The sequence below is a fragment of the Scomber japonicus genome, chromosome 11 (assembly GCF_027409825.1).
Source record: "Scomber japonicus isolate fScoJap1 chromosome 11, fScoJap1.pri, whole genome shotgun sequence".
NCBI lineage: Eukaryota > Metazoa > Chordata > Actinopteri > Scombriformes > Scombridae > Scomber > Scomber japonicus.
The window spans coordinates 17,703,587-17,813,922 of record NC_070588.1 but is presented as its reverse complement, the minus strand read 5'-3'; the positions used below and the strand labels follow the sequence as shown (position 1 = coordinate 17,813,922).

The window sequence follows — 110,336 nt, the reverse complement described above, 5'->3', positions numbered from 1 at the left end:
AACGTTTACACCTGCCCTTGGACAGTCCTGTGATAAGGAATGTTAGATGCACTTGTTTTTTGTGGGATTTTTTAGTTTTTTTTGTCTGTCTGTTGTCTGTGACAAGTTTGACAGGCTGATTTTGGGTTTGGTTTGTCTTTGTTTGTTTGGTGGGATTGATTTTTGTAAAACAGAAAGTATGATTGTTTTATATGATAACTGGACAATTACAAAAGAAGAAATAATTAACATGTAAGATACATTTCAGTTATGTAAAACAATTGCAAGTAGAAGTTTGGAGGTGTACGATCAAGGTTTAAAAAAAGTCTAATGTATTGACTTTGTAGAGCTCTTTTAATCAACCCTAAGCTGCCTCCAGGGGTCTTCTGCTCAGGGGACTTTAAGGGGGGGGGGGGGTCTCAATGGCCCCAAGTTTGTTCCCTAATTCACAATGGACTCAAAGTACCACAATGCAACACAGAAAATATCATCTCCTTGGCTACGGCTTTTGGGAGCTACGCCCCAAGAAGAAGGCTGAAAGGGCTCATTGTGGGGAGGGATGAGAGTGTGTACAGCCGCGGGTCGTGTGTGTGTGTATGTGAGAGGGAGAGAAACCCCCTCCTCTCCTCCTTAACTATCCGATCAGCAACGGAGGGATTAGTCAAGCCAGGTCCGATCACTCACTACTAACACACGGGGAGGGGGGGATTGTAAAGCGTGAATCATGCTCGTCGTCATTACTACCGACTGGGAGTGGAGCCGAAATTGTGCAAGATACGGATAACAGCGAAGGAAGGTCCGTGTGTGGATCGAGTCAAGTTTCCCAGGTCTCCTCATTCTACCGTGAAAATGCCTCACTGGGAGCTCTGCTGCCACCGCTGCTGCTCCGACCCTCACACGCACTTCATGCTGAAGAAGTGACCTGGAGAAACCTGCAAGGAGCAAAACACCAACAGCGTGCGGGATATTTGAGATTTTTCTTTTTTTCGCCGTGCGGAGATTTTGTGAAGTGGACGAGTCAGGAAAGGATCTGGAGGTGGAGGGGGGAGAGTTATACTTCTTGGTGTGAAAGCGCAGCGGAGGAAACATGGGGAACGCAGGGAGCATGGACCAGCACACTGATTTCAGAGGACATAACATGCCTCTAAAACTCCCCATGCCGGAGCCAGGTGAACTGGAGGAAAGATTTGCCATCGTGTTGGTAAGAAGTCACACAAAAAAGTCGTTTGCATCTGCTTGCTCTTTGTTCCCTCCATGCTTCAGGGTCCCGGGACGGGGACAGCTGTGTGTAGGTTGGACCCCCTGTTTGTCTAAAACGCCTGCTCCATTGTTGAGGGGGGAAAAAGGGACATTCCAACAAAAAAAAAGAGGCTTGTTTACTTGTGTCAGAGGTAGAGATCAGCATCTGTTGCTTTACACATTTCAGAGTTAGGAGACATTTTCCCAATCTTTAATCCTGATCAAAGTTAAGCTGTAGCAGGCATGGGAGCATATTGAACTCAACTCAAGTCAGTCTAGTTACAACTCAACAAGTTTGCCTTTTGAAGTATCTGAAAATATCAGCCAGCATTTGAACTTTTTTTTAATTTATTTTTGACTATCATGTTAAACCACATCAAACATCCCATTTTGGCTCCCCTGCTCTAAATTCAGGATACTGAATTTAGTTTGTAATGTAGTCTTTTGATTTAGCAACATCAATGCTTCTACGTTTCCAAATGTTATCACATGAGACACCTGCAATCATAACAGCAAATTATGGGTTTTATGGCTGTCCTTTTCGCCCCAGCTTTTATGAGTTCAGGCTCTCTAGCTTACTACTTGGAAGCTGTATAAATGCCCAGCATGCCAAATCCTTTTGAAACATCCGTCACATCATAAAGTGTCAAAGTGCAGCGTCTGTTGACAGTTATGCTACCTGTAAAATGAATACCAGACATGCCAGGTGTTTTACAGAGGTTCCTAAGAAATAGTGCAAAAAAAAACTTACATTCTTACTTTTATGAATGATAACAGACATAAAAAATGGCACAAAAAGATGCACAAGTAGTCTATAAATTATGAGTTAAGTGTTAAAACTGCCATCACCAGTATGTTGATTGGTTTACAGCCTTATTCACTATATTATCTTGTGCCATAAACATGACTTTGTAGACCATGATGGTAAAAAAGAATCACCCTTTGAGAGTTTCCATTTCTCCCCCAGTGAGCATAGAGGCCTAAATAGAAGAACAGTGAAGTTCGGCAGTTTAGGGTGAAATTTGAGAGCTTGAAAAATGTGGGTCAAACGTGATTGTCGCCTGGCTTGCTGCTCTCATAAACATTAGCTCCCCAGCAAAAGGAATGTGGTTTCAGCAAGCGGCTTCTTTATGATTGTAAACTTGGAGATGAGGACAGGTTGTTTTTCCCTGACGCACAGATCTATCCTTTTTTGTGTGTTTTCAGGTTAGCGGCACAGATATTTTAGCCTGTAAGCCCATTACAAAAAGCGGATCAAGTGTAGGTGGAAGTCAAATCACTGTGTGTCACGGTTGTGTCGGGGTGTGATAGCTGCTTGTCAGACACAGATGAATCCGATTCAGTGCTGGAGGCAGAAGAATTTGGGGTAGATGAAGTTTGACGTCACACTCGTTGAGGGATTTGGGTCTTCTTAATCATGCCTGATTTTAGTATTACCTATCACTGAGCATCAATGGGGTTTCATAAGCAGTGGTAAATGTCAAGGATCACAATGATGAGGGTTCAAAAGGTTTTTGGTTTACAGAACTTATTCTCATTATGTGTTCCAGAAATGAAATCTACCTGTTTCACTCGAGGAATAGGGGAGAATTTCGTGGGCTGGCTGTCAGAAAACCCTATTCACATAGCATGTTAGGAACTCCCCCACTCCCCTCCTTCCTCCTGCCTGCTGCCAGCATGATGCCTTAGTACTTGGATAGAAGCCCTCCAGCATTAGAAGAATTTAGTGCCATAATCACAGCATTTAGCGCTATTTACTGCCAGTTAAATCCTAACGTGCCTCAGCCATGCCTGGTGGCAGTTTATTCTATTGATTGGTTGAGTGAGTGGCACTGTTCACACCTGGTGTTAACATGCATCTCAGGTGATCCGATCACAAGTATGTCACTTCACACCTGGCATTAGAATGCGTCTTGTTTGACCACTTGTGATCGGATCTCACTTTGCTCAGCAGACACTCACTTACATCATTTCTCTTTGTGATGACCAAATGCGTTGTTCTTTTAACAGCTGCAGTGCACTTTTTGTGTTTAGTATGCTGGAAATTAAAGAACCAGTGTGTAAGATTTAGTGACATCTAGAGGTGAAGTTGTAGGTTGTCACCAAATGAATACTTCTTCCCCAGCCCTAGAACCTATGGTGGGGCGCAAAATCACAAAAAAAGTTGAAAAGCCCTCTCTGGAGCCAGTGTTAGGTTTGTCCATTGTGGGCTACTGTATAAACATGCCTTTACAACATGGAAGCCTCAGGGGAAGAGGAACCACTCTCAATGCAGATACAAAGGGCTCATACTAATGTAACAGAAATCCAACAACTCTCATTTTAATGGGATTACCCACAAATGAAGACATACAGTCGTGTCAGTTCTGCTCGATGTCACTAAACGTTACACACTACTACACCTTTTTAAAAGCAGCAGCAAAGGTTTGGAAAGACCTTGGTGTGCAGGCAAAATCAAAACTCTTCAGCTGAAATGGAAATCAGACAGCATGCTTCATATGTACGGCATCCACAAGAAACTATTTTGCCTGTTGTCAGGGCTTCTTCTTCTTGTTTTTCACTTTAATGTGACACCGTCAGCAAGCTAATGAGTATGTAATCCTGCTGCCCTTTAATGTGGCCCATACTATCTCTGAGTGTGATCTGAGCGATTGGATTTCAATGTGTCCTAAATGAGTCTTGGGTGTATTCACACTTGTACTTAAAGCTGTCCTCTTGTGATCACTTTTAATGCCAGCTGAGAACATGGCCTGTGGGACACTGATGATCTCACTTTAGTTTGAATAGCAGATGATTAGAACGATACCTCGCCATGCTTCTTAGCATCTTAACGTGATTATGATGAATCACAATCTAAGTGCACTTGGCTACTGATTAACTGTCCTTTCACCTACTCATTAATCATTTTTGATCACACATTAATAGTTGCAGGTGAAAAGCTTTACACCCACAATGCTTTGATTAATGTGTTTGGCTGGTGAATCATTAATGAAAAATACAACCGACTTTAATTTCACAATTCCTCATGTTCTAGTTTTGATGCACCACTGTCATCTTTCCTTAACATTTTTGGTAAAAGAGTAGCAGCATGACTGTTGCCTGCCACTCCTAATAGGTTTGATCTACAGACAAGCCCTGGATCACATTAGGGAACCGTTACTGGATTAAAGGCTTGTGCTGTGTGGGGCCACATTCAAGCACTCGCCTTGGAACCTCTTCCAGTTTGAATTTGGGTCCATGCTGTGTGCTGTGAAAGAAGACCATGTGTATGTAACTGCATATATAAAATTAAGCTAATTCCTACAGTAAGAACTTTAGTTACAAATAAGCTATAAAGCTACAAATAATATTTGCTTGTGTTGTTTTACTTCGAATTCTCCAAAGTTTGATGGACTGATTCTCTCACTTTAACCAGTAGCAGAAATATATGATTGATATATAAATAAACAAGAAGAGTGAGAACCTGAACAACCATTTCATCCCATCTCTAGATACTTTACAGTTTGCTAATTGGTAGATTCTGGTCCACACTTTAAAGTATTGATGGTGGATATCAATACTTAAAGGTGACATCTTCAAATATCTTGTTTTGTCTCCATAGTCCAAAAACCAAAGATATTCAGGTTAGTATCATTTATGATAAAGAAAAGCATCAGATCATCAGATTTTTGGAGCTGGAACCAGCAAATTGAATAATAATAATAATTGAATCACTTTGACATTTTTATTGTTTTTTTGGTTGTCTTTAAGTGGGGAGATTATTTCATGTCAAGTTATGTTTAATTGTCTAAAGTTAGTACTTGAAATACAAAAAACAATAATTAGTTGATATGTGTTTTGAAATAAGTCAGATTTTTAAGTTCAGTTTCAGTTTTTACTGATCACATATGTTGATCTGTGCTGTGTAGGATCCCATGAAAAAATCAGTGTTTGCTGCTGTCTGACTCGGCAGTTTCTTCTAAATGAAAACCTCCCATTGAAGTCTCTGTCTCATGAATCCCCGGAGCCACAGGCTGATCTTGGAAATAGGCTAATTGTAATGCAAGGCCTCTGCCATGATAAGAGAGGCTTATTCACATGTGACCTTGGCCGTGAAGTGGGGTGTAATTTAAACCCAAATATCTGTTGTTTAAAGTACTGAAGGAAGACTGAAGGGTCTGCTCTTTACTTTGTATGTCTTGTGAATGTTAGGATTAGGTTTCCCACACTGCATCAAGGGTAAAATGTCTCTATAGTTACTCCTGGAAACATGTTACAAGCCTTGCATATCTCTTGTGGTTGCCATAGTATCTGTGACATAAGTCCTCAAGAAGAAGAAGATGGTTGGCACATGATAATAAGCCAGCATTAGGACAGCTCTCTTGATGTTTACTCTGCACAGCACAACACAGTGAGGATACTTTACGGCTCATCATATCAACATCCTGGTAGATCAATTTACCCCGCAGTAATTGTCCAATCAATCCAAGATTGTCATTTAGCCAACCATTAGAGAGTATGAGCAAAGCTTCACAGTGGCATTTTGGTCTCTTGGTTTATAAGTGCATACTGGCTGAAAGCATGTGAAATGACTGCAATCAATCTTTGTGAGTCACATGTGCAGTATGAGCCGGTCTATATGCTTCATGCTGAACCACAGGAAAATGACTCTGTGTAACAGGAATGTAGTTCAGGACTCATGTCTGCTCCTCTGCCTCAACTAACCACAGAGTTGACATCAAATTATATCGCACCCACATCCAGTTTACTGTACACTTGGCTCTCAGGGCCGCGGTGCCGGCTAGATATACAGCCATTATTTGTTTAAATGCCATATGGGGACTTAGCTGTTGTTGTAGCTGCACTTCACAGTAGTCTGCCCAGATTACATGTAAGCTGCTTTGTTTAAAGGCTGCTGAAGCGCCATGAACTGCTGTTATTTGTGCTGTGAGGCGCTGCATCTGAAATCTACTCCCCAGATTAATCATTTGAGTAGCCTTCATGTTCAGCCGAAATCTAATTTTTCACACTGACGGGTCCGAGCCGGCCATGCTTTCCTACAATCTGAATTATGTCCCAGAAGTTTTCAACTCTATTGAAGTGAACAGAATTTTAAAATAATGCTGAAAGTGTATTTAAAGCCACACTAATCAATATCATGATCTGAGCAATGGGTCAAATTGGCTCAGCTTGATGATGGAGCTTTACAGTTCATTGTTTTGGTTTTACTGATGACAATTTTCAGTTTTTGTACAGAAGGCAGCTTTTCGCATCAATGACTCTCTTAGAAATCCACTATACATCAGTTTAGCACCAAACAGCAGACAAACCAAGTTGAAAAGTGTACATATGGTGAAGCATTTTTGTCAGGAGACCAAAACAGAGCTAAAATGACAGTAAATATTGAAAATACATTCACCAGGTAGACAGAAACACAACTCTAAATGGTTGCTAATGTTGCTCTGTGTCTGCTGGGTGTGTAAAGAGAAATGAGCGATACTTTGCTAACATGTTATCAACTTTATATGTTGATAAAAAGCCAAAACAGCTCTGAAAAAAGCTTGAATCAATTGCTTTGTCATTGTTTGAAACATGGTGTTGTTGTAGAAAAGATGTACCTTTTTAAAAAGTGATTACATTGTAATTCAGTATCTGTATCTGTACAATAGTAGATTTATGAGTCAGTTTGTTGTCATTTGTTTCTCTGTGTTAGCTACTTTTTAACCCATGTGCGATGACAACGGCCCATCCATCTCTTGCACAAGGCACCTAGGAAATGACTAAGCTAGCCCTCCTAGCCTTTCCATGTCGACTCTTCTTCATTAAAGAGCAGAACAATGGGTATTGTCTGAAGAGCAGAGGGTGACCAGTGGCTGAATCCCGTGCAGCAGGACAGGCGAACAGAGCTGCTCTTTATTCTGTGGAGAGTCCAAGACTGAGCCTGGCATTAGACCCAGACCCAGCAGGCTGCGAGAGGCCACCCCACATACCCATGTGTGTGCGTACATGCTTGTATGTGGGCATGTGTGTTTGAGCCCTGGGATGCTCATCCACCAATTAGCAGTAACAGAGCTGAGCATGAATTGCTTTGGGGAGCCATGAGATCCAGCAGCAAGTGCGCTGGCCTATGCAGCCTCTTGGAGGGGATGTGAGGTGCTGCTGCGTTAAGCGATAAATGTGCTGCTCAAAACCCTGAAGCAGAGCCTGGAGGCATCTTGCCTGACTGGCAGCGGGTCAGCTGATTATGTGGGAACAAGCATTGTGGAGTTGAAACCACCGGGCCCACTTTCAGTATTGTTGTTCTCAGTGCAGTTTTGACATCGGCACATTTGGGGGTGGTTTGTTTTCTGCTCTGCTGTGTGGGCAGCAGGCACTGCTTATGGTACTGGCCAAGCAAAACAACATTACACAATGTAAACTTAACATTTCAGTGGGTGTTTTAGAGCATGAGCATGTTTAATCATACCTAGTCTTTGGAGTTGCACCGCTTCTCTTTCTTAGCAAGATCAGTGTAGATTTTTTCTTCTGAATGCAAGCTATAAGGAAGAAATAAAATGTTTTGAAAGAAAGCGAAATGTTATAAATGTGATGTTAGTCAGAGGAGTCAGCCTTTAGTTTTTGATGCAGCCCTGTATTTGGCCACACATGTATCTGCTGTAGGTCTTCCGGCATAAGGAGCAGGTGTAAGATGACGTTGCTTGGAAAAAGCCTGGTCTGGTTCTTTTATGTTGGTCACAGCTAGTTGCCAGACTTGTCCAGCAGGACTGACCCGGTTCACACAAGAGAAAAGGAGAGTCACAGCTCTGTGGTGAAGTGCACTATGGTCAGGATCTGTCCAGGCTCCAAGGCGGCAGCTGCATTATAAAGCGAAACAATTTGGCCACAGTACTGTGCAAGAGTGGGTGGGTGTTTTTGTTTTGAACTGTTTATGCTCGTGGTATTGAACCTGATCAGATACAAAATCTGGAAAAGCCTTCACATGTCGGTGCCATTCTGATAAATGGGTGTGTTGTTGTGGCTTCAGGGTCAGCTTTATCATTTGACATTGATGTTGTTGTCATTCTCTTTTTGGAGCCTTGAGTTGTTTGGGGTACGTGTACAGTTTGATGTCAGGCTCGGTTTCATCTGTTACTTTAGCCTTTTGGAACTGAATAATGTGGATTTGTGAAGCCTGTGTTAGGGTGCTCGTGGTCTATCGGCTGACATTTTGAAGTTCTTAGTACATGTTGTCCATATTTGGCCTGTTTGCAGCCTTGTACAATATCAAGATTATGTTTTTTCCCTCCAAATGAAGATAATGTGCAGACAGAACATGTCTAATATTTTGATTGTTGAAACAGCTCAGCAGTTTATTTTAAGATAGCATCACTTCTTTGAAAGCTTCTCTTCCTGAATATTTTTTTTCTTGTGACATATGCTAGCTTTTGTAGCTGACTGAGTCAGAAAGGCAGGTTTTGTCGGGCAACAACTTGCCAGAATTAACATCTGCAGAGCAGAATGGGAGGTCCTGTTGCATTTGAATGTAGTTTAGTGCTTTTTGCCAGGGTTTGATATAGGCCCCATCACAGCTTCAGACAATACAGCAGTCTGTTGTTTCAGGCTTTACTGAACAGAAGAGATGTCTCTCACCCCAGACCCCCCACATGTAATCAGTCAGACCCATGGAAAACTGCAACTAATACTTGTTTTCATTATTGGGTTAGGGTTAGGTTATTGATTGTTTTCCTATGATCTTTTTTCTGTTAAATGGAGTAAATGCCAGTTATAATTTCCCAGGATTAAAGGTTACATCTTTTAATGTCTTGTTTTGTCCGTCAAGCAGCCCAAAACTCATAGATTATTATGTTTATCAAAAAAGTCAATTTTCTGCCAATTGATGAATCGATTCATCAACAAAGAGTGTCTATCTATTGAACTGCAATTACAAGTTTGATAAAAAACCCATTCTATTGTTTACCTACAAAATGTATCCAAAAACAGGATTTATTATCATAGGAGCACACATTCAAAGCTATAGGTGAGCAGATTATTTTCCATCAAAATCCCAGAGTAGACTGGCTCATCACTCACAATACAGGAAGTTAGGATAATCTTATAAAAGGATAAGGAAGAGAATAACCTCAGTCAGTACAACCCTTCAGCTTTAAGTGTAAACATGTTTAATATCATGATAAAACATGCTCAGTGGGTACACGTTGTACCCAGAAGCCATTTGCAGTTTTTGTGTTTGTTGATTGAGAATTTTACCAGCTTGTCTTTAAAATCCGGAGTGTGATATTGTTTTCAAAGTTAGCAGACCAAATTCATGTTGATAGGTGTTTGCAGATGATTAAACTACCATGCATGCATTAGAGGCGACTGACTTTACTGATATATTATAACAACAATATATAATTGTTGGAAGTTGGAATATTTGGTGTTAAAGGTTCGGTCTGCTTAACGTGGTGTTAAAGCTGATACTATTACTACAGGAAATGCTGGAGTGTAATAATTTGATATCTAGAAACACCAGCAGGGGATTGCTGGATCATTTTCCATATCAACGAAACCAAACAGAAAGCACAAAGCTTTCAGTTTGTGTGCTGACATTTATGTGTGACAAGAAGCCAGACCACATTAAAGAAAAATATTTTCCTCTAAAATCGTTCCGAATCTGTAATTATCTCATGTTGCCACAGATAATATTTCTTTTATTGTGATGCCTGTTATGTGAGGTTAGGAAATAACCAGAAAATTCTTTAAAAGCAGACTTTAAACAATCTTTTAAAGTTTTATTTTGCACTGTTGTGCTGATTCTTTTGTATTTTCCGTATTTTTCTCTACACTTATTCTACTGTTGTATTGTTCTAAGACAAAAACTTGTCTTGTTTTATTCTGTTTTAATGGGACATTAGTTTAATTATGGCTTATACGCAGGCAGAGGAGGAGGAGGAGACGTATTGCTCCACAGACAATTCCAATGTGACAAAGCTGATGAAATAATGTGCCACATGAAAACTTTCCCATAACAAAAAAAATGTCACAACAACGTAAAACTTGATGAGATTCCTCCGATGCAAACAAGGATCAATATTGTAAATATCTGAAATGAATGAATGTTTTGGTCATAGAACCATTGTCACAACTTAGAAATATAAGTAGGTACTTTACATACAAACTTTGCCTGTAAGTGTGTGGTTGTGAGTGTGTGGTTGCATATGTTGGGAAGTTAATAGAAGACGAGGATTAAAAGCTCTGAAGGATTATACTTAACAGCAGCATTAAATTAGTCAGCCTCCTTTTTGGTGAGCTCAAAGATCCAAGCTTCCAGTTTGTGACTGGGTTCATCCCACTGCCACATGCTAAAGCAATGAAACTTTTTTTCTGTAGGTGTTTTCTTCAAACATTATATAACACATTTCAAGTAAAGTGATGATTTAATTCTATAACCCGTTGCACTTAGACTCCATCGAGCAATTGTTTATGTTTAAGACAAACAGCTTTTCTGATTCATGTTATTTGTATGCTGGAACAAGAACATGGACTCCACCTCAGTCCCCACACTTTCGCAACCCAACATCTGGCCTGGCCAGAGCTCCTCTGTGTTCATGTATCACTTGTTTTATTTGGACAACTTCCTGCTGCTCCAGACCGTCTCCATAATGTTTCCGGCATTTGGATAACGTCCAGCTTGAAAGCCTTTCTGCATCCAGCCAAAGTGATTCTAGCCACAATGTAAACACTGCACTGGCCTTTTTTGCAGCATATTTATGTATATATATCTATATGTATGTCCACAACACTTCCAAATAAGTGTTACAAACTTTTTATTGTTTTCCTGACACCTTGGCTTTAACCTTTTAATATTTTGCCCAGAGGATTGGATTCCTCCCACTTTCAGCTGCTGTACTACAATAGTGGATTTCATATTGCACTCACTGTTTCAGAAAGTAGTTTGATGACAGATTTGGGACAGTGAGGACAAATTTACACCAATGAGGTGAGATCTCACCCTGAATAGCTGGTAGTCTATACACTCCAGAGCTTGCCTTGGTAGATGTTAAGTTTTGATAACGCTTTCTTTTACAGTTCTCTTAATTTCACACTAATTTCTTATTGAGTCATTTGCAAGCAGATGATTTTTAGGACATTTTACAGAAAAGGTGGTGCAGTTTGGTACAAATTATGAGATTTGTCAGAAAAAAGTGTTAGTTGGTTTAGTTGGAAAGTGCCCACTCATTATATTTGTAAAATATAAAATGAACCCATAAGTAGCTGCTGTTAACTGCTACTTCTAGGACATTTCTTTGACAGGGTCATCTAGTTCGATAGTTTTAAGGAAACATGCTCGTTATAGTTTTTAAGAAACAATGTAATTTTTATTTTGACACACACTGAAAAGTATTTCACGTCAGTTAAAGAATTGTTAATTTGCTAATTAACAAGTGTAAATATAATGAATTGGCACATACCAAGTAAACTTTTTTTTCTTCAGTTTTTTCTCATAATGTTTACCATTTGCACCAACCCACTGAAGATGTGTAAAATAAAGTGTTACCAGTGTTTCACACAGTAGCAGACTACTAGGTACGGTATGTAACATCATACATTACTGGAGTAAATGAAAGGAATTTCATTGGAATGTGCTTTTATTTGGGTGGAAAAATGAGAAGCCATGCTCTAAAGTTTGAACTCCCCATTTGGTCAACTGGCATTCCAGCAAACAGCTTTAAAAATATAAACACTACTGTCCTGATGAAGGAGGCTGCTGAGCCATGGCAGGGGGTCCCGGGGATTACAAAGCTAATCTGAGGACAGACAGGGGACACCTGTGCCCCCACAGAACACTGAGGATTACAGTTGCACGCTGTGCTAATGAGAGGAGGACAGCTCAGTTTGGATAGCACATGCCTCAGGGCTCTCCTGCTCCTTTCACCCTGATGCTGTTCCTCACAGCCTCCATGTTTATGACAGATTTGATCCATATAGTTTGGAGCTGAAGGGCTCCTCTGCTTCCATTTACCTGCAGTGCATCACATACTGTTGTGACACACCTCTGAGACTACCCTGCAGCGCTAACCTCATTACAACTGTGTGAATGCTTTAAAAAGACACCTCTGTGACTGATAAAGCAAGAATTGCAAGGGAACAACCGCAACACAGCATCCGCTCACTTTCATAGTATTGAGCAATTTTCAAATATCTGCTATGACTAGTCGTCAATACTTGATGGAGTCAGAGGTTTTCTTGTTGTGGCATGCAGCATGAATTAGAGGTTGGAACATTGCTTTGAATGATGCAAACTGGGTATTCACAACAGCAAGTGATGTGATCTGTTAAGGTCGTTAGTTTGATTTAATGGTATGATATAACAGTCCTGGTGATTTGGATCACGTAATGTCCGATCCGTTGGCTCAGTCAGACGGATTGGACTTGTTTGGGGTCGTGGTGCATTAGCAGGGAACAAGGTAGAGAGGAGAGCGTGGGCATGTCTCAAACTAATTTCAGCTCAAGTCTCTGAGGACAAATCAATCCCTGCTCTGAAACATATCTGAGAAGAGGCAGTTTCTGTATTTTATGTATAATGAGCACATCAGTTCATTTCAACACAGTTAGGCAATAACACTGAGGTTTTAAATCACTAAACTGCAATTGAGAAAGTTTGGTTTTCTTAGCATGGTAACATAGTTTTAAGTGGGCTGTAACGGTGAACAAATTGATTTAAAAAAAAAAAAAACCTCATCACTTTCATCAATCAAGTTTTGACTTTGATTCATATGATTTTGTCCATAAATCATATCTTCAACTTTATTCCCAAATAGAAACAGCTGTGTTTCTATTAACCCCTTTGTTGAGTGCAGTCAAGTCGAAATTGCGAAAGCACACACTGTAAACACGACTTCCCCATCACTTCACTCTTTTGGAACGCTAAGTGATGGTTTGTAATACTGTATACTGAGCATGTGTAGTAGGGTGTTTTGATCATGTATAAGAGCGGAAACAACAATGCACAAAGGCAATAACGTAATGAACACATTAGTTGTAATTGTGTATCAATCACAGTGACCTCCAGAGACAGCTGATGTTATTAAGAAATGTTCAAAATCTTTCACAACACTTAGCATGCGCAGACTTCCTGCAAGAAGATGAGAGAAATAATTGTCTGATCATCCAAAAAAGTAAAGATGGGACAGGATGGAAAGCAGAAGTATTTCTTTCAAATTTAATTTCAAGTTTTTTTGTGAACTGGTTTGAGGTCTTTATATGTTTTGATTTAGAGGTGACACAGACTGCATGTATGTTATAATGTAGAATCCATTTTATTTTGTCAACATCTTTTCACAGCAATACCAAAGTAAAGCAGGCCTGTCATGTGGGCTGTGTTTACTTTTCTAGCCAGCTGTGCTGTGAGGGCTGTGCCTCCGCAGACCTCCTGGAAGGTAGCGGGTGGTTGGTGGGCTTTGAGCCAGCTGTCTATTTTTACTCCTTTTTCATGACTCAAGCTACTTAATGAAAGGCTACATGGTCATTAGTTCTGTCCATATTTGTGAGCCTTGAGTCCCGATGTGAGGTAAACATTAACATAAAGTGATATTGTTACATAACAGTACATAAAACCCTTTTACACTGGCCTGGTACTTTAGCCGAGGTCACAGGCGTTATAACTGCTATGATCTGCTTAACCCTCTACCCAGCTGTGTCATTTAAAAAAAACACTTTCCTTAACATCAGGGGTAATGATACCCTGCTCTGATGGACAGCAGGAGTCGGCGATCGAACCACCAACCCAGCGATTAGGGAACAATCCTGAGCAACAGCTGCCCCACATTTTTTTTTTTTTAGCATTTTTGGGCTGAATACTGCTTTTAAATATTGCAAGAACAGAGACCCCAAAGTAGAAGTAGCAGCTGTAAACAGAAGAGATGAAGACATGCAAGAGACAGGTATTCACTGCAAACGCCTTTCAATTAGCTTTCCTGTCATCAAAACCCATTTGCACGCATTTGTGTGTATATCGGTGGCTGTGATTATGGGTACTCACGGCATTGCTGGCCATTGAAATCCCACCTGTATAGAAAAATGTCATACAGTTTGCATAGAAGTGTTTTTTGGGATTCTGTGTTGTATTAGTATGTCAGCCTGCTCACTTATACCCGGTCTCTGAACATGAAATAAGTCTCAACAATTATCTTGTGTCAGTAATATCCAGTTGATTGTTCAGAGTGAAGACAATGTATCACTGGGCTGAGTGGCAGTTTATGTTTAAACATTTACTTCTTAAACATTTAAGATATAAGCTTGACCGCCCTTGAGTGCTCTGTAACCTACTATACAAATATTTTATGTCGCCCAGGAGTGGTGCTTTTTGTCTGACTTTACAACACACCAGTTGTAGCATAGTTCATGAAATGCTGAGTAATAGTTTTTTATTTATTTAGCAAGTGCAGCTTTTTGAAATGTGCAGCAATAACTAATCTGGTTTTTAATCCAAAAAGCTTTAGGTTTATTGTCCATGCATACAGCTAGGTCTTTGATCTTTACTCTAACCTGGTCCTCCAGGTGGTTTGTTTCACAGAACCATCTGAGAAGTCTGCCTTGGAACTGTTTGGAACTGTTTGGAAAAGGGCAGGTACTTTAAAAAGTACTTGACAGTTGATTGGATGAACCATGGGCTAACTCCTTGCTGTCCTCACACCTAGACCACCCCCAAAACTGCCAGTTGTTCCTCATAGGATGCTGATTGGTCCACACCACTCTTGGTTTGGCCACAAATGTATAACTTGAAACTTGACAAGATGGATCCTGGATCTCATGAATCCAGCTCCCTTTAACCTTTACAAAACAAAGCCAAAAAGAGTAGCTTAGAGTGTTTTTTGTTATGAAACTTTGTAGTCTAGCCAGTGGTGAAGCTGGGTAATAAACTAAATTAAGTAAATTACAGATTTTAGAATATAATATATTACAAAAATCTTTTTTTGGTCATTCCATTATTAATAAATTGTCTGAATCGAAACCCAAAGTCAAGACTCAAAGTACACATTTTTTAATGATCCTTACTGTAAATGATCAAGACAAACATATCAGTGTTTAAAATATAATATGTTAATGTTAAAAACAGTTGACGTTAAATTCCTAAACAAGATAAATGTGTGACATGTTATGGTAGTAACATATTTTAAATTCTGTAATACAGCGTTGTCACTTATTAATGGCATACATGTTGGAGCTAAAACTCACAGCTTCAGCTTTTTCACAATGCATTGAAAGGAATTCATTGACTTGCAGTACAGATGTGTGACAGCTGCTGTGCAGATGAAATGTCAGTTTGGCAGTGTTAAGTTGGCGAGAGACACTGAGGCGTTGAAACTCCACATTTTCACAGAAAGGAGTTGGTCATCTAGGGCAAAAAAAATCATCTTTTTTTTTGGCTACATGTAGGGCGTTTCCTCATGCTTGTTCATTGTTTCTTCCAATATATGTTGCACCCTGACATAGTTATGTTGTTAATGTTTGCTGCTTGTGTGTTTGCATGATACTTCTGTAGACTCTTCCCCTCGAAACACTGAAGTTTCTTTTGATATTAAGGGTATAACACCTCCACACAGCTGACGTGAGGATGGAAAGCAGCTGCTGTGGGTGGTGCAGTTATCATGTGATGTGTTGCTTCTCTTCATAGCGTGTTGCACAAAATTGGGCTGTATGTTATTACATCTGTCACTAGATCATGTCAGATTGTAACAGATTATGTTTTCCCATAATAAATGTATATAACGTGTATATATTATATAGTGTTTTTGGTTTCAGACTGATACTGTGACTGAGACATATACCATCACAGTTACTTTTGTAGAAATGTGATATTTTTGCTCGTGTCTGTCGAATTGCAGCAATACTTTAGTTACTGTAGGATTTACTACTTGGTAAATGTGTATTTGTCAGGGTGGTCTGGCGTCAGGTGATGGTGGAAAGCTGCCCCACCCTTCTCACCAGCACCCCATTAATAACACAAATACACACAAACACACACATGCACAAACAGTGTGGCTGTAGACGTAGGGTAACCTGACCTCGGCGGGCTGAGTGCCTGTCACAGCTCATTAGCATCGGGGTGAAGTGAAGGCTGGTTAAAGTGGTTCTTTGCTTTACTTGGAGCTTCACCAGACAGGAAGCCCACAGCTCAGTGCACCCACAGCCACTCGGCAAGCCATCCAGACAGTCTGCAGCAGCACAACACCTAGATCGAGCACTAACACAGTCCCCACAAACTCATTTGTTTCCAGGCCAATACTTCTCCAATATCTAAACATAACTACTTCATGATTTACCCTCTTTTTAATTTGAGCTTGCAATCCACAAAGTGTAGAGAGCTTTGCCTATTGGCACCTCTGTGGATAATATAGTGAGACTGCTAGTGTTTTCTTGTTATTTAATGTAAGTGTCTACTCAGGCATCAAATTGTGTTTTAATGTGTTTAGGGAAGGAAAGCTGGTACTAACTCTTGTTGGCTGGTGATCCCTTCTGACTCTCAGTTCCCTGCAGTCAGCCGACTGGCAGCATCTGCTGAATACTAATGCAATTTCCTGGTGGCTTTTGTAGGGGAGGCTGGGAGTGCATGGCAGGCTACAACCTGTGTTTTTACCAAATAAAACTGTTGTGCTTCAAATTGATCTTGATGCATCCAAATACATGAGTGACAGCAAACCTCTTGAGTTTCCTCTTATATATATTCCCAGGTATGATACAGCTTTCAAAATGACCTTCTTTTTCCACCAGCCATATGACTAGTGAGTGTTCAAATTTGACCAGCTTTTCAATAGATTCCCATTGTTTTTTTGGCTAGTGAGTGAAGCAAATCTACCAGCTACTTGCATATTTTACCAGCTGTAGCCTGTTGGCTGGTGCTTATTTTGAGCCCTGGTATAATACATTGGCACTCCTGTGGAGGAAATCATTTGACTTTGGGGTAATTGTATTTAGCAAAGCAAATAGACCAAACCAAGGCAAAGGCATTTCCTGATCATTTCATTGAATAACCAGCTTGCACCAAAGTCTTCAAACTAATAACTGTTCTGTCCTCAGCCTTTGTTAATTCTGTTGTTATCAGGTTCAACCTCATCAATCTTCCTCTCAGTAGCTTTTAGTTCTTTTATACCATCTCTATCCCTCCACCTTCACAGCAGGTCTTTCTTCTTTCACAAACGCTCTTTTAAAAATGAAAATAGATGCTTGTGTAGATCAATAGCTCAACCCAAGATACACTGTTGAAAAAATAAAATATTTTTAAAAATCTAAAGCAAGTTGGGGGTTGGACTACTCGGTCAGTGTCTGACTCTACCCTTGTATTACTCACTCATGGAAACGGGCCTGATCCCAGGATATTCCTCATCCATCCTTCCCTCTTCCCCCCTGTGAGTGCTGCTGGAAAATCCAGCGGAGGAAAAGTGGAGGCTGAGCGCTGAGCACGCACTGATAGATGATCCAGCCCATCAAATCAGAGAGGGGAAAAAGAACCCAAGCTGAGCAGTAGCAGCATAATGGACATATTTTTTCCCCTTTTGTAGTAGTGGAAAACATTCTCCCAAAACCATTTGTAATTTCTTTAGTAGCAAAAGATGTGTATAGTCTAGACAGCCACCGTTTAGGATTACGGCAACAAGTATAGAAAAACTGGCAAGAGGCTAATGTCACAGCACATACCTGCACTGTTTTCATATGTTCAGCATAATGTCTCCTGTCTGTTGTTCTGTTTGTCCTGGCTGGCTGACATCTCCAGCTGGGCCACAGGTTTTATTTAATTTTTTTTGTGGACATATTTGCATGTTATGTGCTCCACATACTGTAGGTGGTACAATTAAATGCTGGTTAATTGTTTCAAGCTTTTCTAATTTACAGGAGGGCAGGGTGAGTCAGTGCTTGTGTTATGAATTGCCAAACTTTAGAGGACTGCAGAGGTGTTGGTACATGAAGCAGATGTTGATGTAGAGATGTGGAGAAAGGAGGCTAAAGAGAGGAGTTGTGTAATATTGTTTTGAACAATTGGAGCTTTTTCAGACATGGAGTGATAACCAAAACATGTTTCAGATTAAATTCAACTAGATGATGCAAATTCCAGACAAATATTTTATTTATTCTGCATTTAGGGGACCAATGGAAGGAAGAACAATTACAATGTTTGGAAGTATAACGTAGACACATTTTCACAACCTTCTCTTGTGCTTCACTTTCACTCACACTCTCATTTGTCTGTATGGTGTTCACTCAACAGATCAGTGTTTAGTGACTGCTGAATTCATTTGATGTTGGTTAGTATTACAGGGTCACGCTTGGTCGTCAGGCTCTCAGGTTCAAAGCATTGACTCACACAACAGAGCTGACATGTTTTCAGCTTCATCCGAGGACCCTTACCTCTGTCTCTGTCTCTCCTTTCTGTTTCTGCTCTCAACCATCAAAAAATAAGGAATAAAAACAGTACTCAGTCTTGTTCCAATTATGTTTTTCTGTTTATTGGTTATCAACATAACATGAAAACCCATGAGTATTTGGGAAAGAAATAATATGTGTACACTCCCAAGAGCTCCCAAGAGCTTCCAAGAGGAAGAAACCATTGTGACCCAATTACAGTAGCTGATATATTAGTCAAAGCACCATACTAATATAAATAATCTATCTATCTACGTATGAAGGTTATGTCCAAGTGGACAGATTATTGAGACTGGGTGAAGGTCTGCTATTTATTTCTTAGGGTATTACATTAAGTTTCAGGTGGTATTACAGGTATTTAAGGTATTTAATAATTAAGGTATTTAATAATTTTAACTATGGCTTTTGGAATTCTGCCAAATCAGGATGTTGCTGAAAAAGACAAAGAAACGTATCTTTTCAATGATGGACAATCCCTTTACTATCTCTATCCTCCTGGGTATGAACTTTGTTGTTGTTATCTGGGTTGTCAGTTTTTACTGGACTCATGTGACTGATGATATTTCATTACCCACATGTAATTAACTCTGATGTTTTTTCTCTCTTTCAGAACTCGATGAATCTTCCTCCAGACAAAGCTCGACTGTTGCGGCAGTACGACAACGAGAAGAAGTGGGAACTCATCTGCGATCAGGTGGGAATCAGTCACTCATTGGTGGGATGTGATCTGCTTCAGCTGCTGTACAAGTCACACAAGTCACTGCATAATTGCCAATTATTTAAAAAAAATGTAATCAAGCTTAGGTACATGGTAATCAATCAGCCTCCCGTACAATTTAATAAAGTAGAAAAAGTTGACATAATTTATGCTTTTTCTGACCGTGGAGAAGGTCTGTCTTACTGCGTGTGATGACACAGCACCCAGGCTCTGATGCCCTGCCTTTATCCTGCAGGATTTCTCTGTCTTAACACACTGCCCTGACTTTCCTGGTCAAGTGGGTTAAGTGGAGCAGCAGGGAGCACCTCAGTTAGCCAGTTAAAGACTCAGCCTGTTATTGGCGTCAGCAGTGCATATAGGAAATAACAGAGGGTGCATGTTGTGCAGTGAGCTGTGGTCTGACTTCTCCACTCAGACCACAACCTCCCTGCCAGAGAGTTTTTCTGCATCCCTGAACAGAGGAGAAAATGGAGAAAAGATCAAGATCACCCACTCAAACTGTATTGATAGCCGCTGAACTTAAAGGGAACGGTGCCAGAAAGTCCACAGGGCTGCTGACCAGCAGTCAGAGATCCTCTTTCAGTCTGAAGTGGACTCCATGTTCCTCTGTCAGAGCTGAAGTGAAAATAGTTGGTTTCCTTTTTTCAATGTCAGTGAAGCAGTTTCCAGAAACATTACCCCATGATTCGGATGAGGAACATCTTGGCTTTTTCATACTTGAACCAACTAACTTAAGTATACTTACATAAATCAGTGTTATCCACCTCTAAAGTGACTGTTTTCTACTGTGAGTGTGAAATACAGTATCATAACTTTTGATGGTTGATAAAGTGCAAAAAGGTCATGTTAAAGGGATAAGACTATCGATATTTCATAGAACTTTGGTAAATTAGCCCCAACTCCTTCATGTCTTTATTGCTTTCTTGTTTTCCCAACAAGCTTATACCCATGAGAGCACAGACGGCTCTGAGAGTAGTATTTAGAAGTATTTTCTGTGTCATAGCTACAGTGAATCACTTAATGTAGCCATGGCAACAGTAATGGAGGGAGGCAGAGAAATGAAGATGACAGGTACATTGCTTTGAAAAACAGGCCCTGCAAACCCAGCTGGAGGCTGAAATATTAAAGGTTTTTAAGGCAATTATGAGGATTCATTAAATATGGACAATGTTCATGATGTGGACACAGGGTTAAAATATCAAAGAAAGTCAAAACTAAGACCTCTCAGAGTTCTGTCCTATCCTAACTTTTTCTAGCCAATAAAACATTTTATACAAATATTGCTCTAACACAGATAATTGAGGTTGTCTTTAAAAGCATCCAAACAACAACAAACTGCTGTCACTAAGTGGGCCATGTTTTCCTTATCTCTTAGATTAAATCCAAACTAGTCCCCCAGACAAACTCTGTAACTGCCACAGAGCATGTTGGGACACGTGTTTTATGTGTTCCTAAAACAAGATGTGTCTTCTGTATAAAACTTGCTTCATGTATTTACATGTATCACTCTCATTTCCTCACTTGCAGCAGCATATATGCAGCCCTTGTGAAATGATTTACTTTAGATTTAGATTATCTTAATTGTTTAGCATCAACACACTCACGTGGGGTGTAGCAGCCTGTCTGCTTGTCACTGTCAACTGTATCCATGAGAGTTAGCTCTGTTTCCTGATGCCGCTGTCGTCTTTCCTGTTTTTGTGAGACAGTCACACTCTGGCAGTGATAAATGTGATGTTTCTGAAAACACATTACAGCACTGAGCATTTGATCTGAACTGTTTAATATGATGTCCTGACCTACCATGGTAGAAATCAAAAGTGTTTGCAGTTGTTCCAAAAATGTATACTCGAAGGTGGAGGGAATCATAGAGAGTAGAGGAGAGATCATATTGTTTAAATGTGGAAATAAAAGTGACTGAAACAGTCATGTCAGGAATGTTGAAAGAGAATTAGAGAGACAACTTTCTCACCTCTGCACAGCTGGCAGATCCAGAGCTCAGTTCCCACTAATGAAACTTCCAATTTGTGTGCTCCTGTTTGTATTCATACTGTAGGTAGGAGGCTGGTGAAGGATCATGTCCTCTTCACTGTACTAGCACTTAGCAAGTGCACGTACAATGGTTTGGATCTGGGCAGAACTTCTTTTTGGTGAAGTTAGGGTTAGGGTCAGCACCACTCAGGAAACCATGGAGCTACTTCAGGATTCACAATTCTCACTGAGCTCATTTGTACATGTGTGACTTCCCACCACACTTACTGGCTTTAGAGAGATGTACACATGAAGTTCTTTCATAGTCCAAAGTTGGACCAGTCGGTCAATCATCCAAGCTAAATTGCCTAAGTAAGGATATTTATTGACTGTCTTTGCCCACATTGTGTGAGGAGTACATTTCCCTCTGTGCCATACTCTGGAGTGTAGCAAATCGTAAAACAGAAGCAGTCATTCTGCTATGGTGTGTGGTGCTCAGCCTGATCCAAATACTGTTTCCCGCTCTACATGCTGATCCAAATCCAGCACTAATCTCTTATATTTATATTTAGAGCACAATGGTGGGGGGATTGCTGGGGCTCAGGTGGTAGATCAGGTTGTACGTCTTACTGCAACAGTTGTTTTTTTGATCCCAGCTCATCCTCTCCACCTGTCGAAGTGTCCTTCAGCAAGACAGTGACGAGTATGAGGATTTGTGTGGTAGCTCGCTGCCATCAGTATGTGAGAATGGGTGAATAAGAGGCAGATTGTAAAATGCTTTGGATAAAAAGCGCTATATAAATGCAGTACATTTGAGTGTTGGCTTGTTAGGACAGAGCATTCAGGTGCTTCCTGGTTGAACTCAGGACATGTACACATACAAATACACGTTTCGTCACAATCCTTAAGGCAATTTATCATATTAAAATGAATAACGATGATTACAAGCAGCAAGATCATTTATGTATCCACTAACAGATTGCTGTTACAGTACAGTTGTCCGCACAAAAGCAATTTGAATAGCAAAGCTGTAATTTATCCTGGCATGGGCTGAGAAGTAAATCTCAGGCTGAGAAGCAAAGTTATGCCCATCTCCACATCTCCAGGAAAATGTCCAAGAAAAACTGGTTCAACTCATAATTTCAACTGTAGTATAATTTAATTTTCCATGTGTGTGCAGCGGGCTGGTTCATTACACCCAAGGTCCATACATGCAAGTACAAGTACAAGTACATGTGATCTGGTACAAAGACTTGTTGTGTCCATTAAAGCAGGCTGAAAATGTGCTCAGACTTTTAGGGATGTGATTCTCCTTTTACTGTTTGCATAACTGCTGTCCTTGGTACTATCTTGTCTCAAACCTTTTGCTTTTTTTTTTGACAGGAGCGATTCCAAGTGAAAAACCCCCCTCACACGTACCTCCAAAAGTTGAGGAGTTATCTCGATCCGGCAGTCACAAGAAAGGTGAGAGCCCTCGTGAACATTGCTATCCTGTTGCTCCTGCCTGGCCAGGCTGTTCCACTACTGCAGTTTTTCCTTCCCCTCTGACCCTCTATCTCTTGTCCAGGATATCCCTACAGCTGAAGCAAGATTGCACATAGGGCTTCTGAAAGACACAGCTTGGGAACTTTAGTTACAAAACAGGCAATGGTGGGGATTACTGAGAAAAGAGACCATTGTTTATCAGGAACGCCCAGGTTTGAGAAACCTCTGTCCAACTGTAGTGTCATTAGTCAAGACTCTGAATCCTTACCAACTCTTATTAGTGGTGCTGTTTTGCGGCTCTGACCTCTCTGTCACAGAAAAAAAACACAATAAGAGTTGTTGAAGGCAGACGAGAGAGTAATGGCGCTGCAGACAGTCAGAGAGAGAGAGAGGGAGAGAGGGAGAGAGAGAGAGAGATCCAGCTCACTAATTGCTGCAGTGACATTGCCTTGCAGCATGGTAAGAGCTTACAGAAGATATCAACGGTTTCTAAGCTACACGATAAAAATTGTCTTGTGTCATTTAAGCAGCCAGTCTGGCTGTGTCCCTGGCTGCTTGGAAGGGAGGAGAAGGGAGTAAAGCGGAGATCCATGAAGTAAAGTATCATCCAGCTCACTGCGCTTTGCCAAAATTAAGTCTTTTTTTGTTTTTTTGCTTTGGTGAGAGAGCAGGAGAGTGGAGTGCAGGGAGAATGGGCTCTGTGATAAACAAATTAACCAACAGACTCTGCCAGAATAACAACAAAACCTTGAATAATTCAATTTGCACTGACGGGAGTTAAAATTTTGCGTCACAACAAGCCAGCTAGTACACCGCAGGAACAGATAACTGCAGCAGAGATTGCACAACATAGGCACACTTAGAGGTATATATAGACACACAAACTCCTACAGATCACTACACACACACACACACACACACACACACACACACACACACATATATAAAGTTGCAAAATCACATTTCTTTTCTTATCTAATCTCATTAAGTTAAAAAATCATTGTAGTCTTGTGTGTGATATGATTCAAACCTGCATTATTAATGTCTAGGACTGACATTACACTCATGCAGGAGATCTGATAAAAGCAGGAAGAGGCCTGTGACGCAGGGGAAAGTAGACATAACAACGTAAAGGTTTATGTTTGATGTTTGTGCTGGAGCAGCGATTGTCTCAAGGTTAGAGATGCAGGCTTGTTGACAGCTAGTTTGAATCTCTAGACTGGCTGATGTGATGGATGAAGTGTTCCTCCTTCCTCGATTCACGCCTGGTGCCTAAATGTCTCTGAGCAGGGCATTTAACGTCAAACCCTCCTATACTGTGGCTATGTGGTAGCTGGCTGCCATTTGGTTTTAGAATAGATTTTAACATCCTTCCCATTACATATAAGGCACTTCAGGATCCCAGATTATATCTCTAAATTACTCTCCCCTTATCAACCTCATGGCTGTGTCTAATGCAGACAGAGCTTTCCCTGTTAGAGCCATGCTAGTATGAATGCATGCATGAGAATCTCAGACCTGCATATTCAATGTATTTTTCAAGTTGCTTCTGAAAACTAAATTTTCTTGTAAGGCTTTCTTATGGTCATTATTTATTTATTTATTTTTGTTTTTAATGATATACGTATATTAGCTTTATTCTATCCTATATGTCTGTAGCTGGTTAGCTTAGCATAAAACTGGAAGCAGGGAAAAGAAACAAGCTAAGTGTGTTCAATCAGGCTACCAGCCCCTCTAAAGTGTATTAAGTAACACAGAACATCAGCACAAAAATGTTAAAATGACAAGTTGTGGGGGCTTTAAAAGTGCTTATAGGTAGTGAATTTTGAGAGCTACACTTCCCTCTGTTTCCAGTTTTCATGCTAAGCTAAGCTAATGTCTCCTGGCTGTAAGTAACTAGCCATATTTAACAGATAGACATGAGAGTGGTTTCAGTCTTCTCATCTAACTCTTATCAATAGAGTAAATGTGAAACTTTTAGAAGATGTTGACCAAGTTTAAAGCTTGGGAGTAAACTCTCAACACACTCCTGAGTCCTGACTGAGCAACTACAGCTAGACGTCACTTTGTTAGTTTGTCTTCCAGACCTAGATCTAAGACTCATTTTCTCTCTTTTTAGAGTAAAGTCGTCTGTGGTGACATCACTAATTGGTTGTTGGATCTATATTAAACCGCTCTAGATGAAGCAACTTTTGAGAGACTCAGACAAGCCTCTCATTGTTTATTTATCATCTTGTTTTTAATGTTTAGTCTCATGGGCTGAAACATGCAGGATTTTGGAAAACCAGCCTTCCTCTAGTCGCCGCCTCTGGGTAGCCTACTCCTGCCCTTGATCAAAAACTGGGCACACGCAGAGACACAGGAACTGAATGAAGGAACAAAGTGAGAAGAGAAGGACAGGGGACAGACTGAATGATATAGAGAGAGGTAGAGCAAGAGGTTGAAGAGAAAGAGACAAAAAAACAAGCACAAGAGGAACATGGAGGAAAAGAAAGAGTTATGGGCTTCTTTCTACATTCCTGCTCCATCCCCCTTTTCTTCAAACTCAAACAATTGCCACTTTGTGCCGCTGCGAGAGAGCTGGAGGTCATTGCCTCTGCTTTCCATAGGCAGGCTCCGGTGCATTCCTCTGGGCAGCTCCCAGCCAATAGGCAGCCAAGGAGGAAGAGCTCCAATCCAGCAAGTCCCCAAGAATGTATCAGCCATTGATTTGTTTCCAGGATGACCCCTCCTGAGCTCCCCAAAATCTCTCCCCTCTCCCGCCCCCTGCACACTCTTTAGTGCTGTCTCTCTGCTCTTTACTTTCATTCCTCTTTCACTGCTCCCTCAATGTCTCCTCCTCTTTTACTCCTTTCCCCTCACACCGTCTTCACCCTCTCTCCCTGCTGCTGTCTGTTCCTCTGTCTCTCTCTTTGTGTTGCAGCTGGTAGTACTTAGTGTGGAGTGTAGGGCGTTCGGTGGGAGAAGCAGAGGGTTGTGGGAGGGGGGGGGGGGGGTGCTGTGGGAGCCTGCACAGTACCCCTAAAAATGCTCTGCTTTCCACACAAACACACAAAGGGCTCCTCCCTAATAAAAACACTCTGTTTCTCATCTTCTCATGTGCCAAACACACACCGCCCAAGCCCAAAGACGCAGACTGTAGAAAGAGAGAGAGAGACTTGAGTTATGGGAACAGCCTTCTTCTTCTCTGTGGATGTTAATAATAGGTTAACACAGGGCTGAGCTCTGTTTCCTCCCCGATACAAACACATCATGGAAATTGACCAGGCCCTCCAACCCTGGGTGGATCTTCTCTTCTCTTCTCTTCTCTTCTCTTCTCTTCTCTTCTCTTCTCTTCTCTTCTCTTCTCTTCTCTTCTCTTCTCTTCTCTTCTCTTCTCTTCTCTTCTCTTCTCTTCTCTTCTCTTCTCTTGAAAAAAGTACAGAAAACACCAAAACAACCTCTATCAATATTATTTTTTAATTATAGTCTCATCTGATAACAATTTTCCTGATTCGTAGATTAGTTATTTGGTCTATTAAATGTCAGAAAACAGTTTTTAAAAAAAGAAAGATGTTTGTCCTAGAGTTATTCAAATGTGTTTTTTTTTGTCCACCCAACAAAAAAACAGATTTTTTAGCAACAACTACATGAGATGGTGCTTTCCTTCCTTTTGACATTCAGAAATATTTTTAACTGTACCAAGATATTTGTATTTCTGCATTTCCTCTCCCTTTCTCTTCACTCTCTCACATCTGGGATTTCCCTTCCTGTCAAACTGAGGCTATTTGATCACTACTGAACCTTTACTTTGCTTATTTGTCCCTGTAGTTGTGTAACAGCTTGAAGGGCCGTTTTTTTTGTTTCTGCTATTGAACATCACCTCCTGTCAGATGATGAAAGCAAAGAGGAGCTCGCTCACGTTCTCTTTCATTCACTGGCAGCTCATAACTTCATTCCTGTCACCCTTATAGCTGTCGTCCTGGTGACAGGGCTAAGAGTGTGAGTGTGTGTGTTTGTGTATGACTGTGTGTGTGTCTGTGTGTATGACTGCTGGGTGTCTTGGGTAGGGCCTGAGAGGTAACCAATTAGGTTACTTGATTTTATCTGGCTGCTACCGGGAGGGATTATTGCTATATAAAGAACCAACACAAGCAAACAAGATAACAGGGACTATTTCATATTCAGTTTCCCATGAGTCAGCTCGGCTTTTCTTTTAGTCTGTTGAACGGTTACTGGCAAGTAAAAGGCCCACAAAAAATGTTATATAAGAACAACCCAATTCCAGCTTTTGGGATGGAAGGGGAAGGGGGAGGGGGGGTAATCAGTGCACAGCCTGCCTGCTTTCACATTTAAATGTCACTGTGGTTGTGTGTCTATGTCTGTTTTGTCTGACCTTTCTGTTAGAAAAAGTTCTCTTTCTTCAGCATAATTGAGCCAGCCACAACATCCCTGTGTTGCCACATGATGATTTACAGATCTATTAACTCCCTCCTACTTTCTCCTCCTCAGAAATTTAGACGGAGAGTTCAGGAATCCACCCAAGTCCTAAGAGAACTGGAAATTTCGTTACGGACCAATCATATAGGGTGAGTCACTGTGTGCAGCTTGTGTCGTTGAATGTTCCAGGATTTCTTAAATCAGATTCAGGAGGAAAGTCTGGCGTTCCACACACATCCGTAGATACAGACGTTGACACCACCACCATCCCCCATTCATCTTAGTTGCTCAGGCATAATGTTACACAGAGAGCCATGTGGCGATGGAGCAAAGATGAATCGATTGATTGTGTGGGGCGGCTGACATATGAATAGCCTCTTGAATGGGAACACATTTTTCTCGCAGCGTTTCAGTGTTTAGATGCTATTAGCAGAATCATGATTTCATAGCAGATAAAACAGTGAAGTATTCATCAGTAACTCCAGGTATTCCATGAAGACATGTCCTAACCTGCTGGAGCTGATATTAATTCAGTCTTGTACAGTCAGCCTCAAGAAAAGATTGATATCTAAATGAATGTCACACAACGTCACAACAACTCACTCTGGACCACGGGGCCTGGCTCCGTGATTAGAGACTCTGATAGTTGATGGATTGCTCAGCATCAGTAATGAGGCGTAATGTATTCTGGGAACTGTAGGATCCAGCAACCTCATTTATCAAGGAACTTCTGAATGTATGTGTTAGAGCTGCTTGCACAAACATTTGCACGCTTGTCATCTTCACACACAAGTGGATTGTTGTGAAGTAAATGAATAAGCATAGTGAATATTTCGCTTTATGTTATGTTCAAATTTAGAAGTACAGCACACAAAACATTGGTCACAGTATTACTCCACTGTAATTACCAGTTTGCTTTTTAATTGTGCTTTAGCATGGCAGAAAATATTTATGAATTAAATTAATTAAAATCAGTGAACAGAAGCTGGACAGTTCTTCATTCCTGAAGAAACCAGATGAAGCAGCAGCATTAATGGCTAATCTTCAGGAATGATAGTTGACAGTTAAAACTGCAACGTTTTGTCGATCAATAGAAAATGAATAGTCAACAACTCCGATAATAGATTTTGATTGATCTCTTAAGAAAAAATTATCTGATTCCAGCTTCTCAAATGTGGATATATATATATTTTCTATACACTGTATATTCTGGTTTCCTTAATCCTTTAGGACAATAAACTGAATACTTTTAGGTTGTGGGCTGTTGGTAGGGACAAGACAAGACATTTGAGGACATTGCCTTGGGCTTTAGGAATCAGTAATCAACATAGACCAAACAACTAATCGAGTAATTGATAAAATAATCCACAAATGAATTGCTAATGAAAATAATCATTAGTTGTAGCAATGTTGACAGTCTATTTATGCTTACATAGTTGACAGTAGAGGTGGTTTGTGTGTCTGTAATTTAGGAATTGGTTTACCAACAATTAGTGGGCGTTTCACATGATCAGGTGCAGTTTATAATTTATTTACCATCTCAAGCCCGAGACCAAATTGATTAATTGGCTTCTATGCCTCTAAGCAGAAACCTGTTTGTGAAGCCTGAGGAATTAGTAGTAGGAATGAAGATGGTGGCTATCAGCTGGGAGGGATGCTGAAGGTGGGCCAGTCACAAGAGACGATGTGAAGGATAAGAAGGAGTAACCCCTGGCCACAGACTGTTGTGACAGCAGAGATGCAGAGGAACACTAATTACGCAACCATCACAAGATCTCAGACACACACACTATCTAAACTACATCTCTTAAGCCATCTGTTTTTCTCTTCTCCTTCCTCCCACACACATATTACTTTACTTCATTTCGTCTGTTTCACTTTCACAAAAATGTCTCCAGTCATCTCATGTTCCTGACATCGCCTCTGACACTCCTACGCACTGTTTACACGCTGATCAAATTCTGCTCTTTAAATTAAAACATAGCGCAGCCAGACCAGAGCTGTCGTCCGTCTGGCAGAGCAATCCAGGCATTGTGCATTGACCTTATGTTGGTAAACTAGATTACGTAAATAATCTACTTAATCTAGATTAGACAATAAAGCATTACCATAATGGCTGAGGGGCAGAGATTGAGATAGGAGCAGGTGGGGGCTGGGGACAGCGAGGGAGCAAGATGTCACCCACCCAGACAGTGAATCATTACTGCTTCTTTTCAGAGGTGAAACAGAGAAATTTATCTAACGTGGAGGCTGGGTATAATAGAAAGATTGTCCCTGTACGAGCAGCACTGATGCTAGCCCCAGCTCCTGACATGTTGCTCAGTGGTCAACAACATGTGGTGAATGGGAGGATTGTTAGTTATTGTCCTCTGGTAATGATTACCATGTGGCCTGACAAGACCACACCTCCAAGCCCTTTAAAACATAACGGGGCCCCACCAGGCACTGCTTTACTGGACGCCCTTGTTAGTCTTTCTCGCTTCTGTGTAATTACACCACAGGGGGGAGGAGGAGGGGGGGGGGGGGGGGTAGCGGCTAGTGGATTTTAGGTTGAGTTTAGCCTTACGTCTTCATCATCGCAAAGCCTGCCTGTATGTCATAATGTTTATGCCCTGCAAATTTGTCTGATCACTGAGCAATCCTGTCAAAGCAGTAGGTCCTCAGAGGCAAAGCACCTTTATAGGATGTGATTAAATAAAGATGCTCTGTGATTCGGATCACAGTGGCTTATAAATATGGACGCGGAAAAAGCACATGCCAAAGGTAGTGTGAGCTTTTCTGTGGAAAGTTCGGCTTGACTGTGCAGAATAAAAAATGAAAACATGCAAAGCGCTGAATGGGTGGCCCACTTCAGTGCCTGTAAGCAAGGTGAGAATGGGCTTTTGAATGGGCTTGTCTTTATCCAGAGTTAGGGGTGTGTTTTGTGTGTGTGTTGGGGGAAGCAGAGTCAGTAATGAGATTCAGTGTATGTGTGTGTGGTCGCTTGTGCATGTACAAGCATACACATTATATGATTTCAGCCAGGGTGTCAAACAGATCATTACAATTCTTCTTGGTACAAAGATGTCAAGAGAACAATATGAAAACATCTGTATAACAGCATCATGCATAGTGGAATTTTTTGTTTTTAAAGAATTGCCACATTATATAGATTCTACACAAAAAACTCAAAATCACCCTACAGACATGTTTTAAGATATAAAATAGCATGTTTTGTATAATTGTATAATGTAATTGGCATCTAATATGTTTTTTTCATCAAAATTGCCTCATTAAAAATTCTTAAGATTACATCTACTCCTTCCACCTCATTAAAAACAAACCCAGAATCTGTGGTTATGCATGTATTATTTAAAAAGTTTAACTGCTGGAGACAGGATATGTCCTACTTTTTCAGCTCTCAAAGTTTGTGCACATATCACACTTATACTGGACTACAATTTGCTCCAATCTAGTTGTGATATCACAATTTATGGCTGTATGTCAGGCCTCACTACTCAGATTCATGGAGAGCAGAGAGAAACTCTCCTCTGCCAGCGGATGAATGTGAAAACAGACTTTAAGTGTCTCTGCACATACATCATTCTGCACAGTGAAGCCATCCAACAATGGCAACAATAAGCAAAACACATTTTTGAGTGGAGGGAGACTTTATCATGTATCATAACACCAAGTGGTTAGACTTTCAAAAGATTTTCCCGCTGATAAGCACATTTTAAATACATTTTGTTGAGTTAGACTAAACTTGTTTTCCTTCTCTTCTCAGGTGGGTGAGAGAATTCTTAAATGAAGAGAACAAAGGCTTGGACGTGTTGGTGGAGTATCTGTCTTTTGCACAGTATGCCGTCACGTAAGTCACTACCAGCCCTTTCACTCTATGCCACCATGGTCTATATGCGGAATTGACAAGTAACACAATGCTGCCATTCTGCACAGCCACTGATGCGTCTCCACACAGCACCACCACCACTGTTGCTGCCTGGTTGTCAGAAACACTGAGTCACTCGGGCCCATTGCTGACACATTGTGTATTATACCAACCATAGGCTTCTATTCATAGGTTGACGGCGTGATTATTAGTCAGTCACAAGGTCCCTGTTCAGGGCCAAAGAGCCACGCAGTTAAATTTTTAATTCACCCCCCAACTTCAACATATGTTATTATGGTCATTCCACATTATGAATGGTTAGCCATAAAAGTGTGTTTACCACTGCAGCTGGATAATGAAAGTCATGGAAATGAGCAGTCTGAAAACTTGAAATAGATCATAAAGGTATACTGTAACTAGCAGCTCTTTCCAAGGTTTTTGCCAAGTACAACAAAACGTGAACCTTGTTTTTACTTACTAATCAAGTCTAAACCAAAAATCTGGATTTTATCAGTCACACTGTAGAGTTGAGCACATTTTCACCTCTGCTGCCACACATGAATACTAGTGCCTGACCAATATTTTAGATACAGTAGTAGTAGTTGTAGTACAGTATTACATCTTTGTATAGCTGTATTTTTTATGTAGAGTGTATTTAATATTTGATGCTTGACATTTTTCCAGCACATGTATATCAGAGAATGATGTTAGCCAAACAGTTTCAGATGACATTTGTAAAATTGTAACTATTTACTTTCACGTTTCAAAGAAAGTTTATTTTTAACTGCAAAGTGATTTATGTCCAACATATTTCTCATAACTACATTTTAGGGATCCTTGCAGTGTATATGTGTTTATGTAAAAAAAAACGATGTATCATTTATTCCCACTGTCAGTCAATAGAAATCATGAATCATGCACCTTGATAGTTTCTTATTGTATCTTGTGATTTCCATGGTGTGACAGGTTTGATGGAGACTGTGTGGAGAACAACCCAGACGCTATGATGGATAAGTCAAAGCCCTGGAGCCGCTCTATAGAAGACCTACACGGTGGGAGCACCCTGCCGTCTCCCATCACCGGGAACAGCATTACACGAGCCGGGCGACACTCCACGTTACGGTAAAATATACACACAGGCTTACCTATGGTTAAAAAACTTCATTAACCAAGTGTGTTTGTTTGACTTTTCACGGGTAATTTTGCCTTTCCAGCTTCTTTTTTTGTCTGGCTGGGGATAATGTGATTTGTATTGTGATTATTTTAGAAGTCACACACTTCATATGATGCCTCAGCAGCCTCTTTATGTAGTCACGGGGCCTGTAAGACTTTAAATGGCTTAAAACACATTTCTGCAGGAGACAAACACCATTTGTCTAGATATTTTTGGATTGTCAAAGTCATGATTTTGCACATGATGCTGACACATAAGTGACAGAGGTTTCCCTTTTGACAGATGATGCAGCAGAAGGAAAAATATTTTTATGGAAAACATCTCTTTTTTTTTGTTTTTACACCAAACAGTCACTCCAAATCCTGTACACAGAGGATTTCCCAGCAGTTAATTCATAAGCCCATACTGATATATGCTCTGAAGAACAAATCCCATCCACTTGTGCATTATTTCTCTAATCCTCCCTGTCATTCCATTGATGTTTCGGTACGGCACACATCGACTTCTGTGACCTCTAATCCTTCAGTTTGAAGAGGTTAACTTGAACACATTGTACACAAAGACCACTATTGAAGCGATGAAGCACATGTTTCCTTAATATGAGATCCTTGCACGATAATCAGTGTTATTCATTCTTTTCTTTCTATTGGCTGTTAAAATAAAAATACTTTTTTTTTCCTAAGTAGAAAGAATAATACATTATCAAGTCAAGTAATTGTAGCTCAGAAAAACAGCATTACTTTCAGCATTTTACAGCATTATAATTCAAACATAAAGTTATTGATATCGGTCATAGATAAGATTAGATAACCACAATGTGTCTTTTATATGAAGCTACCACTTCAAGGTGCAGTGAATGAAATGTTTGAACAATTTAATTAAGAATGTGTTGTAGGAACCATTTGTAGCTAGCACGTACTCTTCTGCACATTCAATTTTAAAATGTACAATGACCACCAGACAATAAGTGCTGGATTCATTGTGATTTATTCATATTTTATCTGTTCCAAATTGGCAGAGATTTCACTCATTTTTGTACCCCTGTAAAATATTAATATTGGCCCATATTAGTACTGTAAAATTAAATCTAAAAGCATTTACAGCCTCCAGATGTGACCCTTGTGTCATCACAGCTTGTACAGTATGTGTAACTGTAAGTGTCTTCAGTGAGGCTGACTCTGTCTTCTGTTCTTTCCTGGTGTTCCTTCATAGTCATCTACTCTACTGTCTGCCACTCCTCGACAGCAGGCAGGTCTCAGCTCTGCTCTGCCGGCTCACAGCGAGCTTTCTGCAGAGTTAACCCTGCATCCCTACTCCCTCCCTTGACACACACACACACACACACACACACATATACACAATCCCTCTGCCTCGTTGTACTTTATGCCTCCCTGCTAGCGCTGCCGAGTTTATTTGTCCCGCTGTCTGTGTCGGGGATGTGAATTATTTGTACTGCCAGCCTCCCCTCCTGCGCTTGAGACTGAATTCTCCTTTCCTTGGAGCAAATGGGTTTCTCTGCGCCCATTGTTCTCGCCTGTGTGCCTGTGTGCTGCTTGTGTGGCTCCCTAAACACCATTCTGTGCAGAAGCTAGCCTAGTTTTTACAAAAGCTTAATAGGCTTAGATAGACTCTTAAATCGTCTGTATTTTGGAAGCATCCATTCTGCATTATTTCGAATTTCACTGGTTAACAGAGATGTCACACTAATTGGGAAACTCTATCCATCAGTAGTTCTGTAATTCTTAAATTTCCATTATACAGAATATTTGTTGCTTATTGTGTTTATCTCTCCTTAGATCATATTAGTTTAGATTTGCTCTGTAAATGCCAGTATCTAGGTGTTATATAAAGACTTATATGTGCCTTCTTCAAACTGCCACCCTGAAGGACACCGAGCAGCTGTCCCAAGTGTTCTCAAATGAGACGGTATGTCTGAAGAGCTACATGGAGTTAGATGCAAACAGTAGCTGTGTTAGCCTGTATTAGCCATACAGCCTGTAGTTCTAGTTGTTGTAGTGTTTTGATGTCGCTCTGTGGTGTCTCATGTCCTGCTGTTTTCAAGAAAATGGGCAGGAACTTTTTGAAACTGGGACATCAAATCCCGACAGCTCAGACCTTTATCTTGCTATTTTTTCAAATCCACTCCTTTTTTCTCTACTAGTTCGGATCAACTATGTTTAATTAGCTGGATAAAGTTTGAGTCATTCTAGACAAGTCAAAGCAGGTCAACGTATTACATTTGCTGGCATTATGTAATCTTTTGTCATTGCTTTGATTTGATATTAAGAAATATAGTAGACTCATTTCCTCTAGATTGTGTCACGCCTCAGTTTGCTTGTTCATTAATGAGGAAAGAAAGAGCACAGGACAAATTTTACTGCTCCAGTTCTGTCTTCAAGTGTCTCACGGATCCACTGCATGTATGTCAGGGAGCTTGTTCTTCTCCCGGTCGGCATCACATCCTGCTAAACACAACATGTAGGATATTAAGAAATACAAAGGCGAACAAAAACCCCACACCGTAAATGGCAGACGTGCACCTTTGTGGCCTCAGCAGCAGTTGTTTTTGTGGCTTATTTTAATGACATTACCTAATAAAAGAAACGTTTTCAATCATTTCTTTCCCATAGCTGCTGCCTCTTGTTTTCAGTCACACACACGCACACTATGTTGCGACTCACAGAGGAGTCACGCCTTCAGGCATGGAAGCTGACATGAATCAGCGTGTCTATCAGTAGCCTGAAGACACATTTTTCCCCCAGAACTCAGGCTGGTAATTGAACCTCGTGACTAAAGTCTGAAAATAAACCGTTTTGCTCTGACTGGTTCTAGATATTACTAGTAATACTGAAGCTCCAGCATTTAGTTTTTATTGTGAGAGCTGCACCAGGAGAAAATGGCCTGGTTTTTGTCCCCAATCGCTGCCCTGCATGCAAATGACTGGCTGCTATTGTGCAAGCTGTAACCGATATCTTTGTGAAGGACGTTAAATTAAAACAATTAAAAGAGTGAATCATGTGGCCCCTGGAGAAGCTGTAGATTATATGGCCTTTGTGTAGGTTAATGTAAGGTGGGGTGTCAGTTTAATAGCCTCCTTATGTTAAGGATGTGGTGGGTGATTGAGGCTTTTCACAAAAGGCATCTGTTTTCTTCTTCATCCAGGCATTGTGTTCCTGATCAGCACTTCTTTTCTCTTTTCACTGAATTGTTTTTGTCTTTTCTTTTTGTTTGTTTGTTTGTTGTTGTTGTTCTTTTCAGTTGTAACACACTGCCCAGCCGGAGAACACTGAAAAACTCCAGACTGATCTGTAAGAAAGATGATGTTCACGTCTGCATCATGTGCCTACGCGCTATCATGAACTACCAGGTCAGCCCTTTGCACTCCTCACACAGACTGTGTCACTCTGGACTGAAACACACTGAAGCCAAATTCAATTTGTTGCCCTGCTAGTTCTTCATGTTTCATTTATTATGTAGAGGAATGCACCTCATGGTTATTCAGCGGTTAATTAGCTCATTTGTCTCTGTCTTTCTCCCTCTCTTTTTTTTTTTTATATTTCAGTATGGCTTCAACATGGTCATGTCGCATCCACACGCTGTGAATGAAATTGCACTAAGTCTCAACAATAAAAACCCAAGGTAAGTTAAAACCAGAAGTTAAAAATACCGTAAATTATAAATAAACTCCACTATTTTACCAACTTGAACTCAAAATTGAAAATTCATAATCCAGAACCAAACATTTGCCTCAGTGCACCTGCACAGTCAGATCCAGAGTGAGTGTCTGTGTTGTTCAGGAGCACATTTATCCTGACAGACGGGTCAGCGCACCGCTGGCACACACTCCTCTACACTGGCAGCTATTCACTGAGACAGTCACCAGAAGGACTCACTTCTGTCTGTGTGTGTGTGTGTGTGTGTGTGTGTGTGTCTGTGTGTGTGTGTGTGTGTGTGTGTGTCTGTGTGTCTGTGTGTCTGTGTGTGTCAAGTCAAGCTTTATTTATAAAGCACATTTAAAAACAACCTCAGTTGAACCAAAGTGCTGCACAGTTATTAAAATACAATATAATCATACACAAATATAATAATAAATAAAAACAATAAAGGAATAGTAAGAGCTCCATTTAAAAAACTAAAATTAGAATAAAAACACATTTATAAAAAGTAAAAAGCCAAGGATTCTCGCCTAGCTGGGACTGAATGCCAAAGAAAAAAGATGGGTTTTCAGCAGTGTTTTAAAGTGTGTGTGTGCGTGTGTGTGTGTGTGTGTGTGTGTGTGTGTGCGTGCGCTGGGTGTTGTGTTTTCAGTTCATGGCCCAGGGCTTATTTGAAACCACTTTGCATCACCAGCCACATATTATCTCATCCAGGCGCAGAAATCCTGTATGAATAAACTGGATAGTTGACACATATGATGCACCTGTCACAGACACATTTTAGCCAGACATGCAGATTAATTCAGTTTGCTGAGTAATATTTGTTATGTCATATGAACATAAATAGACATCAATTGTAATAAACACCACACAGATCCACTTTATACAGATGTTTCAGCTGTGATGGGATCTTAAATGACAGTTTAATTACAGGTTTGCTGCATCTCTGGCACTTGTCATTTAGAAAAATTGCCTCACTTGCATTTATGTTCTTTCCTTTGTTTTCTCCCTGTTTTGCAGAACTAAAGCTCTGGTCTTGGAGCTCCTGGCGGCGGTTTGTCTCGTGAGAGGAGGCCACGAAATTATTCTCTCTGCGTTCGACAACTTTAAGGAGGTATGACGAGCACAGAGAGAAGGGAGGAAGGGTCTGAGGAGTACAAATATGTCATTACATTTCAACTGTGTAGTTTCTAAATGTGACTCAGTCTGTAGGAATGCTTCCTCTGCACTTGTGAGACCAGCAGATTACTGCCGCGGATAGCATCTTGGAATGAGCTCGTAGTCAACAGATTACAGACCGGTATAGCTGCATAACACAGGAGGACGCACTTGACCTCCAGATAAAACAGTTACATGTGTGTTAACTGGATTTGGCAGACACATCAAAGCTCAGAATAGCAGAGAGAATGATATAACAGACAGCCTGGCCTGACCCTTGACTGTCTGGATGAGGTATTCAGGCTGCCGGTTAAAAGGAGAGGAGGGTTTATGATGGAGGGGGTGTCATCAACAGCCCCATTTTGTAGCATACGACCCACAAACAGGGGCAGACTGCAGGTAATGCAATATTTACACCCCTGAATGAAATATTAAGTGTTGCTCTCAGCGGCATTGGCATTAGTGGTAGGATAAAACTTAGGGAGAGCGTAACACATCTAACGAGATGAAGGTTGGGAAATGGTCATGATGGTTTCGGCTTCTGGAAGCATGTTGAGGAGTGGCTCACATTTCTTATGTGTGGTGGGTTTTGGTTGTTTTATTCCTTTGATTTAAAATTGACACTTTGAAGTATGGTGTCATTAGATCCAGTTTGCTGAGCGACTTTGATATCCTGTCTCAGAAGTGGGTTGCAGACTGAGACTTGAGGCTTTGCACAGAGGTTTTTGGATACCTCCGTTTCTTCCGCCCCCTCCTTCTCTAAACTCCATCATGCTCCATCTCCCTCATTGCCCTCCAGATGAACTGTCTGAAATAAAGAGCAACTCGCTCTTTCTTTTTATCTCCCTGTCTCTTTCTTTTTCTGCCACCCCAAAATCTAGTTCAAATAGGCTCCATTGGCAGGACAAGAAACTTCAGTGCATGTGGTAAAAATTGTACCACAAGCAGTATTGAACACAGATGCACTGAGATGATACTCTGAGAAATCATTCAGCTGCAGTTCATGATCATTGTAATTATCACTCTAAAAACTGCTTTCTTTCTCTGAGGCTTTGGCAAGCTGCTAATGTCACTGACTTTTCATTTTTAGCTGGAATGGTTAGTGGGGGCTATTAGATAATGGTTTTGAAAAACCCAACACACACCTTGGCATGTTTGATCCCACTGGGAGAGCTTCTGTTGTGCCATTGTGTACAGATGTGTCAAAAATGAAAGTTGAAATCAGGAATCTTTTTGTCTTTGGCTGCACATTTCATGCTTTGTGTAAATAATGAGGAGTTGGTGTCACTTTTGCAAATCACTGATTGATTGATCAGTGATGTGAGTTCTTCTGCACATCTGCCTGAATGAGAGATGTGTTTTTGTTTTGCAGGTATGTGTGGAGGAACAGCGGTTTGAGAGACTAATGGAGTATTTCAAGAATGAGGACAACAACATTGACTTCATGGTACGTTCACACACACACACATACACCCTCCTAATAACTATTGATCGTACTGCAATCTATCAAAAAGCCAGCATCCAAACTGCTGAGAGCTTGTGGAACTTTTTAAGCTGAAGAAGCCTGAAGTGTTTTATGATGTGGCTTTTCCTCTGCTGTTAAGAGTTTAGAGGCAGCAACTTAGATTAACTGGAACATATGGGTTAAAAAGGTTAAGATAATAAATAAAAAAGAATAATCTTTTTCAGGTGGTCGGAAATACAGATATCTTGAGTATTGTGAACACATATTTGTTCTTCTTTTTGTCCAAATTCAAAAATAACTCAATGAAATGAATTATTTTTTTTCCCCATCACAGCAAAAAATACAGATGTGCTGTGCAGTACATGAAACTTGAGCGGCCCTAGGCAAGAAAACTGTGTCAAGTGTGTAATTTCCAGGCTTAGCGGTGTTAATAAGAGACATTGTAAAGAAAGTGGCAACATGGTTTTATCCAGTATGCGTATCTCCCTTAAGTGTCTTTTGGTGTGATTTATTGTGTGTGTGTGTGTGTGTGTGTGTGTGTGTGTGTGTGTGTGTGTGTGTATGTGTGTGAGAAAACCAACAGATGCTGTATTTGAATAGGCCTTCAATAGGACTTTGAATAGCACTTCTGTTACTAGTCAGCTCCTTGGTCAGCAGCACCAAGAGCAAACAGACATTGTCAAAGCTGCCATGTCACACAGAGACAACAGAGCTTCTTACAGAAAGTCCATTAAGTCAGCATCAGGGTGAGAAGAAGTGTGTGTGTGTACATTAGACACTGTGGGGAGATCCCTTCCTTATCAGTTTCTGCACACCTCCCACAAGGCAGCCAGTGGTGTTGAACTGGCTGATTTGTTCATTTGTTTTTTCAGATCCCTTTAATCTGTCAGATTGTCAGCCAAGCAAGCACAATAATGAGGATGCAACACAAAGCATAAAACTAGTTAAAAATAATGATCAGTTGTACAAAAACCTCAAACCTGTGTCAGGAAGTTGACTTTATGTGCTGTTTTTAATTCTCAATTCTCGTGTGTTTTCCTGTCTCTTTTCCCTAGGTGGCATGTATGCAGTTCATCAACATTGTCGTGCACTCAGTGGAGGACATGAACTTCAGAGTTCATTTACAATATGACTTCACCAAACTGTGTCTGGATGACTACTTAGACGTGAGTTGAGACTTCATGCTGCACGAAAAGTGGACAGACAAACAGAACACTCCCGCTCTTTAATATTCAGCTCAGAGCGGAGCATAGGATGTCATTACAGCCCTCCCGAGGCAGCAACCACAGAAAAGCAGTCAATAATGGCTTTTCCATTACTTCAGAAAAAAATCAGCCTCTTTATATCTTCCCCCTTTGCTCTTTTTTTCCAGAAACTAAAACATACAGAGAGCGATAAGCTGCAAGTTCAGATTCAGGCCTACTTAGACAATGTGTTTGACGTGGGAGCCCTCCTGGAGGATGCAGAGACCAAAAACGCAGCGCTGGAGCGCGTGGAGGAGCTGGAGGAGAACATGTCACATGTAAGAGCCTTCAATCATTGATTCTTTTCTCTGAAATGACACAAAACAGACTCCTCAGTCCCTGTTGTCTACTCTTACAATCCAGCTACGCATGAGTGTCCAGGATGTCAAGATGTTGACTGTGTGTTTGAGTCTCTGTCACGCCTGTTTGCTGTCACACAGTGCCCTCTGAGCCTGGGATTTCCTTTGGTCTCATGCTTTCATTTAACCTTATTATATATGGACACGCACACACTTTTTGTAACTTTCAAGTCTTAATGATGCGTTTAAAGTCAAATATATTCAGTATGTTAAATGGCTGGCATACTGTCCTGCTGCATGTCTTGACAGATCCATTTGACATACTGAGTTGGATCTTGTCATTGCAATGAGTTCATATCTCTGTGTGACCTTTTCCTCCTGGCCATTGTTCTCATAGATGACAGAGAAGCTGCAGGACACAGAGAATGAGGCCATGTCCAAGATCGTGGAGCTGGAGAAGCAGCTGATGCAAAGGAACAAGGATCTCGAATCCATCAGGGTCAGACTCTGAATATTCAACCTTTTTTATGTGGTTAAAGACAAATGCTCACAGTACACAATACAATTAAACTAAATAGTTTTCTTTTAGATAATATTTTTATATCCTTGAGTTTTTCTTTTTGGCAGTCACTGATAAAAAGAATGGAATTTAATAAAATATGGTTATTTACACGGTACCTATGCTTCCACATGCAGTATTAGATTTACTGTGCATCCATTTTATAAGCAGTAGTTTAACCATATAGCTGTAGTAAGGGCAATAAGTATTCCACATAATCAAAAGTGTTTGAAGAAAGCAGTCAGCATGTACTTTTTCCAAAAATGCTGACTTTGTAAGATGAGTATTTATTTAGATTTGTTGATTCTACAATCCTAACTTCCTCTGTTTCTGTCTCCCCCCCTCACACACAGGAAGTCTACAAAGATACCAACTCACAAGTGCACACACTGCGGCAGAAATTGAAAGAGAAGGATGAGGCCATTCAGCGGCAGTGTAATTTAGAGAAGAAAATCCATGAGTTGGAGAAACAGGGAACCATCAAGATCCAAAAGAAGGGAGATGGAGACATCTCCATCCTGCCCTCACCACCCTCGGGAGGGGAGGGTTTGCGTGGCGCCATAATAGGAGGAAACGGCGCATCTGTCAGTCCAAACCATGTGGGAAGTGGAGTGGGCACATCCACTCAGCCACCACCACCTCCACCCCCTCCACTGCCAGAGAACAGCACACGTAGGTTTAATATTAGTTACATTTATTCACACATAAACTGTAAATCATGAAATAGAGGAAGAAGAGACAGGACAAAATATATACATTTTTAAAAAATGTGTAATTTGACCCCCCTCCCTTCCAGTGCCAAATGGTCCATCATCAATTAGTCCAGCAGCAGCAGCACCTCCCCCACCTCCACCACCTCCACCTCCACCCCCACCCCCAGGACCAGAGATGTCAGTCCCTCTGCCCCCTCCGCCGCCTCCTGTAGCCCCCCCACTGCCAGGCTGCGGGACCCCCACAGTCATCATGAACTCTGGGTTAGCAGGTAAGGTCATTGAACTGGAAAAAGTAGACACGTACAAGCAGGTTTGTGTAAATGTATGAAAATGAGAGTAATGTGATATGCAGTGAAAAATTATACTTTAATGAACAAAACAGCTTCTTAAGCAGATTTTTAAATAATTGGCAGGATTTTGGTACTTTTACTGGAAACACTGTATTAGGAACATTAATAATACACCTTTGATACTGTTACTGCTTCACAGTAACAGGATTATTAAAGTATTCATTTCCACAATAAAAACATTGTAAAGGGCTGCAGTTTCTGAATGACGTGATTAATAAAACACCTGTAGCTCCTGCTGCAGTTGTGTTTGCTTTGTTGGAGCTGTAAGGACATACAGCTGTATTCCGCCTACTTTCCTCCACTATGAAGTTAATGTTAAATACTCAACACAGTAAAAGCTTTCCAGTCACTTGAAGCAGCAGGAAGACTTTAATGGTGAAGCACCTGCAACACATGTATAGCATTAAGTTGGCCAGTAGCTATATGTATTTGTATGTTTTTTCAGGTAGTGTATAAAATTGATGTCAAACCACTTTCAGGGACTAAACCTAACTATAAATTCTACTAAAAGCTGTCATTTTATGTACATTTAAACAATATCAGAAGTGATTTCACAATTAAAACAGCCATCGCTCAAACTTCTAAATGGTAAATGAGCTGCATTTACATGGTGCCTTTCTAGTCTTCCGATCACTCGAAGCACTGATTCTGGACGATCTGCTCTACTTCTTGAGCTGCAGCCACCCCAACAATTGCTTGGTACGAACAGCAAAAAAAACATGTGCCAGTGTTCATTTAGTTACCTGACTGTTGTTTGAGGACAGGCTTGTAAACCATTTAATTCAGGTTTTTTGAGCTGTTCTTAAACATTACTGAAACTCTCAGGGACAATCAAACCTCTGGTCAGACCTACTTCTGCTCCTCTCTGTTACTGTAACTGTCAGCCTGTACTGTAGCAGCATGTGGCTATACATATTCCTGGGGATGTGAGTACATGTTAAGTATAATGATTAAAGCTGCAGCGAATGGAAAGCAGGAAAACATTAGAAATTATATATATATAAACTATAGACGCCTGTATGAGTGTTATTGGGAAAGTACAGATCCTTTACTCTGTGTGTTTGAGATGTGCATGTTTAAGCTTTCTCACTAACTCTGCCAGTTTCTTAATGATTTATCTTTGAATTGTTTCTTTTTCTGCCAACCAGAGGGACCCATCAAACTTTTCTGTAGGTTCTGCTTGTCATGTTTGGTGTTTTGTCTTCCCCAGTTTTTCCTTTCCTTTCCCACAAGTTTTGAAAATGGTATTTTCAGAAGCAAAAAAAAAAAGAAAAATCAACATTTCTCAAATATATTTCCTCTTTTTATTTATTTCTAATGATCTAACATGGGTTTGACAAGATGTATACAACTCGCAGGTCCGAAACATGTGCTTTTATCACTCTCAAAGTAAGACTTGCTGTGAAAACATGAAATAATTTGAATCAACAAAGAAAATACCACATTTCAAAATCCTGCATGGTTTTACCATCACACCTTGATGTAGCATTGTGGTTCTGTATGTGTGTGTGTTTGTATGAATTAAGTATCACCACATCTCATGGTGTTGGTTGCATGCTAAGACACAATGACCTGCTGTGGCACGCAGATGACAGAAAGTGATAGTCAGTGTGAAGAGCTGGAATGCTGTTTGCCTTATCTTTCTGTCTCTGAGGACACTTATGTATTACTGTGGCAAAGTAGGGGGCCACCTCGACATTAAGGTATCCACAAATAGCTGTAATCTCTCCCGTCTTCAGGCCAGGCAGGAAATCCTCAGCATTATGTATCATTTACTGTATCCTCTGACCTTATTTCCCTGCCCACCAGAGGCTCAGAGGCATCACTCTGCATGAAAAAAGTGTAAAGAAATGTTACATTTAAAAAAAAAACAATATGGGAAAAAGAAGCATTCAGTTAAATCAGAATTTCAATCAAATCAAATGGAAGTTGGATTGTATATTTTTATAGATGAGACAGATGAATAATGTGTGTCACCATTTCGAGATACCCGTCCACCCTTTCACCAGTCTCCCTGCGCATGTGAGAATGTAACTGTGTGTACTCTGACAAAAGACATGAACACTATATTAACTCCTGTTTGTCCTGTCTAGCTGTTAAGATCAAGAAACCCATCAAGACAAAGTTCCGTATGCCCGTCTTTAACTGGGTAGCCCTGAAACCCAATCAGATCAACGGGACTGTCTTCAATGAGATCGATGATGAGCGGATACTAGAGGTAAGAATCTTCTCTCGGTTAGCAATTACAACAATTACTCCTCTCCTTTTTCAGCTGTGATAACAACACATTAACTGCTTGTTTGTCAGGACCTGAATGTGGATGAATTTGAGGAAATGTTTAAGACGAAAGCTCAGGGCCAACCGATTGACCTCACTATGAGCAAGCAGAAGGTCATCCAGAAGGGACCCAACAAGGTGACGCTGCTGGACTCCAACAGAGCGAAGAACCTGGCCATCACACTGAGGAAAGTGGGCAAGACACCGGAGGAGATCTGCAAGGCCATTCAGATGTAAGCAAGTTCAGAATACTGCTGTACTGTTCCTGATTAAGTAATATGATGCTGCACACATGTTTCATTTGTGTGAGTATGTTATCAAATGGTCTCTGTGCTCTGTGCTTTAATGTGCTGCTGTGTCTCTGCTCTCTTTCAGCTTCGACCTGCGGACTCTGCCAGTAGACTTCGTAGAGTGTCTGATGCGCTTCCAGCCCACAGAGAACGAGATTAAAGTCCTCCGTCAGTTTGAAAAGGAGCGGAAACCACTGGAAAGCCTGACAGACGAGGACCGCTTCATGATGCAGTTTAGTAAGATTGAGCGGCTCATGCAGAAAATGACCATCATGGCCTTCATCGGCAACTTCTGCGAGAGCGTGCAGATGCTGACACCGGTGAGAACTAGGACCCCACACAAAATCTCCAGTTAAATGACACAGACATTTCAGTACTGAATTCATCCTATTTGTTTCCCCTCAGCAACTCCATGCAGTCATCGCAGCCTCTGTGTCCATCAAATCATCACAGAAACTAAAGAAAATTCTAGAGGTAAGTGAATTATTTGTGTCTGGACTGGTATGTAATGTTGAATGAATGTGTGGGATTCTTTTCTCACATTGTTGCTTATTCCTGCTCTGCAGATTATTTTGGCTCTTGGAAACTACATGAACAGCAGTAAGAGAGGAGCTGTATACGGATTCAAGCTGCAAAGTTTAGATTTGGTACGTTGTTTCTGTCCACCTTATAAAGTCGCTCTGCTTTTTTCTTCATTGCACATCTGATTTCTCTTTTAAATTCCTTTACAGCTACTTGATACCAAGTCGACGGACCGCAAGATAACGCTGTTACACTACATAGCCAATGTGGTAAAGGAGAAATACACACAAGTGTCTTTCTTCTACAATGAGCTGCACTATGTGGAGAAAGCTGCAGCAGGTGAGACGTCAGTGCGGTTGTGTTTGTTTGCAAGTTAACAGACACGTGAGATCCTGTTTCCATCAGTACCACAGAGACAGATTCTTGCACATTGGTTGTACTTGCAGATGCTTTTTCTTGTAAATCGTCTTTTCACGCGTCTGCTCATGTTCACAGTGTCGCTGGAGAATGTCCTGCTGGACGTCAAGGAGCTGCAGAGAGGCATGGAGCTGACTAAAAGAGAATATAGCATGCACGGCCACAACACCATGCTGAAAGACTTCATCACGCACAACGAGAGCAAGCTGAAAAAGCTGCAGGACGATGCCAAGATTGCACAGGTGACATGAGCATTCCTTGTATTTCTATCAATCTAATGGCCCTGTTCTATACGTAAACCTACTTTCTGTCTTTCATTAGGATGCTTTCGATGAGGCAGTGAAGTTCTTCGGGGAGAATTCCAAAACCACGCCGCCGTCTGTCTTCTTCCCAGTGTTTGTTCGTTTTGTTAAGGCTTACAGGGTGAGCTTGGTTAATCATCTCTCACACACAATCATACATAAACACACTACCTGGCTTATGTCACCACAGCATTTGGGGAGGGTTAGAGCGGGGGAAACAAAAACTATGCCCTCTGGTGTTGTCATTACACTGCAATGTTATAGTCTCCACCAAATTTAGATTTAAAGTGAAACAAAAGTGTAAAACATGCAGCAAATACTACACTGTGATACCTAAAATCACAGAGATGTTTTTACTTTTGCTACTCTATATTTTACTCAGGGCAGTTTTCATTAATAACTGTACATGTTGTGTCTACTCTGTTTAGTTACAATCTTTTTTCTTTAACTACTCAAACTTCATTCATGATGCTTCACTTATCACATTTCATGGTACTGAAAGAGAATCTCAGCTTTCACAGCACACTAAGGAAACTGTTCAATGTATTTAAAGTTCAGTCACTGTGTGCATGACATGTGCGTGTATGTAATCTCTTTAGCAAGCGGAAGAGGACAACGAGCAAAAAAAGAGACAGGAGCAGATTATGATGGAGAAACTTCTAGAGCAGGAGGCCATGATGGAGCAAGACCAGAAGGTGAGTCATCCTTCTTTTCTTAGCTTCCCTCCTCTTCTCCTTACCTTCCCCCTCCCTACCCTGCCTTTGCTTTCTAGGGCAGGAGGTTACAGTTGATCACGAAAACCAGTAGGTAAGCCGGCTCCACCCCTTCCACCCCCCCCCCACGCCCCCACCTCCAGACTCCTGATCACAGGATTAGTGGAGCGCCGACTGCCCGCTGGTAATAGTTATATCTGGTTCTACAGTCTGACACCCTGCTGAGCCACATCGCATCAGCTCAGGATCAGCGAGATTATACTTCTTAAATGGTTTAATTAACACACACGCACAAAAAGTTAGAGTTTGAAACCGCTGTGTGAAAGCATCTAAAAGAACGGGTGGGAGAATGCTGTGTAGATTATACTTATATTATTACTTATTATACTTGTTAATTTATGTCAAGTGATGTATCTGTGTGTGTGTGTGTGTGTGTGTGTGTGTGTGTGTGTGTGTGTGTGTGTGTGTGTGTGTGTGTGTGTGTGTGTGTGTGTGTGTGTGTGTGTGTGTGCGCGCGCTCTCCAGTCTCCATCTCATAAGAACAAGCGGCAGCAGCAAGAGCTGATCCAGGAGCTCAGGAGGAAACAGGTGAAAGACAGCCGCCATGTCTACGAAGGCAAAGATGGAGCGATTGAGGACATCATCACGGGTAACCTCACCTGGGCTACAAGCACACACACACACACACACACACGTACATACAGGGCGCTCTGCATGAAGCTCCTCTCCTGTTGCTACACATTCAGTCTTTAACAAAGGGATTCTAAACCAACTAACACAATGACTCTGGCTTTAAAAAAAAAAAAAAAAGATCAACTGTCAAATGTTTGAGAAAAAAAGGCTTTACCTAACAAATGCAAACATGAACTGACAGTCCAGCTAATCCAGCAACATTCTGAGTCCCCTCAAATGTGTGTGAAAATGATTGCTTATCTTATCTGCTCTGTCATTGCTTTGTAACACATCTGTACATAGACAAGACCAGGTTGAGACTAGCTCCTAGAAGATGAATCATTAAGAAGGGAATAAATACATATTCTGTTTACTGAAACTTGCCATGGCCAGTGGTGGAACATAACTACGTATATTACTCAAGTACTAAAATACAGTTCATACTTGTACTCAACTACATACCAGAGGGAAATACTCCACTTTTCACTCCCCTACATTTATCTGACACTAATAGTTAGCAGTTACTCTACAAGACTTGGCAAGTTTATTTGCACAGCGCCCTTCAACAAGACAATTCAAAGTGCTCCACATAAAACTTACAGTGCAATTAAAGAAGGCAATATAAAGAAGCACACATGAAAGATTTAAGCAGAGGTAAAATAAAAATAGCAGATCAAATATTGTCAATAGAATGAAACTGAAAAAAAGAAAAGAAAAAGGAGAATAAACAGTGCAAGGTGAGATATTGTCCCAAATTCAATTTATAAAATAATGAAAGGCAGTGGCAGTCAGAAGTCTTGAAAGTCTTGATTTAAAAGAACTGGGAGCTGTAGTTTGTTCCAGATATGTGGAGCATAAAAACTGAATGCTCTGTGTTTCGTTTTGACTCTGTCCCAGGAGACATGAAAGGTCTGTCAATGAATTATAAACCAATGTATATTTAAATTGGTTCTTTGACAAACAGGAAGCCAGAAAGATTTGAAAACTGCACTGATGTGATGCGCTGTCCAGGTCTTAATAAGGACTTGAGCAGCAGCTTGCTGAACCAGTTGCAGCTGTCTGATTGACTTTCCAGAGAAACCTGTAGAGACAGCATTACAACATGGTCTCCAAAATAAGGTTTTAATGAGCTGACAAAACGCCTTGTTAAAACAACCCAAACAGTATATAGCAGTTAAAACTACAAAATGGTGCTTGCATATTAATGTATCAGTAGAACAATGTACTATATAATAATATAACATTCACATGGTCATTTGTCTGCTTAATTCATGTTTTTGATACTTCTATACTTTTTCTTAGTAAGATTGTGATACAGAATGTTTCCTTGAAATTTCTGCATTGAGGTTTTGCTAATGTTACTTATGTAAAGGATCCTAGTATAGTCCTCCACTGGCCACAGGAATAAGAAAGTCATTGACCCTGTAACGGTAAAATACTGTTAGATTCTAACATTTAAGTCAGAAAAGGCAAGTTTTAATATGTTAGCTGCCTACCAAGCCTTTCAGTAGAGCATTAACTGCTACAATTAACTCGCAAACACTCTTTATGACCTTTTGGGTCCCTTTGATGCTGTTGTCGGGTATTTGCTTAGTGCTAACCATTGCTAAACCTCTGTAGCAGTCTGCTTTTCTTATATTGTGTTTGTCATGTCTTGGCTGTTGTCCTTGTTGTTCTCAATGCAGTGCTGAAGACCGTGCCCTTTACCGCCCGCACAGCCAAGCGTGGCTCTCGGTTCTTCTGCGAGCCCGCCCTCAATGAGGAGTACCATTACTAAGCTTATAGAACTGTCTCTCTTCTCAAAGGTTGCTGGAACACGACGTTCTTTTACTTCTCTCCTCCTTCTTCTTCTTCCTCACACGACCTTCGCATGCCTCTTCACACTCCTCTTTAACCGTCACATTCACCTCTCACACTTTCGGACCTGTGCATGTACACTATGGTGCCCAATCTTGTGGTTTTTGGAGACACAAATGCCTGAGTGTATATGTGTGTGTGTGTGTGTGTGTGTGTGTGTGTGTGCATTCACATGTCTTTTCCCTCCTGAGCATGACTAGGTGTTTGGGGTTTAACGGTTTTTCTCTACCCACCTGCATGAAAGTGTGACACCCCTCATTTATATTTTTATTTATATAATTTTTCAGCCATGGCAAACCATAATGTCACAGAGGGAACAGTCTCCAAGGTCACTCTTACACTCTTATCTGTACTGACAGGAAATCAGTGTAGACCATACTTTTTCACACCGAGTAATGGAGCTCACATGTAAAGCTACAAGCTGCCACCTAGTGGTCATAGATTGAAACCAAGCACCGAACCCTGCATGGAATATTTCGGATAAGATACTCATTTAATGATCTAGTGTGGTCAGTGCCATCAAAGATGTTGTAATATACAGTAGTGTGTATATATACAAACTTCAATCATCATCATTTTGTTCATTCCAGCTGTTTATATGGCAGGTTTGACTAACTTCATGATTACGTAAGAGTCTGTGGCATTATAACTTTGCTTTTTGTGTGTTTCAATCGATGTGTAATTTTTGTTAATGAATGTTTATGTGTTCATTATGACAAATCATCACTTGTGCTGTTGATACAGCTTCTTGCATGCTGATTGCTTCATCCCTGCCACTTTCCCATAATGCCTCCCTGCTCTTCCAGTTAGCCCTGCCGCCCACTGACAGGTCACCTCTCTGTCGAATGTTTGTCGGTGGTTTGGCAGGCTCACTAACATGCTGCATGACGTATAGAAACATACAGTCTTTGATGTTTCGGTGCCTCCAATATTTGCATTTGCTACTAACATGCAGCCAGGTGGTTTCACTGAGTAGAAATCTGTTTGGCTACAGTTAATTCATTGGTGGTCAGTGCCTCCCTGGCTGCATGCATGCTTTGGTTGGTTTTTGGTCTAGATGCTGTTGAACTTAACCCTGCTGTGTCCTGGAACCATATATTTTTTTCTTATTTATTCTATTTTATTTTGTACTGGGATTTGGATGTTCTTCTTCTGTCCTGCTGGTAGCCACTCTGCAAAGCAGCTTGAGTTTAGAAACAGAAAAAAGCAAAAAAAAAAAAAGAAGCTTTGATCCTTCACTCCATCCCCTCCATCCTCTTCTCCCTGCCAGTCGAACTAGTTAACATCCTCCAGCTCTGTCACCTCTCTCGCCCTTGCCCGGTGAAGGCCTTTCCCCATGCAGCCTGCCGTCACTCTGCTTTGCTCGCGCAGCGCTCTCTGTGCAAAGCCACTGTGAAATGTTGGGCTGACATGCTCTGATCAATCTCCCCTTTCTCCATTTTTTAACCTTCATTTTGTCTTCTCTTCATCTAGCCCTAAAGAAGAATAATATTACTAAATTTCCCAATGTCTACTCGAGGGTAAGGAACTCCTCCAGTAGCACCCCTGTAGTGGTGGATGTGTCCCAAACCTGGCAAGCATCTCTTTATTACCTCCCTCCCTCTTTTTTTTTTTTTTTTTTCACTGTCATCTACAGTTTGACCTACCTGTCCCAGTTTTCTCCTCATTATTCCTCCTAACAGTATGTTTGGATGTCTAGTGATTTAAAAAAAGACTCATTATAGTAGTTTCTTCACTTGTGGCATTAGATCACTTTTAATGGGGTGGATGTATTGTTGTTTTACAAGATACATCTTATGTTTTCTAGATTCTGGCATACACTTCAGACCCCCGTGGCCTGTCTCAGTCGTAATACCCAGAGACAGCTGACCTGGAGGGCTTTTTTTTTCTGTGTAGAATTCATGCTGCTTTGAAAGACAGGCTGCCAGCACTCTGAGCATGTGGACTCATCAAAAATGCCTTGACAAGATGACTGACAGCTCTTTTATTCACCCTCCCCACTCCTCCTCCCTCGTCACCCCACCCAACCCCTTCTTCCCTACCAGATTTGAGGAATCAGCCTTACAGGCGAGCAGACGCTGTGCGGAGGAGTGTCAGGAGACGCTTTGATGATCAAAACCTGCGGCCGGTGAACAACGGCGAAGTGGTCATGTGATGAGGGAACAGTGCATGTGCTCGGGGAGGGGGGGTGGGGTAGTGAGGATGTGTAGCAACAAGAGAGAGAGAGAAACAGAAGGTTGGAAGACGAGTGAAGGATGATAAGTGAAAGATGGATGTAGTGTGTGTATATATACACGTTATTCCATATCTGTGGTATAGTAGCAGCAGCTTTTCATTATGAAGGATCGGGACATGTGTGGGACCGAATTTAAAGAGTCTGAAAGGTTAAATAAGTAACCTTAGACAAGCAAAGTGCCTGAACTTATTTTGTTTTTTTATATCCCCACTTCAAGCAATACAACTTGAGCTGGCTTTAATCTTAAAGATGTGTAAAACTGGACATGCAGTGGCCTTAAGAAGCCACGCGAAGAGATGCTCTTCCTCGGAGACAGGATGTAGAATGTATGGGACATGTTCCCCATAGCTGTTACAAACATTACATCATTGGTGTTGTTAATGATCTGTTGTATCTTTGGTACATTCCAGTACTCATTTCCATTCCACAATACTATACTATATCAGTTTTCACATCTCATGAGGTTCCTCCATTTTGACTAAAAGGGCTGATGATCAGGCATGAAGAAAGCGATCAGAAAGTGATTAAAATTCTATATTTGTACTAAAGCGAGTATAGGGAGGATGAAGAACGAATGAAAAAGATTTTCAACAAAAGACCGTGCTAATGTGAATTGTATATATGAGGCCTCTTCAAACTGGTGCATACTTCCTTCTTTTGCATCATTTGTTGCTACAGTTAAAGGGTCACACCTGATTTTGTAGCTCTTAATCCATAGTCGGGTGCATGCTTACACAAAACAATTATTTCCATTTAAAATGTTGCATTTCTGTTGCAACACAGCAACTGTCCAGTTTCTGGGAACAAGTCAAGCCTGTAAATGACCTAAAGTACATTTTCTGCCACGTGCAGAGCGTGTAAAGAAAGATACTGAACCTTACTGGATGATCTTCATGTTCAAAACTGGAAATATACGTTAGCATTTTTATCTCTGTAAACTATTTACAGGTTAATCATTTTCCCGGCTACTGCGTCTGCGCATTTAACTGTAATTTTAATGTATAGTATTTAACCACTGAAAAAGATTCCATAAAGCTTCATCTAATGGGTCTCCATGGTTTTTACAGCACAGTTATTTTAAAAAAACATGGCAAAAGAAAGTACACAACACACAAAAAAGTTTCCTAACTGTACAGATATTTTGCTACAAACCATGTTTTTTTTTTTTTTTTTTTTACTTAATTCACATTACCAGATGGTTAATATTGTACATATTGTTTAAACAAAGTTTTCATTGCCTTGTGCTATACAACTTGAATGTTATTTTAACTTATAGTTTTTGTTTCCTTTTTTTTTTTGTATATTTAATTAAGCCAAATGCAGCCAGAATCTACAGTAGTGTGTTAGGTCATAATGTCTTGCAGTCAAGCAGAACTCACCGGATCATTGAATTTGCCAGCGGGTGTGTCACAGGTGTATCAAAGCCAGCTGCAAAAGCATGCAACAAGTTCTGAATCTGAAGTGTTGGTACATTTAAACTTTCTCTGGTTATGTCCTGTTTAGACTCTTAATCATACACGCTAGTATCAGTTAGTTTACCTGTGACAAGCTGGTTTTGTTGCTTAGTGATACACCCATCTGTAATTATCTCCACTGAAGCATGTGCTCCCATCCATCTCATTTTCTCTCAGCTTCACTGTCTGTAATAGTGTCATTTCTCTAACTCTGGATAATACTGGCATGTTTTTTTTTTTTTTTTCGATCTTCATCAGAACTGTATTTTAGGCAGTTTGTGCTTACTACAAAATAACAAGCTTTTTAAATTAGGTGATATGAGATTTTCAATGAATATGATCAAAAAATAAACTATTTACATTGGATATAAAATTGTTTACAATGAGTGACAATTTGTTTGGTCTGATTTTCTGGTGTAATGAATAATACATTAAGGTTATAGCTGGGCAAAAGCATCACTGCAGCAAGACATTCTGTATTTGACATAAAAACATATCTCGAGTACTGTATATTAGCTCTTTGGATAGATAAATAAGCTTTCTACATTTAAGTTTTATGAACTGTACTTAAAGTTTATTAGGTACCCTTAGCTAAAACGTATACCAGCTTGCTACAGATGCAGTCTAAAAGTATGAAAGACAAATGACAAATAAATACACATAAATATATAAATACATAAGCACATTTTTTTTGTTGTGAAAAAGGCTAATTTTACATTTATTTATACATTTATGTATCTATTTCTACATTTATTTATATATGTATTATTTATGTCTACATTTATTTATTTATGGATGACATTTTGCACCTCACAACTACGTTTACTACTCAGTGACTTAGTATCAAACATTTTGCATATATAATTTTATCTTTTTAAGATATGGTTGTAGTTTCTAAGTATACCCTGTCACATGTGTAATAAATTATACTAAAATAATTTAAGTAAAATGAGACATTTGATTTTAGCATGCTGGACACCTAAAATATTTTACACACATCATCCACCGAAACAGTATTTTATTACATTTAACTACAGTATGACAATTTTAACAAATGCTCGAATTAAAACCTGGATCATTCCTTGAGGATACAGCTGCAGTTAAGTTACTGTGGATCAAATCAGAAGTATTTTCCATTATCATAAGACACGTCTGTTTCCCTGAAGCACATTCCTTGTTTATGCTACTTTTGAAGGTAACGGACAGTCATTGTGACATTAAGATATGCTTTTAATCGAGTACAAAAAATATTGGTAATGGAAAACATGTATAACTACAGTCAACTAAAAAATATTTGAAGCTAACAAAAGCAAAAAAGGGCAAACTGACATTAAACAACAGATCAGCTGATCAGTTTCCTGATACCGAATTAGTCACAAATAAGTGTGTAAGTTCAGTGTAGCATTTTCCCATAAATACCAGAGGAAGGCATCATCCCATAAAGTCCGTCACAGGAGGCGTGAACAGTAAAATCAGATGAGCTGGAAAGGGAATGCATGTTTGTTGAAGTGTACATCGACAATAAAATGGCAGCAGATGTGCGATCAAGGTGCATCCAGCTGTTCCAGTAAAGTTCTTCTTCTTTTCTCCAGCTCTCCCTCACTCAGCTCACTGCCCGACGTATCCCAGCCACCCTGATAACAACAAAAACAACACAGACTCAGTAACATCATTAAATATGAAAGATGACAATGAGTCACTGAAGATGACCTTTGAAAAGGTAGTGGTGGTTACCTGCCACAAAATGTGTCAAAAATGTTCCGACATGCTAACAGGAAACTCACAAAAAGCTAATTGCGTCAGGTGCAGTTTAGAGATGAAGTATTTAAACCAAATCACACAAATCCAAGCAATCTTAAAAACATCCATTAACACATCAGTTTGCTGGGGTGAAAAAAAGGTAATTAAGAGTAACAACCTCTTCTTTGGCCGCTTTCCTTTTAGGAGACTTCTGTTTAGAGTCGGAGCGAGATTTCCCCCGAGACTTGTCGTTCTCTTTATCTTTCTCTAGGTCCTTTTCACGCTTTCCATCACGCTCTCTTCCTTTCTTCTCGTTGTCAGTGTCTGGTGATGCCTGGTCATCATAATTATGATCAGTACACATACACAAATATTTCACATTATATTTACTTCATGCCCTCATGTTTACTTACAGACTTGTGGCGTCTCTTCTTTCCCTTCTTCTTGTGCTTCTTGGATTTCTTATAGCTTCTCTCTGGTTTCAGGCAGAAAATGTCAGTAAATGTCAACAGAACTGTACTTCTTCCATTTGATGATAAGCAGAGTCACTACCAGCCACTCACCAGATTCTCCACTGGAGGAGCGTTCAGAAGGAGATTTGGACTGCGACCTCTTTTTCTTCTTGTGGTATTCCTCATCCTCAGACTCTGAGCCCTGAGAAAACATTAAAGTGGAGTTATTCAACAAATAGCAGCTGGCATGATGGAGGATGTTTTTGTAGATTTTTGATTGCTGAATTGTTTACACTGAGCTTCACTTTCTTTCCCAAGCACAAAACAGACAGACAGTGCAGCATTTGGCTACTTACTGATCGAGAGCGGGATCGTTTCCTGTGATGCTTCTTAGACTTCTTTGAGTGCTTCTTTGTCTTGGAGTGGTGATGTTGGCATTCATGCTGTAAAAATAATACACACCATGTTACAGATCAAGATGAATACATTAAGACCATTGCCACTGTCATGACAGATCATTACCTCCAAGACATGCATGAAGTCTTTGAATATCCGTTTCCTCTCTGACTCCAGGGTTACGTCTTCGAAGGCAGACTCCTTTAAGAATCTCTCTCTGACCTGAAAAAGTAAACTGTCAGTCAGTACTGCATTCAGTACTGCACTCAGTACATTGAGATGACACTGACTAGAATAACCACTGACAAGACAACCTACCACTCATTACTTTTAGGAATTAATAAATTATTAACTAAATAGCAGAGACAGAGAGAAATAAGTGGAAACCACTATAGTATCTGCATAAAGGACATACTCCCTCCCATGTAGTCTCTGGCTCCAGCGGTGGTGTGGCCTGCTTCAGCATGTTCTTGAAGGCCGCTTCTTTCCTTTTCATCTTCCTCGCCTCCTCCTTCTCTCGCTCTCTCTCTCTGGCTTCAGCCTTCTCCAGTAACTACACAGAAAGAGGTTGCAAAGTGGTATAAATGATTTGTTTTCTTTTTTAGGTTGGCCTTTACTGAGGTAGCTAAATACATGTTGCTGCTGGCCTCATCCACAGCAGTATGTTGCTTTAGCTTCTGTGTGCTTCTCCAAATTGGGAGTGTGCTGACCCCAAATTCAACAATTCGAAATTTTATCAAAATCGCAAAATGACCGACTGCAATTTTCAAATCACAGGAGGTACAATGTCCTGGCCTTCACACCACATTATACAGAATTAAGAAAACAAATTTGTTTGGTACAGATCCCTGCAAAAATCACATCATAATCATTTTAATATGATTTTCAATGAAAATGAGAATAAAAATGTAAAAATCATCAGTGTACTTACACTGTTGAAGGCCAGCTTTATGTTTCCTGCATCCAGTGTAGTGGCTCTCTTATCTGAGCTGATGACTGATCCAAAGTCATCAAAGCTGGTGTTCACTTCAACCAGGAAGCCTTTATCCTGTGGAAGGATATATAAGGAGAGAAAGGAAGGATTAACAGGTTGTATGAAATAAAATGGGAAGCTACAAACAATATATAATCAAAACAAACCTCTATGATCCCATACTCATATACTGTAGATACTTTAGAGGTACAATCATCTTACCTTAAGAATATCTTTAATGATCCTCTTTTCATCATGGTAGCGGGCTTTTAAGTCCTCCACATAGAATTTGAACAGATCAAGGGGGGTGGAACCTGCAGAATACACACCATACACTAAAAAATTAGGACTTGTGTTAGAGATGGCTGACATTTAGGGAAAAAACAACATAACATAACATTTGTATTATATGATGTATTATGTAATATTTGTAAATTGCTTGGTGACCAATTGGCAAGAGCGGCTGTTTTTGTAAGCCTGTTATGTGTCAAACAAAATTCTTCCACAGGAAACTCATTTTATGTTTTAATGATAGTGGTGGAGTGTGGTGTAATACACTGCTCCAAAATTATATTGATATTACATATGTATATACTATATGTATATGATTTTCCCCTTAAACCATATTTTCCTTATAGTATTGTCCAACATGATGATGACCACAACATATATGCAAAAACATTAAGTAATAATAAGTTGGAGGAAAAAAAAATCTGCTCTTTGTGCAGTTGAGAAGAAAAAACACAAAAAACTAAATCTAAAATGAATGGAGAGAAAATCTTCAATAGTGCACAAATGTAGTTCATACAGTATTTACAGGTTGGGCTGTGTATGTTTTATTTCTGTGTTCAAGTCATGTGCTGTTGTCTGCATGTCTCATCCACATGCTTTAATGCATTTGGCTCATATGAGTGTGTGTAGTCACGTGTGCAGTGGCATGCTGTCCTACCCGGCTGTCCCAGCATGTTGGCAAAGCGGATGTCTGAGCTCAGGGTCGGGTACATCTCCATCCAGGCAGACATGGAGTGAAGCTGGCCGTGGTCGTGGAGCTCATCAAGAAATTTCTGAGAGAAAACAACAAAACTTGAATTCATGACTTATTCCATGTTTATATGAGTAGAATGTTTGATTTTTTGCCCTGCCATCCCCTCTCACCTGGAAGGCCTCTCTGTTCTTGCGTTGTCTTCTCCTCTCCCTGAGAAGAGTCTTCTGTTTCTCTTCCTCCTCTTCCTTCTCCAGTGCCCGGATGTGCTCCTCAAAACAAATGAGGGCATCCTCTTTGTCCATATCTGTCAGCAGATAACAACACTATCAACGAGGAAAACAAAGGGAACCTATGCCTATCTCAGACACTTTTTTCCCTCTCTTATTAAACATTAACAGCTCTGTTTCAAACTACAATAGGTAAACAAAAACATCAATTCTGTTCTCGTACTCTGTAGCTCCTCATCTTCTGCAAAGGTGGGGTTATCTAGCAGGTACTGCTGGGCCTCTGACCAGGTGGTGCGGTAGGTGACGTTGGCCATGTTGTCAAGAATGTTCTTCAGAGCTTCCCAGTTCCTCTTCCTCAGCTGCTTGGCTTGTTCCTGGACACAGTGTGTAGAAGAGGACACCCGGCTGTTAATCATGCAAATGTTTGCAAAGCTCCCATCCCCACACTACATCATCCATTTGATATTGGCAGATAAGGACTGAAATATGAATACTGCATCATTTTGATTAACATGCCGTTCAAAAAAGTGTTGACTGAAATGTACAATAATACTTTACCTTCTCTTTCTTAGCTAGGTAGAACAGCACATCTTCATAGATCTCCAGCCTGTCCCTCTCTGGAACGCAGCTCCACACCTCCTGCTCACTAAACATCTGTTCTGCTTTCCTGGTTCATGAGTAAACACACACAGACCAAGGATATTTTTAACAATAACCCACATGAGGGCAGCATTTCACAGGCTAAACTTATGTTTAACACACTGGTTCCTAATGCAGTCTTCTTGTTGTGTAGTTACACAAAACTAAAATTTTTATAGAAATTGCAGCTGAAGTACAGTCGTCTTTCATAATGTGCACTTGTCATGAAAACATCTAATTTCCACGACTGCTGTTTCAAACTTGATGCAGCTCCACTGAGCAGAAGCTGACAAAATGAAATTAAAATTAAGGACACACACACACACGCACACGCACACACACACACACACACACACACCCCTGCTATCACTCTCCAACTGCCTGTTGTGAGCCATCCCAGATTACAGCCTCAATGACAGCTGAACTCTGAAGCTTGGCTGGTTGTCAAGGTCACCAGTCGATCTGACCGTCTCCTCCGCCCGTCACGGTGACTTTCACCCAAATGCCCAACCAAAGAGTGCTGGTGCCCTGCATGTCACGCGGCACCAGGGATCTGGTGTTATCTGCCCAATTTTCCAATCTATAACTAACTCTTTACTACATATTTATAGGTGAACTGGAACACATTTAGTAAAAAAATAAAGACATTTCTAGCATCTATGTCACATTGACTGAGAAATTCAGTCAAAATGGTGAAAGAGAATAAAACAGGAGACTAAGTTTGTCAGTGACTGAATTGTGCCCTCAACAACAGTGTTATGAGCACTTACAGGTCACAGCAGTTTAATAGGAAGTAAACTGTGTTGTAACTTGTCAATGGTGTGCACAAACCATAGATGACCTTTAACTGTTCCTATCTGCATAATTATATTGACAATTCAGGGAACCACGAATCAATGCAGGGAAAAAAAAGAGTTTACTGTGAGATCACTGCAGCACTTACTTGTATCTGGTGGTAGATGTCATCTTCTCATGGTTCTCCAAGAACCGCTGAAAGGTTTCTTTTGACTCCTTGTACTTAATTCTGGCTTCCTCCTTTTCTTCCTTCTCCGTTTGGACTTTGTAGGCATTAAATGCCTGCTTCTTCTCACTCAGCTTGGGGAGTGCGCTTTGTAGACAAAGAAAAAAGTGAAATTTTGCAATTAAGATCTGACATTTTCTCACTTTCGATTGTTAATAGGATAAAGTTATCCCTGGAGAAAATTGTACCTATAGCGAGGATCATTGATGATCATTTTCATGGCCTGTTCCCAAGAGGAGTTTGAGGACACACCCTGAAATACAGAAAAAATGGAAGTTAGGATGGCCTGTACTAGCAAACTGAAGTTACATTTAAAAAATAAAATTTTAAACATACAGTTGTGGTCAAAAGTTTACATACACTTGTAAAGAACATAATATCATGGCCGTCTTGAGTTTCCAATAATTTCCACAACTCTTATTTTTCTGTGATAGAGTGACTGGAAGACATACTTCTTTGTCACAAAAAACACGAAGTTTGGTTCTTTTATGAATTTATTATGGGTCTACTGAAAATGTGACCAAATCTGCTGGGTCAAAAATGTACATACAGCAACATGAATTATTATGTTGTGTCAATTAAATTAGCTTCATGGCATTGGCCTCTTAACTTCTTGTGAGTGATTATGATTGACTACAGCTGGTGACTTCTCTGAGCCCATTTAAATAGGGCTCATTTGATACAATTATTAGACTCTGCCACAAACGCTACAATGGGAAAGTCAAAGGAGCTCAGCACGTATCTGAAAAAGCGAATCATTGACTTGAACAAGTCAGGAAAGTCACTTGGATCCATTTCAAAGCAGCTACATGCCCCAAGAGCAACTGTGCAAACAATTGTTTGTAAGTATAAAGTGCATGGCACCCTTGTGCCACTGCCACGATCAGGAAGAAAACGCAAGCTATCACCTGCTTCTGAGAGAAAATTGGTCAGGATGGTCAACAGTCAACCGAAAACCACCAAAAAGCAGGTCTGCAATGCATTAGAAGCTGCTAGAACACAGGTGTCAGTGTCCACAGTCAAGCGTGTTTTACATCGCCATGGAGAGGCTGCCGTGCAAGAAGGAAGCCCTTGCTCCAGAAGCGGCACCTTAAGGCTCGAATGAAGTTTGCTGCTGATCATATGGACGAAGATAAGACCTTCTGGAGGAAAGTTCTGTGGTCAGATGAAACAAAAATTGAGCTGTTTGGCCACATTGCCCAGCAATACGTTTGGAGGAGAAAAGGTGAGGCCTTTAACCCCAAGAACACCATGCCTACCATCAAGCATGGTGGTGGTAGTGTTATGCTCTGGGCCTGTTTTGCTGCCAATGGAACTGGTGCTTTACAGAGAGCAAATGGGATAATGAAGAAGGAGGATTACCTCCAAATTCTTCAGGATGACCTAAAATCATCAGCCCAAAGGTTGGGTCTTGGGCGCAGTTGGGTGTTCCAACAGGACAATGACCCCAAACACACATAAAAAGTGGTAATGGAATGTGTAAATCAGGCTAGAATTAAGGTTTAGAATGGCCTTCCCAAAGTCCTGACTTAAACCCCATCGAGAACATGTGAAGAAACAACGCTGAAGAAACAAGCCCATGTCAGAAACCCCAAAAATGTAGCTGAACTGCACCGATTCTGTCAAGGAGTGGTCAAAGATTCAACCAGAAGCTTGTAATTGAAGTGAAAATGGCCAAGGGACATGTAACCAAATATTGGCATTGCTGTATGTATATTTTTGACCCAGCAGATTTGGTCACATTTTCAGTAGACCCATAATAAATTCATAAAAGAACCAAACTTCATGAATGTTTTTTGTGACAGAGCAGTATGTGTTCCAATCACTCTATCACAGAAAAATAAGAGTTGTGGAAATTATTGGAAACTCAAGATGGCCATGATATTATGTTCTTTACAAGTGTATGTAAACTTTTGACCACAACGGTATACAAACAACAGATCAAAGAAAAGGGGTTGTTTTAATGTGCTTGTTGAAAAGCATGCGTGTGACAGGAGGAGTAGCAATGAACTGTGCTGCTTTGGCTCCTAGAACTTAACACATTTTCTTAATAAGTAATAGATGCTGGGTTAAGAGGTGTGGAGTGGCAATAATTCAAAGAAGTGCCACTGAGGACTTATGTAAGTGCCCTTTCTGTCACTTGCCTCTCCAAGGGAATGACTCCTTTATTCATTATGAACTGATTCCTCCACGTGCCTCTGTCTTGTCAGTTGTCACAGTTATTCTAACTCACTGAAGCATGCCTCTTTCTCTCACTGTCTTAATCCCAGCCAGCACCGTGCCTTTGATCCAATAAAGCTAATCATAAAGACAGAGCTATTAAGATCTTGCAGGGAATGGCAAGCAATCTCAGAGGAGAGCTTTGTGCACAAAATTAAAGAGCCTAAATATAGCAACATTGTAGGTGGGTGGTGCTGTGGCCGCCTTGAAACCAAATACACAACACATCCTCAGCAACAGGAGGCGAAGCTTTGACAATCATGTTAAGATCTCCCAGGGGCTCATGGGGAGAGACTGGGATGAGATCCAGATCAAAATGTAAAGGATGAGCCGGTAAACACATCAGGTATTAACCTTACAAACAGATCACATGGTGTATATATATCATGGTGTTCAACAAACAGGACTGTCATGAAAAAAATCTGAATCTGAAGAACAGCACTACACTACAACTGTGAGTTTATACGCAAATTATAAAAACAAGCAGACAAACCAATAGTATTCTGTTCTGAAGTCCAGGAAGCAGCAGCTTCATTTAACAACATTATACGATGGAAAACTCACTGTAAAGCACCACTTATTGATCATCTCAACATGGCATTTTCAAACCAACAAGCACACAATCGATGGTCAGCCACCTTCATGCCACTTTCATTGTGATTGTAGTTCAGCTCCAAGAGAAGCCCTCAAGCTCTTTATAGCTGCAATGTGCACCAAAACAGCTTGTTTGGGACTGACAAACACACTACAGTATCTGTCAGAGTTTTTATCCATTCTCATGTCCAGACAAGTACGCTTATACACTGCAGCCTCTCTGTTCTCCTACAGTTTGCGGCCTCTACATCACCCACATTTTAAACCCATCCTGACACCATGACCACAGACTCACCTTCTCCTTCAGCAGCTCTTTGAAAGCTTGCTTGGCCTCCTCTTTCGTGTTCCATTTGTAAGTCTTCTTCTGAAGTTCTGGCCGCTCTTCTTTTGGGACTTCAATACTGAAGGGCAAAGGAAGGTCTTATTGATTCAACTCATCTCAGTTTGCATATTTAGGTATTTAACATGTTTCACACAAACAGAAAAACAGACTTCCTCATTCATGAACAGATTAATTTTAAGGTGCCCACTGTCATTGCGCTGCCTTGTTGTCACTGTGATCTTGTAGTTTAGGGCTTAATCTATATAAAGTATATCTGACGACCGGAGACATTACCCAGCTCTGTATGAGACATAATTATTTACCTGGCTATAGCCTCTGTGGCGACTGTGCTCTCTGCTGAAGCCACAGGTGCTTCTGCGGTCTCAGCTGTGTGATGCACGGCCGCCTGGGACAGGTGTTCCTCTGAGACCGCTGTTGCAGTTTCTGCCTCCATTACGGTCGCCATAGTGGCTGTGGTATCTGCTTGCACAGCAGGAGCTAAGGCGGAGTTGGGAGCCGCTGCTTCTACCGTTCTGAAATCATACCATGACAGTAGAGCTAAATCACATGATCAGAAGAATACCTGGACTATAGTATAATTGATAAGAATATAAAAAGGGTAATTCCATGAAAATTAATTCCTACAGTGGGGTTCAACAGTTTTTCTCATTGAGGTGAATGGGAAACTGGTCTCAGACCCACTGTAAGTCATAATAATAATAGCAATAATAAAACAAAAACATTTTTGACCACCATTGGGGAAAACATCATTTTTTAATAAGCACTGTATTTGTTGTTAATAATGCACAGTGCAGCAGTGGAAAGTAACTGAGGGTAAACAGGGAGCTCTTACCCGTTCTCCTCTGCTTTGATCATGGCTGAAACAGACAAAAGGACACAGCTGTTAGGGTGCTTGTTTTCATTTCAAAGCACAGCACAGATAAGAGCAAAGTATAGGTATAAATGTACTGAAGAAGCCACCATGTGTTCCTGTATTTGGACATCAATCATGTACAAGCACAGGAAGCACAAAGTCCCCTAATGCATGGCGTTAATTGTGAAAGAAGCCAGCGGTCTGCCACTCTCCAGGCTGTTAAAGGCTCATCCATGATGCGCGACACTACTCAGTATGTAACATGACTTCCGATAAAAGGATTGACATCATCAGACAGCAGCTCGTTACCTTCCAGATCCTCCAGCTCTTTGGGTTTCGTCCATCTGGACTCCTTCGTCTGAGAGTTGTAATAATAAGGCTTCCCTGTGTCTGACTTATACTCTTTCCAAGGACATTTAGACAGCATTTGCTAGAGAGGGAAAGCAGAGATGTTTGGATCCATATTAAAAATTGTGCATCTATCATATCAAGTATATAAAGGAATCTAATTTTATTTAGTTTGTCAGGTATTGCATTTTAATATTCTCAAAAAGGACTATAGATGAAAATAGTTCAATCTTGGCTGAAACAGGTACATATACAATTTAATTTAAAATAAATATGTAACAAATATTCTGACAATATGTATAAAAGTTATGTAAATCTGTAACTCAGTAAATAAATCAGTAAGTACATTTCACACAAACATATTATAAATATTATGTAAGAGATAAAGGATTGTACTTCTGCAGGAGATTTGAGTTCTTCTGGTTTCTCCCATGTGGACTGCTTGGTCTCTGTATTGTAATAATAGGTCTTTCCATCCAGTGATTTGTGTTCGGTCCACAGGGACTTCTATGGTGGAAAAACAACAACACGTAAATAACTTATTTGGTATGAAAATTAAACTACGAGTGTACAACAATGGTAGCAACTCTATGCGGCTGTACTTGAGCACAGAGATAATTTGAGCTACATGCAAATGTCAGTATGGTAACAGGTTCACAATGGCAATGCCAGCATATTGATGTTAAGAAGGCATCAATAATGAATAATTCACTAATTAGTACAAAACACAAAGTCATCATTAGTTGTGCAGGTATTTTGTGATAAACCAAAGCAATGGACAGATTTTAAATAGGTGATAGGACTAGATTATAAATCAGGGGATAAAAGTTATTAGAGTTCTTCCTCTGAGGATCATGAGTAATACATTTCACTCAAAAGTTGTTGAGATCTTTCACTCTGAACTACAAATGTCAACCTCAAGGTGATGCTAGAGGAACAGTCAGGGATTCACTGAAGTCAGTAAGATTCATCATCTGGGGACCATGAATGTCTATACAAGATACCATGCCAGCCCATTTAACAGTTTTGAGTTTCTTCAACTGACAGACAGACACTACCATCCCTACAGCCATGCCGCTAGTGTGGCTGAAAAGCAAGCAACTCCTTAACTTTTGTTCCATTTTAAGTACGTTTTCAGTTCTTTTCAGTTTTATTTTCCTTGTTCTCTCTCACATGTGCACAAACCTTCTTTGGCTGTTCTTCCTGTGGAGATCCATTCGTGGCACTCTGCAGGACACAAGTATAAATGAAAGGTTGACAGATAGCAGTTGCTGAGAACACAAAGCAAAATGCTGCAGCTAATGATCAGAGCTGTGTCAAAAATGTGTGCAATTACCACATATAAAATAACAATGTTAAACTTACAGTTGTTCCAGGTGCAGCAGCTGTGAGGATAAAAACAAACATCTGTCAAATACTTCTAATGAATACAAAATGCAGGATAACTTGCAGGATAATGTAGGATAATTTGTAAAGTGAAAATTAAGGATCTCACCTGTGGATTCAACACCGGGCTGTTAAAAAGAAGATTGTGTTAATGGATTTTCTTTTTTTTTTTCAAAACAAACAAACATTCACAATTCTGGACGTTTACATCATTATCTCTCTCTGAATAATGACGTAATCTGGAATCACAGTCATCATTCATGAAACACAGTAACTGACAAAGCTCTCCTAATTAGTACATAACTCCCTACCCTCAAGATGCAAAAATATACTTGTGTTGATTAAGTGGAGGTCTTATGATTTCTAAAGCTGTCTGGGAGTTGCAACATTAAATGTATCATGTTGCTCATTTGCATAACTTGTCTAATACTTAGTAGAAAAGAAAAATTAACATAGCATCAACAGTGAAGGGCTCAAGCATTTCATTACAGTCATAGTGATTCACTGCTGAACCAACGGCAAAACAAAAAAGGGACAACAAGGGACACTGCAAGCAGGTGTTAATTGTCATTTTAATCAGACAATGTATTTAATGATGTTTTTCAGCTGTCTCACTTAATCTGTAGTTAAAAATATACTCAACACATTTTTTTTAGAATCACTTTATAGCCAGCAGAAGTATTACTTGGCTGTGCAATTCCTTCATTCAGCGTTTCACAGATTGCAATGTATTTTTAACAAGTGTGAAAAAAAAAGAGTCCTGATGGAAAAGAAGTGAAAAGAGTTACCGGTCCCGTCGGTTGTACAGCCGCAGCTGGCATGCGAGGGGGCATCATCATCCCTGGCATCATCGGTGGCATCATGCCTGGCATCTAATAAAAGAAGCATCATGAAATATTCATCTGGCATTTCCATACCACCCAGTGAAAGCTGAAAGTGAAAGTATCAAGACACGGTGTGAGACAGGGTGTTGGCGTCTGTGTAGAAGGCTGCTTGCAACTAGGGGTAAAAGGTGAGAGTGAAACTGAGTCTGCTGTGCTTATTTACTGGTGTGATGCCACAGCTTGCAATCTGTGAAGCTGCAGCACACCCAACTATGTCCCCTCAGCACCTTTTCAGACTTGCTGGCACCTTGATCAAACACCCTCCAATGTCACACTTATTTATATGCATGACATGATTACATATGTTTTCTAAATGAGAAAAAGTTTAGCTTTGCAAAAAACATGTGTTTAGTCAACTGTGCTACAGAAAACACAAGCAAACAATCTCCTCTCTAGAGATGCAACAAATAATCAACAATCAATGAGTCAATCAACAGAAAATCATTTCACTGTTTTGATCATCTTCATTAATCATTTGAATATTTTTTCAAATAAAGATGCCAAAAATTGGTTGGTTCCTGTTTCTCAAATACGATGATTTGCTGTTTTTCTGTTTGAAATCATTTTAAACTGAAAACAAGCCCCTCTTAATAATAGCAGACATGTTTTACTATTTCCTGACTTTTTTTGGATACAAAAATAATCAGCAGAATAACCAATGAAAACAATTGTTAGTTGCAGCTCTTTTTCTCTTAACTGAACTTTTAGGACAGACATTAGCTTCTGTGGTGAAGAGTTAAAAGAAATCTGGAAAGTTAAAAATATAACTTTTCTAATTACCAACACAACACATGGCCAACTTGAAAGAAAATTTCATTTAGGTTCAGTTTGGGTTTCATTTTCATTAGCCATCATCTCTATCAGTAATTTCTAAAATCTTGAATCGATCACATCACTAAAAATAGAGCCAACAGGGCAAGATATGCCAGCAGTCTGATTTACACAGGGTGTAAACAAGTCGACAGTTGTTCTACATTAGCTGGAACTTTAGTAAAGATAAAACTGAGAGTGAAAGCATTAGTACTGGTGCTAATCATTCCTCATTGTGCAGGAAAAATCGTCAGTGCACACATCTACGGCAAGTACAGTAGATCAAAGTTCAACTAGGAGGTCAGTCTGTAAAATGTGATCTTACAAGTGTAGAATTTGTCTTTGGTTCTCTGGTGATTGTGTCACACCTGTAGGACCGTCAGAACACTCGTGTTTCTTGCCGCATCTGACCTATTTTTAAACGATGTTGCTACATTTTGAAGTGTCAGCAATTACTTCAGTGAGCACAGTGTTATCATTACTTATACATAACTTGTTATCATAACCAAGAGCTATGAACATAAAATCCAAAATGTAATAAACAGTAGTTTAACAATTTGACATTTCTTAACCGACACTATAAGGCAGCGTTCAGACTGAAAACAGCACTATGTTAAAAGCAATGCAAAGGGCTGCATTGTTGGGGGCGTGTTTTTAAGGTGGTGGTGAGACGATGAAATATGATCCAGGAAGTCCAGTTGGAATTACAGCTAAATGTGTTTAAGGCTTTGTAAAACTCTCACAAAGAATTTTACAACCCTGCAAACTTATAACGCTGGCAACTATTTTATCTTTCATAACGATGATGGAAAGGACAACAGCAGAAACAAGACATGCACATCATGAAGTAATCCACCAGCAATGTGATTTAGATTTTTGGATGGCTACTCAATGAAAATAAGACTGAAATGATTTTGTTTGGACCACAACATATAACCAACATCATTTCTCCTCATCTCGGAAATTTAACCTCTCTGTTAAACCACATGCAAAAAACCTTGGTGTTATTTTCAATGCAGGAATATTCGACAAGCAAATTAATAATGTATCTAAATTAAGTTTCATGCAGCTTCAGGTCATCTCTAAACTCAAATATTTTTTCTTTGCACTGCTGACCTGGAGAAAGTAATTCATGCCTTCATATCATTCCACCTTGATTATTGTAATTCATTATACTTTGGTATCCCGCAGTCCTGTTTATCTAGTCTCCAACTTATTCAAAACGAGTTCGAGTTCTCACAAAATTGAAAAAGAGGGATCACATTACTTCCATTCCTGCTTCCCTACACTGGCTTCCTGTTAAGTACAGAGTTGATTTTAAATTACTAACAATTGTTTATAAGGCTTTGAATGGACTTGCTCCCCTGAATTTAATGGAACTCCTGTCCAGTCCACAGATCCAGGACTAAGTGCTATGGGGACAGGGCCTTCTCAATTGCTGCCCCCAAACTGTGGAACTCTCTTTCCCCCCCATTCATTTCTCTCCCACCATTGAAAGTTTTAAGAAAAACCATAAACTTACTTTTACTCCCTAGCTTTTAACTGTGTATAATTGTCACTATGTATTTCATGACCATGTATTTTTATTGCTGATTTCTTTTTTATTGTGTTTTCTATTTTTTGTGTGTTCTTCCTTTGCGTGAAGCACCTTGGATCAACCATGTTGTGTTTAAGGTGCAATATAAATGAAGTTGAATTGAATTTTTGCCAACCCTGCGTTATAATACACTGACATCCCTGCTGCATCAACGCACTGCCATCATTCAAATACATTTTTTTCATGCAGAGTCAAATTTTGCTGTGTCACATAACCATTTCTATCTTCTTTCAATATTCTGTTTATAACAACCTACCTACAATAGTATTAAAAAACATCAGCATAAAACAGTATGTGGAATACTGCAGAGCAACACAAATTGTCTTTCATTTGGTAATATATTCCATCTAGCTTTTCCATCCATCCGTTTTGGGAAGAGTGAAAGACTTAATCTGACTCAGACCGAGATGAGAAGCTGAAACACGAGCCACAAAGGCACCAACAAGTCCGAAAAATACAGAGCGACCCACAGGCATCCTACAAGGCTTACCTGTCCCATTGGGGGTGCCCCCATTGGCGGCATCATACCAGGGGGAATTATACCAGGAGGCATCGGGGTCATGCTGGGAGGTCGCTGTCCCATAGGAGGCATTCCCATGGGAGGGAAATGAGGCGGTATTCCAGGTGGTCCCATCTAGACAAAATAATAAAGAGGGGATGAGAAAGATGCACTAGATTAGATGAAGCACTCATAAAAGCTTTAAGTATTTACCACTCTAAGTTCAGCCCTGTACTTTGAGTGGAAACAAAAGCTGAGGAGCTATTTCACACAAACATTTCTGTCACTGACTTACAAAGGGGGGAGGCATCCCTGAGGGCGGTACACCTGGATAAGGTGGCGCTTGGCTCGGGCCATTATTAGCCTCCGATGAAGACTGTCATGAATAAGAGACACCACACAATGTTAGTTAACTCATAAGTGGTGTGATGGGTATTTAGCAGCGTGCTTAATTAAATAAAATTACTATTGTGGTTTCTACCAGTGTGTTCTTAAGTGTTCTAAATAATGTTGAATTTGATTTTCTTACTAAAGTGTTAGGCAGTACTGTAGTTGAAATACAAATCTGTTATTACGACATGCACAACTTAAATCTCATTATAAAGCAATAGACTAATGATACATTTCACATTTTCAGTCAAAGGAGAACATGAATATCGGTTTTCAATGTTTAAAAAGGGTGAAGCATCATCCCACCCCATTTGTAAACTGTAAGAAACACTGCTCAGTAAAAACTTAATACATTTAAATAGCACTACAAACTAAAAACTGATCTGTAACCTTCATGACGACTTATTGCAGATATGCATTATACTGCATTTTAACTTGGTGCACCTTACAATTATTTTCCATCATTGATTCATCTGTTGATTCTTTCCTTGATTAATTGATGCTGAAAAGTGTTGATCATTGTGTCTTAAAGCAAAAAAAAAAATGCTTTGTTGTGTCCAAAAACCAAAAAGGTTCTGTTTACGGTCAGAGAAGACTGCAGAAACCAGAAAATATATTCATATTTTAGAAGATGGACTTTTTTTTTTCTAAAAATTGACTCAAAATGGTTATCAAAATTATTAGTAATTAATTTAATAGTTGGCAACTGATTGAGTAATAAACCAATATGTACAGTGAAGGTCTAAAATACAAGTTTTATCCTGACAAGTTTGGCTTTTTTCTTTTAAAATTACTATAAGATTAACTGGTTATCAAAACAGTAGAAAATTCTATGTATGTTGATCCACTAATCACTGTTGCAACTCTAAATTCTCATTAAATCTAATGAGAAATAATGATAATCATAGACTACAAATTTGAAACAAACAACTGAATATCAATCCTAATTATGTCTAAGTGACCTAATTCTAAACGACTCCTACAAAAACATTAATATTAATGATTCAATACGAGATTTCACATGTAGCTAATCGATGGACTGACTTGGATAAATAGATCATACTTTTTTAAACAGAACAAATATCCTCATAATAAAAGAGATAAGAAAGCTGCAATCAAACTTATGTCTGTCCGCTAAGTGTCACGAATACAAGTTCACGTTTAACACTTAACGCGAAGTTACCTTACATTTGCTCGTTTTTGGCCTGTTTAAAATAATTTAATACCCACTCAAAACAAATGCAGGCGGTACTAAGACTCTTTTCACTGCACCTGAGCAACGCTAGCCTGTTGGGTGATTACCACAGTGTGAATTTCGCTGGTAATGAATGACTACAGACGCCGTCTAATCTCTGGTAAGGAATAATAGTTTGAAGCTAACCCGAGTCTTTCATTTACTATTCTGTTCATAGTTAGCTGAATAACTTGAGTTTTAATTGAGACAAGAATTCCACGATATTCACGGTAATCACAACTAACTGTCTCTAAGTAGCGTCTGACCACCTCTACACAATAAACAGTGTTTTTTATTCCAGGACTTAGTCAAACCAGAAGTGTGCCGCTCACTTAGCAATGTGCTAACTCGACATGCTAACCCGTGCTACACCAGGACGTGCAGCGATAATTTAGCATCATAGATACAAAGAGTCCGTCATTAACAAAACAGTTAATATTTACATATAAACTCTGGGCGATTCTGGCTGTTCTTTAGCTTTAAATACGTGTAAATGTCCCTTTGAATGGCTATACTCACCATGTTGACCAGAACCTCTGAGACACTTGAACACCTTGCAACAACGAGCAAAGTGATTGGTCCAACTCCGTCCAATGGAGAGAGGTCATAGGTTAAGATTCCGCAGCGTCATTCTGCGTCAGGAATGCGCAATAATAGAGACGCATAAGGTTTTTGTATCCAAAACTTTACATGAGATTTACATGATTTTTTGAGTATCAAAATATCAATATTTGTAGCATTGTAAACCTTTTTATTTTGTTTCATACCCACAAAGCCAAAATATCAAAAACCCTAACCCCACCATAAGTTATTTTTAATTGAAATAAAATATAATTTTGTGTGTGTAGAGAGGTGCTATGTGTACACACACACACACACACACACACACACACACACACACACACACACACACACACACACACACACACACACACACACACACACACACACACATATATGAAGATCTAGAGAAAAAAAGATCTAAATCTATTCAGAATGATTTAATTGATGCCTGTCACTTATACCTTTACTTTATATTCATTTTTTGCTTTCTATTGGAATACTCATATATATTATTTGTACTTTTTTATTTATCTTTTATTTATGAACCGGGATGACTGCTTGCTTGTATATTCTTTGTTTATTCTATTATATATTCTGTTCAAAAAAGAATAAAGAATTACAAGTAATAAGACTTTTGTATTGGAGCAATTGATATCGTTTGTATTATCATGTTTGGAAACTTTTTACCTTTTACATATTTTATAAATATTTATGTTGGTAAATTTGTGGCAAACATAAATAGCTGTGTTAGGTGGATTTAAAAAAAAATCCCTGTATTTTTTATTTTTTCATTTTTTATTTTTGGCTGATCATTCATTGAATATGACAGATCTATCTATCTATCTTTGTTTTTATTTTTTCACAAATGGCAATGTAAATGCCTGTTTCCCATGCCAATAAAACCTCATATGAATTGAACTGTACGTCACACCATATGTGACCTTTGTGAATACATGGAAAAAGGCCTCTGGCTCCGAACTAATCGGTAGTTTTTTTCCACTTCATTCACAGATTTTACCCAGCTTAAATATATTTTTTTAAATTATAAATATATATTGATATGTACATGTTGTTGTAGCTCCACTGAGACTGTTGTTTACTTTTTAATTTTTATAATAATTAATATAATAAGTATCTTTATTAACAGCCTTATTGATGCATACTTTATGTTATTAAAAGATCATTGTAAATTGAATTACCAGCCATATACAAGCAAATTTACAGTTAAAGATCTGAATTTCTGTGTTTTCACAAATGACAGTACATTGATTCAATTCGATTTACCTCTAATTCAAAGACTATGGATAACCATTTTTAGTTCAAAATATTTACATCTTTATATAGTTTGATTGTAAGATTGATTTCTTTCTCTAAAACATTTGTTTTTAAAACATTGTTTTAAATGGGTTTAATTGACATTCTTAGGTTAGATACTATTATATAAAATAATATTTTTGCAGCTCCTCACTCATGAGACAGAATCCTTGTCTGTCATACAATGACTGATTTTTTCCTCTGATTTCCCCCCCCCCCCCCTTTTTTTTTTTTTGATGTCATAACAGGTGTCTATTTCAGAATCTGGAGTAGCTGGTGTTCAGACACAACAAAATTACCTTGGTGTATTGAGGATCATTGGAGGACAGGCTGTGATTTCCCAATTACTGGCTTCTGTGAAAGAGCTCTCCTGGCCGTATGCAGCTGGAACGATTCCCAATGATGGCAGGAAATTAGAAAGTGGTCAGCCTGCATACTTTTTACCTCCTGAAGTGCCTTTCACATGGCTATGATCTTAAATCTTGCCCTGTTCCTCTTGTTTTTACATTCTGGTCATGTATTTTTCACTCAAAACAAGGTTAAGCAGTAGCTCACCCATTACAAGGGTTATTCACACAGAAAATGAATGTGATGGCCTAATGAGCACATTGATTTCCATTTATTGCTGTTCTTGTTCTGTAGTGATGCCACAAATACTGTCTTAAACATTTTAAAAATGTGCAGGTTCTGTATGCAAGATGTTCTACAAAATTAAGTCTGGATACTACTGATGTATGTGATGTGCAGCTTAAGCTGGTCAGTGCTGTTGTTTACTGTGAAGTTCACCCTGGGATTTAGAGTGTTACTGGAGTGTGAAGCATGCAACGAAGAGTTGGGAAACAGATGAGCCCACACTCGAGGTAGACTGCAATAAACTCTGATGCATTTACTGACAAGTGCAAGAGAATTCCCTATCCATTCTCTAAACAAGCCAAATAGACAACAAGGCGACAGTGAGGAGCAGTGATGGATTGAACTTCAGTCTAATGATAGGAGTCAGTCAACCACAGTGCATCACTTGTCTTCAGGAAAACAAACCAACAGAAAAAACACCCATAAATCAACACTATTGCATAGCCTGTAAATGTTCTTGAATTATACTCTTGGAAGATTATAATATAAAATGTGGGTCTACTAGAGAAAAGGCCACCATGGTATGAGTAGTGAGAGAAACTTTGCCTCAACCAGGTGCTTTTGGCAAATATAACATTAAGCTGTTTAAGCCTTTAATCTTCTTATTATGAGTCACAAACTGTTTTCACTCTTTAAAGTTATTGATTTATAAAAGAAAATTCAGTTACCAAGATTTTTGTAAAACTTAATCTTGTTCATATGCTAATTATTGATGGCACACCAGGAATTAGAATGTCATATTATTTAAATAATAGATTTGATGTGAATTTTGTGAAATATATGATATTGAGAATACAGCAATAACATTTGTATATGTATAGTATATTAATATAATGGCTAACAATACTGTACATTAATTAACACATTTAAACATCCCTATCTGCTTATAATAACATTGTAGTGTGTTATAAACTATTTGTTATACTGCTTATTAATGTTAAATAGGGAGACTTAAAATGACGATAAGAGAGGATGAGAGGAAAGAAAAAATGTGAGGAAGAGTCAGGGAGAGGGTCTATCTATCTATCTAGATGGGTCAGGAAGGCTCAAACTGTTTGACATAGTCCTCCACAAGTGTTACTGCCAGGAGCGTAGATCTGTAGCTGACACCATGTCCTGACTTTATTGGCAAGTATAAGTGAAACATTTCTGATTTTTCTGGCATCAATAAAGGTGTCTTGCACAAATCAAATATCATTCTGGAGTATGTCTTTGGATTTAGACCTCCTATTGATCTCCCCACTATCTTTTATTCATTCTTCATTAGTTTAGATGATTCATTTTGATCAGATGCTGAAACCTTTTCTCATTCATTCACTGTAACTTCTGTATGGACAATATCTATGCTTTAATGTTCTATTTCTGTATCCCAACACAGTTTACCCATGCCTCATTGTTGTGTGTGTGTGTGATTGATTCACTATATATGCGGTGGTCAATGTTTGCCTCTAGCAATTTTACCCAGTGAGCTTTGAGTCCAGCTCGCTGCTGACCTGCCTTACAGGCACTCTTCTCTCATTTAACAATTGGCTTCCTGTCAACCATGGTCACAGTAACTATCAACAACACACAGTATTACATTTGCTTTTCAATTTCCCTTCTAAAAATAAAGGAGCCAGAACAGCCTTGATACATGTTATTAGTCTGTTTAGACTTGTCTCTAATATAGTAAGCTTTCACAAAATGTTTCTGTGAGACCTTTTAGGTGAAATAGTTGCAAAAGAAAAGTCTTCTTTTCATGATTCATCAAACTTTGTGTCATGTGGTGATGATTTCACATGTTCACCTGCGTGAGTTGATTTTCTCTCTCAATTAACCCCAAATGAGATGTTTAAAATCATCAGTGATGGATTTTGTAGCACGTTAACATGTAAATGAGAGCATAATGAGGTATATGTTTGAAATCAAGTATTGCAGCATTCTCAGCCCTTAGTAAAATATGGTTGATAAGTCACAAACATTGTGAAATATAACAGTTTTTTTGTTGTTGTTTTGTTTTTGTTGTTGTTATTTGTTTTAGTTGCTTGTTTGTTACGTTATGTTTGTTTTGACTAAAAGCATTTTTATCCTCTGGGTGATTATTGGCTACTGTAATCAATGAAAGCATGACCTCTGAGGCCCCCCAGTAATAAAATATTATGACATTTACTACATGCTTCATGTGGTCTGGTTTATGTGTGACTTTAACACTGCTTCTATCAAGATCTGGGACATATTAAGACTTTGTTAACTGCTATAAAGCAGAACTGAGCTCTGCAGAGAAAATTTATAACAGTAGTTGAGAAACTATTTTTGGGAGAATTCCTCACTGGGTTGCAATTATCGCACAAAGCTGTTGATTACTGAGTGCCTGCCAGCTCTCTTGTTCTGAAAGAGATGCTGATTTCATAGATAACATCATGCAGATCAAAGGGTGTACTGTACTTCCCTTTTACAAAACCACACACACACACACACACACACACACACACACACACACACACACACACAGACACACAAAGATCAGATCATGGTCACTTTTGGAGACATTACATAGACTTATATTGATTTCCTGGAGACTCACCTTAACCACAATCATACGGGACGCAGCTTTTGTCCCCAAATGGACAAACAGTCTCCAATTAACTGGTCCTCAGCCTGACATTTATCCCCAAAAGTAGGCTATGACAGGCCACACACACACACACACACACGCACGCACGCACACACACACACACACACACACACACACACACACACACACACACACACACACACACACACACACACACACACACACACACACTTTTTATAAGATTTTCAGGCTTTCTTGGATGACAGAGAGAACAGCATAAAAAGTATGAATAAGACATGTCTGCTGAATGTCATAGTAAATGTCAGACACTATACTCTGCGTCATACTATTTTTACACTTTAAATAGAAAGTCTTTGTTGGAAATATTTGCAGTTGAAGCAAAATGGCCAGTCAGGAAGATTTTCTGCCGTGGACATGCATATCTCTTGTCTAATAAACCCGACATAATGGTCAGTACGCATGAGTTTCTACTGAATGTGTTCTTCTGTGGTCCATGTGGATCCGTGAGCACTTTGAGAGGTTTTAGGATGCTTTGTCAGAAAATGAATTGGTCAGGCTTCTGCTGACAGGTTGTCACTCAGGGATAAAGACAGAAGCTGCATGTGTGTGTGTCCCTGTCGGTGTAGGAAAGATGGATAGAGGGTGTCTCACACACAGACACGCACACACACACACACACACACACACACTTGCTCGCTCAGGGCTGAAATGACAAGATGGAAATGACACCATCAGGACTTGCATGAATGATGTAATGGGCTTTCTATGCACCCGATAAATATAACCAACCAGACACAAACACTAATGTAGTCAATAAAAGATGTAATGAAACTCTCAATTAACACTTGAATTAGGACTGCAAACTAATGATTAATGATGATTTTTTATTGTTGATTAATCTGTTGAATATTTTTTGTGTCCATAAAATGTCAGACAAGGGGGAAAAATGTATATCACTGTTCCCCAAAAGGCCAAGATGACAATCTTCTAATGTCTGCTCATTTGTTTTTGGACTCCTGTTTTGAAGCCTCGATTTTGAATTTTGACTGTTGCCATCTTGGATTTTTGGAGCCAGAAGTGTTATTTGGATGAGAGGTTGGAGCTGACCCTACCGGTAGCTGCTAGTTTGGTTAGCATGGTGCATTTACAGTCAGTTAACTGTGATAATGCTATGCTAATTTTCATAAGTGAAAAAAAAGTCAGTTAGTGGGTCTCTTAGTACAACCAAATGCTGAACTTTTTAAGTTACCAAAATGTTGCAATTAATTCTCATGAACTGAAATTGCAACAGCTATGGCTACCCTATACTCTGGGTGAATTGGGTTCATGCCATGGTTACTTTACCTAACCGACATTGTCAGTGTGGTAGTGACTTGCCTATGATTGCACTTAACTGTCACTCCAATCAGTCATGCCCACAAGTCATATACACAACTTTACGCCTTAATAAAATTTAAACAAGTGAATTATAGAAAAATCCAACCCCTGTATAGTAGTGAACGGGGAGATCAAAATCTTTTCTTGTGCTAGGCTGTAAACATGTTACATTTCTGCTGTAAAGTTGGTAATTTTAACATATTGACTTGTTTTTAAAGCCAGCCTCAAATGGCTATTGGAACTGCAGATTTTGGCAGTTGGTTAACTTAGCTTATTTTAGTCTAAAGAATGGAAACGGGGTGAAACAACTACCTTGGATCTGTCCAAATATTTTAGAAATAAAAACTGTTTTCCTACACCTTTAAAGCTCACATTATGTATTATCAGTACAAACACACTATTGACATACTTGACCGACATTCTTGCTTATTCCCCTGCCTCCGGTCCTTTTGCTAAGTGATACCAATTATCTCTTGGCTATTTAATGGACATGCATGAGTGTGAGGTCATTGATTTCTTGTCATCTAACTCATGACAAGAAATCAAATAAGTGTATTTCCCAAAATGTTAAACAATTGTGTTCAGGGAGTGTATGTTATAAGACATTTATTAAGAGTCTAAAAATGTAGAAATGTTCACCTAGAAAGAATGCAAATTTCCCAAAATGTTCCTTTAAGCAATTTATGTAATTAGTGACAGAGAAAATATGAATATTAAAACAAGTTAAAGTGATTAATTTGTACCCCAGCAGTGACACACATGTGCCTCTTCACATGGAAGACCTACTATCTCAGTACATTAGGAAAGGTGCAGGTTTGATGTATAAGATCAGACATGTAATATAATTTGGTCACACTTGTCTGAATGCATTCAAAACATGGTTGCCATGATTCAAATTGCAACTGTAAACACCCAAGATGTAATGCATGTAATCTTTCTTCAGTCACTCAGTACGTGCAATTTCTGGCAGACTATTTAGGGACGCAGCATAAAATATTGTTTCTCTTTCGATGCATCTTAGGTAGGAATATCAAGGTGGTGAGTGATTTTCATTTGAGGACTGATTTCCAGCTGTGGGTACTCTCTGGCTGCTGTGTCTGTGGCCTGTAATGGGAGGAAATGGCTGGGGAAAAAGGGAGGAGCGGTGGGAGCACAAAGAAGATACCAGGGGATTTATGTGAGTCAAAATGGGCCTTTATGCTCCATGTCCCTCGTTTCAAATTTCCAAGAGAATATCCTGCTGCTGCAGTATGTTCTCTGCATGATTGTCCTGGTGGTGGATTTATCAGGATTGTGTGACTACCAGAACATAACGTGGCTTATTTGGAATGAGTGGTGCTTTGCGTGAATGTAACATGGTTTCTACTATTTGAGTTTATATAAGAAATGTCATTACATTTTCATATGAATCATTTTCGATCAGTCATCTTGTTCAAATAAAATTTCTTGGCTCTTTTTTGCCTGAACATATACAGTAATTAGCTACCTGTGTTACACAAGTTAAGTTCTTTTGAATATCATATTTTTATATTTAGGATATAAAAAAATTAGATTCAATCACTAAACCAATTGGCAAAATACACAAACTCATACATTTTGAACATACACATGAACATATACGATCATATAGAGTGCAAAATACAAGATACCAAATTATCCAAAACAATCTATAATATAATAAGAAATGAGTTTTCACACCATCAATTTCAATATTTGCTGAATGCCCTTATATATGTTTTGTTTTATAGTGTATGTATGTTGTGATGTGACATACATTATATATCTTATTAGCAACATACATACACACTGTTACATTATACAGTGCAATAGTTTGTTTGTCTCCCTGCTTGCTTGTTTACCCCATCACAACATAATCAATCAGCAATAGAACTATAAATAACGCTCGTTCTCTTTCAGTCTGTGCAGCCTTTTAATTAATTTAATCTCCTCTGTATTTCCTGTGAAAGGCGCTCAAATGTATGCATTATGCAGCCTCATATTAGAACTTGGTGCTAAACATCACACGTTTATTTAAAACATTAATTCTCCATAAGTGAGTGCAGCATTACGTATGCTAGTAGTCATCGGAACTTATGCTCAAACGCAGGATAAATATTTTAGCCACATGTTTTTTTTCAGCTTATCTCAGCGAAGAGCAAGTGGGTTACGGTGTAATCTCTGGATCAGCTATGGCTTTTAACCACACTCACCACACTGCTTTAGCAAGATTACTTTGAAATATAGACTGCTTTCAAGAGAGTGGGCCATTTAAACCCATCTGATATTAGGCCTATCTCCAAGGAACAGCACAGGACTTTCTTACCCAAAGGAAGAGAAAAATACACTGAATCGATAAGCACATTGACTTCCACTGCTTAACATAATTGCTGTTATATCCCTCCCCTCTTCACAGAACATTGTATTCGGGACATGAATGAGCAGTCAATTAGCTATTACAGTGCTCATTTGTCTGTATGTAATATCTTGACTGTCAATCAGAGTGACTCCATGCAGATAATGATACTCACAATAGTTTATGAAAGTAAATGCATGTGGGTCATCTTGGCATGGTGCAAACAATCAGAAGAAAAGAATTCACACGCCCAAGTATTTGTGGGCTTGATGTGGCATCTGTTTGTGAAACTGAGCGGAAAGACTGCCGAGATCAGGTGGGGAATCAACATCAGGTGTGGAATGGGACACAGATCCCAGAGGGGCCCTCAGTGGGCAGTGTACTGTAAAAATGGGGCAGCGATGGCAGGTTCACCACACCTTGTTGAATCCCTCAGTATTTGACGAACTGTAGATAAATACCTCCAAAAATGCTCATTCAGAGGAACCATTTGACATCTGTTATGCAAGAGAACTAATTCTGTAACACACTGGATTGCTTCTAAACATCTGGCAATACCAATTAGTAATGCAAGATTGACCACTGGCCACAGGGGAACAGAACATTTTGTTTCAAAGTTTTGTTGTGAGAAGTTAACTAGATTTATTCTTTGAATATACATAGATTTTCTTTACTGAACTGGTACGTTAATGGTATATTCAGGACAGATTTTTTTTTTTTAAGTCAACAGTGATGACTTTTAATTGAAATCTCAGTTATATCTACTGCTATGTAAGTATCATAACAGTGGCCTGGAAATTAATTCCATATTACATTTCAGCTATAAGTGAAGGCAAAGTTAATATTTAACACTTTCAAAAGGAGTTTTTTCTTTGTTGCTCTGGGCTTTTCTTTCTGTTTCATTGACTATTTAATTTCAAAGCATCCATGAACCCATGAGACTCTCAGAGTCAGACAGACCCATTGTCCTGCCAGATGTGGTGACTGACACAGCATTTTGATATTCGGTCAGCTGAAAGCACCTGCTCCCGATCTGTAATGAGTATGCAGAGTTTGAACCAAATGGCAAAACCCTGATAGAAACCATGTGGCTAAATAAATAAATAATAACCTCTTCTCTGAAGCCCAGGTGGGCTGGCTCAATTTAAAACCCTCCACCACTTTAATTCATACATTTGATATTTCATTAAATTGATGCCTTAAGTTGCCCCAGGAACGTGATGAACACATCTCATGTTGTTTGTTGAGCACTCTCTCTCTCTCTCTCTCTCTCTCTCTCTCTTTGCGATTGAGATTTGTTTTCATAATTATTCCAACCTGTAAGGCAATGTCTCACCACATAGTGAAAGGTTATCATTATTCTGTGATAAAACAGCATCAGTAAATAATGAGTGAGGTCATAAATGTTCACATTAAAATTATAATCTGGACACAAGCTGCATATTGAATAAGGCACTTAGAGGATGTTCTTGTCCTGGCAGCATATATATCTAATGAGGGACATAAGAAATTGCCTTTTTCATACTTTAATATTAATAAATCAGTTACTTAAGGTGTATGTGGGACAGATTTTAGCTATGTATATAGAATGTAGAAACCAGAGTTGTTAAAAATGTAAATATTGTAATATTTTTTTGTGCAATTATTATTTGTGCATTGATTGTTATGATATTTTCTGTTTGCACTTCGAATTTATTTAAGACCTGCAGTTAAGTAAATATATTCACTGATGTAAACTAGTATTACCTCTCAAAACCTTAAGGTTTCAAGAAATAACAGTGATGTGTTTTCCTGCTACTGACAATGTGTAGAATTTTTACAGTCCCTCAGTGCTGCATTTCAGCCAAATTGGACACTTCTGAATGTGTCTGCATCTGGCAATCCCTGATTGTTAATTAGATATCATGTTAAACTGTCATTCTCTGTTTGCCTGACTTATTTAATTTGCTCCATCCCAAATGCTCAGTTCGCCCTTATCTCCAGGAAACAGTTGGGCTGAAGCCATCTCTCAGCCGACTCTCATTTAGGCTGGTGCAATCCTGTTGACTTCACACATGGAGCGGTCCTTTTGTGCCGTTTCTCAGAGGCTCTGATACCACAAGTCTGCCCTGTCAGACTTCAGACAGGCATTTAATTAAAAGAACATTGCAGAGTTGTTTTTCAGTGTCTCCCCTTCAGCCACATCACTCTTACTTGACTTCACTTGGTCAAGATGTATTTAATGGGCTAACTTTTGGTTTTTTAATCTTAAAATGAAAAACAAAATTCCAAATTTATGGAAATCAATAAACATCTCTGCCTTTTTTAATAGGCACAGTATAGTTATTAAATCATGCTCAGTGTAGATTTGAATGAAGGCCATCAGCAACAGAGGACTTCTTGTTAAATATTGTCTTCTACCTTCTTCAGTCTAATATTCAGCAGCTAGAAAATGCTTAATTGTTTGGATAACAGATTCCTAATGCATCTGTAATGACACTTTTCAGTCACTGAGCACAGATAAGAAGCACTCACTCTAAAGTCACTTGTCATTACTGATGTGAATTAGGGTAATAATACACCACAAGAATTTTGGGACGTATCAGAGATTCATGAACTTGCATGGACTGGATTAGATTGTCATGGACTCTGTTTCTGCACTTTTTTTTTTTTTTGCTTTGGGGTTTTTCGGTGTTACTCTGTTTGTTTCAAATGTACTCAGATTGTTTGTGTTAACATTTGTCATTTCTGTTTCTTTGTGTTATGCTTGAGCTCGGTATGCATGGTTTTCCTTTGAGCCTGCAGTCCCTGTTTTTTTAGTTTATCTCTGCCTTGCTTTGGTTTTTATACCTGACAGTTTGTAACCTTGTGTTTATCATGTGCTGCATTAGTCCTGCTCAGGTTGTTTTCCCCTGCACACCTGCTCAGTGTTTAGTTTCATAAGCCTCGCTCTGTTCGTTGCCTGTCACACCTTGTTGTCTCTATTGTTAAACAATCCTTGTGTTTCCCTCCTTTTCCACTGCCTTTCTCACTCCAGTCTATATCTTTTTCCATGATTAGTTTCTTATTTATTTATACCTGTCTGTTCTTTGTTAGTTTGTGGTCAATGTATCCTGTTGTTTGCAGCTGTCGTTTTTTGCTCCTCATGTTTCAAATCAGCCGGTTCTGTTTTTCTCTTTGTCTGCTGACAGTCTGGTAAATAAATATTATTTTCTTAAGTGCCTGCATAACTATGACAGTCTAAATTGCCAATTTACAGTAACAATATAATGCCTGTTTATAATGTAATACCATTTTCCTGACTTTTCTTTTACTTACATTGAAGACATTGTTTCATAGACAATGGACATGTGTTGCACAGCAGAAAAAATGGACCTGAAAACTGATTTATCTTCAGATTACTTTCCTTTCTGTGTAGTCATTCTTTTTGTTCATATTTTCAAAAACTGGTGATATACAGACTTAATTCTGTTATTGAAGTTCTGATTTTGCCTTTTCATCTGACACATGAAACACAGCATCAACATTCATCCTACCCTGTTTGAGTTGACTTTAATTCAAAGAACTGATGTCATCATGTATCTCAAACATGTGGAAAAGCTTGCTGGGATGCCAACTTTACTGTGGTGCCAAAAATAAAAAACAGATACCTACCTTTCTCTCACCAAGAGACAAATATGTATCATCTTGTAAATGCCTTCTTTAGAGAAAGTGATGAACACCATTAATTCATTATGAAGATAGAAAGTCAATCAGGAGAGGAAAATATACAATATAAAGCCTGTTCTGTCTTTCAGAAACACTTTAAAACTGTAAATCTTTGTTGCAATAACACAGACTATGTGTATTTCTACCTGTGACAACACAACATTGTCGGGGGCTAAAATAAACCCCCTCTTTCAGTGATAAATCATTTTCATCAAGTGCTCAACAACTTAAATTACATTCATTGCTTCTTTTTGCTATACCAGAAAGATGGGAGAAGAATTTATTTAAGCGACTTTGCCTTTGAGAGTATCAACTTTTCAGTCATAGCTTCCATACAGTCTAGTGACTCTGAGGCTCTTAATTGCTGCCTTATTATCTCTGACAGTTACTGACTGCTGGCTCCATAGAGTATTCTTGTAGTCTTTCAACTCGTAACATTACAGTTAGCATGGCACACAAGGTTTTAGGAGTATTAGCACTGGGCTTAGCCTTCTTGACAGGATGAGGCTCAGGGCTTTTATGTTGAAGTTCAGGTTCTGCATCGTCAAACTTGGCCTCCAAAGATTTCCTGGTATATACAATAACTGTTCAGTATGAATGTCTCTGTTGCAGTCCACCTTTAGAATTAGTAAACTAACGTTGGTTTTCAATGGCTGATTAGCAGTTTGCTAAAGTTAAAATCCAGTGTTTGTGTTGGAGCAGTTTGGAGTCAACCTAATGCACCATTTGAACTTGTTAAAAGAAAAGAGTTAAGAAATGGTAATGTTACTCAGACACCATCTTAGTTGTAGTAGAGACTGGAGATATGCACCACACCGTACAACAGAAAGAAACTACTTCTTGTTTCCTGTAACTAGTAAAATAACAGACTTACTTGAGCCTTTTAATATCTATGTATCTATATATATCTAAATGTTGTTCCCCTTCAAAAGGAAAGCTACAGAAGCTACAGAAGCTGCAGATTTAATAAGTGACTAATAAGCTCATCCTTGTTAGTCACTTATTAAATCTGCAAGCCCACTCACAAATCCACCAGTATGCTCATTTCCATGATAAGAATCTTTGAAGAATTTGATGTCTATTATCTCTAGACCTGAACATGGTAGTAAAGGTCAGGAGCTGGAGACATTCGTTCACTTATAAAGATGAATAAATGTGATTCTCTGACCAGACAAAATCAAAGTTTGAGAGAGACAGAGGCCACAGCTGAATACATTATTGTCCAGCTCTCAGATTCAATTCCAATGTCCTGACTACTCAAACATGAATCTCAAAGTGTCAGTTGCCTTCTGTCAAATCTGTCCAACCTGCCAGTAATCAGAACCCACATTCAAAGGCTAATGTAATGTGACAGTTGTCAAATCATGCAGCATGTCACCGCAACTTCTTTCAAGGAAAAACAGTATACTGTGCTCACAGCTATTTATGGCATCACTGTTGGGAACATCTACACAACATGTCATTCTAGGCTTCAGACAATACATGGACAGAACACAGTGCTGGTTGAAGCCATTATCAAGTTGCTCCAGTCAGTGATAGAGAATATAGTGTCTGAAATAGCCTGTGCAAAGCTGAAATCCATAACTGTTATTACTTTTTTTGTATAAGCACACCAAGCTTCCATTTCCATTTTGCACATTTTATTATATTTTTTAATTATTCTATTGAAATGTTAACTGTCTGTCCGGTATCTATGACTGTTTTTCAGCTCAACCATCTCAATACATCTCAAAGCAGTATTGTTTGATTATTTGGCCACATGAGGCAGTGGAACAACCTGTCAACACAGTATTGACATACTACCACAATATAAAGTCATTATGACAAAGATATCAGCCAGCAATTCACTAATTACACATCCAACAGAGCAACATTAGCATTCATTTGGAGTTGTGATCTGGCCATCTTATATCCAGTATTCACTCCCATTTTAAATCTTGTCTGGTCCTCACCAACTCCTGAGGGAAACTATTTGTCTCTATTGCTGCTGAATGCGCCACTGCTAGCTTTGTCTGTCTGCTGTTTGCAGCTGGTAGTATACAGCGGGTATATCAGCGCTTGTTTTGCTGAAAACTGCTGCCTGCTCCGGCTGGAAACAATGCTGATAAGAGCATAAGAGACTGAACCAACAGTGCAGTTTGAGCTTTGAGTAGACAATGTTTGTGATTCTTTGTATTTTTCATTAATTGGAAAATGACATGTATGCTGTGAGTGGCAGGTTGATTTGTTGCTTATGGGACTCGGGAGTCTGCATTGCCAAACACTGTAACGCAGGCTTTGTTTTTACAGTTAAACCCTATGCTGTTTATAGAACACTCGCAATTTCTATATTTGCCCTCATGATGTAATTAACTTGTTTTAAAGCTGCAGTTGTCCTTTTGCTCTGCTTATAGATCTCCACTGAAGCAGTACCCACAAAGGAGTATTTAGAAAATTAGATGCCACAAAATCAAGTGGGGATTATGAAGCTCACCAGTACTGAGTCCCTCAAAAGCAGCATGCACTTGTCTCATCTCTAACCAGTAGTCTGAGCTATAGTATTTCTACTCACCCACGATGAGACTGATTTCAGATAGACCTGGCTGCTGTTTTTTTGTGTGTGCAAAATTCAACAGGGGCTTGTCTGATGAGACAAAAGAAGTCACCTGCTCACCAGAAAAAAATGTTCTACTTATTATCTGCACCTGTACCTGTTTGCCATGGCAGTTCCTCTGGCATTCACATCTCTCCCTGGTCTTGTTTCCAGGGGTCTTGTTGCTATGTACATTGTTATCTACAGTCCCATCATTCTTCAGTAAACACATTATCACATTTATGGATATTATTAGAGTTCAATTTATGTTCCTTTCAGCCTAGAGCGGTCTGTCAGACACTGATGACAAAAACAATGCATTCATTTTGCAGCATGTGGGAGCAGCTATAATGTTGTGGTTTTGGGGGAAATAGGAGCATGTCTGTAGCCCCTGTGAGAGCATTTTTCATTTGCATTTACAAAGCCAGGTGGTAGAGCCTGGTGGCACTAAAACATGCTCTGCCTGGGATATAGGCTGATGTGTTTTGACATTGCTGTCACCAAAATGCAGCCTGAAAGCAAGCAGAGGGACACTGAGGACCCCGGAGAGAGTGGAAAAGAGATGGAAAGAGGTAGAGAGATGTGGATTTAAGACCACTGAAAACCAGTTGAATAGATAGACAGAGAAACAGATAGATTTTATTTTATTCACCATGAAGTTCTCATCTTCACTGCATAAAAAACCTTGATTTCAGCCCCATCCACATTGGAAAGCGGACAGCTGACATGTCCTATTATTACATTTTCATCATGAAAAGAACAATTTTCTAAATGTCACCTGTAGCTTTCTGGACTTTCATCCATCAGCAGCTGACCAGCAGAAATACACTGTGTAACTGAGACAGCTTGTCATACACTCTCCTAGTCTTTGTTATAGCCATCACTGTTTCAGTTTGCGTGTGCGTGTGTGTGTGTGTGTGTGTGTGTGTGTGTGTGTGTGTGTGTGTGTGTGAGTGATAAGGGGTGCATGTACTCATATGTGTGTTGCCTGTATTGAGAGTTCTTGGAGTTCACTAACCCCTGTATGCCCATTGCTTCAGGGCTGCAGAGGTGACTGCTGTCACTTAGCTGTCAGAGGGCATTAATCCTAGATGTGCATATACTACAACATCATGCCTCACATGAAAGTACATTTCTTGCTAGTCCCTCCACAGCCACTCTTGTGTGGTGTTATCATCCCAGGTTAACAAAGATTAAAGGAGATGGCAATATCATCAGCCTATTTCATGTCACTTCCATTCATTTTGTGCCATGTTGCTCCCTGTGCTTCACATCTGCTGTGTAAAAATAACTGAACATGGCATGACACTGACTGTGCTATTTTTAGCAAAAACCTTTGGAAACAAATTTCTCTCTCCAATAATCTTTCAAATACCCAGACACAATAATGGCCATGTCTGACATATAACGAAGAGCCCCCCCCCCTTCAGAGGCTGCCTGTGTTGGGACACACTGATGTGCATTGCGTGATGAAAGTGGGGTGTGTACTTTCTCTCTCTGCCCTGGGGTCAGTCCAACAGGGACCTCAGCCTTTCGCTGGCTGTCAGTTGAGGGAGTCGATGCTGAACTGGTCTAACCTGGCAAGCTTACTGTGCTGGCTACTGATTTATAAATGTCTTGCAAGTGACAGGAGGACTACTTTGTGTTGATATCAATCTGCTGTATTGGACAGTCATTTGATGAAACAGCAATGTTCCTGTCTGCTCTCAATTGTGTGCAACACGTGACAGGCTGTGGGTCACTGTTCACAGCAGTGGAAAATCCCATGGATTCATACACATTGATTTTAATTCTGTCTCATAAATAAAAAACAACTGGGATGAACGTGAGGGATGGCAACAAGGGGACAGACTTTGTTTGGCAGTGTATGAACTAAATTTTAAATCCAGCAGCTTGTAATTGCAACAGACAGAGACTGAACATTTAAACTCCTTGATTTGATGGTTGTCAGATGTGGAAATGTGTGTATTCAAGCACTGTTTTTGACAGTTTAACAAAAAGAAAGATATTGGAGCAGTTGAACTTATGAAAAAAAAAGTAAAAATGGTGAGTATGATGTTTGATCTGCAGCTTTGTGCTCGTGGTTATCGGGTGAAGGCTGAAACACTATTTAATGCTCAAGTGCTTTTAAAAAAATGAATCATATTTCTTTATAATGAAGATGCAAAGAGCAAAGAGTTTGCACTGTATTTTAATAACTTTATATTGGACAAATTTCTAGTCATAAAATGTATTCTAAAACTGTTTTTTTATTGTATTATTTAAACATATTTTGACTTGTGACACTGGAACTGGACTGATGGACTTCTTTCAAATTGGAAGAGCACTTACTTAAGACGGATTGACTCACTGACCAGTTAGAATGGTAGGGAAGTAGAAAATAAGTTAATTTCCAATAATATATAATATATATAATATAACAATTAAACATAAAAAATATACTAGGGCAATGTACTAGTGCATGTTTTACAGTACAAGTTGTCAAAAAGCTAATAAAACTTCTTTAACAGGGTTAGGGTTAGGGTTAGGGTTCTTTAACAGGATTGAAAAGGACACAGACAGGACAGATGCTCCATGTCAGGCACTGAAGCAGGCTCCTTTGACAGGTAAATATGCAATGAGAAGGGTAGGGAAAGGCACCATCAATCTGGTGAAGCCCTGAGGCATTGTCAAGGAATATGATCAGCTCTGCAAGTGGTGGAGGAGAGGAGATCAGAGTTGGAGTCAGGGAGTCAGACTAAAATGGTGCACACCAGCTGCAGCTGCTGAGACTGGCTGCAACTGCAGGGCTCAGATTAATGTCAGCTGTGACGCTCTCGCACCTCTCTCACATGCAGCAGTAGCGTGCCAGTCCGTTAGCACTCTGAACTCCTTAATATCCACACTTCACACCCATAGACCTGGCTGGTATATGATAGTCCTGGATGGGCTAAGTTGGCTGAATTTAAAATGCACCTTTCTCTCTCCTTTGGCCTTTATTTGACGTTAAACCGGCATTTAAAAAAAATGTTGACATTTGCCTGCTGCCCGGGGGCTGCGTAACAGGAAGACCACTTTCTGTTGACATTTTTTCAAGTCTATTATAATACAATAAAATACAAAATGTGTATAAATCTCTATTCAGGCTGAAAGCAAAACAATTTTTTTGCCTCATGTGATTCGTGCCAATTTGACAACTGGACCTTTTGCACAGTCTGTGTTTATTCATCCAAAACAGCCAATGTACCACTGTACAGATGTCAGCTGTAAGCTAGCTAGAAATGTACACACTGATGGCCTGTGTGTGTGTGTGTGTGTGTGTGTGTGTGTGTGTGTGTGTTTGTGTGACAGCTCTGCCTCTGACTGAGCTGAACTGGAATTCCAGCTCTTTATTTTCCTCCAGTCTATTTGTACATTTATTGTCACAAGCTGGCCCAGAATCAGTGACATGTATAGATTCTAAAATTGGCATTTATTGTTAAATTTACTGTCGCTAATGGCTGTAATTACTGTGTAATGCATGCAACCCTAACCAAACTGGTTGGTCAGGTTACAAATGAAGCCACTTAAAAAGGTTGAGGTCCAATTGATCAGGTGCATGCGTATGTGTAGATGAGTGGACGTCATATTTCGATTGTCCCCTCTAACTCTGCGTCTTGAGCCAAACCTACCACACAAGCAGCAGGCAGAGAGGGAAAGATGCCACATTTATGAAGTAGGCAGACTCAGGATAAGTCAAATGTTTCGCTCAAGTTTAAACACTTTCAATAGATGTGTCTTTGATTGACATCTCAGTGAAAGAGGAATTACTGTTGTGCTTGATTAGCAACTAGCATCTATGATCAGTGATCAAATCACTGGTTATGCTCATTTGAGTGACAACAGAACAAGATCAATATGTAAATGAGAACAACCAAATAATTAGCTGTACGGATGTATTAACACAGTACAGGTGATGGTAGTGAGCATGAGGCTTTACAGAAGTTTAACCAGATGCAACTCAACTGAGTGGCTGGGCTGTTTGTATCCTCCTCCCTACCAAATGTTCATGTCTTATTGTTTAGGTGCTTTTTACCGAACAACCTAAAACCTGAAAAAAAACCCTGAAAATGTGGACACTTCTACACATAAATCACATCTGGCTTGTTAAAGTATAGTCTAATTACCCCGTCACAATCACAGCTACTCTATCTACTGTAAAAGCCACCCACGCTGCTCGGAGTCTGTTTGGACACAAAGACACCTCTCCTCCTCTTTCCCTTTTTAATCACTAATCAATTTCCTCTGAAAGGAAGCTGGGAGCTGTTTAATGGTTACAAAGAGAGAAAACAAGCAGAGAAATAGATCAAAGAGTCTCTAACACTAGCCAGGTGCAAAGCGCTGAGATCAAACCTTTCGTGTATGCGGCGACACAAGCAGCCGCATAGATAATCCAGAATATTGTAGCCAGGCATTGTGTTTAAAAAGGGTGGTTTCTGCAGCTCCGTTCCAATGTAAATGGAATGACGTCTGATAGCCATGAATAGGTTAATCATATCTCGAATGCTTGATTGAATGACTGGTGCTCTAGTCACGCTGGGGTTTGCAGGTCATTTATGACATCTAACAAGAGCTACTTAAAGACTAAATGGCATGTTTGAGGTCACTGATTAAAATGTTTTTGTTAGATTTCAGAAGATGTTCAAGGACAACTGGTGTAATTACTTTAGAAAGGTATTCATTTCGGGGCATGAAACTAAAAGGGCAATAACCTCTTTATTCACTAAATATCATACCTTGAAAAACCCACAAAAAGCAGCTTTGTGGCACAGTTTGCAGTTTGAATTGATGCAAACTGACGCAGTCGAACAAGCAGGAGTTTATTGGTCATGTGATGCAGCTGACCTTTCATTTGTAAGAGTAAGCAGTGAGGACAACAGAACAGCAGAGGTCTTTTAGAAAGTGGCTCCTGGAGTGTGGCTGGCTGGATGCTGATCCTTTGTGACAGCTGTTGTGTTGTAAGGTGTGGCTCTGCCAGGCTGGCTTGTCATTTCACACACACTGCTGCAGTGGTCCGTGGCCGTAGCTACACCTGTGATGCTGACCCTTATAGCTCATAAGCACAGGAGAGAAAGGTGTCACACACACACACACACATGCACACACGGCAGAGATAACACTGTTAGCAAGAGAGGGAGATCTGCTGGACTGAACTGCAGCTGTAACTGAAAGGTAGATGACATCGGGCAGTTGCACTTGTTAATAATTGTTAATAATTCATTATTAGATTGGTATGTAGATCAGTGACATGACATTAAATTTGATTGTGAAGACATTTGGTGAATATCTGTACCTAAATGTTTATTTCCTCAGCTTGCAACTACACATTTATGTTATACAGCTTGTGAAGTGAAGTGGATGATGTTGACACTTGGTGATTGACGCTCTTTTTCCGTGCTCAGATAACATCATTCGCACAGAGTAACATTTTATAAGTCATCTCCTTTTCTGAGTCATTTGCTTCGAATTCTTTCAGTTTAGGTTATCTTTATTTTTCCTCTCCCTGTCTCCCTCTATCTCCTGTGCTTTATGATAGATCTGCTCTGTCAATGCAACTGCTTATCTTTTCCCACCCAGTCTTTCCTGCCTTTTATAAAATATGATACTTTCATTTTAAAAGTTAAACATGGGAGTAATTGTTCTCTTTCACAAAGGCAGAACTGTCATTAAGACAGTTTGTTACTATAGTTTTTAATGCACTTACCTTTCCTTCAATTTAAGTTCATGCTAAATATTTCATAATTGTACTTTCTTCTTCTTCTTCTTCTTCTTCTTCTTCTTCTTCTTCTTCTTCTTCTTCTTCTTCTTCTTCTTCTTCTTCTTCTTCTTCTCATTATTATTATAATTATTATTGTTATTATTATTATTGTTATTATTATATTTGCTGATATGTATGTCTAGAGATTATCACTTACACCCAGTGTCTCTCTGGAGCTATATGGAGCATAGGAGAAAGCCTGTGGTCTGACCGTAAAGCACCTGCAGACAGAGCCAGGCGATAATGGAGCCAGGCCTGAGGGAGGAAGAGCTTCCTTCACCGTGAGAAGCAATTTGAGGAAGCTCAATAAGTCACGACCCTGTCGAGGTTTTATCGTACAGCACTCAGGCTTACTTTCATGTGCTGTGACAGAACCAGGAGGTGCACCATTAGGCATGAATTCCCAAGGTATACCATCAGATCTAAAATACAGGCCACTTTGCTCAGCTGGGATATCAGATTATACCTTCTTCTTGTACATCTGTACTGTATGTAGACAATATACCGTGTGAACTCCTGCGGTCAGATTTCCTATATAGCGCTATTAAGCCTGTACAATCTCCAACACATATATATATTTTCACCCATCCAAATTTTGATTAATTCTGGGACAAAACTATGAAAATATACAGACAAAAGTATAGAAACAATGTTGCTGTGATTGGAGGATGATCAAGGAGGACACAAGTAGTGGTAAAAGATGGCTTAGCCAAAGGTGGTTCATTACTGGTATGGTGACTGAGTGTAGCTGACAGCTGGGGCACGGGAGTGAGCCACAGAGGCAAGCAGGACACTGCTACTTGGCAGGCAGGTCCAAACTGTCACTACTGATTTCTACAGCGTGGTCTGAAGAGAACGCTTCTCATCAGTGTATCTTTGCTCAGCCAAGAGTACCGGAAAGGTTTTATGAAAATATAATAATCATAATTATGTGTGGCATCACAATGAGTTGTTTTTGTTGTGTGTGTAAAAAGCAAAATGCACACATCTTAAAACATGTCGGTTTTTTATGATAGCTTTTAATATTATTAACAATGCATCATGGCAGCATTTTACTGTATTGCTCTACATCAGACACAATCATGTCTTTCTCCATCTGTGGTTAAGTGATTGGACATTTGAGTGAGTAATAACGGCTCTATATCAGTCAGGGGAGTCAGCGATGATGATGATGATAATGATGATGATGATGATGATGATGATGATGATAGTGATGATGATGATGATGATGATGATGGCCTGGGGATGAGTTTATACCCGTGATACCATGAAGGGTGAGCCAGGTATACAGCTCAAATCTTGAGGTCTCTTCATGGCTCCTGAAAACTGCCTGTTAGAGCTCAACACAAAGAGCTCTGGGCACAATTGTCTCAAAGAAAGACTTTTTCAATAGTTTGATGAAAAATATATATGTTCAAATACACTCATGCTGACAGGTCATGGAAAATGTGGTGCAGCAAACCACAGAAGGAGGAAGAGTGTTGATGTTGATGTCATCTTTAAAGTAAAAATACTATAGTAGCAGAAAATGTCCAAATTGTCAAACACACACAGATGCCACTTATGGAATCAACCAATGTTACAGCTTTACTGATTTTTTTATGTGTACTTGCTGAGAAAGTATTTAGTACATGATATAAGTTAACCCTTGTAGGCATCTTGTAAACAACCACAACAAGATCATTTGATGAGCTTAATGATGTTTGTATGCTAGAAAAGTAGGAGCAATCAAACATACATGAGTCTGGGTATAAACAGCAGGCTGCATATTTTTATTGAACATCTTGCTGTATGATTAGGGAGCTTTGCACCATATATTATTGATGGCTACCCTCAAGCCAGCAGACTGCTATGCATTTGAAAAATATGACTTGTAAAGTAGAAGTGGATTTAGAAAATGACAGCTAATGGTGTCTTTACTCAAGCTCCAGGGAATTAAGTTGAATGAGCATGCTTTAAAGAGTGCACTATACAGATTGTACTGTAAGCTCTTTAAAACATGTGGCTGAGGAATATTTCAGGTGATTATGATTTTATTGAGAAAAAATATATCCAGAATGCCTGTGTAGCTGACCCTATGGGAAACAGAGGAAATCAAACTTCATTAACACTACCAAGAATGCGAAGTCCTCACACATTCCTCAGCATGGAGTTTTAAAGGCCCATTGAAAGTTTATTTTATTGTTTAAAAAACCCCTAAACCACTTGAAACTCCATCTGTTCTCTGAGTGCTTTCTTGAAAAGGTTATTACCTTTGTGGTAATGGTGTATAGCGAAACCTTCCTCTGAAAGCAAAGTAATAGTTCACACTCAGAGACAAAGCTTTGTCGAAGGCAATGTAGCTGCCGGAGAGCTGCATGATTAGAAGGTCAATAAAGCCTGAAACATGCTCAGGCAAGACCTGAAATGGATTTCAGGGTCAATATCACATCATCACGGTTATTATTTTTAAAGCACTGAGCACTCATTACGCATTTGCATGACTGAAAGGAATAATGAGTTGGCTGTGCTGGTCACCCATAATGATCCTGCATTGTGTGATAATTTTAACAGGAAATTATTTTGTTTAGGAAAATCTGCTTTAGAGCCTTTCATAACAGGATATTATTTGCTTCTTGAACTAAATTAGTGATAAAATATCCTAATTATTATAAACTGGTCCTATCTTACTCTTGTATGGTGGCTAAAACAGATGTGCATACACAAGCACCTGTTTATGTCACTTAAGACGACAATACACTGGCCTATATGTATTCTTTGGAGACTTACCTTAACCACTACATGCATAAGACTAATCATTATCCTAATCCTAACCTTAAAGCTGCATTAATTAGTCTGAACTTCACAACAGGCTGAAAATACACACGGTATGGCTAGCAAAACAGCGGACATGTAACAACATTAATGTTAATTTTGAATCGCCTTTCTAGCAAACAGACAAATGTTAGTACATTTAATCTCCTTTTAGCAGTTTTGTTGTTAACTCCACAAGGAAACATCTATTGAAGAATCTTAAGTTGTTCCAATATGTTCACCAGCTAGCCTCTATCTTTGTCTGTTTGTCAGTAAATGCCGGGCAAGTAGCATGCAGAGAGGTTTATCAGAGCTATTTTGCTGGAAACTGGGTTGACATGAACACGGTAATTTTCTCTCAGGGGAAAAACTTTTTGTCCCTGAATTGGACTGGAGCGGAGTCTCCACAGTGCGACTATGTGAACAAAATGTGTTCCCACAACATACACTTTGCCATTCAAGTGAATCGCTGTGATGGTTCAGTGTAAAACAATCAGCAGTACAACACTGTCATCATGACTCATCCTATAACTGGAATCAGAGACGTCATGTAATGGAATCATTCTTCAAAACTAGCTTGTGTGGATTTATCACAGCTTGACTTCCTCAATTAAGGCTGTTGTTGAAGAATCTTGACGCCACATGATGTCGGCAACGGCTTATTTCAGACTGAAAAACCATTACTCTTGATGGAAATGTCTGCATTTCACAGCCTGCGTTCAGTCTACTGATTCTTCTTCGAATGTGTAGATACCACCGGAGTCAATGATCTAACTCTATCTAGGACTGTTGTTGAAGGAAGCACAGTGCAAAATCAACATGCTGTGTTCCATATTATTTTTATGAAAACAGATACAGTGAAGGAAAAATTAGGTAATATAAAACATCTATATTCTCCCATCACAAACTAGCAGAGGTAACAACAGGGCACAGGGATGGATGAGGAGCTGTGGGAGAATAGGAGTAAGCAGAGGAGATGATTGTGGCTGCCTTGTTGCTATTTGGAGCTTTTAGTCACAATCCAGTTCATCGACTAGACTGCTACTCGCCAGACAATCATATAGAGCAAGCCAGGACCAGAAGCCTCTTTTAGACCACAATCAACACCCTGCAGATGCTGTGACTGTGAAGCAAAGCTCACATGGACATACAGTAGACATGGATCAGACTTTAAGTAAGCTGATACAGGCTGCAGGTGCACAACGATGATGTGGACAGTGTTTTTTGTTTTTTGACCTCCAAACTTCCTGCCCTTCGGAAAAAAAAGTAAAAACATATAGTTCTATAACACCAGGTTACACTTATGAACTGAACCATGTTTTTTATGACTTGGCTTTTGTATACTTGGTTTGTGGTTTCAGTAAAACTCCAAGCACATTCCTAAATATCAGGGGAGGAGTTGCTCATAAGCTCGGCAGAGGACTATCAGTTTGTTGACAGCAGCAGTGCCAGGGGTATAGATAACTATCTGTGGTTGCTATCTCCTAAATCTCTCTGAGCATTGGAGTGACAGGTGTGTGAAACCTTTGAGTTGGCAGTACCAACAGCAGATCAAGAAACAAGCTCCAAGGTGAAATATCTACAGAAACGATTTCACAATCTTATTTTCAAACTTTAATCTCTAACTTTACACCTGCCTCTTCTACAAAACTGTCCAGAATCCAGTCTGAATAAATGTGCATAAGGCACTGCAGGGTAAACTAACAATGGTTTGGTTTCAGACAGAAGATTGTTCCCTGCTGGATATTAAACTGCCACAACATTTTCCTAGGAGCTATTCCCAGCACTGCCTAATGAAAGCAATCACACAAGAAGGGAGAAAAGCCTGGTGTGACATATAGAAAGTAATTCTGCCTGTTGGATTGTTTTAGAATTGTACATTTTTCATTTGTGGTACTCACCACAACATTAACAAAATGTCAGGACATTAACAAAATGTCTGCTGTATATTAAGTTTAGATTCAGTTTAGTGATTTGTTTCTTCAATCTAAAATTAAATCCATATCAGTTTAATTTTAAATAATTAGCATTAATGTGTTACTCTAACTGAGCCGATTCCTGTCAGAGGTGCATGTGAAAACTCAATAAACAGTGTGAGTGCAAATGTATTCAGTGTGATTTTCATACTCGTACTGAATAGATTAAACATTTGATTTTTAGAAATTCATAATAGACTATTCTTGTTTAAATTTAGATATCATGCATTTCTCCAACCATTTCTTGTTTAGGGACTGGACAAGGCTAGGTTTATTGTCAAATTAAAGGCAAGGGTTAAATTGATTACGTCATGCCTGAAGATCCACAAAGTAGTATAAAACATCTGTAAAATAAAAAAACAATCCAGAACACAATGGAGTAAATGTTTTTTTTTAAATGTTTCATAAGTTATTCAGTTCAGACTGTGCCAGAGAGAGGTGTTCTTTCAATTGTGGCAATTATAATGCTATTGTTGTTGATGGTGTATTCATTTTTTATGGTATTGCAAGGTAATTTTGTTTCTACCAAACAAAAGCAAGGACGTCGTAAAACATAATGCAAATCAGTGCACCATTGTAAATGACTGCCACAAGAAATTGAACATTGTAAGTTTGACAAAGGTATAATTTATTCATATCTGAGCCGTCTGTGGTCGGTTGGTTTTATCCTGTAGCCACTACGATAAAGGCTTTTTTTAATGAAACAGTGTGCCTTGACTTTTTTGAGAATTCACAATCATTCCCTTTTTGTGGACAAAGTATGAAGTCCCTTGCTCCTGTGCTGGATTGTATTATACTGTATTGAATGAGGGTTATTGTAGTACAGTCGTGAAGAAATTCAAATAGTTATCCATTCATTTTGTTGTGAAGGACAAACGTACCTTTTTTTGATTTTTTTTCATGATTTTTCCTTTTTTAGTTTAAAAAGGTACAGTCTTTTCAGGAGGAATTTTTTGAGTAAATATATTTCCAAAAATAATTCTTTAGTTACATGCTAGAATTATTACCAAGTTAAACTTTTCAGAGCATTTTAACAATACTTGTGATGATTTTCTACACATCGAGAGAGTGGTCAGTCTCTCAGTTTTGACAAGCTGCAGCCCTCCATCATCAGACAGACTAAGGCCTCGTCAGGCAGAACGCATGGATCTCCCACCAGACATCAAATGAGAAATCAGGAAGGGAGAACCGGATGAATGAGAAACTGAGGTGAGGGACATTTTGGAGAAAGTTGATTTAGACTATTTAACTCTGGATGTGGAGCACAGGTGGGCAATCAGAGAGCAGTATATTGCTCTCTGGCTTCATTCTCCCTGGGTTGACACGACCAGCCATTTCTGAAGCTGCTGGTTTCACCCTGGGGAGCTGGCATCCAGGTGAGCCAGGAGCACAACAGATGCTTTGACGGATGGAGAGAGGATGTAAAATGCAGCATAGATAAAAATTTGACCCAGACAGAAAATATTGCTTTTTTTAAACACAACTAATTCAGACGCATTTCATATTTAGATAAAGGATGGATTGTATTTTTTCATATTATGGTTATATGTAGGACTTGTGCTCTTATAATTGTTTTTCAATTAAATAACCATAAGACTATAATGAATACAACTGAGTGAAATAATTTCTTCTGGATACAACACTCACTGCTCCTCACACATAGGATATATCAGAAGAAAATACACCCTTGAAGTCCCTTAATATGCTTATATAAACCAAATTTCAGGTTCAACAGGAAGCATAACCTACATATACTATATATTAAACACATAAATGGCTGGATTAAATGGGTCTTATTTTGGTTTCTGAAATCTAAATTTCAAGAGGGTGTGGCGAAGGCGATAATCATGGTAGAAAAATAGACCTTAATTAGGAGGGAAACTTTAATTACAGAATGAATTCATTCCAATTCACAAGGTACACGGCGTGTTGGGCTTTCTCCACCGCCCATGCAGACACTCATACAGTTATCACCAGGAAATACACTCGTCAATAGATTGCATGTTGTATGCAAAAACACATACAACATACAGAACATGTTGAACATTGAATTCTCCATTGCATTAGCAATATGAGAGGGCATTTTGAAGCAGCAAAATACAACGGCTTTGCCACTAACATGACAAAGGGTGCTGCTTGACAACTGGTGCTCCAACTACTGAAAATACAATAGTGCGTGGTTGATTATACTTTATAAACAAAGACGCGTAAAAACGCACTATACCTCTTAATGAATGAGTCTTTGTTGGCATTAAAAAGCCACATGGATGTTCAGTGAGTACATTACCATGAGGGTTCATTTACCTCTCACTTGGTGAATGTTCCTCTAAGGTTTTTTCTAAATACCAATATGAAAAAAGGGGCTTTTTCAGGAAGTGGATCATCGCATTGTCTCCCAACTCTCTCCATCAGACCTCAGAACAAACATAAAGGTCCTCATCCATCAGTAGGCACCAACAATAACTGCCTCCGTTTCTTTTGATGGTCTTCTGTCTGTTACCAAAAAGTTGATCATCCCCTCTGACTTTATGAGAAGGTTACAACCCAAGAAAAATATGCCAAACACCACCGTGAGCGACAAAACGCACATGACGGCTATCTGGACCACCCTCATGATGAAGAGGCTCCTCTCATCCGGAGCGGCGGCCACAAAGCCGTTATCAGTCACCACGGAGGAAAAGTTGCAGCAGAAAATCTCCTCTGTCTTGTTGAACAGTCCGCCATCCGTATGGTTGAATCCGGTGTTATTCATCTCCACTTTTAAACGGAAAGGAAAAAAAACAAACAATTTATCAGCACCCAGTGCGAGAGATGTTAGAAGCAGAGATGGAAAAGAATAAAAAGCCTGGCGCAATTCCAGAGAAATGGTCATCAAGTGAAAAGTGAAGAGGATGAGGCAGTGAGTTGAATAAGTTCCGTCAGATCACACAAAGCTCTTGTGGAGTTGGACAAGCTGCTTTGGCATCGCATTACTGGCGATTTCATGTGATCTGTGACCAGTTTCAGAGCGGAATGAATCCACCAACCCGCGGTTAAATAGCCAGACAGTACCTGTCTGCGTTTAAGCGCTCAAACGGTAGAAGAGCACTGCAAGAGCGCCACCGTAAGACCACTGCATGTATGTCATGAATGTACATGTGCACTACAGCGTGCGTGTAGTAGGACATTATGTGCTATATGCGTGTTTAACACCTGAACAATCATTTGTAAAACTATACAACAATATATGTATAAATCTCAAGAAGCTTTTGCTGTCACTCTGTCAAAGATGTTGATTCAACTTGGATCATACTGAGAGATTATTCTAATATTCTGGTGGTGGAAATGTAGTGTATTTTCTGCTACAGATCTATGTATTAAGTATTTCTATTAGTGTAGTCCTAAGCTAAAAAGTTCTGTGTCTGTGTGTAGGCCTTAAAGTATAGTTTATATAACAGTCAGTGTCTTCATGTGAAATCTGGTTCCATCCAGTATAATGGTCATTAATATCTAGAGGTTGTCAAATAGTAAAGGCATTGGAGCTGGGAATATAAACAAGCATATATTGTGCCCTTATATAGATGAAAAGCAGAGGGCTCATGTTTAAGATGATGTGTACATTTGTGGGGTGTGACTTAAGTTTAAAAAGATTGTACACGTAAAATAACGGCAGAGACAGAATGAGGCTCCGTTGGACAGGGACACTTCAGCCTCAAATTGATCCAGGTCTGTCTCCACTGACCTAGGCAGGGTTCTAATTGATAATTGGTAATAAAGAAAACTAAAAGGAACTTCGACTTGGTCGTTAATCCAGTCTTACTCACTCGGAGGGTGATCAATTACACCACAGAAATATATTTCATAATGTGAAATACTCATAGATTGCTTCATAGTTGGTTGAACACCTCTCTGTCAGACATGGGACATCTGAACATTACATATTACATCTAAACAAGTGAACCTGTCTACATTTCTATGGCCAATTTCATAATTTGAGAACATTATGTAACATTAGATCTACACAATAAAAAGTTCAATAACTAATCAAATCAGATGCCTTAGTTTACAGTAATCAACAGTGATGGAAGAAGTATTCAATTTTCTTAAGCAAAAGTACCAACACAGCAATGTAAAGATACTGTACAAGTAAGTCCTGCATGAAACATCCCACTCAAGTGCAGATATATTAGCAGAAAACTGCACTTAAAGCATTCAAGTAAAAGTATTAATTCCATCCCTCCGACATCATTAGATTATTACTACCGAAGCATTAGTGTATAAGCAGCATGTTATAGCTACTGGAGGTGGAGCTAGTTTAAACTACTTTATATACAGTTAGCTAGTTTGGTCCAGTGGTTCCCAATAGGGGTTGGGCCCACCCAACGGGTCACCAGATAAATCTGAGGGGTTGAGAGATGATTAATAGGAGAAGAAAGAAGAAAAAAACAAATCAATGTTTGGACTTCTTCTCTAATATGGGATTTTTGGTGAAATATTGGACTATTTTAACATTTATTGAAATGAAACCATGGGAGAAGTTTATTTGGTGGAGCTGTAACAAGTCAGACATCTGGAATGTGACCCAGACTACACAGTGTTATTTGTAAGATATCAAAAGCCAAAGAGGTTAGAAATCACATTTATCTTTAAGAATATGTTGTATTTTAAAAGCTTGTTATATTATCCATTGTGTCAAATCTTCATCAAGTAACTAAAGTAACTAAAACTGTTAAATTAATGTAGTGGACAAGAAAGCAAAATATTTCCCACTTAAATGTAGTGGAGTACATGTATAAAGTAGCATAAGGTGGAAATACTTAAAGTACTTACAGTATTTAAGTAAATGTACTCAGTTACTTTCCACCACTGGTAATCAATCAATTTGTAGAAGCCAATAAAATCTGAACTCTGTGTCTCTGTCTTGTGCTCTAAGCCTTTAAGTTTTGGCCTTTTGACTACTCAAAGTGATGCCATTACAAACTGTCCTTTGCAAATTGGCAATGTTGAAGAGAGTTGTCTTTTTTTTTTCTTTAAGGACATTTTAACAAAAAATAAATAAGCCTTTTCACAGAAAACATTTTGACTTGTTACGGCAGGAAAAGCACAGGTGTTACTAATAATATTTACAATGGTTTTTCTGATCTATTTAAGTTTCCCAGTGACATGAGAGTGTGAGCAAGTCAGCACGAACAAGAGCAATACCCTGAAACTGAAGCAACTAAATGGAATTCTGCCATCATTTATTTTTGTAATTTACACCTGTGCTTTTTTTACTGAGACATGTCAAAATATCTTCTGTGAAAACAGCCTATGAAAGTAACAACTGCTGTATTTCACACTGAATAAGAAAAAAAGGAAGCAGGACATGGACTGACATCTAGTGGATGTTTTGAATCAGGAATGGACACAGTTTGTTGTTTATTTATCTGCTCACTGTTTATGCAATTATGAATGGATTTATTAGACTCTGCCTAACTCTCTGTCAGGCAGATTGCAGTCTGTGAATAAATTGACAGTAGATCAGAGTTATCATGAAATGCTGAATGTTCATTGCATATTGGGAACATACTCATACTATTTTATCTACTACATTGCCCAGAGGCAAAAACAATACTGAGAGTCTCTCAACAGCAGCAGATGGCAGCATTGTTCAACAAGATCCACACACACACACACACACACACACACACACACACAAACACACACACACACACACACACATATACGAAAGAACTGATGTAAATGTGTATGTAATTGATGGTGTCAATTGAATTGTTTAAATGACCACTGACAGTGAATTAATTCACACCTCACTTGGGTAATCCACACTGCAAAAACAGATGTGTCACACGTCTGTGTTGATTGCATTTTGACACAGATTTTAACACAGAATGTCATTTAAAAAAAAAAGCATCTGGATAGATTGACACACTACTTGTGTTATCATCTGGGGGGAGGGCAGTCAGTTTGACATTATAAAAAAATAAACAAACATATTTTATATGGTAGGACATAAAAAGCTCTAAATAAAATGTATTAAAAAAAAAATCTAATTTTTCACCAGGTCTGACTCGTGCAAATTTTCATGAGTTTTTTATTAGGCCGCCACATATGCATTTGTTTTGGAGGGAAAAAATGGCTTTTCCTACAGATAGGCTACAGTAAGGCCTTCACACTGTGAAATGCTTGGGCCCTAAAAAATGAATACAATTAAAATATATGCATCTGGATCAAATTTAAAAGAATAACACCCATTTTTTGAACTGCTGCAGCCATCTGTTCTTTTCACTCTTGCCTGACTGGAGAGGGATCAAGATGCTGTCAGTCTGAGCCACCTGTAAGTTAAGGTTTTCATTTGATGTCCATACTAATAGCTTGATAATCATACTAATAGCTAAATAAATAAAAATAACCTTTAAAATAGGTACACTATGTTTGTAATGATTATGACCTACTCTTGGTTAGTTAGCTAACTGGTTTAGCTAAGCTTGGTGACTTTGCATTCATAGCATTAGCAATCGGGTTACGCTGAATTTTGTGGGGGAAATATTGTCTGATGGCGAATGGGGTCAGACTAAATAAAACCAAAACATAATTTCACCTTCAAGTTAATGATAATTAAGCGTTATTATTTGATGGGGAATGGGATCAGACATAAGAAAATGGCGCTGTAAAATCATCATCAAGGTAATGTTAACGCTATGCACAGTGACGGGAAGTCACTTTGAAACTGCAATATAATACATATTACTAGTTATTTTCATTTGATGATAATAATACGTTAGTTTACAATACCACTGCCGCTGTAGAATAAAGTGTTACTTATTACACTACTGAAAATATCTGTGCAATTATGACTAAGTTAGGTAGAATCAAAGCGGAGTCACTGGTGCTTTTATTCTGAAACTCCAGGCTCAGGGCGGAAGTGTTGATTTAGTTGGCTTTGAAGAACAGGAGATCATAGACATACACAGATATCATCAGCTGGCTTTGTGATATGAAACTATGATGTTAATAATATAATATGTAATGTGATGTAAAGTAAACTCTTTTTCGGCACTATCCCATACATGTGCTCGAGAAGATATTCCAATCCAATAGGTATTTTGTTTTTGTAGGCCTACTATTGTTCATGTGAGTATACTGTAAGCCTTTATTAGGACTGGGCAATATGACATGAATACATGAATCCATATAACTGCTCATTGTTACATGTAGACCAATAAAGCAATAGTAGTAAAAAATTGTAACATTATGTACAAGAGTAATATTGGTGTTGTCAGAATAATATATCAGAATCTGATATTGATATTGCACAGATTTTAAAGTGAAAAAATATTGCACAGTTAAACTGAAGTAATAGTATTCCTGACATACTGATATTTCACAGTAATGTACATTAAAAAGTGCTGTTTGTCAATTATTCAGGTCGGGGTGTGTTATTATACTGAGAGCAGTGCTGATAAACCAAATATACCCCCGACCTGGATAATTCACTAACTGCACTTTTTATGTACACTACTGTGAAATATATTTTTTCTAATCTATACTTCATACTACATAACGGTATGTTCCAGAAACAAATGAACAGGGCACCAACACCAGACATCATGGAGGAACACAAGAAAAAAATAAATGCTTACAATTGGATTGTAAGTATCTGAACTCAAAATTGGAAATTCGATCATTCTGAATTTTACTCAATGTTCTTTGCCCTGGTAGATTGCAGCTTTTGATATTGAATCTGAAAAAAGGCAAAATTTCAGGTCCTGATGGAGTTATGTGTTTGTGGATTTTGCTTTTCTCTGTCCCCATCAGTTACCAACCAAGTGCTGGAAAGCTCATCACCGCTTTCCCTTCCTTCAGTGTTCACATCGAAGGAAAAGCTGATGGATTTGTAAATAACTTCTAATGATTTCTTAAATAACAACCAACGTGTTATTTTTTACTCTGAAAGAACATATTAACTACTCTTAATATGATTATATTCATTCATATTACTACTATTATTATTTCTATTATTAATTATTTTTACTCTAGCTCTCTCTTTGTGTCTTTGCTTCTCTCTCTGTCTCTGTCTGTGTCTCTGGCTCTGTCTCTTTGTCTCTCTCTGCCTGTGTCTACAGCTGATCTGCATTGACAATCTAAGGAGCACATCACGTCAGTACACATCGTGAGGAATGACAGAGTGACCATTCCTGTAGATGATGGTCTGACATGTATGTCATGGATGCCATGGATAAGTTATTCAAGAGTGATTGTAATTGGCAACTATTTCAAGATGTGTAGAGTTGTTGGTGTCTGCTGGTGTCCACAAGTCCTAACTGTGTATGATTGTCATGTTTCAGTAAACTGTCTATGTAAGTATAATTGTTGTTAACACTTGGTAACTCAGTTACTCATGTATTGTTTTTCTTGTCAACAATGACAACTGGCTAACATTTTTATATCTGTCTGTTTCTCCCTTTAATGTTTTTTTTGTTTTCGAATTTTAATAATTACAAATGACTGGTAATGTTTAGCACATTAGGTTGTAATAACACATTAATTAGTAGTTTCTGATCGTTTCCAGTTTCACATAATCAAAATAACACATTTTAGTGTAAATTTACCTGACACAATTTGTGTGTTAAAATGGCTCACACAGTGATTGTGTTAAATTTAACACGTGTGTGGTCCCTGAACACACTCGCCACATGTGTTAAAATTCTACACGTGTCATCTCTTTATGGCAGCTATTGTTCCCACACTATGAATGCATAATGTGAAAACAAATATTACTAACAATAAAAGAGGCCTTAGTATAAACACTGTTAAGCAAAGAAAGAAAATTAGGATGGTAAAAAAGTTTCACTGTGGCGATTTTAATAAACCTGCAGATCCATCATTCCACTGTGGTAAAGAAACACTCTACTATTACTTCTTATTACATAAAGAGAGATTTATAGCCACTAGGACCTTTCCTGACAAGGTGGAGGGGTCAGAATATATTTTTACTGAGTTGTAGCTCACCTAAACTAAAGAAAAGTTTTTTTTGTAATGAAAACATTAGTAGGCATTTAAATATAGATTTCTCTTAGCCATGACAACATAAAGACAACAATTGAAACTCAACTGGACCCAAAGTAGCCTGAATATAGACACAGTAAATACAAAAAAGTAAAATCACAGAAACCAGCAGCTCTGAGATATGAATAGTTTTCCATACAGTTTTGTCTTTTTCATTCAAAAATCAAATAAAACCACAATATTATGTTCAAGGTTGCCTCTTCAGCCACTAAATTGGAACTTTTATGAATGTATACTTGTATATAAAATATAATTCAAAATGAAAATAAAAAACAAACAAACAAACATTATTTTATAGCTAATTACCCAAACATCGCAGTGATACAGCGACTCTCATGAACAGCATCGTGACTGCCTACATTACCCAGCTGCCCTTGACACACTGCATCAAGAGGATCCCATGATCGACGTCGCTTCCAGCCAATCGGAGGAGAAGAAACGTTAACTCTGAGCTGAGGTTAGATTGTGCTGAATATGATCTCGCCTGTCCTCTCACCGTTACAATATTCAGTCGGAGAACAGGTGCGTATGAAGAGCTGCCAGTCGCATCAGCTGTGTCAACGAACGGGAAGCTCCATAAAGCCCGATCACCGGTTTACTGCGCCATGACCGGACTCAAATCACATCAAGGTGTCTGAACAGGTACCACGAGAGTTATGACTGGACCGACGATACTGAGATGGACTGTCACTTAGCTGATCGTTTTGAGACGCAGTGCGTGCGTTTGCGGGGAGCGATTGATTCTCTAATTGTGCGTTAGGTCATGTTGTCTGCGCTCAACACGTTGCCCGAGAGCCAAGCTCGTGCAGGTCACTGATTCACTCCATCCATAATTTAGGTAAGCAAACACTATGCTCATTTTCTGTCGCTTGCTCACCTTCCATTAGGGCAAATAATACCGCCTGTCTGTATGTTGTATTTGTGATAATGATGATGGTGATGGTTTAATTTGATCTGGCATTGAATCAAGGTTATTGTGTGTTAGTATCAATTAAGAATGAATGTTCAATTGCAGTGATTTTCCATCTTGTTACTAATCTTGCCACAATTAGTAGAATAATATCAAGTCAATATATAATGTACATGTACGTTAATGACAGATGGGCAGAATCGGTATGTGGATATATTATATTATTAACTTATAATTCATTAAAATCACCACAGTGAGAGTAATTTATTTTAAAGTGCATTCAATTACTAAACAGAACACACGCCTGTTTTTTTGGAATTGTTTGGGTGATAAAAGAAGCTACAGACAATTGGCCTAATGGGCTTATTGGGATCAGCTCTATAATCACCTGTATCTGGCAGGGCTGAGTAGAGTTTTGTATTTTTCAATATCAGTGCCAGTATGATACATTTTTTGGTGCCAATACCTTTTTTTTGTTTTTTTAAATGACTCAGGTTGAGGAATATAAACATTTTTTTTTCAGCTCTCAATGCAGCAGTGTTTAAGGTTGTCTTGTTGACCAATCGTTAAGTGACCCCTTTCAGGTCTTGACAGTTTTCAAGGCCGCAAGTATTGATGTTCAATGTCCAGCTCTACTCTGTGGTGGTGACAACAGACAAGCACTTCTGTCTGACTGAGCGTTAGAATGATCCCTATTCTCCATGAGGAACCCATGAGCAAAATGTCGAAACTGCAATCAATCCCCCAGCAGAGGACCTGTAGCTCACTTAGGGACTGCTTCTGAGAATGTAGAGGAGGAAAAGCAGCATGCAAACTCTTACCTGATCACTTTTCTTTCAGCTTTGTCTTCCGCTGTTTTTCTGCTTGTGTTACTGTCACAGTTCTAGTGCCAAAAGTTGATCCAAGGCATGTCCAATGGTATTACTGTATTACTGTAGACAGCAATTGGTTAACAATCTGGCAATTGTGGGAGTGCTTCTGAATGACAAATACATAATTTAGCTCACATTTCACAATTAACTGTCACACTAGGAAGCTGTTAATAATGCCTGGTGGTTTACACTTGTGTTGAAAGGACTGAAAAGTGTCTTGCAAAGACTGGAGAGACCTGTTTATAGCACCTCGTACAGCAGACAGGAAATATTTATATGTGCACTGCAGATGGTTGGGTTTATTGACTCAGACCTCTTCGAACGAGTCTCCATGTGCCGTGCAGCAAGCTGCCGGTATCATGGTTGGTGGTACCAAACCCAAACATGTTTCTGTCACTGATGCATCAAGCAGATGGTTTGAGATTCAAGTTGATCTCTCTGCGATGTGAGTGGTGATTTGCTATACACGCACTTGGATTTCAGCAGGGTTAAGACCATTTTGTTGATCACACTCATTATCCAGGAGCCTAGATCGACACTGAGCCCCTCAAAGCATCCAACTACTTGACTTAGGAGTCTATGAATGGTGCATGAATTGTGGTTAGTATGCTGTCTGTCTGAAATCAACCCAGCGCTGTGATCTGAGTCTGAAGCTTTTGATGCTGCTGGACAGAAGCAGCCTTGTTTATGAATGAGATAAGAGTTAGCCAAGGGCAGCGGTGTCATGCCCCTTAATGGATTCATTACCATGCTGCAACTGAAAGATAAGGAAATCTATCAAATTCCCAGCAGGAGATGCCCAAGGCATTTCCCACTAAAATAGTAAAGGGCAAGTTAATATGCATACCTATCTTTGCATTTAAATGTTCACTTCTACACACTCAGATGTTCAATATATGTTCAGTTTTGATCATGTAATGATGCACAGTTGGCTTTAATGCATGTCATGTAACCAACACATCCTAGTCTGGAATAAAGCTTGATTGAGTAAAATTGACTTTGTGCATCTTCCATATGTTGTAACTTATAGTTCTATTATGAATGTCTAAAAGGCCACTGGCTATTTGTGTGATGTGCCCTATGTGCTAAAAGCATTTTTTTCCTGCCATAATTCCACTTTCATTCTGATTATACTTTCATAAACCTCGCAGTCAACCTAAACCTATAATTTCAGTGAAGTAGAAATCCTGTTTGACGGAAAATTATGTTGTTTTTCATGTTGTATTACGAGGCATACACTAGTGAGATATCTACCCTCCACAAATTGCCTGTGGTATGAAAGCCTTCCAGATGGTCTACCACTTTCAAACTACTGTTGAAGTGGGAGAAGTCTTTAAAGGGGAAATGATTATGCAGCCATGCTTTCAGTTGGAAAAATGTGCAGGGTCTGGGGTCAGTCCAATGTGGGAAGTCGAGTGTTTCCTCAGGTAGACCACCCCCCTCATAAGGTTCTGCTTGTGGCCAAAGACAGTGACACCTGTAAACAGCTCAGCTTTTAAAGTACAGTAGACATCAGGAACACGTCTATTTCTCCATCTGAGCAGTTCTGTTGACATATTATTACCATGATGCTAATGGTGATTAATGATTATGTGTGTGTGTGTGTGTGTGTGTGTGTGTGTATGTGTGTGTGCATGCATGTATTCTGATAAATTGCCTGGACCAGTATCATTATCTTATTGCAGATGTTTGTATCAGTGTAAATGTAACTGATAATAACAAGATGCTTCAGTATAGAAATACCAAAGATCAGTTTTAGATCATTCATAAACATATTTACACGTAGTTTGTTCTAAAATTACATGTAATAATTCACAGGATCCTTATTAATGAAGAATTTATATGCTTCTGTAAAAGATAAATACATATTCTGCTTTTCCTTTCTTCCCCAGTTTTAACAAGTGTATGTACAAAAACGCAACATGGGAACAACAAAACAGGTGTGAAATAAAGCAGAGCAATAATGTTTCCAGAGTAGTAACTAAAACATTCAAGCTGAGCTGTATATATTCATCGTCCTTAGCCGCAGTAATGTAAATGTAAATACAGGCTGGAAAAACACAGATGCAATTTGGGGATGTCCCATGAGTGTGCTGGAGAAAAGGTGACTCAAGCAGTTCAGATAAAGTGTGCATAGAACCACACTCAGAGGAGCTGCACATAAATTATCATAGGCAATTTTATGCACATGGCCCAATATCACACATTTGCCTCAGGAGTCTTTACAATCTGTAGAGCAACACAGCATCTCTATCCTTAGACTAAGTTGCAGCTGTGTCCATTTGCTTTCTGATGCAATCATCAAAAGGGAGTGTTAACTCCTAATGTAGGCCTACAGTAACAGTCAGATTAGGAGTAGGGGTTCATTAGATATTTGAGATTGGCTTCAGGAAATGTTAAATTCTGAAAAGGTTTGTGCTAAACCAACAATCAGGTGGCAAAATAAACACTGACACATGTTTTTCTTTCTAAAGTCATTTCTCCTGTCCATAGTGACCATTAGAAGATCCCCTCAATAGGTACAAAGCAGGGGATGGACATAAGGAGATCGAGTCAGGAGATAAATAGTGTCAGTAAAGACAGTAGTGACGTGTTTGTGAGCCTTAACCTTAACCCTTACATATTTTTCATATTCTGACTCATAATTAATCTCTACACCAATTAACAATCATAAATTCCCCATCAGCCATTAATAAATGTTTGATTTATCTTATGGAAAAAACATTCACAATCATTATTTTATGGTCCAGGTGAACATTTTATAGAATTTGAGGAATACAATAACATATTTTGATTTAAATAATAAATAAGCACAGGTCAATTTTGGACATTTGTATAAAATATGTATCAGCTGCACAAAAAACCAACAAAAAAATGGTGCATTTTATTTCCATTTTTGTATACTGTGGGTCACATTAGGAAAAGTATAGCTAAAATAAATGTTTATATGATGTTTTTACAGCTCTCGAATGTAAAAAAAGGGGTAACATTTGACTCTGAATAGTATGTAAGGGTTAAACAATCCACAGTACTTGCTTGTTTACCAGTAATCTTGAGTTTAAAGTCGTCCCCCGGCATTTTCTTTTAAATGCAATATAGTGCAATATAAGTGTCCTTCAGTTGTATCTCTACATAGTTACTGTTAGGGGTGAGAATGTCTATGATAATAAAATGATTTCTTTACATTACTACATTCACATTTACATTCACTGAAATACAACATGGCAGATAACATGCAAATAAGACAAATAATCAGCAGCATTTTAATTTAAAAAAGTTAAGTGCATTAGAATTAATGAATTTGAAAGCATCTTCCAGAGCCCTGCCTGTATGAGAATAACAGACTGAGAGGGAGTCAAAGTGCTCTCTTGTGTTATTTGTCTCTCTATCACTGCTCTGTGCTGCACTCTAAGCTCCTAGAAAGACATGGCTGTACAAGGTGCTGAGTGGGTGCAGGGTTGTGTAGGTGAGATGGACTAAGCAGTCATCGTTTTCTTCACCTCAGCATGTTTAATGCTACAGTGGCATAGAAAGTTCACTGTATGCTTCATACTCATCTCACAAAACTAATTATTTAAATGCTTGCAGCCACTGCCTTTTTTGACGATGTGCTACACTGCCCTCTCAGTTGAGTTCCTCCTTTTTTTCAGTCAACATCATGTTATTAACTAACATTTAGAAATTCGATTTTTGACTTTTGTGAATCGATGCAGAATCGCCCAGGTCCACATTGTGATGCATTTAAGAATCAATTCCCCCCCCCACCCCTAGTTACTAATAGGAGGCATACATAAAGAAGCCAAAGCAGATCATTTCTGTTGACAACTTGGTTTGTTGTAAACATGAACAAATATGAACAAATAGAGGTAGTTGTATCTGACT

The 110,336-nt window shown here is 39.2% G+C and overlaps 3 protein-coding genes and 1 long non-coding RNA gene across 7 annotated transcripts; 1 reads left to right on the top strand and 3 right to left on the bottom strand.

Moving 5' to 3' along the window:
- Positions 1-573: 573 nt before the first annotated feature.
- On the top strand, positions 574-52,787 carry fmnl2a (formin-like 2a). Of its 2 annotated transcripts, XM_053328744.1 has the most exons (27): positions 574-1,180; positions 19,208-19,291; positions 22,667-22,747; positions 27,260-27,336; positions 30,954-31,037; positions 32,022-32,177; positions 35,488-35,596; positions 35,792-35,868; positions 36,906-36,999; positions 38,416-38,490; positions 39,564-39,674; positions 39,881-40,030; positions 40,449-40,550; positions 40,964-41,282; positions 41,407-41,592; positions 43,767-43,891; positions 43,981-44,183; positions 44,326-44,560; positions 44,646-44,714; positions 44,807-44,887; positions 44,972-45,101; positions 45,258-45,421; positions 45,501-45,602; positions 46,081-46,176; positions 46,720-46,843; positions 48,552-48,671; positions 50,769-50,882. In XM_053328744.1, exons 1-26 carry the CDS (start codon positions 1,067-1,069, stop codon positions 48,641-48,643), a joined length of 3,240 nt encoding a protein of 1,079 aa, XP_053184719.1. In that variant the 5' UTR covers positions 574-1,066; the 3' UTR covers positions 48,644-48,671; positions 50,769-50,882. The 2 variants fall into 2 exon arrangements, with proteins under 2 accessions (XP_053184719.1, XP_053184718.1); XM_053328743.1 differs by lacking the exon at positions 48,552-48,671 and having other exon boundaries at positions 577-1,180; positions 50,769-52,787.
- Positions 49,822-50,887, bottom strand: LOC128368036 (uncharacterized). The gene is made up of 2 exons (XR_008321946.1): positions 50,766-50,887; positions 49,822-50,293 (listed from the first exon to the last, which is right to left on the bottom strand). It is a non-coding gene; the product is annotated as an uncharacterized LOC128368036 (long non-coding RNA).
- A 627-nt stretch (positions 52,788-53,414) lies between the features above and the next one.
- Positions 53,415-70,546, bottom strand: prpf40a (PRP40 pre-mRNA processing factor 40 homolog A). Of its 3 annotated transcripts, none has more exons than XM_053328746.1 (26): positions 70,524-70,546; positions 68,372-68,515; positions 65,379-65,462; positions 64,700-64,718; positions 64,570-64,589; positions 64,390-64,431; positions 63,601-63,711; positions 63,166-63,286; positions 62,836-62,860; positions 62,306-62,515; positions 61,956-62,061; positions 59,035-59,099; positions 58,769-58,933; positions 57,745-57,853; positions 57,410-57,560; positions 57,130-57,263; positions 56,924-57,038; positions 56,197-56,309; positions 55,933-56,049; positions 55,417-55,554; positions 55,128-55,223; positions 54,962-55,048; positions 54,717-54,807; positions 54,567-54,628; positions 54,332-54,487; positions 53,415-54,047 (listed from the first exon to the last, which is right to left on the bottom strand). In XM_053328746.1, the coding sequence occupies exons 1-26, from the start codon at positions 70,524-70,526 to the stop codon at positions 53,958-53,960; spliced, it is 2,574 nt and encodes an 857-aa protein (XP_053184721.1). In that variant the 5' UTR covers positions 70,527-70,546; the 3' UTR covers positions 53,415-53,957. The 3 variants fall into 3 exon arrangements, with proteins under 3 accessions (XP_053184721.1, XP_053184720.1, XP_053184722.1); XM_053328745.1 differs by lacking the exon at positions 70,524-70,546 and adding an exon at positions 68,676-68,751; XM_053328747.1 differs by lacking the exon at positions 70,524-70,546 and adding an exon at positions 68,676-68,751 and having other exon boundaries at positions 56,197-56,288.
- Positions 70,547-98,067: 27,521 nt separating this feature from the next.
- On the bottom strand, positions 98,068-98,376 carry rprma (reprimo, TP53 dependent G2 arrest mediator candidate a). The gene has a single exon (XM_053328760.1). It carries the CDS (start codon positions 98,374-98,376, stop codon positions 98,068-98,070), a length of 309 nt encoding a protein of 102 aa, XP_053184735.1.
- Positions 98,377-110,336: the final 11,960 nt, after the last annotated feature.

What these genes read in the sequence shown, in the direction of transcription:
- fmnl2a (XM_053328743.1), top strand. Translation starts at nt 1,067, where the DNA reads ATGGGGAACGCAGGGAGCATGGACCAGCACACTGATTTCAGAGGACAT. An exon ending in AGGATCTCGAATCCATCAGG is followed by an intron (nt 40,551 to 40,963) that starts GTCAGACTCTGA and finishes CCTCACACACAG; the next exon opens with GAAGTCTACAAAGATACCAA. An exon ending in ATGATGAGCGGATACTAGAG is followed by an intron (nt 43,892 to 43,980) that starts GTAAGAATCTTC and finishes CTTGTTTGTCAG; the next exon opens with GACCTGAATGTGGATGAATT.
- prpf40a (XM_053328745.1), bottom strand. An exon ending in ACCTAGCTAAGAAAGAGAAG is followed by an intron (nt 57,561 to 57,744) that starts GTAAAGTATTAT and finishes CACTGTGTCCAG; the next exon opens with GAACAAGCCAAGCAGCTGAG. An exon ending in AGAAGATGAGGAGCTACAGA is followed by an intron (nt 57,264 to 57,409) that starts GTACGAGAACAG and finishes ATCTGCTGACAG; the next exon opens with ATATGGACAAAGAGGATGCC.
- rprma (XM_053328760.1), bottom strand. Translation starts at nt 98,376, where the DNA reads ATGAATAACACCGGATTCAACCATACGGATGGCGGACTGTTCAACAAG.